Here is a 144,179-nt window from a genome sequence, read left to right as displayed (position 1 = left end):
CATCAAACGGTTCAGGGGAGAGTACATAGGTATTAATGACAATGGCTTTAGGATGAGGGAGTTAGTGGGGGAGGAGGGGGAGTGATTGGAGAGAGGGAACCCTGTGCACGGTGCTCTGCCAGTATGATAGGAGGGACTATGATGGTCACAGGAGGATGCTGGAAGCTGATGAAACCTCAGCATTACCATTTTTCAAGCTGGTCTAATGACAGTTGAAAAACAAGGAATGAAAAGATGGGCAGGGGAGGGATCTCCGGGTTTGTGGGAAAGGTCGATTACTGCACTATTAGGCCCATTGAAGGGACATCCTAATCAGTTCCACTTTTGCAAACTGCCAATTCCCAATTCAGAGTCCGTGGCACCTTAACTCATGTTCCACAATTGTGAGAGCTTATTTCCAACTGGGGCCATTTTTGGATTGGCTTCCAAACATCCTTTATCTCTCTCATAAGAAATCACGAGGGTCAGAAGGATCCAACTATAAAGGGACAACGGCCAAAATGCATAATAGCCCAAATACCTCGAGCTCTCGCAGCTGCCGGGTTCATCTTTGCTTTGCCCCCCCACCGCCCCTCCCCACCATCTCATTCCTCACCACCACCACCCCTCTACTGAATAGGAAATCAGTTTGACAGTGCCCTGGCTAAGGCTGTAGTTATCTGGCAGAACTCAGTCAGAGTTCCTATGGGCCTCTAAGCCTCAATGGTCCGCTTAATCGATGAGTGTGTCACAGAATGAGCAGTGTTGTACCTCACCTCTAAGGCACTTTGTGACCACTGGCCGATCATCACCAGCCATGTCTTTTGCTGTGTCATACCTGTGGCGATTGTGGGGGGGGGGGGCTGGGGATGGGTGGCGGGTGGGTGTGGGAGGGGGGGTTCCCTAAGGCAGGGATACTGCTCAAGGGACGATTTGATTATGGATTGGCTGGGTGAATGCAACCCATTGACTTCATAATGATCCCTAGATTGCTACTGGAAGGTGGCCATTGCAGTCCAATGTGCATTTGTGTATGGATTCAATGTTTCCACAGAGACGGCAGACTGTGAACACCTTTGTACTCTTACTATTTATTAATTTTTCTTACCTACCGCTGCATCTCGGTGAATTGCTGACGTCCAAAGCTGAGCTGGAGGCAGCCTGCTGACTGCTATGGCCTGTTGTCCATGATGACCTTGGCAGACATCCGCTTAAGTACTGAAGCCTGGATGGCCCATGCCTGTTTTGTGAGTTGGGATTGACTGGACAATCTATGAGTTACCTGGGTGGATGGTCCTAGGGTGTCAAACCGATATCCCTCCTCCCTTTGGCTATGCAAAGACCTCTACTTGACTCGTTGAGGAGAAGGGACACGGAGAGCGGTTGTGGAGCTTTGTCCCCCTCTCACCTAGCCATTAATGGATTGACCCTAGTAACGGCATGCAGATCCTGATGCAGATCATTCACAAAGCCTTGGGCCAAGATCACCATGGCAGCCACCATCTTATCATTGTTGACCTTTGCACTGGCACATCTACCCAATGACATTGGACTGAAAACTGATGGACTCCTCCATCATCCTTTGCAATCTGGTGATGGTAACTGACAACCCTGCCTGATATCACTGTGTCTGTCTTTGCAGCTCCATCATCCACTGCCTGGAGGAGAGTTATTTGTGTTGTGTCACTAAACTTTGGAGCAGTCACTTTACTCCCTTAGCGGTCATTCTAATGGTCGCCATGGCAAATCAGGGCCCAGAGAGTATGTTTGTGCGGCTGTGGTTTAAAAATATCATCCAGTCGTATCAGTCGTCATACCTTGTGGCAGACCAATCCCAGCCCAGCCTGCCACGAGATATGATGTGCATCACATTCTTGCATATTTAATCAGTTGAAAAGCAGACAACCTGGTGCACAATCACTGCACTGTGTCTCAGAAGCGGAAAATTCCACCCTCAGTGTTGGCAAATTTATTATTATTAAATGTGGAAGATGAAAACGTTAGAGCTAAGTCCAATCCTGACAGGTTCTTACAGCCTCACACTTTCAAACATGAGTCGTAGGAAAATAATGATGAGTGGGAATGTCAGTGGGTACCGGAATCGCCACCCTCTCTCCCCTTGAAGTGGAAAACTGAGTCCTATTATCATGACTCTCCTATCGTCCCAGAGATTAGCACTGAATGAAAAGTGAATCTGGGTCTTTCTGTTCTTTATGGTTTATTACTCCATCGGGCAATGTCTTTTTACCTGAAATGTTGACATAATTTGTATTAATTTACACTAATTTGCTATCAATTGCACTCAAAAGCATTGAGTTCCGCGACCTGGCACCCCCACGCTCTCCATCTTCTGAGGGGGAGGAGGGGGCTCCGTCCCCGGGGGGGGGCCCTCCGATGGGGTCTGGCCCGTGATCGGGGCCCACCGATCAGCGGGCTGGCCTCTTCCCCCCTGCCGGCCTACTTTGTTGCGTGTCTGGCCCCTGAACCATCGCACCATGTCGCGTCGGGGCCGGTTCTGTAAAGCCACCACGCATGCGTGGGTTGGCGTGTCGCCACTGCGCATGCGCAGGTTGGTGCCGCCCCCCAGTGCGTGCCAGGAAGTGAGGCTAGAGTGGCTTGAACCGCTCCAGCGCCTGCTGGCTCCCTCTGGGGGCCAGAATTACTACTGCCAGTGCCTGTTTCACGCCGTCATGAAACGCGACGGCATTCACGACGGCACTGACACTCTGTCCCGCGATCGGAGAATCGCACCCTATGTCGTTGAGGGAGTTTTCTGTCCCTCGTAGGGCAATGTAATTCTGTTGTCTGAGACGTTTCCCCAGGATCGATGTTAACAGGAAGTGCAATAACGAGTACCTCTTCTGACACAGCCGATTTGTCACTATTTGGTTCCATGGAGCCATTCGTTATGTCGGTAAGAGGTTGATCAGGTACTTCGGTGCTTTCGGATTTGAAAATATGTCTTGATGGCAACACTGACTGCTGGAGCATCTCTTTCCTCCTCACGTGGTCCACATGTTTGCAAACAATCCCCCCATCCATGTCCATTGGTATGAAAGGGGTTCGGTCTTACAGACAATAATTCTGGGATTGAATGTGTGCCAGTTTGGCAGCCAGATTAAATGTTAGTTTATAATCACCTCAAATGTGGATGGTCTTCTCCAGTTTCATTACAGGGACTGTAGGTGCTGCCCATTCCGGGAAGTGAACTGGCTGGATAATGGCTGGTCTATCTTGCCATTTTTCAGATTAAACAGAGAGTGAATACCAGTATAATTGGTACTAGGCTCATTCACGTTGTATATTTGTAACATCTTGGTTGATTGATTACTCGGCGATCTTGACTTAGCTCTGCACTGCTTTATCAAATGTCCTCTTTTATGGCAATAAAACCACTCAGTCTCCTTAAAGCGATATGATTCAGGCGTATGGTTACCTCCACATCGGTAACATTACACTTTAAACATTACTGACAGATAGCCTATTCAGGGCCTTTTTGTTTTGCCAGTGGCTGAAATTGTTTCCTTGTTTGTGGCTGCTTCAGCGGTTTTCGAAACAGGCTGGCTGCAGATTCCTTCATTAACTGGGGAAATACACCATTTTGTGTCCTCTGCACCACTTGTGCACATTTTACAGCACTTTCCATGTCCAGCGCTATCTCCAAGATAAGTTAAAATTCATGCCGACCTCTGCAAGCAATCTACGTTGAATAGCATTGTTATTCACGCCAGACTAACCTATCCTGTAACATGTCTTTTAGGGTGGCTCCAAAATCATAATTCTCCAATAATTGCTTCAGTTTAGCAATGTAACTTGCGATCAATTCACCTGGGGCTCCCATTCTCAAATTAACTTTGAATCTCTGGAGTATGAATTGAGCCTTCACTAAATTCAAAAGCTCAATGATTTGGAGTCGGCAGCATTTGGTGCTGAAAGACTGCGAATAAGGTTATAGGTCTGAGTTTCACAAATACTTTGGAGAATTACTTTGTGTTTTGTCTCCTCCCCTATTTTGTTTACTTGGAAATAAAACCCATGCTCGATGTATTGTATCCAGTCCTCTGTGGAGGTACCAAATGGGTCATTTTTTTCAAACTTTGATTAAAATGGGGTGCTCACAGGTGTCAGGCCAGGGGCAGTGTCAAGATAACTTATCCTTGTCGCCTGATGTAAAGATGCAGTCTTAGGGCACGATTCACCCGAAAAATTACTTTGTCCAATTGCGGCTGCGGCACTGATAAATATCTCGCTATTCAATGGCACTTTGCCTTTTATTTTGGCTTTGAGGAGCTTCTCTCTACTGAGGCCTCTCTCGGAGGGATTTTCTGCTGACGAGCTGAAGGTCACCAGCATGAATTGCTCCTCGCAGATCGGGGTGCCATTTTGTCTGGCTGTCCCGATCTATTCCACCCCCTCTTTCAGGCCCCCCCCCCCTGTTTTTGAACCCCCCTCCCTCCTAATATTTGAGAGGCCCCTGGGAACCCCGCCCACCCCTCTCTACCTAGTTAAAAAGCTCTGGCCTGATCCCAGGCATTGCCAACCTGGCATCCAGGCAGTGCCAGGATGCCAGTGCGAGGTTGGTACTTCCAGGGTGCCAGGCTAGCAGTGCCAAGGTGCAAGGCAAGTGCAAGGGTGCCACCCTGCCACTGGCCACCAGGGGGGTCACTAATGGCCTGGGAGACCGCCCCCATGTGCCGTTATGCCTGGTCCAAGTTTGTGTGGACCAGTACTGAATGCTGAAATCTCCCAGGTGTGGCCGCTGAGTCCCGGGCGCCAGGTGAATTTGGCAAATGTATATATAAAGGAGCCGTACGACTCATTTAAATATGCTGATCTGGGTCACGCTCAGTGAGGGCGAGATCCAGATTGCAACATATGGCGAGATTCCATTGGATCTCGCGAGACATTTTAAGTATCGCAACACTCATGAGAGGCCTCTTATGAGATTCAAGGGCCTTGACCCGTTACCAAGTCAGGTGCAACGAGGTCGCTGAACCCCACCCGTCCCCAATTCATTAGTGAACACAAAAGGCATTTATTAATAAGAATTGTACAGTAACCACATGGCTGTAGTTAGCTCCGCAAAATATCTCTGCCTCGGAGCCTCTCTCACCATGGGGTGATTCCATACTCTGAGTCCCGATTGGTCACAAAGGCCATGTGACCTTTACTCTGCTGTGTTGCCCTTAAAGAGACAATCACCACCACACATATCAACAAAACATATTCAGACATGAGAGCTATTACAGCTGGCTGTTTACACAGCCACATCGATAGCAACGAATATCACAGTTTTTAAAATCGTATCAATAATTCTGCTGAGTTTCACCACAAAAAAGAAAGGAGAATGGAATTTATTATTGTTGTCACATTTTCTATGTGTTAGTACTGGAGTACATTTCCAGCTGGTATGGTGGGAGCTGAGAACTGCTGATTTCCCACCTCGTTCATAATCAGTGAACTTTAGAGAGGAAGATGTGTGTACACGATTTAAATAACCGTCAGCAGGATTTTCAAGGGTTTTACATGTTATGAAAAAAAGAATAGTTCATAATGAACGTGGTTTTCTTTTTTTGGAAGAAGTCTGTTTCAGGGCTGATGGAAGGTTTTCCTCCCATCTGAAGTGTAGTCTAGGTGAGCTGAACAGTTAAAGTCAAATGTGTTGTGTTCCATGATCTTGTCGTGCAATGAATCTACAGAATGCTGGTGACTTAGCCAGAACTTGGATTTAATAATGTACACGTGGTAAGGTAACGATCAGATACGAGCAAGTTATTACAGAGTTATATTAGACTCTCCTGGAACTATCCTTATGCACCACTGTCCTCAAGTACGCCTTACAAACTTTTGGCTTTAGCCGAATGTCCCCTGACTTATATCTGACGCCATTGCTGGTGGGAGGTCACACTGCTGAGTACATGGCCACCTGCTGGTGGGAGGTCACACTGCTGAGTATATGGCCACCTGCTGATGGGAGGTCACACTGCTGAGTGCATGGCCACCTGCTGGTGGGAGGTCACACTGCTGAGCACATGGCCACCTGCTGGTGGGAGGTCACACTGCTGAGTACATGGCCACCTGCTGGTGGGAGGTCACACTGCTGAGTACATGGCCACCTGCTGGTGGGAGGTCACACTGCTGAGCACATGGCCACCTGCTGGTGGGAGGTCACACTGCTGAGCACATGTAATATTACCTACAGGCATATCGCCACAAAATGCAGACGTTGTTTGCAAGAATTTCTCAAAGTAACGTACTTTCTGTCACTCACAAAGTTAGTTTCTAAGCTGCTCTTGCCCTATGCTGCTCTTGCTCATGTATTTGCTTTGTTTGCTTTGTTTGGCCCCTTGTTCCGCACTGTAACCAATGTAGCCACCTGGGTGGCCACGTCCCGATTCCAAAATGGATGCCCGCAAAGAATACAGGGAAAATTGGTCAGCCACAGGAAAAACAAGTAGGTGCAAGGTTTCCTGTGTATTAAGATTTGCAGAACACAGACAGAGCCAAAACCAATAGCCACCTACATACTAATGAGGGATCCCCAGGAACAATTAGAAACATTGAATCAATCGGGACCAAGACAGACTCCCCGGCGCCAGCGGGAGCTAGGACAAAGGCAGGCCAACGGACACAAAGGGCCCGTCCAACGATCAGGGAACAGCTCCAGTATTGGAGAAATCGATAAAAACGATTGGGACATGGTCCAATTAATTGGGACCAAGTCCTGGGTCCGCCCAAAAGGGCGCGAAACCCCTGGGGACTATAAAGTAGAGTCCCCAAGTTCAGTTCGCTCTCTTGGCAGCTCTCAAAGAACTATTCTTGACCGTGACTCTCAGCAAGGAGAGACCTGCCTAGCAGCTGCACCAACCAAGTAAGTCCCCAGTCAACGCACTCTACGAGATAGACGCTCCTAGCTAGTATTCCATACCAGCTTGAAGCCAACAGATTCAGAACCGGACAAAGGCCATTGTTCCTCTGACCTGGTGGGCCATTTGAAAGCTAAGTATAGGCCTTTAGTAGCAGTGATAGTTTAGTAAGTAGAATTTGTGCATGAGTAGTGATTGACTGTGTGTATAATAAATGTGTTTTGGTTTGAAACTTACTAACTGGTGTATTGAGTTATTGATCAGCACTTGGCCTTGAACCTCGTGGTGGTATCAGAAAGATACCTGGCGACTCTAGAGCAAAGGTTATTAAAACAGAGCAATTAAAGAGAAAGCATAACGAGCAACACCAATCATTGTTTTGTCGATGTACCATTTATCAATGTTCCCTGTTGATTATTCTTGTGTCTACTATGTACGTACTGTGTACGTTCCTCGGCCGCAGAAAAATACTTTTCACTGTACTTCGGTACATGTGACAATAAATCAAATCAAAACAAATTCTTGTGGTCTAGTTGCCAGGGGTTTGGTTAGCTGTTTCGTGGATGCAAAATCCACAAGCATGAAGACCTTATGACATTACAGCCTTCAGATCTTTCTCAGGCACAGATATTACTGCTGGTCTTTATTGCTATAAAAGTTGGCCTTGTTAAAGCTACCCCTGGAAGATGGCTGTTGTCACATGGTCAGTCCCAATGCTCTTTGTTTATGACCAAGTTGGTTTCTTGAAGTTCGAAGCTCATATTCCATCTCCATTGTTTTCAGTGACTAAGTCATCGATTAGCTCAATGACAAACAATAAAACCTCCACTGCTTCAACCACAGTGTGATGGACTTCAGGAGTTGTGTAGTTAACACTTTTAAGTGGAATACATATACGTCTGGCTTTAGGATAGTGCCAGACAGTGAGTCAGTTCCCGGATTAGTTCCTTGAACACACGGACCAGGTCAGCTGACCTTTGGTCAACTTGTTGGAACACATTGCCCATTTTAAAAGTCAATTCAAAGATTTCACATTGAATCAAGTTCATATTTTTAAAATTCTGAATATGACATGTCTTTAATGGACACGACATCTTCAAGAGGAAGTTGGATTAACACTTGACTGGAGCAAAGGTCAAAATCATATTTGGGGAAGCGGCTTTAGAGGTAACATTTAATTCATGAGTCAAAAACAGGAAATGCTGGACAACCTCAGCTGGTCTGGCAGCATCTGTGGGCAGAGAAGGGAGCTAACATTTCAAGTCTGGATAACTCTTTGTCAAAGCTGGAGAGAACTGGAAATAGGATGAGATTTATTCTGTAGTGAGGTGGGGGGGGGGGGGGGGGTGTGGAGCAGTGGAGCTAAGACGGGTACTGATAGTGGCATGATGTGGAGATGCTGCGTTGGGCTGGGTGAGCACAGTAAGAAATCTTACACCAGGTTAAAGTCCAACAGGTTTGTTTCAAACACTAGCTTTCGGAGCACTGCTCCTTCCTCAGGTGAATGAAGAGGTATGTTCCAGAAACATATATATAGACAAATTCAAAGATGCCAGACAATGCTTAGAATGCAAGCATTTGCAGGTAATTGAATCTTTCCAGATCCAGAGATAGGGGTAATCCCAGGTTAAAGAGGTATGAATTGTCTCAAGCCAGGACAGTTGGTAGGATTTCGCAAGCCCAGACCAGATGGTGGGGGATGAATGTAATGCGACATGAATCCAAGGTCTCGGTTGATGCCATACTCATGTGTGCGGAACTTGGCTATCAGTTTTTGCTTGGCGATTCTGCGTTGTCGCGCGTCCTGAAGGCCGCCTTGGAGAACGCTTACCTGGAGATCAGAGGCTGAATGCCCTTGACTGCTGAAGTGTTCCCCGACTGGAAGGGAACATTCCTGCCTGGTGATTGTCGCACGATGTCTGTTCATTCGTTGTCACAGCGTCTGCATGGTCTCGACAATGTACCACGCTTTGTGACATCCTTTCCTGCAGCGTATGAGGTAGACAATGTTGGCTGAGTCGCACGAGTATGTACCGCGTACCTGGTGGATGGTGTTCTCACATGTAATGGTGGTATCTGTGTCAATGATCTGGCACGTCTTGCCGAGATTGCCATGGCGGGGTTGTGTGGTGTTGTGGTCGCTGTTCTGAAGGCTGGGTAGGCTGGGTAGTGGCAGATTAAGAGATTAGAATGTGTTCATGGCAGAACAAAGGTGAGCACTGTGTCAAAGGACAACTGGGAACAGGTAACAAATGGTCCACGTGAGGTAGGGGGAGGGGGGAACAATGCTGAGGGAGAAAAATCAGATTGATGGAAGAAATGAGGATATATTGATAGAAATAAAAATGGGGTGAAGGTGGAAGAGAGATTTCACAGTCTGAAGTCGTTGAACTCAATGTTAAGTCCGGAAGGCTGTATCGTGCCTCGTCGGAAGATGAGTTCCTCCAGTTTGTGCTGGGCTTCACTGGAACATTGCAGCAAGCCAAGAACGGACAAAAGCAAATTACTGTGGATGCTGGAATCTGAAACCAAAGAAAAATGCTGGAAAATCTCAGCAGGTCTGGCAGCATCTGTAGGGAGAGCAAAGAGCTAACGTGAAGGTCAGGGTCCTGAATGCCATTTTAACACAAGACCCTGTTCTCATGCCCACATGTCTGTCCTTGGCCTGCTGCAATGTTCCAGTGAAGCTCAACGCAAACTGGAGGAACAACACCTCATCTTCCGGTTAGGCTACAGCCTTCCGGTTTCAACATCGAGTTGAACAATTTCAGATGATTAGTTCTACCCCACCACGACCCATTTCTTTCATCCCATTTCATTTTAACTGTTTTTTACCATTTTTTTCTTTCTTGTCTTTCTTTATATATATTGCCCCCCCCCATCTTATTCCTCTTTCCTTACCATTTCTCCCCTTTGCTTCCCCTTCCCCTCCATCTACATCTGTCACAGTTTACCCTCTGATGTTAGTTTCTCTGCTGTTTGGCCTTTCACACCTTTTGTTCTCTCTGGCGACTGCCACTAGCACTCTTTTACTTTGGTTTCTGTGGCTATTAGCACTCTGTTCCCTTGGTTTCTGTGGCTATGACTCATCTTTCATTCTCTCACCCCACAGTATAAATATTTCCCACTTTCTAAGTCTTTTAACTTTGACAAAGGGTCATCTGAACTTGAAACATTAGCTTGTTTCTCTCCTTACAGATGTTGCCAGACCTGCTGAGATTTTCCAGCATTTTCTCTTTGGTTTCAAGCACAGATATGTGGACGTGAAAGCAGCATGGTGTGTTGAAATGGCAAGCAACAGGAAGGTCTAGGTCCTGCTTGCAGATGGACAGAAAGTGTCCTGCAAAGCGGCCACCCAGTTTACGTTTAGTCTCTCCATTATGGAGTAGACCGCATTGAGAGTAGCAAATACAATAGACAAGATTGAACAAAGAACAATACAGCAAAGGAACATGCCCTTTGACCCGCCAAGCCTGAGCCGATCATGTGACATATCTAGACCAACCTCCTGTATCCTTCTATAACCCGTCTGTTCATGTGCTTATCCAGATAAGTCTTAAAGGTCATTAACGTATCTGCCTCAACCACCTCACTTGGTAGTGCATTCCAGGCCATCACCACCCTCTGTGTAAAAAACATCCCCGCACATCTCCACTGAACCTTTCCCCCCTCACCTTGAACTTGTGCCCCCTTGTAATTGTAATTTCCACAGTAGGAAAAAGCTCCAACTGTTCACCCTATTTATATCCCTCATAATTTTATAAAATTCTATCAGGTCATCCCTCAGCCTCCGTCTCTCTAGGGAAAACAATCCCAGTTTATTAAATCTCAAGGAGGTGCATGTGAAGCGCTACCTCACTTGAAAAGAGTGTTAGGCCCCTGGATAGTGAGCAGGGAGGAGGCAAAGGGGCAGACGTTACACTTCTGCGATGCATGGGAAGGTTCCATGGGATGAGGGTTAGGTGATTGGGGTGATGGAGGAGTGGACTAGGGTTTCCCTGAGGGTCCTTATGAAATGGTGATGGATGGAGTGAGGGGAAGATGCGTTTGGTGGTGGCATAACTTCACACCCCACATCCTGTAAGGGCTCCATCTCATTTTCCCAGTTTTTTCGCTTCTGTCGCTTCTATTCCGATGATGCTACTTTCCAAAATGATGTCTTCATTTTTCCTTAATTATGGTATCCCACCCACTGTGGTTGACAGAGCTCTCAACCATGTCTGACCATCTCCTGCACCTCCGCTCTTATCCCTCCCCCTCCCTCCCAGACCAGGATAGGGTCCTCCTTGTCCTCACTTTTCACTCCACCAGTCTCCACATTCAAAGTATCATCCTCCGCCAGTTCCACCAACTCCAGCATGATGCCACCACCAAACACATCTTCCCCTCACTTTTCACTTTTATCAATTTATTTTCATTTCTTCCATCGATCTGTTTTCCCCTCACCATTGTCCACACTGATGCCCCCCCCCCCCCCCCCCCCCACCCCCAACAACTTGGGCCATCTGTTCCTTGTTCCTAGTTGTCCTTTGACACACTGCTTACTTTGTTCTCCCATTAACACTTTCAAATCTCTTAATGTGCCACAATTACCACTCTTTTTAGCCTCAATCACCCCATTTCTATTCCTTTTGTCTTTCAGTCGACGACATCTTTGTCAGTCTCCACCTATGTCTGGCCTTCTATCCAACCCCCCCCCCCCCACTTCAGTATAGATCTGACGCTATTTACAGTTCTCTCCATCTTTGACAAAGACTCACCCAGACTCACGTTAGCTCCCTTCTCTCTCCACAGATGCTGTCAGACCTGCTGTGATTGTCCAGTATTTTCTGTTTTTGTTTCAGATCCCAGCATCCGCAGTCTTTATGTTTAATTCATGAGATTGCCTGGAATTGTTTTGATTATCTAAGGGGGGTGAGGAATTTTCCAGGTTATTATATTCCTTGTTGGCCCGAAGCTTTTTCCCTCTTTTCCCGCATCTTCCAAGAGATTACATGACACTGAGGCTGGGAGGAATAAATATTGACCAGGATGCAAGGATGACTCCCACCCTCACCACCCTATACGTTTTAAATAGTACCTTGGATTATGTGCCTCATGTGAAATATAGCACCTGAAACCAGGGGCTGGTTTAGCACACTGGGTTAAATCACTGGCTTTTAAAGCAGGCCAGCAGCACGGTTCAATTCCCATACCAGTCTCCCCAAACAGGCACCAGAATGTGACGACTAGGGGCTTTTCACAGTAACTTCATTTGAAGCCTATTTGTGACAGTAAGTCATTTTCATTTCATTTCAAACAATGTAGCACTCCCTCAATGGTGCAGTGGGATTTTAGCCTGGATTATATGGTTAAGGATGGATCAAAATATTGTGGATTTTGATAGGGTGATCCAGCCATCATCTTGTCGACAGGCCTGATGAAGCTGGGGAAAGGGGTTATTTGTTCAGGGAATGGCCCAATTAAGGCCTCATTTCTGATTAGCTTTTGGTTGGAACATGGGCTACTGATGCATTGGCACTGTACCCAAAAACTGGCCATAATAAATTGTTGACACAGGAACAGGACACAGGGGCTGGTTTAGCTCAGAGGGGCTGGTTTAGCTCAGAGGGGCTGGTTTAGCTCAGAGGGGCTGGTTTAGCTCACAAGGCTAAATCGCTGGCTTATAAAGCAGACCAAGCAGGCCAGCAGCATGGTTCGATTCCCGTACCAGCCTCCCCGGACAGGCGCTGGAATGTGGCGACTAGGGGCTTTTCACAGTAACTTCATTGAAGCCTACTCGTGACAATAAGCGATTTTCATTTCATTTCAAAGACTGAGGTGATAGCTGTAAAACTGAAAGATACTAAATAAAATATTGTGAAGAGTGTAGAGGAACTCAAGAAGCAGATTGTGTGCTTTTTGATCTGTAGACTGAATTCATCTTGGGATCATTAATAAGGTTAGCTGATGAATGGAAGACGTTACTAGCATAGAGAAGGTACAGAGGAAGCCCTGAATTTCTGGAAGAGGGTCAGGTGTTGAGCCATCAACTGCAGCACAGCTAACCAGCTACCATCAAAATTATGTGGCCACAAAATGTTCAACAAGTTTTTAAAAATCTTTCCATATTTAATCTCCAAAGTGGAAGAAAATAAAAACAAATAGTCCCAGTGTGTGCCGGACATACCTCTGTGTAATGTGTGCAAATGTCAAGTACAGGTTGTATTTTACTTTACATGCAGTCCCTGTAATAATATTTTACACTATATAATTTCTTTAGATAACATAAATATCAATTTCCTTCATTGATATTTGGGGTTGTTTCGTTATGCCTAAGCATCCTTTGTAATATAAACAATTTGAAACATTTCCGTACATCTGCATATTTTTTGAGATTATTTGCACATTGCAAATGTAGTCATTTAGTCACAGAAAGTTAGAAAATGGAGATTTGCTAAATATTTCAAAATTTTCCTATTGTAACAGAGAAATCATATTTTATTTTGAAATTTGTTTCCAATTGTTTGAATAATGTACTGAACTAAACAAATAACTCTAGGTTCTTGTGTCTGACTTCAGAAAAGGCTGATGAGGCAGTAAAATGAATATAGACTCACTGACATTCTTGAAGCCTTGTATGCTAAGTATTTAGTCAGTTTATCGATTGGTCAATCATTTTGTATTTTATTCAACTGGACACAATCCCCCATTTGAAAGGGCAGACGTGTGCCCTGTTCTGTAACTAGCTCTGCAATGCTGTTCTATAACTGGCCACAAGGAGGTGTCTGAGTGTTGACTGGAGAGATTTTATACGTGCTATTTTGCTAAACAAGGGTCAACAAAGATAGCACTGCGGAAAGAAACACTTTCCTATTCCAACATCAAGTACTCCTAGACCATGTGTTGTAAACCATAGGGAAAGCTGTCTCTACTCTGCCCCAATGATGTACCATTTTCCATTCCCAACCATCTGTGATGCGTAACCCAATATTACTTTGTGTTATATTAAGAGTGGCTTCGTGCAGTGAACCCAAATTTAGTTAAGAGCCTTACAGCCAGGGATTTTCCTCCTTTCACCTTGGGCTGTATTAAATTGTCAGTGTTCTCATACACATTTGGTTGGCATGGTGTTCCTTCAATCAATTAACCCCTGGACCAATTACATTAGATGTACATGAACACAGCCATTATTTACATAGCAACAAAAATAAGCCCAGCACGGTGACTGATCTCAAACCTTTTTCTACATCTATATTTCCTCCCTTTCCCTAAAAACAGAAATTGGGGTGAACATCCATTTCATACTTGGCTGAATTTATCTGCTAAGATTATCAACAGAAGGAATTCAACCCATGTTGCCTCCTAAACCCATTTGTACTGTTTCCTTTACCTGGTGACTTAGTACCTCGGTCTGCTATTCTTTTGGATGAAATCGCTGCTTGCTTCTATTTTCTAATTTATAAATTGTGAACCCCAATTTTTGAACCTTTTGTCTAAAATAGTTTAATCCTGTTTGCACTTTTGAAGTTTCTTATTGGGTCCTCTCAGAATCTCCTATTTTCTAATGCAAATAAATCAAAATGCTTCCTGCTAATTTTCTTCAGTTTTTAAAAATCCATAACCTCCTTTAAAGTAAAACCACTAAATAGTCCGACTGATTTACCAGTTGGAGATCACTCCGAATCTCACTTGCTTTTGTGCTCTGAATTGAATTGCATGCCAGGTTTATAGTACCTGCCACCTCCCACATTTTTATTTTGATATGAGTTGAGATATTAGTTCCCCTTACTTTGAAATATCTTCATCCTTCACATCAATGGTTGTATGCTCGTCTTACTGCTGAAATTTGATTAAGTGGAAAACCAATTTTTTTTTTTACTTAATGGCTTGATACAGAATACATCAGAATTAGACATACAGATATAAGATGCAGAGAACCGGTTCTACAGAGGATTAGCTGCCAAAGAAGAGGCGTGTATCCCTGAAGGTGAATCTAGCACATGCTGAGTTCATCAGAAAGAAATGGAAATGCTTCATTCGCTGAAATTATTAGATTTGGCACTCAACAGTGCAGTAGACTGACTGATTGAAAGTTTGGTATTCTGGCTCTGTAAGCACTTTCATTGAAGGAGGCTTCAGAGTTCACATTATATTGTTAGTGATTCTCCCACCAACAATCTGCCAAATAAAAAAGGGCTACAAAGAAATTTTAAATTGATTACACGGAGAGTGGCACTCACAATCTTGCTATACCTAGTACGGCTGTTTTTTGAATGTGGTTGGCTCACTATAGAACATAGAACAGTACAGCACAGTACAGAACAGGCCCTTCGGCCCTCGATGTTGTGCCGAGCAATGATCACCCTACTTAAACCCACGTAACCCGTATACCTGGTAACCCAACAATCCCCACATTAACCTTACACTACGGGCAATTTAGCATGGCCAATCCACCTACCCCGCACATCTTTGGACTGTGGGAGGAAACCGGAGCACCCGATCCAATACCATGTTCAGCAGGTATTGCACAAGATGGGAGGAGGCAAGATGGAGGGAGAAGGGAATGGGGTGGATTAAATGTATCCATTCACTAATGCATAAAATAAAATGGTGGAAAAATTGCATAAGGCCGAAAAAAAGATGAGTGATGTGTGATTAACCCATGCATGTTCTTAGAAATGCAGGCAGCGCACAAACGCCTGCCTGTCATTAGACTCTCTTGATTTTTTTTGTTATGCATGACCTATTAATTTAAGTGCACGGTATTCTTTCAATTCTTCTGCATAGCCATGCATCTCCGGTATCTTTGAGGGTGTGACTTGTGCAGTCTGCCAGCTAGCTCCAAGGTTCTGCATGGTCCCACACTCACACACCATGGAGGAAACATTGTTGCCAACTAATTTAAATTTCAGCGGTGTGCAGTCCAATGTTAAGTTTGCTGCCACAAGGAACCCATGTTTGTGCAAGGCCAAATTAGACTCCAGACTCAAAACTCCCTTCTGTCTCCACAGATACTGTCAGATCTGCTGAGAATATCCAGAACTTTCTGTTTTTGTTTCAGACTCCAGCATCTGCAGTAATTTGCTTTTATCTTAAGGCCAATTAAGGCTAGCCTGTACTACTTCGTCTGACTACCTCGCTAAATGCAAGGCATAATATAGTCACGTGTTGGAAACACGTGGTTAAAGCAGAGTTGATGAGCAGAAAGAGAAAGCCAAATGACGCAATATGACAGAATATATGATCCAATGTTCTCCAATTTAGTTCTCGAGGCCTTAGTGCATAAGGAGAACAGGATGAACTGTGATGTCCACTTCCTTTAGGGGAGAAAGAGATCCTCCAGACAGACAAGATGAAAGTAGTTGAAGCCTTTGGAATCAATCCCAACTGTCTAACTCCAGGGACTTGGATGCTGTTCTGCAAAATGTTTGATAACATTTGATAAGAATCCTGCATTGGGTTTTCTTGTTAATTACCCAGAACTACAATGACTGGTTGTAGACCCTGTTAACTTCACCGCGACATTGAAGTTTGTTTTTTAGCATTATTTGTCGAAAAGTCTGGGTAAAAGCAGTTGAGAAATGACAATTGTGGGGAATTATGGTTTGGTTCTTTATTGGCCAAAAGGACAAAAGACAGACATCATCAGGAATCTAGCAAAGTGCGAAAACAGACAATACATAGAAAATTGAAGCTGGGGGGGGGGCCATTTGGCCCTTCATGACTGCTCCACCATTCATTATAATCATCAAATTCAATACCCTGATCCCACCCTCCCACCATATTCTTGATCCCTTTAACCCCAAGAGCTATATCTAAGTCCTTCTTGAAATTACACCATGTTTTCCCCTCAATTATGTTTTGTGGTAGTGAATTCCACAGATTCACCACTCTCTGAGTGAAGAAATTTCTCCTCACCTCAGTCCTAAAAGGTTTACCCCTTATCCTCAGTTATGACCCCTAGTTCTAGACTCCCCTACCATCAGCAGCATTCTTTCTCAACCAACCTGTCTGTTCCTGTTAGAATTCTATACGTTTCTATGAGATCCCCCCTCATTCTTCCAAATTCTTACAAATATAGTCCGAATCGATTTAATCTCTCCTCATATGCCAGTCCTGCCATCTCAGGAATCAGCCTTGCAAACCTTTGCTGCATTCCCTCCATAGCAAGAACATCATTCCTCAGATAAGGACACCAAAACAGCACACAATATTCAGGTGTGGCCTCACCAATGCACTATATAATTGCAGTAAAACATCCCTATTCCTATACTCAAATCCTCTCGCTATGAAGGCAAACATACCATTTGCCTTCTTTACTGCTGTATCTGCATGCTTACTTTAAGCGACTGATGCAGGAGGACACCAAGGTATCGCTGAGTATCCATCTTGCTCAATTCTACACCCATTCAAATAATAATCTGCCTTCCTATTTTTGCTACCAAAGTGGTTAATCTCACACTTATCCATATTATATTGTATCTGCCATGCATATGCCCACACACTCAGCATGTCCAAATCGTGCAGAAACATCTCTACATCCTTCTCAAAGCTCACCCTCCCACCCAACATTGTATCATCTGCAAATTTGAAAATACTACATTTAGTTCCCTAGTCCAAATTATTAATATATAATGTGGACAGTTTGGGTCCTAGCCACTAATCACTGCCTGCCAATCGGAAGAAGACCCATTTATTCAAACTTTTAGCTTCCTCTCTGCTAACCAGCATTCTATCCATCCCTAGGGCAGGGAACTATCGGCCAGTTAGTCTAACATATGTCATAGGGAAATTGGCAGAATCTATTGTCAAGGAGGTATAGAAATGTTTAAGCTTGATAATTAATTACAATGCATTTGTTGTTTAGTTATGGGCATTTGTCAAATAATTGAAGTAGGTCAACCCAATATGATTTTATGCTGAATTCTGGGACACAAGCTCATCACATGACTTGTTCTTTGTCAGCATCACTTTCATACTTGATAAGGGAGAAAAAACATATTTTATACTCATTCTGTATAGCCTTTACTGCCCACTTTGTAATCTTCTGTATTAGGATTACCAGTTACCAGCAACTTTACCACACTATCCTTTGATAAAAGCTCAGGAGATCCGAGATGGTAATTTAAACAGCATTTAATAAGTCAACACAATGTAAAGGCCACAATGCGGCCTCCAGCTCAAAGGTCCCAGTCGGGACGACCCAAGTGCCAGTCCCAATCCAGGCCGGCTTTTTTAGGGTGAATGTATGAGCCCCAGCTGGGTGGCCTCCGCCCACTAGTCGGGGAGATCTTTTTCCAAGAGCCCCATGGAGAGATCAATTGAATGGGTCTCGTGAGGATTATTATACCTTTCTTTTAAAAGTGAAGCAACTCCTCCTAAATACCAAGAACCACAGAGAGAAAAACATCACCCAACAAATGGCCCCTAAACACAAACAATCCCTGATAGGAGTCTAGTTTCACGAGGAATTTATACCAATTCAGCAAAATCGGAGACAGTGAGCCCACGGTATCAATCATAAAGGCATGACAGCGCACTTTCCGTATCCTGAAGAGATGGACACGGAATATATCACAAAGCACCCTTTCATATTAGCAAAAAGTCATTAAAGTAACAGAAACAAACTTTAATGAGGAGGTTGGTCCTATAAGAATCTGGCATTTTAAGGAACCAGTCGGGGATACTGGGAGGTGACATCATTCGAAGACCATCACCCTTGGGAGCCAATCGCAGATTGATCATGCACCCCCGAAGCCAATTAGGCGACAGCCTCGCCTCATTTAGGCCGATGCAATAACATAATTGATGACGTTGTAGGTTGTGGCTTGAAAAGCATTAATAAGCAGTAGCCCAGTGCTAGCTGATTTCAGGTAAGTGTGGGAGTTTAGGGATGCAGGGGAGAGGGGTATTGCTGTGTCTTTTTTCCCCTTACCACGTCTACAGGTCAGTGGGGGCAGGAAAGCTGGGAGATCAGTTGCAGCAGTCCTGCAGCATTGAGTGAACACACGCATGTAATATCACTGTGAGTGTTCGATAGGTGAATATTTCTCACTTCTGCCTTTTCGGACTTGCTTTGAAATTGAGAGCTAGGTTGATAAAAAATAGTGTGAAAATGAAAGATCAACAGTAAAATTTAAAACAAAATAGAAAATCTGATAAAATCGAGATGCAGGGCCAGCCGATTTAGAACATAGAACATAGAACAGTACAGCACAGAACAGGCCCTTCGGCCCTCAATGTTGTGCCGAGCCATGATCACCCCACTCAAACCCACGTATCCACCCTATACCCGTAACTCAACAACCTCCCCCCTTAACCTTACTTTTATTAGGACACTACGGGCAATTTAGCATGGCCAATCCACCTAACCCGCACATCTTTGGACTGTGGGAGGAAACCGGAGCACCCGGAGGAAACCCACGCACACAGGGGGAGGACGTGCAGACTCCACACAGACAGTGACCCAGCCGGGAATCGAACCTGGGACCCTGGAGCTGTGAAGCATTTATGCTAACCACCATGCTACCCTGCTGCCCCATTTGTTGTAACTGCAGCATGTACAAGCTGTTGGACCGCATTGTGGTTCACAGTGAACACATTTGTAGTAAGTGTTGGTTGCTTGAGGAACTTTGGCTCAGAATTAATGAGCTGGAGTCTGAGCTTCAGGGACTGCAACACATCACGGAGGAGGAGAGGTACCTGGACACTGTTTCAGGAGGTAGCCACACTCCTTTGATTAACTATCTTGCATCTAGTCAGTGGTCAGGGGCAGGAGGGCGTGGCCATCAGTGAGACAGGTAGAGAGATCCAAGAAGTGGGGTTGCAGGAGCGTCAGCCACTACACTTGTTTAACTGGTTTGAGATTCTTGCTCCCTGTGTGGATGCAAGCGGGGACTGTAGGAGACTGATCATAGCACTGTCGTACAGGGAGCCATTCAACTGGTGAGAGAAAAAAGAAATGCAGTCAGGGATAGTATAGTTGGAGGAACAGACAATGTTCTCTGTAGCCAGGATCGAGAGTTCCGGCGGCTGTGTTGCCTGACCAGTGCCAACGTTCGGAACAGCTGCTCCGGGTTGGAGAGGAGGAGGAGGATCCCGTTACCATGGTCCATGTAGGTGCCAACAACATAGATAGAACAAGGAAAGAGGTTCTGCGGACAGAGTTTGGGGAGCCGGGCAATAAATTAAAGAAGTGCCTCCGAGGTTATAATCTCTGGGTTATTAACTGAGCCTTGTGCAAATTGGCATAAAGTACATAAAATTAGAGAGATGAAGACGTGGCTCAAAGACTGGTGTGGAAGAAGTGGGCTTCGGTTTGTGAGGCGGGTCTATTGGGACGGCCTGCATCTGAACTGTGCTGGGACCAGTTTTCATGCAGACCGTATAACTAGGGAAATAGAGAGGGCTTTAAACTAAAGGGGAGGGCAGCAAGGTTCTGTCGAGGAGATGCGTCAGTTTACACAGCAGAAGGATATGACAGCATTATAAGGCATCTATTTAGGTAAAGATACCCAGAGTGTGACAGAAAGGGACAAAGTGTACAAACATTAAAAAGGCAACAGGAAGGAAAAAAATGGCAACAAAGCAAAATTAATAGTTCTTAACATAAATGCATGTGGTATTCAGCACAAAACAAATGAATTAATGGCACAAATTGAGGTTACAGAGACGTGAGTTACAATTTAACATGAAGAACAGAGTCCTGTTTTGGGTGAGTTTAGCTGGGTGTTTATTCACACCTGCAGCACCAAGAGCGATCCCGCTATTAAATGGGTCATTTTTCTGTCCTCACTTAGGAACACCCCAAGAAGAGATTGGGGCAGTATTGTTAAATGCCGCCCCAATCTCTCGACCCCCCTTGGACACCACACTGCCAACATCCCTCCTACCGCTCCAACTTACTTCTTAAGGGGTCCTTGTGGTGATATAACCACTGTAGTTATGTGTACTTGCAGTAGGGGGATGTATGCCTGTACCTGTAATACAGGTTCCTCCGGTAAGCCCCTGCTGGCTAGCTCCGCCCACAGGGAGCTGGTGTATAAATATGCGTGTGAGTCACTCAGACCTTAGTCTACAGTTGCAGATGGAGGAATAGCATCGCACAGCAATAAAGCCTCGATTGTACTAGTCTTTCGTCTTTGAGTATAATTGTTAGCGCTACAGTCCTCAAGCCCCTCCTCACCTCATCTCTTAAGAACAGGCCACCCCCCCCCCCCCCCCCCCCCCCCCGGGCCCGATCCCTGACACGGGAAACCTGGCACCTTGGCACTGCCAGCCTGTAACCCTGTCAGTTCACCTGCCAGCCTGGCACTGCCATCCGGGCAGCCTGGCACTGACATTTTGGATTTGGTGATGTGTAATGAGGCAGGTTTAATAAACAATCTCAGAGTAAAAGATTCCCTAGGAAACAGTGACCATAACATGCTAGAATCTAACATTCAATTTGAGAGTGAGAAACAACTATTCCACACATGAATAAAGGTAATTATAAAGGAATGAGCACAGAGTTGGCTGGAGTGGGCTGGGAAAGGAATTTAGCAGAAAAGATGGTGAATCAGCAATGGCAGATGTTTCTGAAAATAGTTCAATTACTCACAACAAAGATATATCCCAGTAAGAAAGAAGGATTCCAGGAAGGGGATAAATCAACAATAGTTAATCAAGGAAGTGTTGGATAGTATTAAACTGAAAGAAAAAATATAAAGGGTGTGATTTAACGGCCACATCACGCTTGAGTGAGAGCACAATGCAGCCTTTAGATTGCAGGAGAGGCCAAAATTGGGAACCGTACCAAGTGCTGATCGGTTTGCGATCTAACCAACCCGTCCCTGTTGGCGAGAACCGAATCCCTCCATGGCATGGCGGGAAACAAGTAATCACGGATTAAAGCCAATCTCCATACAATTAACATGAACAACCCCCTATCGAACGACCACCCGTAATCTAACCGCCTCCACAGCAAGCGGCCACGTGGACGCCGATTAGTACACCTTTTTCAAAATGTGAAGCTGGTGGAATGGCTGCTGTGAGGATCCGAGGAAGTGAGTAGCCATCTTTGCTCCTGGGCAGTGAGCCCGTGTGTGCTGATAACCACTGTAGATATGCATACTTGCAGTAGGGGGATGTATGCCTGTACCTGTAATACAGGTTCCTCTGGTAAGCCCCTGCCGGCTAGCTCCGCCCACAGGGGGCTTGTGTATAAATATGCATGTGACTCACTCAGACCCTAGTCTTTAGTTGCAGCCGGAGGAATAGCATCACACAGCAATAAAGCCTCGATTGAACTTGTCTCTCATCTTTGACTGTAATTGTTAGCGCCACAATTTATTGCTGTGTGATTTTCCGTACACCATGGACATCAGAATCAAGCCTGACCGCCTGCAGCTGGATCCGCAGTCGCCTCACGCCAGGAAAGACTTTGTTTACTGGCTCGCAGTCTTCGAGGCCTACATCTCTTCAGCGGACCCTCTCCCGACGGAGGCTCAGAAAAAGCAACTCCTGTACTCGAGACTTAGCTCCAGTGTCTTTCTGCTAATTCGAGATGCGACTGACTACGCCAGAGCTATGGAACTGCTCAAGGAGAACTATGCACAGTCGACGAACACCCTGTTTGCGAGGCATCAACTCTCTACTCGCGTCCAGCAGCCGGGTGAGTCGATTGAGGACTTCTGGAGGGCCCTTATACCTCTGGTACGAGACTGCGACTGCCGGGCCCTCACAGCCACGGAACACTCTTACTTACTCATGCGCAATGCCTTTGTCATAGGCATTGCATCGGACCCCATCCGGCAATGACTGCTGGAAGGGGCCGTGCTCGACCTCGCAGTCACAAAGACTCTGGCGCTTTCCATGACGGCTGCCTCCCGTAGTGCGCGAACTTACTCCACTTGCCGCTCGGCCCACCCGTCCTACCCCAAACGGCCCCCCAGGCTCACCCGTCCTACCCCTCATGGACCCCGCAACCAGCCCCCCCCAGCAGCCACCCCCGCGCACTATGCCTGCGCTGCTCGTGCACCGCACTCCCTGGGGGTCCCCACTGTTACTTCTGCGGTCAGCAGAAGCACCCCCGCCAACGCTGCCCGGCCCGCACCGCGACCTGCAAGGGAGCTTGTGTATAAATATGCATGTGAGTCACTCAGACCCTAGTCTTCAGTTGCAGCCTGAGGAATAGCATCACACAGCAATAAAGCCTCGATTGTACTTGTCTCTCGTCTTTGACTGTAATTGTTAGCGCCACACCGTGGGCACTGGGGTTGCTGTTCCAGTGGCCTCGGTAAGGGCGGGGTGGATGCTGGGCCGCCATTGTTTGGGGGGATGGGGAGGTCCCCCCTGGGCTGGGAGGGTTGGGTGTCTCAGCGCCTGTGGGTCCGCCATGCCACCCCCTGGATCGTGTGTACCCATAACGGGGGCAACTCCAGCTCCTCTCTGTCTGTCCCAACAACCACCCATAACTCCCATTGACCTTGGCAAAGCAATGGGGTGACATTCTGGATATGGAGGAAGAGGAACATGCAGTCATCTCCGAGGACGAGGAGATGTTGGAGCAGGAGGGGCTGGAGGACGGGCCTGGGGAGGACGCAAAGGACCAGCGACAGGACGGAGGACAGGCGACAGCGGCAAGAGTCGGCAAGCCCGGAGAGCCAGGGAGGCCCTAATCCTCACTCCCTTCCCGTAGGATGTGGCTTCGTACACCATCTAATAATCTTTATTAGTGTCACAAGTAGGCTTACACTGCAATGAGGTTACTGTGAAAATCCCCTAGTCGCTACATTCCGGCACCTATTCAGGTACACTGTGGAAGATTTCAGAATGTCCAATTCACCGAACAAGCATGTCTTTCGGGACTTCTGCGAGGAAACCGGAGAAAACCCACGCAGCCATGGGAAGAACATGGAGACTCCGCATAGACAGTGACCCAAGCCAGAAATTGAACTTGGGACCCTGGCACTGTGAAGCAACGGTGCTAACCATTGTGGTAACTGGGACCTAGTCCTAGGGCATTACGGTAGCACAGCCCTGTAATCATCCCTTCCCCCACCATCCCACCAAACCCATTTCCCACCCGGCCAGCATCATACTCCACCCCCCACCCCCCATCCCCCACCCCCCATAACCCAATCCCGCCCTGTTCCACCGTCCCAGGGTCTGTGCTACTTCACTCCAGGGTGCTGGGGCTGTGTCGGTAGTATCAGCGGGTCATTGTCGAAGGCATGGGGAGGATGATAACCCACTGTGAGTTGAACCCTGGTGCTCCTCAATCTAACTCCTGTCTGTCTACTGAGTGTGCTCTCACACCTACCACCTGCATGCGGTGTGCCGGGGGCGGGGGGAGGAAATCCAGGACCACCACACCCAGGGGTATGGGGCAGAGCTTGGAGGTCAGCTCTCATTGCAGAATAGTGTGCCAGAGACTTCACATGTCTCGGGTGCAACGTGTTTTAATGCTGTACAATTGTGACCTCAAATACCCATTGTGCCCGATGGTGCCATTGCCTTCCTTCCCCATCCCTCCTCACCCCCTCCCCCACCTCCTCTTCCAGTGCTCTCTCAGTGATCCTCGACCTGCCATGCTCTGATTATACGTCTAGGTGTGTGCCCAGATGCACTCAGAGGTGGAGGCAGCCTGCTGCGTGCCATGCACCGTGGCCTTCGATGCCCTTGGCTGTTGTCCTCTGGGGGCCCTGGGGCTGTACGGCCCCAGCCCAGTTGCCTCGCCATGCCAACATGTTCTGGAGGCTGACTCTGAGATATCCCATTGTCAGGGAGGGAGGGAATTCGGAGGAGCTGGTGCCTGCGGTCGCCACCACGTAGGGAGTCTCTGGGTTGGCACCCAGTGCCCCCTCCTCCCGGCCGGTGCCTGTAGGGCCCTGGGGGTCAGCTCAGGGTGGAGGGACAGCTGGATTAAGCCCTGGATGCCCCGAGTCATCTGGCTCTGCCAGTCCTGACGACTCCCAAAGGTCTGCACCATGGTGTCGACGCCCTCAGCTATGCCCCTCAGTGCCTGGTACATGCTCTGGGGCACCTTGGCAATGCCCACCTGAGGCTGGGACATGCTCCGCAGCGCCTCAGAAAGGTCCACCTGGTACTGGGTCACGTCCCCCAGTGACTCGGAAATGTTGCCAGGCCCTCTGCCATGGCGGTCACTGACTGAGCCATGCCTTGGCACCACCGCTTATGCTGCTGACGTCATGCACCGGGCTCCTCACTGCTGTCACCATCCGAGAGGTTTTGGCCTCAGTACCATGCATCACTGGCACCATCTCCTGCGGCCGCAGCCTTTGGGATTCCTCCAATCAGCTATGGACCTGCTGGAGTTTCGCTGGCAGCCCCCTCTGAATATCACAGCTGCACCCTATCGACTGCGTCAGCTCTGGGTAAACCTGGTCCAGAGGCTCAACATCTGACTGGGACCCAGCTGGGCCCTGAGGTGTCCGATTGCTGCCCCTCCCGCCACCCCAGACATTCCTGCCTCCACCTGTGTGGCCCTCACCACATTGTGCCCCAAAAGCTTGTCCACTACTTTCGCCCAGCGAGGTGTGTATTTCTGCGCTGGTCGAGCGTGGGGTTGACTGTTGTGAGACATCAATGGTGGTCGCCTCGGAGCTCCCCTCCGGGGTGTTCTCTTGGGAGGCTGGCGCGGTGGGAGAACAGAGATAGATAGGTTTTTGATCAATAAGGGGATCAGGGGTTATGGGGCGAAGGCAGGAGAATGGGGATGAGAAAAATATCAGCCATGATTGAATGGCGGAACCGATGGGCCGAGTGGCCTAATTTTGCTTCTATGTCTTATTGTCTGATGGGGATCACCCCGAATGGGCCAATGGATCCTCACCTCTGTGCCATACGTCAACCTCGGCGTTGGTGACTGATCTGTCCTCAGCCACCTCGATGAATACCAGGGCCCGTTCCTCGTGGGGGGGGGGGGGGGGGTATCAGGACTCTGCTGTCTGGCACCTCTCCGCATGTCTGGGCCTCCTCCCGTCTGCACTGGGTCAACTTCTCCTGCGGAGATACAGGTCATTAAGCTGCACGCCTTGTGCATCACATGGTTGGGGGGGGGGGGGTGGAGTGGAGCTGTGGATGGGGTGGTTGTGACAGGCCTGGGCATAACTGCTGGATATGGGTGGGCTGGATCACGGTATGGTGCTGGGTGGGGGTGGTGCCAGGTGCATGGTCATTGAGGAGGGGCGGGAAAGCAGGCAGGGTCAGCGTCAGGGGACCGGTGCCAACTTACCCGTGCAGGGAGGTCATTGATCTTCTTATGGCACTGGGTGCCTGTCATCCTTGGGACACTCCCTGAGCTGACAGCCGCGCCACTTACTCCCAGTCGGCACTGGCTTCCTTGTGGCTGACCCTCCAAGACCTCTGGGGGAAACAGGGCAACACGTCTGGACTCGACTCCATCCAACATTCTGGCCAGGTTGGCATCCCCAAATCGTGAGCCTAGTCTGTAAAATAGCATGGCTACGTGCTGTCTGGGGTTTGCTCTGCGGAATCGGTTTAAATGCAGCTCCCCACTGTTAGCGGAGCACTGAGAGGTGCAGTCCAAGTGAATCAGCTGGTGGGACAATAATTTGCGGCGTGAAGCCCATGGGGCCTCATTAGGTGGCCCAGTTAACATTTGATTCCGGTGACGACCTTGTCAGGCCAACCGTGGGGAAGCTCGGGGCAGTTCCTGCTCAATACCAAACAAAGAAACATGATTGGGGAGTTACAGGCACAGATTGTAATGTGGAAATATGGGTGGGAATTCTCACGTTCACGCTGGGAGTGCAAATCCAGAGATTCCCTATCCTTTGCCGTGGCAATTTATGTGTGCGGACATTGCTCGGGATTCCTGCATGAATCCCGCTATCGGGCTGCCGTTCTCAATGGGTGGCTCAATAGGTCCAGCAACGGGCCCCCGCCCCACCTCCATCCGCGCAATGCAATTCTGCCCCACAACCCTCCCAACCCCACGCCTGCCACCTCGGGATTTTCCGGGTCACACGGCCACAGTACGAGGGTTACCGGACCCACAACCCACCCCATGAGAGAGGACACCCACATGGAAGCTAGAGAGCAGTTCAGACAGAGACAGTGAAAAACCAACTGATTTAAAACTCACCTGTGCACTAGGGGAGGTGGTGACATAGTGGTATTGTCATTGGATTAGTAAATCAGAGAGCCAGAATAATGCTCTGGGGACCCAGATTCAAATCCCCGCCACTGCAGATGGTGAAATTCAATAAAAATCTGGAATTTCAAAAAATATCTGGAATAAAAGTCTAACGATGACCATGAAACCACTGTTAATTGTCAAAAAAGCCATCTGGTTCACTAGGAGGGAAATCTTACTTGGTCTGGCCTACATGTGAATTCAGACCCACAGCAATGTGGTTAACTCTTAACTGCCCCTTCAAGGGTAATGGGATGCCCACGTCCTATAAAAAAATACACCCACTGGCACAGGCAGAGGAAGCAACACCCGTCAATTCCTGGTAAGAGTAAACTACATCAGCTGGGTTTAAACCTCCTCAGATCTTTGATCTGCTACGAGTTACAGTTCTTGGGCCACATCAAAGTCAGTTAAGTATTAATAATAATCTTTATTGTCACAAGTAGGCTTACATTAAAACTGCAATGAAGTTACTGTGAAAAGCCCCTCGTCGCCACATCCCGGCTCCTGTTTGGGTACACAGGGGCTGTTTGGCACACTGGGCTAAATCGCTGGCTTTGAAAGCAGACCAGCAAGGCAGGCCAGCAGCACGGTTCGATTCCCATAACAGTCTCCCTGAACAGGTGCCGGAATGTGGCGACTAGGGGCTTTTCACAGTAACTTCATTGAAGCCTACTTGTGACAATAAGCGATTTTCATTTCATTTCATTTCAGAGGGAGAATTCAGAATGTCCAAATTACCAACAGCATGTCTTCCTGGACTTGTGGGAGGAAACCGGAGCACCCGGAGAAAACCCACGCACACACGGGGAGAACGTGCAGACTCTGCACAGACAGTGACCCAAGCCGGAAATTGAACCTGGATCCTGGAGTTGTGAAGTAACTGTGGTAACCACTGTGCTACCGTGCACCCATCTACCAAAAAGCTATCAATTAATAATCATGCATATGCTTTATCCCTCCCTCACACACTTGCTTCAGTCTCAAACCCACATCTCATAGCTTGCACACAATTTAGCAATTCAACCGTGACAGCCAAATCACCCAAACATATCAGACAACACCAACTGGCACACTTTGCTCCCTCTTGCAGATGAAGGTGGGGTACAACCTGGTGCCAGCAGAGACTGACCATAAGGGAGAGTGTCTGCATTCACTCATTTCCATGGAAGAGACAATGCTAGCCATTCTGGGAGGGAGAAGCCCCGAGGCCGTGACCACAGTGAGGCTGAACACACTGAAAATGAAAGCATTTTCCACACCACACCACATCCCACTTTTCCCTCACCCCTCAATCCCTTCAGATTTACAAGCTGCAGATAGTGTAACCATACACTTCCTCTTCCCCTCGCCACAACACAACTTGTTCCTCTTTCATTTCAGATGACCAGACACTGGAGCCTGCCCAGTCAGTGCTGAAAGGGGAAGAAGGCAACGAAGAAGGCACAACATCACTCAATTTCACAGTTGCAGCCACCAACTCAAAAACTGGAAAAATTGTTTAGAAGATAGCACAGATTTGGAATTTGCATGTTATGAGATACCAGGTACATGTGGACTGCAGCCAGAGCAGGGGGAATGCGGAGCATAGGTCCCTCAATGATCACCTTATAACTGGATCAATAGAAGCCAAGCATGTAGTAAACTTATAAGAGGTATTAAAGAGACTTCAGGAGGCTAGAGTTCATATCACTACCTGGTCTTTGAAGGCTCCCCAGGAGGAAAACTTCAGGAGAATAAAGCAATTGGCTGCTTTCCTCACACCTGATAGTCCACTTTTCCCCTTCTAAAGTACTGATAATGGCCTGTGACTCCTCTCCATTTGGTGTTGGTGTAGTGTTGTCCCAAGAGAGGGACGGCGACTCTGAAAGGCCGATAGGGTATGTGTCAAGAACCCTCTCAGAGGCCCAAAAAAGGCTACTCACAAATTGAGAATGAAAGACAATCAGTAGTCTTTGACGTTACAAAATCCCATCAATGGTACACTTTACCATTACTTCTGACCACAAACCATTCTTGGGTCTCTTCATAGAGGACAAGGCTATCCCGCCGATCATCTCAGCAAGAATTCAATGATGGGCGTTAATACTGTCCACCTATGAATATACTTTCAACCGCCAATCTGCAACGCATACAGAGAAAGTGGATGCTTTTAGTCGTCAACCCTTTCAAGAAAGTATCACACTTACTCCAGTACCACAATAAATCGTTGTGGCATTAAATTATTTCGACACGTTGCTAGTCTTGGTAAAACAGGTCAGGAACTGGACCAATCAAGATCCATTTCTGTCCAAAGTGAGAGGCAAAATACTTATAGGATGGGTAAATGAGCCAGTTTACAAGGAAATGAAACCATTCACTACCTGCAAGAATGAATTGTGTTATCAGGATGGCAACATACTCTGGGGAGCAAGAGTAATCCTTCCTGTACCAGGCAGGGAGCTGCTTCGAACTGAATTACACAGCTCTTATCCTGGCATCTCTAAGATGAAGATGCTGCCAGGAGTTATGTATGGTGGCCTGGTATTGATGCTGATATTGAGAAGCTAGTTAGGCACTGTCAACAGTGCCAACTACAACAACGGTTGCCTGCTCCAGCCCCATTGCACCCTTGGGAATGGCCTGGCAGCCATGGGTACAAATCCACAACAATTATGTTGGTCCATTCCTGGGCACAATGTTTTTGCTCGCGATTGGGAGTAAACTACAGACCTCCGAATAGTAAAGGGAGATAGAAGATCAAATATGTCGGCAGATTTCTGCCTGAAGAGCAGTAATAGTAGGAGTCTTTAGCTATCCCAATATCAACTGGGATTCAAACAATTTAAAGGGAACTGAAGGAGAAAAATTCATGAAGTGTTTTCAGGAATTTTTTTTCAATCCATTAGTGACAAACCCAATGAGAGGAGACACCATTCTAGGCCTAGTCTTAGATAACGAAGGAGGGAAAGTGGGTGAAGTGACAGTTTTCGACCATATCTAGGATAGTGATCACAATTCAGTTAGATTCAGTGTTACCATGGAAAAAGACAGGGATAAAGCAGGAGTAAAAGTTTTGAACTCGGGAAAGGTATATTTCGGAGAAAATTTCGGGCCGCACGGTGACAGTGGTTAGCACTGCTGCCTCACAGCTCCAGGATCCCAGGTTTAATTCCGGCCTCAGTTGACTGTCTGAAACTTTCTCCCCGTGTGTGCGTGGGTTTCCTCTGGGTGGTCCGGTTCCTCCCACAGTTCAAAGATGTGCAGGTTAGGTGGATTGGCCATGCTAAATTGCCCCTTTGTGTCCAAAAAAAAAGGTTAGGTGGGGTTACTGAGTTTTGGGTATAGGGTAGAGGCGTGAGCATAAGTAGAGTGCTTTTTCCAAGAGCCGATGCAGACTAGATGGGCCGAATACCCTCTTTCTGCACTGTAAGTTCTATGATTCTATAAAGGACTTGACTGCGATGGACTGCACAGCATTGCTGGAAGCTAAATCAATGTAGAACCAGTGGGAAGCATTAAAAAGTGAGATCCTAAATGTACAAAGTAGACATGTCCCCTCCAAAAATTAGAGTGCTTCTGCTAAATCTAGACCCCCTGGTTGTCTAGAGGAATACAGGGGAAGATCAAACAGAAAAAGAAAGCGTATGATAGGCACAAAGAACTAAGCACTGTAGATAGCCTAGACGAGTATAGGAGGTGCAGGAACAAAGTAAAAAAAGAAATAAGGAAATCAAAGAGAGGGCATGAAAAAAGATTAGCAAGTAAAGTTAAAGAAAGCTCAAAGATGTTTTACCAATATATTAATGGTTAACGGTCAGTTAAGGTAAAAGTGGGACATATCAGAGATGAAGAAGGGAACTTGTGTGTAGATGCAGAGGCTATGGGAAGGTTTTTAAATGAATATTTTATCTCCGTGTTTACAAAGGAAATGGATGATGCAGATATAGTAGTCCAGGAGGAACACTGAGATATTGGTAGGAATAATCCCATATAATATCTCACAGGGCAGCACGGTGGCACAGTGGTTAGCACGGTCCTACGTAACCTGGTGAAAAAATCAACCGCCTTTGAGTGGAAGGCGGAGCACCGAACAGAGTAGCTGGAGCTGAAAGCCAAGTTCACCACTGCACCCGTCCGTGCATTCTTTGACCCAGACCGAGAGACCAAGATATCCACAGATGTGAGTCAGGATGGCATTGGGACGGTGTTGCTTCGAAGAGACGACATGTCATCCTGGGTACCAGTAGCATACGCGTCACAGGCAATGACACCCACTGATATGCGCAGATTGAGGAGTGTTTAGGTCTTCTCACCGGCATCCTCAAATTCCATGATTATGTCTACGGTTTGCCAACAATTACTGAGATGGATCATAGGCCTCTGGTCCACATCATCCAAAAGGACCTGAACGACTTGACGCCTCGTTTGCAGAGAATTCTGCTCAAACTCCGGAGGTATGATTTCAATTTGGTGTAAACCCTGGCAAGGAGCTCATCATCGCCGATGCATTGTCCCGCTCCGTCAGCTCACCCAGTGAACCACTGGAGATCATCCAGTACATTGAATTGCAGGTACAACTGTGTGCAAGCACTCTCCCGGCAACAGATGAGAAGATCGTTCTCATCCAAGAAGAGACGGCCAAAGACCCCCTGTTGCAGCGAGTCATCCACAACCTCAGCAATGGCTGGCAGAAAGGGCAATGCCCCCAATTCTACAATGTCAAGGACGACCTGGCGCTGATCTACGGCATCCTGCTCAAGCTGGACAGGATAGTCATCCCGCTGCGTCTCCAGAGCATGGTGCTGCGGCAGATTCATGAGGGACACCAGGACGTAGAAAAGTGCAGATGCAGGGCACAGCAAGCTGTCTACTGGCCTGGCATCAACCAGGACATTACGGACATGGGGCAGAATTCTCCGACCCCCCGCTGACAGGCCGCTCCCGCCGGCGGGAATTGGAGCACCTCTAGTGCCGACGGGATTGGCGGCGTGAGCGGGCCCCCGGGGTCCTGGGAGGGGCGTGGGGCGATCGGACCCCGGGGGGTGCCCCTATGGTGGCCTGGCCCACGATCGGGGCCCACCGATCAGCGGGTGGGCCAGTGCCGTGGGGGCACTCTTTTTCGTCCGCCATCACCACGGCCTCCACCATGGCGAAGGAGCAAGAGACCCCCTCCACCGCGCATGCGTCGGTGGTGCCGTCAGAGGCAGCTGACGCACCGGCGCATGAGCGAACCGGCGAAGGCCTTTCGGCCAGCCCCGACGCCAGGCGACGGGCGTCAAAGGCCGTTGGCGCCGGTTTTGGGGCAAGTAGACATGGCACCAACCACTCCGGCGCGGGCCTAGCCCCCAAAGGTGCGGAGAATTGGAAGGCCCGACGCCGGAGCGGTTGGCGCCACTCCGCTACGCCGGGACCTCCCGCCCCGCCGGGTAGGGGAGAATCCCAGCCATGGTCCTGAACTGCGAAACCTGTCAGAGGTTCCAACCAGCGCAGAGCAAGGAGACGCTCCAACCACATGACCTAGAGACCTCTCCGTGGTCCAAGGTTGGCATTGACTTATTCCACGCGAATGGTCACGACTATATCTTAATCATCGATTACTTTTCAAACTATACTGAGGTGCTGAAGCTGCCAGACCTCACCTCACGGACCATCATCAAAGTGTGTAAAGAGACATTCTCACGGCATGGCATCCCGAATACTGTTATGAGCGACAAAGGCCCGTGCTTCCACAGTCGAGAATGGTCCACGTTTGCCAAGAGCAACAATTTCAGGCATGTCACCTCCAGTCCACACTATCCGCAGTCCAATGGCAAAGTCGAAAAAGGGGTGCAGATTGTTAAGCAGCTCATCTGCAAGGCCTCGGACTCCGCTTCCGACATACACCTTGCACTACTTGCATACCGGGCAACTCCCTTGTCCACTGGCATGTCGCCAGCTCAACTGCTGATGAATAGAGACCTGGGGACGATGCTTCCAGCCATACACCTGCCCAACCTTGATAACCTCCCTGGTGCTGCAGAAGATGCAGCAGCTTCGCAACAGCCAGAAGCAGGGCTATGACTCACATGCCACCGATCTGGACGTGCTATCCCAGGCAGACACGGTCAGGATCAAGATACCGGATGGTGGGTGGTCTGCTCCGGCTGTCGTTGTTCGACAGGCCGCGCCCAGGTACTATGTCACACGTATGGCTGATGGCTCCATTGTGCGAAGGAATCGAAGGGCACTGCGAAAAGTTGCTTGCCCACAACCACTTTCCCCTCCATTTCTACATGTCAAATTGCCACCTCCAGATACTTCGAACCACGAGGCCACCAGTCGTGCCTCCCACTCGCCTGTCAAGACACTGTCATCCCCTACACCACCTCTCCGGCGGTCGACGAGGATCAGACGCAAGTCTCAGAGACTGGACTTATGAGCATTTGTTTTGTTTGTTCTGTTCTGTATTCTTCAGTTAGTCACATTAGACAGACACATTCACATGTAAATACATCTAAAGGAAAAAAAAGGGGGGGAAGATGTCATAATATGCAAACATGCAACCAATGAACACTCAGAATAGGACGCAACCAATGGCCAGTCAGATCACTCAGAGGTGGCATCACCACAAGGGGGCATGACATAAACACTATAAAAAGGGTGAGGCACTCACAACCTGCCTCTTTCTACAGACAGACATCCAGAGAGTTAGACAGAGTTGATGAGCAGCATCACACCCCAGCACGTGGCTTAGAGCAAGCTGGTACAGTTAGACTGAGTTACTACAGTTAGATTAGCAGAGAGTCAAACTCATTTGAGAACTGTGTTAATAAACATGTTGAACTCATTTCAGAGTCTGGAGCATCCTTTAGTTAAGACTGCCTGTGTTATCCGAAGCAGCATAACACAACACGTCTTACCGCCTAGCATCAAAAGGACGAATCGAATGAGCAATCCAAACTTTCAAACTATCAGGGGAACCCTGGAAATCAAAATCTTGCGATTCCTCCTCAGCTTACCTACCTCTCCACGTGCAACAACTAGAGGTCCACCAGCAGAACAGCTAATGGAATATTGTCTAAAAACGACACTGAGCCTCATGTTTCCAAATTTGCCAATGAGGGTAGAGGCCAGTCAAAATAATCAGAAAGCAAACCAGGATTCACACCATACAGTTCATTTATGGTAAATGAAGCCATGTACAATAAAAACGTAGTAATGGATAAGTTGGATCCCTGGAATTAATGTCTCTGAGACCAGACCTCTGTCATATCAAGTGGGTGTGGAGGGACAGATCATTCATAAACACTCGGGCCACTTGAGGAGTGGAGAGGCGCTCCTGCAGTCAGTGTTGCCATCAAGAAATGTTTTTGAACCTGGAAGCATCAAAATAGCTGATCACCATACTGATGTCTCCGTGGAAGCAAATAGTGATGAATCGCCTGTGCCAGAAGAGGTACCTGTTATTTCAGTTCCTGTTAATGTTGATCCTATGGAAACATCTCAGACAACAGAATTATGCCACTCTACAAAAAAAAGAAAACCCCTCAAAGACCTTACTTATAATTGTTCAAGTCATGTATATAATATTTAGGACTGAGTGAATTAGTTATTGAAGCTTGCATAAAGGACTTAAAGAGGAGGGATGCGATGATTTACCCTTTAAGGGCAACACAGCAGAGTATGGGTCACGTGGCCTGTATGACCAATCGGGACTCAGAGTGTGGAATCACCCCATCATAAGAGAGGCTTTTAGGTAGAGATATTTTGGGGAGCGCTACAGCCATGTGGCTGCTGTACAATTCTTGTTAATAAATCCTTTTTGTGTTCACTCATGAACATTCTCTGAACTGCCTTTAATGCAAGTATATACTTTCTAAATAAGGAGACCAACATTGTTCAAAGAATTCTCAGTCTGGTCTCACCAATGCCCTGTACATTTGTAGCAAGTCTTCCAAACGTTTATACTTCAATCCATTTGCAATAAAAGCCAACGGTCCATTTGTCTTCCTAATTACCTGCATGCTAACTTTTGTGATTCCAGGACACCTCGATCCCGCTGTACTGCAGCATTCTTTATCAATTTAAATAAGTTTGATTTTCTATTATTCCTATAAAAGTCGACAACCTCACATCATGGGCGGGATTCTCCCGTACCCAGCGGGACGGAGTGGCATGAACCACTCCAGCATCGGCCCACCCCAAAGGTGCAGAATCTTCCGCACCTTCAGGGGCTAGGCCGGCGCCGGAGTGGTTTGCGCCCAGCCGGCCAGCATGGAAGACCTTTGGCGCCACGCCAGTCGAGGCCGAAGGGACTCCGCCAGCCGGCTCGGGTCCGCGCATGCGCGGGAGCGTCAGCGGCTGCTGATGTCCGCGCATGCGCAGGGGGGGTTAGCCTACGCATCGGCCATCGCAGAGGCTGATACGGCCGGTGCGTAGGAAAAGAGTACCCTACGGCACAGGCCCGCCCGCGGATCGGTGGGCCCCAATCGCGGGCCAAGCCACTGTGGGAGCACCTCCCGGGGCCAGATCGCCCCGCGCCCCCTAGAGGACCCCGGAGCCCTCCCGCGCCGCCAGGTCCCACCGATAAGGGACCTAGTCTAATTTACGCCAGTGGGACTGGCAAAGAACGGGCGGGACTTCGACCCATCGCGGGTCGGAGAATTGCCGTGGGGGGCCACTGCGAGCGGCCACCGACCGGCGCGCCGTGATTCCCGCCCCCGCCGAATCTCCGGTGCCGGAGAATTCGGCGGCTGGCGGGGGCAAGTTTCACGCTGTCCCCCGGCGATTCCCCGATCCGGCGGGGGGGGGGGGGGGGGGGGGGGGGGGTTTGGAGAATCCCACCCCACATTTTCCCACATTGTACTCCTTCTGCCAAACTGTGCACTCGGCTGGCATGTCAGTCTTCCGAAGCCACTGCAATGTGCTGGAATTTTTAAAGGGAGGGCAGTGGCCATGAGCCGGAAACACGCACCCTCCAATTAACTGGCTGAAAAGCTACTTAAAGCTACTTAAAGCTGCTTTGTTAGTGAGTTGGAGAGGGACAGAATCAAATTTTCAACGGTTAGAGCAGAATGAATAAATGGTCTGGGATGCTTTAGTTGCACAGCTGCCTGCAACACAGTGGAAAAGTATCACTTATCGTGTCTGCTGATGTAACATTTTGAATATAAAAGGGTAGTCAAACTGAAATGATGATGGCATGATGGCAGAAAGTTGGCAACATTTGAGCAAAGCAGAGTAAGTACCCTGATGCGTGAGCATTTCAATACTAGAATCTGCCTCCAGCCCAATTTGGGCCTTTGAAAAAAAAATTGCATTGAGACGTCAGGAGGGTCGGAATCCAGAAATGATCTGGGTATCAGATTCCCAAACCTGGATTATCAGGAGATCAGGCACTGACAATCCATGATGGCCACACACCATTGAGGAAGTTCTGATGTGTGAAAAAGTTGACACAAGAAAAGCAATGTTCCTGCACGGTGGGGAAACTTGTTGTCCTTGCAAACGTCTGTGCCCTCTCCATCCGCTTCTCTGGAAAGGGGAATAATATGAATCTTTCTCTCTTCACAGACCTCCTTGATACAAACTGAAATATGTTGCTAATATGCAACAAGGTAGACGGAAGCAGACACATAAAAGCTCACGGCCACAGTTGTCTTCACACCCACTGGCAATACAGTTCATGCCCCACTTTTGATGTTGGATTTGTGCAGCAGCAGTTGCCAGGTTTCGTGAAGTGTTGGTCATTGTCCATGTTCCCTAAACTCCCTCTGCAGATCTGGTCTTCTGCTGAAAGTCCTTTTGCCCCACCTCCTCCACCCTCTTCGAGAAACATGTCCTGCTCTGTCTGGCCTCTGCTCATTCTCTCAGTCATATTCAATGGCAACTGCAAAGTCTACTGCACCATCTCTGTCCGGAAGTCTTGAAGTCAGTAGAAAATGATTGAAACTTGAAACAACCATAGGAAACAACAAAAAAAAATCGTAGAATTACAGCAACAACCAGAAGAAATAAATCAGCAATTAATCTGTAAATAATTGATAATCCCTTCAGATATCATTGGTGCAAATCTTTCATGCTGCTTAACATCGTGTTCAATCGTGAGGTTAAGAGGTTGATTGACATCATAATTTGCCTGCTCTGCACACTGCTGGGGTCCATTGTAAACAGGCGCATGTTGTTCTCTTTACAACTCTTGCTGCCCGCCTGCCTCTCTCTCAGTACAGCCACCGCCATTTCTCAGTGCACAGTCCACCAAACAACTTCCTTTTCATCAGGAATGTCAGGAATTGTAACCGGTGAGGCAGCACAGAGATGGTGTCAGGTGAACAGAGAGCAGTTCCCAGGAAGAGAGGAGGGATTAGGTTTTGTTCATGGTACATAGGGGCCTTTCTCTGGTCTCCATGGACCACAGCCTCGCCTGATGAAATGCGGCGGTATCTCAGACAAGGGCAGTGAGGCCTGGAGCCACTCCACTTCACCCTGGGCTTGCTTTCTCTCCAATCTGTGACCTCTATAATTCAGTAAAATTCCTGCAGCTCGGAAATCGGGAACAGCTCTCCAGTTACTGTTCACCACTTCTCCACTTTTAAAAAGATTTGATTTGATTTGATTTATTGTCACATGTACCAAAGTACAGTAAAAAGTATTTTTCTGTGGCCAAGGGAACATACACATAACGTACATAGTCGACAAAAAGAATAATCAACAGAGAACATTGACAAATGGTACATCGACAAACAGTGATTGGTTACAGTGCGGAACAAGGGGCCAAACAAAGCAAATACATGAGCAAGAGCAGCATAGGGCATTGTGAATAGTGTTCTTACAGGGAATAGATCAGTCCGAGGGGGAGTCGTTGAGGAGTCTTGTAGCTGTGGGGAAGAAGCTGTTCCTATGTCTGTATGTGCGGGTCTTCAGACTCCTGTACCTTCTGCCTGATGGAAGGGTCTGGAAGAAGGCAATGTCTGGGTGGGGGGTCTCTGACAATGCTGTCTGCCTCCCTGAGGCAGCGAGAGGTGTATACAGAATCAATGGGAGGATGGCAAGTTTGTGTGATGTATTGGGCTGAGTTCACCACACTCCGCAATTTCTTGCGATCTTGGACCGAGCAGTTGCCATACCAGGCTGTGATGCAGCCGGATAGGATACTCTCTATGGCACATCTGTAGAATTTTGAGAGAGTCAATGCAGACATGCCAAATTTCTTTAGCTTCCGTAGGAAGTAGAGACGTTGTTGGGCTTTCTTAACTGTTGCATCAATATGAGTGGACCAGGACAGACTGTTGGTGATGGTGTCCCCCATCAAGGAAGATGCTGAAGTTATTTAATTAGATGCTAGGGATAATGTAGATTATGTTTTCTTCAAGTAACATGAGGCAGGTTAAAACATACTTTTCTGAAAGATTCCTCTTTCCAGATTTATGGTGTTATAGATTTCCAGGAATGGGACATTGGACTGGGATAGACAGATTTTTGGTCTCCTGGGAATCAAGAGATATGAGGAGTGGACAGGAAATTGGACTTGAAGCCCAAGATCATCCATGATCATATTGAATGGCGGAGCAGGCTGAGGGGGCCGTATGGTTTACTACTGCTCCTGTTTCTTGTGTTCAATGTGACACCCGGCACACTTACGCTCTGCAGTGTGAACTTCAGCCACAGGTGTCAATCTGATACATTGACGGGCCTTGTAGTGCCCCAGAAAGTCACCTTCCCATCAGCTTTTTTTCAAACACGAAGGAATGCAATGAGAAGCACGTTAATAAGAAATGCTAGTCCATAACTTCCCTGTCCTTTAAGGTTTTAGCAAGAAAAGATTAACAGTGCAATTTTCCCAAAATTGCACAGAGCGTTGGATCTGGTGAGAAAAGCTGTGTGAAACTCACCAGTTTCACAGGCGCCTTTTCTCACCTTATTTAACAGCACTCCGTTCAATTTCAAAGAGCTGGTGTGGATCACACAGCCTAAACACTGGCCAACAATGCCGGGTGTGGTGATCCTCGCCTGAGTGTGTACAGAAGGGGCTGATGGGACATGGAAGTACCACCAGGGGGCAGAGCGGGGACATATAAGAGGAACGCCGAAGGCCCGCCCTTGGCCACTTGAACCGGAGGGTTGAGGAGGCAGGGCGTGGAAGTTAAGTCTGGGGCTGCAAGTCTTTTGGGCCTAGTTGCAGAATACTGAAGAGCAGCATATTCTCAAGTGCAATTCTGTAATTTATTGTGGGACACAATAAATCATCCTTTAACCTAAAGACGACTTCGGGCATTCTTTCAAGAAGCATAACACTGGGAATCTGAGATTAAATCTCAAAGTTAAATTTAAGGCCCCCCCCCCCCCCCACATCAGGATACCCGGTGGACAAGGGGAACACCCCTCAATCTCCACACACAGAAGATTGTCCCCCCAGTGGAGAGGGGTTATCTCCCTGCCAGAACCCTTTGCATGCGCCCCCATGGTACTGCCATGGGGTAGTTGCAGAGTGACAGGGGCAATGCACAGCTTTGCCCCTCAACCCAAAGATGGTGTCCCTCTGCACCCCTGGTGCGGTCATCGCAACTGGTCTTCACTTCTGAACCATTGGGAATGGTGGGCGGGGAGACGGCGGGCAGCGGTTGGGAACGGGAAGAGGATGTGTCATGCTATGTTGAAATTTCTTTCATAATATAGTAAAATCTGATCATATATGGGAATCTGATCACATCACCAGCAGGAGGGGGGGATATCTCAAACTGAGATCTCGCCCGTGCAAATTTCAATTTTGGCTTTTGCCCGTTTTAGCAGCCATTACAAGATTTGCGCCTGCGACTAACAGTGCCACTAGATCGTGGACTAACGTGTTAACTCAGGTATATAACCTGTCAGAAAAAAGGGTTTGAGTTGTGTAATTTGTTATAAATTGAATGCATTAATGCAAAGACCATTTTTAAAAAAGCAAGTTTTGGGGAATATGGAATTCCCCAGACATGATGATATCTGGCTGTTGTAATTACTATTATTTTGCAAAGATGTCAAGCTCAGCTATTAGCAGTTAATTAATGGTTTATTTATCCAGGACATTGTAAAGAACAATCTGTAGTAACTTGTCTTCCAGGAGAAAAGGTAGGCACTGAAGTGTAGGGAAAATGTGTGGTAAACCTCATAACTTCCGGTTTCCTCCCACAGATTCCGAAAGATGTGCTGTTAGGTGAATTGGATATTCTGAATTCTCCCTCTGTGTACCCGAATGGGCGCCGGCATGTGGTGACTAGGGGCTTTTCACAGTAACTTAATCGCAGTGTTAATGTAAGCCTACTTGTAACAATTATTATTATTACCTGATTCAGGAGGGCAAGGTAAAGATATGCACTGAGAGGAAGGAAGTAAAGTAGAGAAGAGTGAACCACATTTTGCAGTTTGTCTAACCTCAGAGGAGTAGCAGGCAATTGTTATTCTGCTTCTTTGGGAGACAGATCGTCATTTGGGTCCATTAGTCAGTGCAGTAATGCAGCATCCAGACTCATTAATATCTTCCACATCCTCTGGCACTGTTGACACTCTACCCTAATAGCTTTCCCTCTGCTCTGTGTGCTCATTGTAAGTGGTCTGCCAGGCGGGAAGAACAGGAGAGTCACAGGGATAGAAATCTGTCCATTCAAAATTGCAATTGATTCATTTCTCCAAATTTTTACTTAATTGTGGAAAGTTGGAAGAAAAATCTATTTATAACTGGAGTACAGGCCATTCATCTTTTTATGATCATATATACATTTTTTGTTAAGAAAGCTTGATTTTCATAGTGTGAGGTAAACACATTTTTAAAATTAAATTTTGCTTATTTTATATTTACCCTATTAAACGTGCAAGAAATAGAAGAGATTTTAACCAGGACATTCAATGAACAAAGAACAATGCAGCACAGGAACAGGCCCTTCGGCCCTCCAAGCCTGTACCGATCATGATACCACCCTTGGCCAAAACCCTCAGCACTTCTTTGTGCTGTATCCCTCTGTACCCATCCAATCCATGTATTTGTCGAGATGCCTTTTGAACGCCGTTAATGTATCTGCTTCCACAACCTTCCCATGACAACGCATTCCCCGCACTCACCACCCTCTGTATAAAACAATTTGCCTCACACATCTCCTCTAGACTTTGCCTCATGGGCCAGAAACCTATGCTCCCTGGTGACTGACCCCTTCACCCTGGGATAGAGTTCCTGCCCATCCACTCTATCCGTGCCCCTCATAATCTTGTAGACCTCTATCAGGTCACCCCTCAATCTCCGTCGTTCTAATGAAAAAGAGAACATTGTAGTTTAAGATTACATTTTAATCCATGTTCATCTTTAAATCTATATGCATTTGTTAAGCTAAGGGGAAAGTAAAGGAATATTAGAATCATAAAATCCCTACAGTGCAGAACAAGGCTATTTGGCCCATCGGGTCTACACCGACGCTTCGAAAGACAAGCCTACCTAGGCCCAATTCCCCCTCCCTATCCCATCCAACCTTTAGACACTAAGGGGCAATTTAGCATAGCCAATCCATCCAACCTGCACATCTTTGAACTGTGGGAGGAAACCGAAGCACCTGGAGAAAGCCCACACAGACACAGGGAGAACGTGCAGACTCCGCACAGACAGTGACCCAAGGCTGGAATTTAACCTGGGTCCCTGAATCAGCCGTGCTAACCGCGGTGCCACCTGTGTGTGAGTCCTGTATTAAACCCAAATGTTTTGTTCTTGTCCCATGACTCTGTTCCTCCACCTTTTACAAAAAAATAGATGTTACAGCCTTTTAAGCCAGGGTTCTATTTTGGTATCTTCCTGTTCTGTTTTAAAAATGAGATTTCAAAGGGTTTTATCAACCTCTGAAATAAATCAGCTGAAGAGAGGAGGATAAAGAGTGGAGAATCAGTCATGGCTGCCCGATGGCATCATCCTAACCGCCTGAAAGGGTCAGGAGGGCTCACCCTCACCATGGTAAGGGGGTTCCTTAGGATCTGCCAAATAAGTAGCAGTGAGATTGTGCAGTTAAAGCCTGGGTAGTGAATGCGATCAGTACCCGCCCCTGCCATCATGTGGGCAGAAGAGCATGGGGCAAGGCTTCCAAGAACAACTGCAAAGCCACTTACCCAGAAAGAAGCCTGCAGCTGGCAATGGTGGCACCAATGCCAGATTTCAGGCCCAGTGTCGACTATTCTTCTGAACAATGGGCGCGATTCTCCGCTGCCCACGACGGGTCGGAGAATAGCGGGAGGGCCTTCCCGACAATTTTCACGGCCTCCCGCTATTCTCCCCCCGCCCCCCCCCCCCCCCCCCCGACACGAATCACTGCTCGCCGTTTTTTACGGCGAACAGCGATTCTCCGCAGGCCGATGGGCCGAATACCGCGGAGTTTACGGCCGTTTTCACGGCCGCGATCACACCTGCTTTCAGCGTTCGTGAAAACGGCTGCAAAAAGACTTCCAAAAGCTATTTGATAATGTGCGACACGGAAGGCTTGTCAGCAACGTTGGATCCCATGGAGTAAAAGGAAGAGTGACAACCTGGGTAAATGATTGAGTTACTGACAGGAAACAGAGTGGATTTGAATGCCCTCCCCTGTGGTGAGTTTGGCAGTGGCAGCCATTTAATCAGACAGGAGGGTAGCAGGTGGGGACCCGGCACCTTCCCACCTTCACCCAAATAAATCTGTGGCGAGACGACAGTGGACAGAAGGAAATGAATGCCCATTTAACGGCCTCATTGTACCACGACAGGGATTATAAAGTGAATTAATGGATTTAGTAACGGGGGAATAGATCTAACACCTCTGCATTAGAGTAAAATCACATGCTAGTCAAATGCTGTACCTCAAGGTCCCAACATCTTCGCCAGCAAGGTTGTTTACTTTTCAAAGAACAGACGGTTTGAAGCTAGGCAATTACTGATAAGCTTTTGGGTGAAGATTTAATAATAAATCTGTTAAGGCAAGATTGGAATTTTGAAACAATGTTCTGTGTACTGACTGACTGTATAGCAGTCGGTATCTGTGATGTGGAGCTGAGAGCTATATTAGAATGTTCTCCCTATGAGAACTGTGATAGAGCAGAGAGAGCTGTGTCAGAGGAGAGCGCTACTTCAGAGCTTTCTCTGGGGTACGTCCCTCCAAGCTTGAATCATGAGTAAACTATTGTAACTGTTCCTGGGTTCCAGCGGTTAGTTGGAAAAAGTTCACCATAACAGGAATTAACCCAACAGCTAGCAGGGGGGCTCACTCTGTGGGAAACATCACAACTAAGTCTGTTGAGGGATGGGGTGGGCCAGCTGGGAGTCAGCCCCTACCTAACCTGCACATCTTTGGACTGTGGGAGGAAACCGGAGCACCCGGAGGAAACCCATGCAGACATGGGGAGAACCTGCAAACTCCACACAGTCACCTGAGGTCAGAATTGAACCCAGGTCCCTGGCGCTGTGATGCAACAGTGCTAACCACTGTGACACCATATCACCCCAATCTTTTAACGACAATGCATAATACACACAGGGACTAATTGACTCAGACAAATGTGTGAGGAAATGTTGGGCTTGTGCCCAATTAGCCACAAAATGCGCAGAGGGCGCAGACCGTGAACCAGAAGAAGGTCACGGCCATCCATTTAAATGCATCCGAGGAAGGGACTGTGGTAGCTGCACAGAAAACCATTGTTTGGGCACAGCAGAACTCTGTGTGAAGAATTTGTGTTGGGGATTTGACTCCTTCTATGAAAGGGTTAAATAGTTAACTCGTATTATTTTAGCTAAGAATAAATTCTTCAAGAAACGCACACATTAATTTCACACACATACACAGACGCAAAGGCCTTGAGAACAGGCTTTTCCAGACAGGGAGCCATGCTTAAGCTGATAACACTGCATCTGCTGTTTAGAAAAACATATTTTGCTTCTCAAGAATTCCTCTGGAGAAAGAAGTCTAACAGTAAAACACACAAAAGCCATGCTATTCAAAAGCAACTGATTTTCTTTATATTACAAACTTAAGTAAACAAGTCAGCCAAATTTTGCGAAAATATCATTGAATCGAAACCGTAAGAAAGGTGTCCTCATAGCGGAAACAAAGGCAGCCAAAATTATACTTTAAACTTTTGATTTTAGTATAAAACTAGGTTGTTATTTGTTTGAAATTCCTACTCTTATTCTCTAAGTGGATTCAAAGTATTGATTTACTATATTTAGATTAATTAGTTTATCTTGCATTTACACTCTATAATATTCAAAATATTATTATAATACCTTCCAAGATTTAAGCTTATAATAAATTAATCATTATAAAAAGTTGTACTTTCAGTCTGCAAACTTCACAGGCCCTAGCTCTTCTAGAATTCTTAATTATAAGATTCTATGTTGTGAGAGAGGTTACTCTCTAATAGGAGAGATAATTCTGCTGGAATGTACCATGTATATTTTATCCTGAGATACATTTGTTTAGTCTAAATTCTCCTGGAAGAAAGGATATTTTATTTGCAGCCAGGTCAATAGCTAGCATAGCTCATTAAACTCTTATGGTGACTTAAAATTTCCACAAGGTCCATGTTTCTAAGTGTGAAGATTTATACAATCTTATAAAATTCTAACCTTGGTATTAACTGAAGTCCTGTATTTTGTGAAGAATACAGTTTCCTCCCACAGTCCAAAGACGTGCAGGTTAGGTGGGATTGGCCATACTAAATTTCCCCTTAGTGTACAAAGATGCTTTAACGTATTAGAGCATTGATATAATGACCTGACTTAGACTAAATTTGACTGGAACTGTTAAATGTACAGTCAGTGCAAGGTATAATCTTGAATATTGGGACACCTCAATAATCCAATGGTCGTATGTATGAGTGTTACATTGGATTCAATATTTCCATTGACCTAAGTGGAAATGCAGCATGAGATATTTTACACATGATTTGCTTGAATTTCATTGAAAAACACAGGAAAATAATGAAACCAACGCTTTGTAACATTTTGTTAGCAATAGCTGGTTTAAGAATGAAAAAATGTCTAATAGTGACTGTGATTTGCTTTGATTTGATTTGATTGATTGTCACATGTACCAAAGTACAGTGAAAAGTATTTTTCTGCAGCCGAGGGAACGTACACAGTAGGTACATAGTAGACAGAGATGAGAAGATTTATTTTTCTCTCAAAGGGTCACGAATCTGTGGACCTCTGTTCCCCAGGGAGTGGCAAAGGCAAGGTCACTGAATATTTTTAAGACAGGTATAGACAGATTCTTGATTAACAAGGGGATCATGGTATATCATGATCGGCAGAATGTGGCGTTGAGGCCACATCAGATCAACCATGACCTTATTGAATGGCAGAGCAGGCTAGAAGGGCTGAATGGCTTACTGCTGTTCTTAATTCATATGTATAGTTTGTACATGGTACAGAAGACCAAAAGGAAAAGGAATTATAACATTGGAAAGAAATATGAAATGCAATTTTATAAAGGTATTACTTAAAATGCAACCAGTGCTATTGGAGAATTATTTGCATGGTTTTTCAATTATCCTTATGAAGATGGTACACAATGCAAAATACATCATTCATGCCACTTAAATGGTCAAGCAGTAAAAGATCATTGCACCAATTACAAATTAATTACTTTGATGAAAATAACCTTGAGCTATCCTAGGATTCTTTTGCCACAGAAACAATAACATTTCTCCTTTAAGTATATTGCAGCAGGCACACTGTTATCGGAGTTGTACTGTTGAAAAGAACCTTATAGTGTTAATTGTGTGACCTTTGGGTTGGCTATTAGGCAGCTATAGTAGAAGTTCAAGACCTGTTCAATTTCAATATCTAATTGCTCCAGGCAATCAACAATTTTAATACTCGGCACAAAGTCAATTTTCTATGAAGTGCTTTCCTTATTAAACAGCATCTTAACTAATATTCTCTAATCTGATAGGCTCTGAGCTAGTCTGTAATAGAAAATAAACTATATATCTTTCATGCTTTTCCATATACCGTGTAGTTGTTATTTCTTAATTACATTCGGTGCATTAAAAGGTGACCTCTTTTTTCAAAAGAATTCAGATTTTAAAGCGAGCCCGAAAAAAATGGAATTTGAAATGGAAGCAGAAAATGATGGAAAAACTGAACGGCTGTGAAGGGGGAAACAGTTAACATTTCAAATCCAATATGACTCTTCTTCAGAACTGAAATGAAATTTACCTGTTTAGCTTTAGCTGGAGAATATTTTTCAATCATCTGTGGATTTATCATTAAAATACGAATTTTACCTTTGTAATGTTTGGCAAAGTGGTAAATCCACCTGTGGTGAATTTGGCTGTCAGCGCACCTATACAGAAATGATTGGGTTTAAGGATTTGGGCGATCAATTATTCATCGATAGCAAGAGTTGAGGTCAAAATTAGAAACCAATTCTGTGGTGAGCACAGCCTTCCTTGTGATAATGTTGTGATGGATACTAACAAATTTCCTCAGTTGGCAATTCAGATCTCAGATGGCGTACCATATCAAATTGTCTGAGCTGCGCAGCAGCTGCAGAGCGTGGAGTGGAAAATTGTTGTATCTCCTTTAGCAACACAAAGGAGCAACAGCAGGAAACAGGTGGATTTACGTACTATAGCAATGAGTGGCACACGTTTTGAAGTACATGCATTTTCACAGAATTAAATCCAATTCTTTAATCACAAGGGTTGCCCTCCTTGACGTGGGGTAGTGTTATGTACATCATGAGTGATGTGCTTACTACTTTTTCTGACTCCTGCCACAAAACACTGGGTGAGATTTACTAACAATCCTGCCGCGTACTTTTCGACAGGGGAAGTCACCTGCCAGCTGCAGCTACCGATCCCGCCGTTGTCAACAGGATTTCCCGTTGACAGAAGCTCTTGTCACCGGGAAACCCATACGCTGCCGTGGGATCAGAATTCCCCGCTGGCGTGAGCAGCCAGTAAATCCCGCCCATTCATTTTGTTCCCAGTATCACTTCCCGAATGTTTAGAACAGCTGACGACTTGAAGGCTTCCCTGTAAGGGTATGTCCATCAAAGTTCCAAACTGACTAATGGCAGACTATTTCTAAAAGAAAGTCTGTTCCTTCCTACTTGGATTTATTCACAGGTAACGATTGACAGGGAGGGTAGTCAAGAGGAGTAACGTGACCAGTTTAGCTTCACGTTCCTGCAATGGAAAGTATTGGAGCCATTAGAAGTTGGGGGCGGCACGGTGGCATAGTGGTTAGCACTGCTGCCTCACAGCGCCAGGGCCCGCGGTTCGATTCCATCCCCGGCCTCCAGTTTCCTCCCACAGTCCAAAGACGTGCAGGTTAGGTGGGATTGGCCATACTAAATTTCCCCTTAGTGTACAAAGATGTGCATGTTAATTGAAGTTGCAGGAATAAGGGGAGTTGTGGGTCTAGGTAGAATTTTCTTTCAGATAGTTGGTGCAGACTCGATGAATTAAATAGCCTCCTTCTGCACTGTAGGTATTCTATGAATCCATGAATTCTATGGAAGGCTAATTACACAGTGCAGTTCTTCAGATAAAGGAGGGGAATTTCACTTTACTATTCCCAGAGCACCCCAGGAATGCACCCTCAGCCTGTGATTTCTACAGTCATTAAAACGAAGATGCAGGGGAACAAAGTTAATAGAAATAGAATCAGGAGAGCTGAGTAACAGGCAGCTAATTCAAATATCACCTCTGTTTTACACTGTCCTCCAAAGTCAAAATAACCTCTAAGCATCCCAAAGAAAGCATTAACCAGCCTTGTCCCATCTGTTTAGTCAGCACAACCTATTATAATATCACAACTCGTATTTCTTCCTTTTCCCTGAACCATGGTTGACGTGTCTTTTGACCAAGTCTGATTTGTTACCCGCATTTCAGCTCTCATCCCTTTCCCTCTGTCCCAGAACCACAATAGTGTTCCCCTTGCCCTCACTTTGCAGCCAACCAGATTCCGTATTCAACAAATCGTCCTCTGCCATTTCCGCCACATTCAGTGTGATGCCACTGCCAAACATACCTTTCCCTCCCCTTCGCCATCAGCATTCTGAAACGTCCATTCCCTCTATTATACTCAAGTGTGCACCTCAGTCACCTCCGACACACACCCCTTCCCACAGCACAGCTCCACACAAGTGCAGAAGGTCCTTTTACCTTCTCCATTTTCATTGACAAGACCCCAAACACACCTTCAAGTGAAATGGTGCTTTATCTGCACTTCATTCAATATGGTTCACTGTATTCACAGTGCAATTTGCTCTCCATTGGAGAGATTGGGGTGACCAAATGCAAACTGAGTGACTACTTTGCAGTTCAGTTGCCTGTCCATCTTGATCCCATTCTGAATTTTCAGTCCATGATCTGCTAAATTGTTCCGACGAAGCTCAACACAAGATCAAGGAACCCTTCAGCTGGACAGGTTAGAGCCTTCTGCCCTTGGCATGGAGTTCAAAACTTTTAGATTGTAATCTCATTTCTTTTTTCCACTTTTCTTTGCTTGTTTGTTTTTTCATTCTATCTTGCTTCCCTTTTATTCCTCTTTGTTTTGCTTCCTGACAGCGGCTATCCAGGATCCTGTCATTCCCACCACCTCTAAATACATTTTCTGTTTCTTTACTTGACACATTGCCACTTCACCTGGCCTTGCAACTGTTCAGCTCCTGAGAATCTCGCTGATTCTCACTGTGAGAGCAGGAAGCAAGTTGCCATTCTCACTGTTACCTCATGGGATCAAAGGTCTGGGCAGCGTATTTAAAGGATACCTGGACATCCAGCACCATTCCACTGCACTATCCCTCCACAGACATCCTCCCCGGACACCCTAAACTATCCCTCCCCGGACGCCCTGCCCCTCCCCGGACAGCCTGCACTATCCCTCCCCGGACACCCTGCCCCTCCCCGGACACCCGCCCCCTCCCCGGACACCCTGCCCCTCCCCGACACCCTGGCCCCTCCCAGACACCCTTGCGCCCCTCCCCGGACACCCTGCCCCCTCCCCGGACACCCTGCCCCTCCCCGGACACCCTGCCCCCCCCCCCAGGGACACACCCCCCCTCCCCCGACACCTGCCCCTCCCCGGAACACACCTGCCCCTCCCCGGACACCCTGCCCCTCCCCGGACACCCTGCCCCTCCCCGGACACCCTGGCCCCTCCCCAGACACCCTGCCCTCCCCGGACACCCTGCCCCTCCCCGGACACCCTGCCCCTCCCCGGACACCCTGCCCCCCCCCCCAGACACCCCGCCCCTCCCCCGGACACCCTGCCCCTCCCCGGACACCCTGCCCCTACCCTGACACCCTGCCCCTCCCCGGACACCCTACCCCTCCCCTGACACCCTGCCCTCCCCGGACACCTTGCCCTCCCCGGACATCCTGCCCCGACCCGTCACCCTGCCCCTACCCATCACCCTGCCCCTCCCCGGACACCCGGCCCCTCCCCAGACACCCTGCCCCTCCCCGGACACACTGCCCCTCCCCGGACACCCTGCCCCTCCCCGGACACCCTGCCCCTCCCCGGACACCATGTCCCTCCCCAGACACCCTGCCCCTCCCCAGACACCCTGCCCCTCCCCCGGACACCCTGCCCCTCCCCGGACACCCTGCCCCTACCCGTCACCCTGCCCCTACCCGTCACCCTGCCCCTCCCCGGACACCCGGCCCCTCCCCAGACACCCTGCCCCTCCCCGGACACACTGCCCCTCCCCGGACACCCTGCCCATCCCCGGACACCCTGCCCCTCCCCGGACACCCTGCCCCTCCCCAGACACCCTGCCCCTCCCCGGACACCATGTCCCTCCCCAGACACCCTGCCCCTCCCCAGACACCCTGCCCCTCCCCCGGACACCCTGCCCCTCCCCGGACACCCTGCCCCTCCCCCGGACACCCTGCCCCTCCCCGGGCATCCTGCCCCTCCCCGGACACCCTGCCCCTCCCCGGACACCCTGCCCCTCCCCGGACACCCTGCCCCTCCCCGGACACCCTGCCCCTACCCGTCACCCTGCCCCTCCCCGGACACCCTGCCCCTCCCCAGACACCCTGCCCCTCCCCGACACCCTGCCCCTCCCCGGACACCATGCCCCTCCCCAGACACCCTGCCCCTCCCCAGACACCCTGTCCCTCCCCCGGACACCCTGCCCCTCCCCAGACACCCTGCCCCTCCCCAGACACCCTGCCCCTCCCCGGACACCCTGCCCCCCCGGACACCCTGCCCCTCCCCGGACACCCTGCCCCTCCCCGGACACCCTGCACTATCCCTCCCCGGACACCCTGCCCCTCCCCAGACACCCTGCCCCTCCCCGGACACCCTGCCCCTCCCCGGACACCCTGCCCCTCCCCGGACACCCTGCCCCTCCTCGGACACCCTGCCCCTCCCCGGAACTCTGCCCCGGACCCTGCCCCTCCCCGGACACCCTGCCCCTCCCCGGACACCCTGCCCCTACCCGTCACCCTGCCCCTACCCGTCACCCTGCCCCTCCCCAGACACCCTGCCCCTCCCCGGACACCCTGCCCCTCCCCGGACACCCTGCCCCTCCCCGGACACCCTGCCCCTCCCCGGACACCCTGCACTATCCCTCCCCGGACACCCTGCCCCTCCCCAGACACCCTGCCCCTCCCCGGACACCCTGCCCCTCCCCGGACACCCTGCCCCTCCCCGGACACCCTGCCCCTCCTCGGACACCCTGCCCCTCCCCGGACACCCTGCCCCTCCCCGGGCACCCTGCCCCTCCCCGGACACCCTGCACTATCTCTCCCCGGGCACCCTGCCCCTCCCCGGACACACTGCCCCTCCCCGGACACCCTGCCCCTCCCCGGACACCCTGCCCCTCCCCGGACACCCTGCCCCTCCCCGGACACCCTGCCCCTACCCGTCACCCTGCCCCTACCCGTCACCCTGCCCCTCCCCGGACACCCTGCCCCTCCCCGGACACCCTGCCCCTCCCCGGACACACTGCCCCTCCCCGGACACCCTGCCCATCCCCGGACACCCTGCCCCTCCCCGGACACCCTGCCCCTCCCGGACACCCAGCACTATCCCTCCCCGGGCACCCGACACTATCTCTCCCCGGACACCCTGCCCCTCCCCGGACACCCTGCCCCTCCCCGGACACCCTGCCCCTCCCCAGACACCCTGCCCCTACCCGTCACCCTGCCCCTCCCCGGACACCCTGCCCCTCCCCAGACACCCTGCCCCTCCCCGGACACCCTGCCCTTCCCCGGACACCCTGCCCCTCCCCGGACACCCTGCACTATCCCTCCCCGGACACCCTGCCCCTCCCCGGACACCCTGCACTATCCCTCCCCGGACACCCTGCCCCTCCCCGGACACCCTGCCCCTCCCCGGACACCCTGCACTATCCCTCCCCGGACACCCTGCCCCTCCCCGGACACCCTACCCCTCCCCAGACACCCTGCCCCTCCCCGGACACCCTGCCCCTCCCCAGACACCCTGCCCCTCCCCGGACACCCTGCCCCTCCCCAGACACCCTGCTCCTCCCCGGACACCCTGCCCCTCCCCAGACACCCTGCACTATCCCTCCCCGGACACCCTGCCCCTCCCCAGACACCCTGCCGCTCCCCGACACTCTGTACTATCCCTCCCCGGACACCCTGCCCCTCCCCGGACACCCTGCCCCTCCCCGGACACCCTGCCCCTCCCCGGACACCCTGCCCCTCCCCAGACACCCTGCCCCTCCCCGGACACCCTGCACTATCCCTCGCCGGACACCCTGCCCCTCCCCGGACACCCTGCCCCTCCCCAGACACCCTGCCCCTCCCCGAACACCCTGCACTATCCCTCCCCGGACACCCTGCCCCTCCCCGGACACCCTGCACTATCCCTCCCCGGACACCCTGCCCCTCCCCGGACACCCTGCCCCTACCCAGACACCCTGCCCCTCCCCGGGCACCCTGTCCCTCCCCGTCACCCTGCCCCTCCCCGGACGAGCCACGGTGGCCAGTCAGTGGGGTGCACAGCCAGATGGCTGCCTTGCAGGCTGCGGCAATGGCACTCCGTACCCAGACACCTCAGTGGGAGCGAAAACTGGGTTAATTCACCTCCCGCGGGAGAACATAAGAGGGGATTCTCCGTTGTCCGACACCCAAATCGGGAACAGCGATCAGGCGGACAATGGCTCCCGACACCAAAATTGCGGCAGGTGTCAGTTTGACAGCAGGTCACGGTGCTCAGCCCCCTCCAGATCGGCGTCACCGAGACGCGCTCTGCGCGCACTTGCGACCCAGTTTGAATATCAATATCGGGCCCAACCGCGATGCTCTGCCTTCGATTGGCCGAGTTTCCGACGGCGCGGGCCACGTGTGGTCTCAACGGTCGTGAGCCTAGCGTGGTGGCTGCGGAGAGAGAGGGCGTGCGGACAGTGTCTAGCACCATCATACTCCGCCAAGAACCATGCCACTGGCCGGGGGGGACAACTGCCAGGGTTGGGAGGTGGCGTGGAGGGTGGCCAGGATGTGGACTGTGGGGTCGGGGGGGGGGAGGGTACGCGGTCCCGCACAACTGGCGCCATCCTTTCTGGCACGATTGGTGCGTGTGTGGGATGTATAGTGTATGCGTCGCTGCAGCTTGTCAGCCCTGCGCATGTCCAGCATGGGACCTGCCGATTCTCCCACCGCTTTGTGTGCGTTCCACAGGGGTTTCACAAAGCCCCTCACCGGTAGCAGAATCGGTGCAGTGTGGCGCTGAAACACCACGGTCCTCCGTTGGCGTCATCACTTAGACGCAGGAACGGAGAATCCAGTCTCCCAAACGGAGAATTTCATCCCTCATGTGCAATCAGATATGCCTCTTCCTCTCTCATCAAGAGCCACCTTTCCTCATCCAAATGTATCACTGCCAGCAAAAAAGACTTGTTTTTAAATCGCACATTTATTATTTATGTAGCACATTTAATGTAGTAAAAGGCCCCAATACATTTCACACAGGAATCATCGAAGAAAATCTGACACAGGGGATCTAAGGACTTATGACCAAACGTTTGATCAAATAGATAGGTTTTAAGGACCATAGTAAAGGAGGAAAAAGAATTAAAGGGGCTGAAAAGATTTCAGGGAAAATTTCCATAACTGAGGCATTGTCTGCTGTGGGCCCGGCTGTCAATGTGGAGTAATTAAAATTGATTTGCTAAAGAGGCTCAAATTGGAGGAGCACGGATATCTCAGAGATCTGTAGGTTGGAGGAAATTGCAGAGGTACCATTGAGATGTCCAGGCTGAACATTTCAGTTGCTGCTAATCAACCAGCTCCTATCAGAAAGCATTCTGAGCGAAAATCACTCTGCAAAAATAGTCTTGTTAGGTATGATGAGATCATCAATTCACGCGACACGTGGTTAGAAGCGAACAGTGGTTTTAATCGCCTTACAACAGAGCCTGCCTGTGCCGAGATGAACTCTAGATGAACTGGCAGGCAGGCTTACAACAGCAACCTTTATACTTCCAGTTAGGGGGAGGAGCCATGGGCGGAGCCGAGGGTGGAGCCCAGTACAAGCTCCTCATCTCCCTCTATGGGTAGAGCCGTGCAACTACACATGATCTAGTACAAGTTACAGGCTCAACACATGTTGTACAATACAGTGTGGATTATTAGTGTTTATAATTCACCACATTCACCCCCTGTGAAAAAAATCAAGTCCGGCGGGGTGATGGCTTACAAATTGAGTCTGTCCGGTTGTCGAGTTGTCCGTTGTGATCGGCAGAGCACCGGGGTTGCAGCCTCTTCTGGTGGCTGGATGATCACGGTTGGTTGGGGTACGATGGTTGACTCCAGGGGTGATTCTGTCCGAGCTTTGTACCCGTCTGGTTTGACTGGGGACTGGGGGAGCTGGAAGCTTGTGGGCGCGGGTGCGCGGAACATGTGTAGCGACCCGGTAGGTGCGGGGGCGTGGGGCGCGATGAGTTGGGTGGGGTGTAGTGTGAGGGGTACCTCGGCGGTGGTAGTGGTGGGATTAGATCCTGCAGGCGCTAGGTCCCGGAGGGATACAGTGTCCTGACGGCCATCAGGGTACTCTATGAAGGCGTATTGGGGGTTTGAGTGTAGTAGAAGCACTTTCTCTATGAGTGGGTCAGTTTTGTGTGCCCTGACATGCTTCCGGAGGGGTTCCGGGTCCGGTGTCTTCAACCATGCCGGGAGCGAAGCCCCTGTGGTAGTGGCCCTGGAAAAAACAAAGAGCCGCTCGTGAGGGGTATGGTTGGTGGCAGTACATAGGAGGGACCTAATAGCGTGGAGCGTGTCGGGGAGGACTTCCTGCCAATGGGAAACCGGGAGATTCCTGGACCGGAGTGTCAGTAGGACGGTCTTCCAGACCGTCGCATTCTCCCTCTCCACCTGCCCGTTCCCCCTGGGGTTATAGCTGGTAGTCCTGCTCGAGGCGATGCCCTTGTCGAGCAGGTACTGACGCAGCTCGTCGCTCATGAAGAACGAACCCCGGTCGCTGCGTACGTAGCTGGGGAAACCGAACAGGGTGAAGACACTATGCAGGGCCCTAATGACTGTGTGGGAGGTCATATTGGGGCATGGAATGGCAAAAGGGAAGGGGAAGAACTCGTCATGACACTCAGGAAGTACACATTCCGATTATTCGAGGGAAGTGGCCCGTTGAAATCGATGGCGAGGCATTCAAAGGGCCGAGAAGCCTTGACCAGGTGGGCCCTGTCTGGTCTATAGAAGTGCGGTTTGCACTCCGCACAGATCGGGCAATCCCTGGTGATGGCTTTTACCTCCTCAGTGGAGAAAGGCAGATTTCGGGCTTTGACGTAGTGGGCGAGCCGGGTGACCCCGAGTGGCAGAGGTCATTGTGGATGGCTTTCAGGCGGTCGCTCTGCGTGCTGGCGCATGTGCCGTGGGACACGGCATCTGGGGGCTCGTTGAGCTTCCCCGGTCGATACATGATATCGTATTTGTAGGTGGAGAGTTCGATCCTCCACCTCAGGATTTTATCATTTTTTATTTTGCCCCTTTGCGAGTTGTCGAACATGAAGGCAACTGATCTTTGGTCGGTGATGAGGGTGAACCTTCTGCCTGCGAGGTAGCGCCTCCAGTGTCGTATAGCTTCCACGATGGCTTGTGCTTCCTTTTCGACCGAGGAGTGTCGAAGTTCTGAAGCGGAGAGGGTTCGGGAGAAAAAGGCGACTGGTCTCCCTGCCTGATTTAAAGTAGCTGCAAGAGCTATCTCTGAGGCATCGCTCTCTACCTGAAAAGGGACGGATTCATCCACCACGCACAAGGCCGCTTTGGCGATGTCCTCCTTGATGCAGCTGAAGGCCTGGCGAGCCTCAGCCGACAGGGGGAAAAGTGTGGCCTTAAATAGTGGGCGGGCTTTGTCCGCATATTGGGGGACCCACTGGGCATAATATGAAAAGAATCCCAGGCACCGTTTGAGGGCCTTGGGGCCATGGGCGAGGGGGAGTTCTAAGAGGGGGCCCAGGACTCCGTTTTCCATGACATAGCCGAGGATGGCTAGCCTGGTCGTGCGGAAAACGCATTTCTCCGTGTTGTAAGTGAGGTTGAGTTTCTGGGCCGTCTGGAGAAATCGATGGAGGTTGGCATCATGGTCCTGCTGGTCATAGCCGCAGATGGTGACGTTATCCAAGTACGGAAACGTGGCCCGCAGCACGTACTGGTCCACCATTCGGTCCATTGCTCGTTGGAACACCGAGATCCTGTTCGTGACGCCAAAAGGAACCCGGAGGAAATTGAAGAGGCGGCCATCGGCCTCGAACGCCGTGTAGTGGCGGTCCTCCGGGCGGATTGGGAGCTGGTGGTATGCAGACTTCAGATCCACCATGGAGAAAATACGATATTGGGTGATCTGATTCACCATGTCTGCAATCCTGGGGAGGGGGTACGCATCGAGGAACGTAAACCGATTAATGGTCTAACTATGGTCCACAACCATGCGGAATTTTTCCCCGGTCTTGACGACCACCACCTGAGCTCTCGAGGGGCTATTACTGGCCTCTATGATCCCCTCATGGAGGAGCCTATGGACCTCGGTTCTGATTAACACCCTGACCTGCAGGCTGTATCGCCTGTTGCGGGTGGCTACGGGTTTACAGTCCGGAGTGAGATTGGCAAAGAGTGGAGGGGGGGAGATTCGCAGCGTGGCTAGGCTGCAGATGGTAAATGGGGGTAGGGGTCCGCCGAAGCTGAGTGTGAGACTTTTGAGGTTACACTGGAAGTCGAGTCCCAGTAAGAGTGGGGCGCAGAGTGCGGGCAGGACGTATAGTTGAAAATTAGAGTAGCTAGCGCCTTGGATCGTTAGGGTCGCGACGGTGCGCCCTTGGAGGTGAACACAGTGGGAGCCCGAAGCGAGGGAGATAGTTTGCCGTGCAGGAAAAACAGGGAGGGAACAGCATCTTACCAGATCTGGGTGTACGAAGCTCTCGGTGCTCCCGGAGTCGAAGAGGCACCGTGTACTGTACCCGTTGATTTTAACGGTTATCATGGAGTTGCGGAGGTGTTTCGGACGGACTGGTCCAACGTGACCGCGATGAGTTGTGGGTAGTCGGCGGCTTGATCAGCTGTGCTGGAGTGGCCCCGTGATGAATGCCCGCTGAGGTCGCAGTCTTCGATCTGGGTTGCCGAGTTTGGAGAGGATGGATCCCAAGATGGCCGCCCCATGGATCGTACGTGGTGGGCGGCGAGGAAGATGGCGTCCAAGATGGCGGCCACCATGAGTTGCACGTGGCCGGCCGCGTGGTGGGGGGTTGCCAAGATGGCGGCCCCCATGGGTCGCACGTGGCGGTTGGGGGCAGAGTCGGAGTACAGGCCGCAGCGTTACGGGGCCTGCGGGCCTGCGCATTCGGGGAGCGAGTGCTTTGGGCTGCGAGAGAGTTTGGGGCAGGAGCTTTCTTCACCAGGCATACTCTGGCATAGTGTCCTTTGCGACCGCAGCTGCTGCAGGTCGCGTTGCGGGCCGGGCAGTGCTGCCGCGGGTGCTGGGGCTGGCCACAAATGTGGCAGGCTGGAGTAGCATAGTGGCTGGGTGGCCGCGCGACGCAGGCCTGGGGTAGTCGCTGGTCGGGGGCCCATGACTGGGTCGCGGAGTCCGCGGGGAACGAGGTGAGGCTGCGGAATGAGACCGCCATAGTAGTGGGGAGTTCTACAGTGTCTTCTAAGTTTTGGGCCCCCTTCTCAAGCAACCGCTGGCGCACGTAATTGGATCTGAGGCCTGCAACAAATACATCTCGGACAGCGAGTTCCCTGTGTTCTGCAGCAGTTACAGTTTGATAATTACAGTCCCAGGATAAGGTTTTTAATTCTGTTAGGAATTCTTCTAGCGATTCTGTGGGGTGCTGGCGACGAGTCGTAAAAACGTGGCACGCATAGACCTCATTGACCAGCCTCATGTGATTCTGTCGAGTAGGGCCAGGGCCTCTGTATATGAGCCGGTACAATTAAGTTGAGTAGATATACGATGGCTCACCCTTGCGTGCAGTAGGTTGAGTTTCTGCTCCTCCATAGTTTCTGTAGTGCTTGCTTCAGCCAGGTAGGCCGTAAAACATCGGAGCCAGTGTGAAAAGATTTATTTCGCCTCTGCATCTTGTGGGTCGAGTTCCAGTCGATCAGGTTTGAGGGCTGATTCCATGATCATTCCTTACTGTTTCTTAAGACGATTAAATTGATGAGACCATCAATTCACGAGACACGTGGTTAGAAGCGAACAGTGGTTTTAATCGTCTTACAACAGAGCCTGCCTGTGACGAGATGAACTCTAGATGAACTGGCAGGCAGGCTCACAACAGCAACCTTTACACTTCCGGTTAGGGGGAGGAGCCATGGGCGGAACCAAGGATGGAGCCCAGTACAAGCTCCTCATCTCCCCCTATGAAAATGAAAATCGCTTATTGTCACGAGTAGGCTTCAATGAGGTTACTGTGAAAAGCCCCTAGTCGCCACATTCTGACGCCTGTCCGGGGATCGAACCGTGCCGCTAGCCTGCTTTAAAAGCCAGCGATTTAGCCGAGTGAGCTAAACCAGCCCATATGGGCAGAGCCGCGCAACTACACGTGATCTAGTACAAGGTACAGGCTCAACACATGTTGTACAATACAGTGTGGATTATTAGTGTTTATAATTCACCACAAGGTAAAAATGCAGCTGCCTGTAATGCAGCAAATAGGTGCTCATGTGGAATTCAATAAGCTGTCCATCGCACCTTTAAAAATCAACCCCAGAGAGTTCATCTAGTGGCACCTGCTTTGTACAGGTGTTAGAATCAACTGGTGAAAAAGATGATCAGCAACAATTTACAAATATTGCCTAAAACTAACAAGTGCAAAAGGGCCCCTGCACACTGTGTGAGGCCTCCAGAAATTGCAGCTTGTTGAATTTGGCAACAGGAGTATGAGGGTATGCCACCTTCACTGAACCTCTTCTTTCATCTGCCTGTTTGGAAAATGTGTTTAATGTAGACAGTATTCCTTTTTCTTGGATGTGGTTTCCATGATCTGATATTAAACTGATTTTTTTTAATGCAGATGAGTCAATTTTTTAATCCTATCCCTTGCCCCCAGCACTTTCTTTGAACTGCCTGCACCATATGCCATCAGAATGGGCTGGGTCACGTAAGTGGGAAACCTGCTTCTGCATCGCTCTCAAACTTCCTCTGAAACAATTTTTATCTTGTGAAGGACAGCCCAGGGGAGCAACAATCAAATGGAGACCAATTACCTCCTAGTGTATATTCCCTTGTTTATTTTTGGACAACCACAGCCCCGAGTATCTCGTGAAGGAGCTATCTCGTTATGGATTAACCCGGTGTCAAGAATGACCTAAGGGTAGCACAGTGGCACAGTGGTTAGCACTGCTGCCTGACGGCGCTGAGGTCCCAGGTTCGATCCCAGCTCTGGGTCACTGACCGTGTGGAGTTTGCACATTCTTCCAATGTTTGTGTGGGTTTCGCCCCCACAACCCAAAGGTGGCTAGGTGGATTGGCCACGCTAAATTGCCCATTAATTGGAAAAAATGAATTGAGTACTTTAAATTTATATAAAAAAAGAATGACCTGAAATATTTCTGCCTGGATATGGCCCTGTTAAATAAATAATGCCACCTTCAAATGTAGACTAAGCCCTGAGGCCCAGGTTTTTTCGATGATGGAGAGCCTTTCTGCCAAGGCAAAAATTGCATAAGTGTCCAAAATTTGTAAGTCCCACTCCAGAAAACAACACCTCCCACTTTCATGAGGATGAGAATGGGGGTAGTTTGCATTTCACACATGTGTAGTTCATGGGGGCAGCTGGTCATTTAAATTAGTAGCTGCTTCCATTGAAGTTGGGTTTTTGTATCCCAGAAGTGTAAAACCCACAGTGTGCAGGTATGAACTTTGTGGATTACTTTGGAAACCTAGGATTCCCCTTTAGATATGGTCCCAAGACACCTTTGGGGGAGGTCAGATGCCCTTTCTTTGTTAAAAATAGGCAGAAATTTGTGTAAAAGAATATATAAACCCATTAACTGTAAACTTATTGGAACTGACATTAGCTTATCAAAAGCAACTGTCCAAACAGCCAAAAGCAACGGGCAAGAGGACCTGAAAAAAATGTCAAGAGGGCCTGTCAAAAGTATTAAAAGGATCTGTCAAGAGGATTTGTCAAAAGTGTTAAAAGGAGTTGTCAACGGGTTTTCTTGAGAGGACTTGTGTCTAAAGCGTCAAGTAGAACTGTCAAAAGTACCTGTCAAGTGAACTGTCAAGCTGTCAAGGCATGTAAAAGTCCTGTTCTATAAAACTTTGAAACAGTTGTGTGTACTGTTTTAAAAAAAAATCATTGTTTGCTATTTCACTTTGTCTATTGATATAAACCTTAGGGCATCCATTACTACATTACCGCTGTATGACTGATTTAACTGACATCCATTCTCAAAGTAGGGTGCCTGCCATTTCAGTTTGAGTGACAGCTACAAGTCATTTCAGAATTTTTAAGGTGGGACTATGAATTCCAATACTTATTATATGGAATTGTGCACTTGAATGGTATGTTTGTTGTTATAAGAATTTATGTAATTGAAGGAATATAAATGTAGTAAATTGGGTTTCTGAATGAGTACTTTTTTTCAATATAGTGACATCTACAATAAACACTTATTCGGAGACTGTCTCACTTGGTTTTAGATCCCCCCCCCCCCCCCCATCCAAGGGTAACATCCTTTCTGTATCTACCCCTTCAAGCCCTTTAATAATTTTATAAGTTTCAATGAGATCATCGCTAATTCTCCCGAACTCCGGAGAATATGGACCCCCATCTCGTCAGTCTCTCCTCATTGACAGTCCCACCATCCCAGGAATTGTGAACCTTAACTACACTCCCTTTATGGCCAGTATATCCTTCCTTAGATGAGGAGACCAAAACTGTACACAATAGACTAGGTGCAGTCTCACCAAGGTTCAATAAATTTGCTGCAAGGCATCTTTACCCTGTACCCAAATCCTCTTCTAATAAAGGCCAACATCCTGATTTCTACTTTCTTGCCGTACCTGCATGTTACCTTTCAGTGACTCGGGGACAGAGACACCCACATCCCTTTGGATAGCAACACTTCCCACCCGCTTACCATTTCAGAAATACTCTGCATTTCTGTATTTCCTCCTATAGCGGGTAACTTCAAACTTTTCCACATTATATTCCATCTGCCATGTTCTTGCCTGCTCACTTAGATTGTCCAATACCCCTTGAAGCAACTTTCCTTCCTCCTCGCAACTCACATTCCCACCAGTTTTGTGTCGTCAGCAAACCTAGAAATATTACGTTTGGATCCCACATCTAAATCATTGAAATAGATTGTGAATAGATGTGGCCCCAGCACTAATTTTCCACTAGTTACAGTGAGAATGGCCCTACTCTCTGTTGAGCTCTAGTTGTGCTTCCTGGTCTCTTGTGTGGGACCTTATTGAAAGGCTTCCGAAAATCTAAATACACCATAACCACTGGTTCTCCATTAACCATTCCGGCTAGTTACATCATCTAAAAACTCCAACAGGTTTATAAAACAATTTCCCCATCATAAATCCATGTTACTTTGCCCAATCTCACCATTATTTTCTACGTTTCCAGTTACCACATCCTTTATAATAGATTCTAGCATTTTCCCTACTACTGATGTTAAGCTGACAGGAATGTAGTATCCTTTTCTCTCTCCATCCTTTCTTAAACAATGGGGTTATATTTGTGACCTTCCAATCTGCAGGCACTGTGGTGATATGCATCACTGTAAATACACAAGGGGTTAATGTAAATACACGTAGATTAGCTAGACACTAGAGGGAGAACCAGAGACATGACACACAGACACTCAACCAATAGGTCAGTAAGATAGGACATGACCAATGGGCATTCACGATACACACAGAGGTGACACGATTACACCAACCCACATAAAAGGACACAGCACACATGCTCAGCCTCTTTCCAGTGGAGACACTCAGTGAGTACACAGGGTTGATTGAAACACATCACACCCACCACGTGGATTGTAGCAGACTGGTTCGTCAGTCTGAGTAGCTATAGTAGGATTAACAGGAGAGTCGAATCCAAGTAGGAGAATTGTTAACAGTTTAATAAACGTGTTAAAGATATCACCAAGTCTGAACCTTCCTTGGTCAGAGTGTACATCAAGGAAGCAGCTTATGCTACGTCAAGAGCATAACAAAACAGGCACCATTCCAGGACCTATAAAATTTTGAAGATGATCACCAGTGCATCCACTATCGCCACAGCCACTTCTTTCAACACTCGGGAATATAAATAATAATAATCTTCATTGTCACAAGTAGGCTTGCATTAACACTGCAATGAAGTTACTGTGAAAATCCCCTAGTCGCCACATTCCAGTGCCTGTTCAGGTACACAGAGGCAGAATTCAGAATGTCCAATTCACTTAACAGCTCGTCTTTTGGGAGGAAACCAGAGCACCCGGATGACACCCACGCACACATGGGGAGAACATGCAGACTCCACACAGACAGTGATCCAAGCCAGGAATCGAACCTGGGACCCTGGTGCTGTGAAGCAGCAATGCTAACCACTGTGCTACCCTGCTGCCCAGGACCTGGGGATTTTTCTACTTTTAGCCCCATTAATTTCTACACAACTACTTTTTTTTACTCTTACTAATTCTTTCAGTTGTTTATGCTCAGTTGTCCCTTGGTTCTTAACATTTTTTGGGATGGTTTCTTAATCTTCCCCCATGAAGAGACACAAAGGGCAGAATTTTCTCAAAAAATGACAAAGTGTCATTTTTGGTGGGAAAATCAGTACTATTCACGTCGGCCTCGGCAGAATGATCCAGATAGCAATCTTCAGGCACATCTCATGTGACAAACGCCGCACCTGAGGTGAAAACATCTGATTTGTCATCTTCAACGAATGGAGCACTGCATTTAAACAGAGTTATGTTTTGTTATCTTGTCTAGCAATAATTCTACAGAACTGCTGATTACTTAGCCAGAACTATCATTTATTAATATACATGTGGTAAGGTAATAGAATATAGAACATACAGAGCAGAAGGAGGCCATTCGGCCCATCGAGTCTGCACCGACCCATTTAAGCCCTCACTTCCACCCTAACCCCGAAACCCAATAACCCCTCCTACCCTCTTTGGTCACAAAGGGCAATTTAGCATGGCCAATCCACCTAACCTGCACGTCTTTGGACTGTGGGAGGAAACCAGAGCACCCGAGGAAACTCACGCAGACACGGGGAGAACGTACAGACTCCGCACAGACAGTGGCGGGGAATCAAACCTGGGACCCTGGCGCTGTGAAGCCACAGTGCTATCCACTTGTGCTACCGTGCTGTCCCTGATCAGATGATCAGAGCAAGTTATCATAGAGTTAAATTAGACTCTCCTGGGACTACCCTTATGTGTGACTGTCCTCATTTACACCTTACAACCTTCTGGTGGTAGCAGGATGCCACCTGACTGATATCTGATGCCACCTGCTGGTGGGAGGTCACACTGCTGAGTACATGTAATATTATCTATAGGCTCAACAGCACTTGGTCTGATTCAAGCCAGGATGATGACAGCGAGGAAACAAGCTCTTAGATTTACGGAGAGAGCCCTCAGCCAAAGGATGGCCACAATATGCCCTCAGGCTTGCAGAAGGCCCACCAGCAAGGTCACAAATCCTGCTTCGAACATGGTAGCAGCCGTGGTTGGTGCCAGTAGCCTGGCCAAGAGGACGGCTGTGCAATGTAGGAAAAAGCTGAATGACCGACTAACATCAGCCAGGGTAAATGCTCCCTGTCTCCTCTTGAAATTCCACCCTTCAATCACCCTCCTGAATGTCAACTGGACCCACATGCTGCCACCTCCCAGGTCCCCAGCTGCTGATCTCCCAGCAGCATCATCAATCCACCAATGCTTCTCATCAGAATTCCTCTCTGCTCAGACACAGTGCCCAAACATGCCAGCTGTCATCGACCTCTGACTCGCTAAGCGTCCAGCTCACATTATCCACATTAGTGTCCCAACTGAAGATCGTTCACAACTGCCAGGTGGGATGCCTGAGCTGAGAATCCTGACTCTGTGTGAGGAGAGGGCATGGGGCTCATAGGGGAGGAACAGAAACAGGCCTGCACTGATAGTGAGGTGGGCCTGCAACTGAAAGGTGAGGAACCACTGCATCTTCATCCAGCTGACCAGTCACCAGTGAGTTCTTGCTGTCCAAAGCCTTGATCAGGCCATGTACTACCCCTGCCTTGTACGAACATCAACTGAAGAGCCTTATCCATGTACCACTAGTGTTGCCCTCTCAACACCACGTTGGAAGAGATCTTGGAGGAGGACATGGCTATCACCCACACAATCCACCATTGCAGAGACAGCATAGTGGGCTAAACAACTGGCTTGTAATGCAGAAGAAGGCCAGCAACACGGGTTCAATTCCTGTACTGGCCTCCCCGAACAGACGCCAAAATGTGGCGACTAGGGGCTTTTCACAGTAACTTCATTGAACCTACTTATGACAATAAGTGATTATTTTTATTATTATTACACACCACATGGTAGACAAACTTCTGGGTCACTAGCTGGCAAGCACCACACTGCTTCTGATGGGGGCAGGAACATCCAGGTCTGCTGGATCCCGGGATACAACTGTGTCCCAGAGCACATCTGCCAAGCGTACCTCAGGCAACAGGGCATAGACGGCAATAGGCTGCTTCCACTTCTGATGTGAATCCTGGAAATACACCTTGACTTAGTGGGAGGGTTCGCAATGCTAAGGAATTGTCAGGGCACAGAGTGGGCACAAGTGAAGTTAGGCACACGTAGTTGGCAGTCTTTATCAAATGCACGTGTCACTACACACCAGGCAGCATGGTAGCACAGTAGTTAGCACTGTTATTTCACAGCGCCAGGGTCCCAGGTTTGATTCCCAGCTTGGGTCACTGTCTGTGCGGAGTCTGCATGTTCTCCCTGTGTCTGCGTGGGTTTCCTTCCGCTGCTCCAGTTTCCTCCCACAAGTCCCGAAAGGCGTGCTGTTAGGTAATTTAGACATTCTGAATTCTCCCTGTGTACCCGAACAGGCGCCAGAGTGTGGAGACTAGGGGCTTTTCACAGTAACTTCATTGCAGTGTTAATGTAAGCCAACTTGTGACAATAAAGATTATTATGATACATTAAAAACTCTTGTTCTTCACAACCTTAAGGCATTACTCTCGTTAACCCTCTCCTGACTCCATCAGCCAGTGGTACAGGGCCTGTGGTATAGGGATCCTCTATCCTCAACTCCCATCCCTGTCAACAGAGGTATTGGTGGCTGCCGCAACCCGTGTCAGCGAGAGGCTCTGTGGGCCCTGCCTGTTTGCCCTCTGTGGGGTTTACTGTGGGTCTCCTCATTGGGTGGGCTGAGTTGTATCCCACCATTGGGGTGACAGCTGGTTGTGAGGTGTAGAAGGTCACCATGTGCCACCAATTGCTTCCATGCTTAGAGGCTTGTGTGTGGGCAGGTCCTACTGTTGGGGGTGACCGAGGGAAGTGTGCGTCTGCTGGGACTTTAGTTGCAGTGTGATTAGGGCCCAAGGTGTGACACACGGGTTGTGACAACCTGACCGTGGGCAGGATGGATGGGAGCAGGGCACGGTGGGTAGGCAGGGCTTGGAGACAGCTGGTGGTCCTGAGGGGTGGATTAGCTGATAGTGTCACTGGTGACACTGCTCTGGGATGGACAGTGTATCAGGTAGAGTGCCAAAGACCATGGTGCTGTGTCCTTTGTTTGGGGTGAGCTCTGCAATTCCCTTGCAGTGGGGCCGCGCTTCTGATGAGTGAACTGAGGAGTGGCAGCACCTGTGCCACTGATTGAGCTTGGCCACACCCATCCTGTTGATAGGTTAGCTGGGGTCTGAGGGGCAGCTTGGATGGACTCCCAGATGACTGGAGGCTCTGAACATTTACAGCAGCCTTCTTCAAAGTCGGGGGCGTGACCCGCGGATGGGTCGCGGGCAGGTGTTGGGAGAGTCACGGAGCCGTTGTCCGCGGCGCTCCCGATCGCGCAAATCCCCGTGCAGCAACCGGCTTTTCATAACGCCGGCTGCAAGCGGCCGCGAACATGTTTTAAAAAAAATTTGGCTGCATTGCGCATGCGCACACGATGATCGGCACATATGCGCAGTGTGGGCGCTATTTTTTTAAACGGTTGCAGTTTTTTGTTTTCCAAGTTCTGTAGTGGTTTTTATTCATTTATTCATTTATTTTATTCATTTCATTTTTGTTTTTTTCATTTATTTTATTCATTTTTTTTACAAGTTCGAGGGGGTTTTATTCATTTTTTTCATTTATTTTACTCATTTTATGTTTTTTACAAGTTCGGGGGGGGTTTATTCATTTTTTTCATTTATTTTATTCATTTTATTTTTTTTACAAGTTCAGGAGGGGTTTTATTCATTTTTTTCATTTATTTTACTCATTTTTTTTACAAGTTCGGGGGGGAGTTTATTCGATAAAATTGTATAGGATAAATATTCAGAACTTTGGACAGATGGAGACTCCATACTTTCCGACTCCGGAAGGCTTCACCTTCCTCCAACAGGTTCCATTAGAGGAGCGTGTACGAGGGTCAAAGGGACCCAAAGCCATCTCCTCCATTTTTGTCAGCAGCAAACAAGGTAAGAGAAAATGGTGGGTCGCGCAGGTCGGCCGGCGTGGGTCGCGCAGGTCGGCCGGCGTGGGTCGCAAAGGTCGGCCGGCATGGGTCGCAAATGTCGGCCGGGTTGGGTCCCGAAGCTTGGCCGGTTGGTAAAAACCGGTCCCCGGAAAAAAAAGTTTGAAGAACATTGATGTCCAGGACAAAGTGAAAGTGCTGTTCAAATATGTCAAGCTAGTGAGCTTGCTGAAAAGCAGCTCGAAATGGTGAATCTCCATAGTTTTGGGGTGAAGGCAGAAGAGGTGGCAGACAGCATTAGTATGGTGAGGCAGCTGAATACGAAACGTGCCCCCAGTGCAGGTGGCCATTTTGAATGGCCAAACCGATTCTCCATTTTGTGTCCACGATGTGGCAAACGGCATATACCATGGCAATGCCCTGCTTATTTAAGTAAGAAGTCTTACAACACCAGGTTAAAGTCCAACAGGTTTGTTTCAAACACGAGCTTTCGGAGCACGGCTCCTTCTTCAGGTGAATGGAAAGGCTTGTTCCAGAAATGTTTATATAGACACAGTCAGAGATGCCCCGGAATGCGAGCACCTGCAGGCAATCAAATCATCAAAGATGCAGAGAGAGAGGTAACTCCAGGTTAAAGAGGTGTGAATTGTCCCAAGCCAGTTCAGTCGGTAGGCCTCTGCAAGTCCAGGCTTGTTGGTGGGGGCCGAATGTAATGCGACATGAATCCCAGATCCCGGTTGAGTCCGCATTCATGCGTGCGGAACTTAGCTATAAGTTTTTGCTCAGCAATTTTGCGTTGTCGCGTCTCCTGAAGGCCTCCTTGTAGAATGCTGACCCGGAGATCAGAGGCTGAATGTCCTTGACTGCTGAAGTGTTCCCCAACTGGAAGGGAACAGTCCTGCCTGTTGATAGTCGCACGATGCCCGTTTATTCGTTGTCGCAGTGTCTGCATGGTCTCGCCAATGTACCACGCTTCGGGACATCCTTTCCTGCAGCGTATGAGGTAGACTACATTGGTCGAGTCGCACGAGTATGCGCCGCGTACCTGGTGGGTGGTGTTTCCACGTGTAATGGTGGTGTCCATGTCTATGATCTGGCATGTCTTGCAGAGATTACCCTGGCAGGGTTTTGTGGTGTTGTGGTTGCTGTTCTGAAGGCTGGGTAATTTGCTGCAAACAATGGTTTGTTTGAGGTTGCGCGGTTGTTTGAAGGCCAGTAGTGGGGGTGTGGGGATGACCTTGGCAAGATGTCCATCCTCGCTGATGATGTGTTGGAGGCTGCGAAGAAGATGTCGTAGTTTCTCCGCCCCAGGAAAGTACTGGACGACGAAGGGTACTCTGTCAGTGGTGTCCCGTGTTTGTCTTCTGAGGAGGTCGGTGCGGTTTTTTGCTGTGGCGCGGTGGAACTGTCGATCAATGAGTCGAGCGCCATATCCCGTTCGTACGAGGGCATCTTTCAGCATCTGTAGGTGTCTGTTGCGCTCCTCCTTGTCTGAGCAGATCCTGTGTATACGGAGGGCTTGTCCATAGGGGATGGCTTCTTTAATGTGTTTCGGGTGAAAGCTGGAGAAGTGGAGCATCGTGAGATTATCTGTGGGCTTGCGGTAAAGCGAGGTGCTGAGGTGACCGTCCTTGATGGAGACGAGTGTGTCCAAGAATGGAACTGAATTTGGAGAATAGTCCATGGTGAGTTTGATGGTGGGATGGAACTTATTGATGTCATCGTGTAGTCGTTTCAGTGATGTCTCGCCGTGGGTCCAAAGGAAAAAAATGTCATCGATGTATCTGGTGTATAGCATCGGTTGAAAGTCCTGTGTGGTGAGGAAGTCCTGTTCAAACTTGTGCATGAAGATGTTGGCATATTGAGGTGCAAATTTGGTCCCCATGGCTGTTCCGTGCGTCTGGATGAAGAATTTGTTGTCGAAGGTGAAGACGTTGTGGTCTAGAATGAAACGGATGAGTTGCAGAATTGCGTCTGGAGATTGGCAGTTGTCGGTGTTGAGGACTGAGGCTGTTGCAGCAATGCCGTCGTCATGGGGGATGCTGGTGTAGAGTGCCGAGACATCCATTGTGACGAGGAATGTTCCTGGTTCAACTGGTCCATGGGTGCTGAGTTTCTGTAGGAAGTCCGTCGTGTCGCGACAGAAGCTGGGTGTACCTTGTACGATGGGTTTCAAGATGCCCTCGATGTGGCCAGAGAGGTTCTCACACAGGGTCCCATTGCCTGAAACGATAGGACGGCCTGGTGTGTTGGCCTTGTGTATTTTCGGGAGGCAGTAGAGATCTCCAATGCGGGGATTACGTGGGATGAGAGCACGTAGGGTGTTCTGAAGGTCTGGATCTAAGGTCTTGATCAGTCTGCTGAGTTGGCGGATGTGTTCCTTGGTTGGATCTGCGGGTAACTGCCTGTAGTGTTCCTGGTTGTCGAGTTGTCGGTATACTTCTTTGCAGTAGTCTGTTCTGTTCAGTATGACGGTGGCCCCTCCTTTGTCTGCTGGTTTGATGACGATGTTGCGGTTGGTCTTGAGAGTGCGGATGGCGTTGCGTTGTGCTTGGGTGACGTTTGAGGCTGCCTTGTGATTGCGAGTGATGAATCTGGCATTGACACGACTTCTGACGGCTTGAGCATACATGTCGAGTCTAGGGCAGCGGCCTTCCGGAGGGGTCCAATTTGACTCTTTCCTTTTCGGTTGCTGCACTGCAGATCTCGCGGTCTGCTGTTCCGGTTCATTGGTCGTGTCCCTGGGTTCGCTATCGGCCTCTTGGGGTCTGTGGAAGAATTCCCGGAGCCTCATTCGCCTGATGAATTCCTCCGTATCTGCCGCGAGACTGATGGGGTCCATTTTGGTGGTGGTGCAGAAATTGAGCCCTCTGCTGAGGACTTCGATTTCGTCTGGTTGAAGGGTGTAGTCTGACAAGTTGACAATGGATTTCCCTGTATTGTTTTCGACTGTTGTACCGGGAGAAGCTTGATTGCTGCTGGTGGTGATGCCAAGTTTCTCAAGCTTCCTGTTCTTGGTGTGCATGTAGGTGGCATAGTATTGCTGTCTCATCTGTTTGGCGGTGTTCCGCAGCTGGTCTGCTGTGTCCTGAGCGCAAGTTGAGAATATGGCCTCTCTCTTGGTTTCCAGGTTGCGTCGACTGCTGTAGAGTTGGTGTACGAGGTGTTTGAGGAGTGTGACAGAGGTGCGGTGGCAGAGTCTTTCAGCGTAGTCTGTGTTGTAAGTCGACTTGAGTGGGTTTTTGATCATGGCTACCATTGACACCGCAAACTGCCGGCTCAAAGTGGAGAGGATCTCCAGGAAGATCGCGCATATAGACACTGACATTCAGTTTCTACAAAGATGCAAAAAAGCAGACAAGATCCCGAAAGGACTACAGATCAAAAACCCACTCAAGTCGACTTACAACACAGACTACGCTGAAAGACTCTGCCACCGCACCTCTGTCACACTCCTCAAACACCTCGTACACCAACTCTACAGCAGTTGACGCAACCTGGAAACCAAGAGAGAGGCCATATTCTCAACTTGCGCTCAGGACACAGCAGACCAGCTGCGGAACACCGCCAAACAGATGAGACAGCAATACTATGCCACCTACATGCACACCAAGAACAGGAAGCTTGAGAAACTTGGCATCACCACCAGCAGCAATCAAGCTTCTCCCGGTACAACAGTCGAAAACAATACAGGGAAATCCATTGTCAACTTGTCAGACTACACCCTTCAACCAGACGAAATCGAAGTCCTCAGCAGAGGGCTCAATTTCTGCACCACCACCAAAATGGACCCCATCAGTCTCGCGGCAGATACGGAGGAATTCATCAGGCGAATGAGGCTCCGGGAATTCTTCCACAGACCCCAAGAGGCCGATAGCGAACCCAGGGACACGACCAATGAACCGGAACAGCAGACCGCGAGATCTGCAGTGCAGCAACCGAAAAGGAAAGAGTCAAATTGGACCCCTCCGGAAGGCCGCTGCCCTAGACTCGACATGTATGCTCAAGCCGTCAGAAGTCGTGTCAATGCCAGATTCATCACTCGCAATCACAAGGCAGCCTCAAACGTCACCCAAGCACAACGCAACGCCATCCGCACTCTCAAGACCAACCGCAACATCGTCATCAAACCAGCAGACAAAGGAGGGGCCACCGTCATACTGAACAGAACAGACTACTGCAAAGAAGTATACCGACAACTCGACAACCAGGAACACTACAGGCAGTTACCCGCAGATCCAACCAAGGAACACATCCGCCAACTCAGCAGACTGATCAAGACCTTAGATCCAGACCTTCAGAACACCCTACGTGCTCTCATCCCACGTAATCCCCGCATTGGAGATCTCTACTGCCTCCCGAAAATACACAAGGCCAACACACCAGGCCGTCCTATCGTTTCAGGCAATGGGACCCTGTGTGAGAACCTCTCTGGCCACATCGAGGGCATCTTGAAACCCATCGTACAAGGTACACCCAGCTTCTGTCGCGACACGACGGACTTCCTACAGAAACTCAGCACCCATGGACCAGTTGAACCAGGAACATTCCTCGTCACAATGGATGTCTCGGCACTCTACACCAGCATCCCCCATGACGACGGCATTGCTGCAACAGCCTCAGTCCTCAACACCGACAACTGCCAATCTCCAGACGCAATTCTGCAACTCATCCGTTTCATTCTAGACCACAACGTCTTCACCTTCGACAACAAATTCTTCATCCAGACGCACGGAACAGCCATGGGGACCAAATTTGCACCTCAATATGCCAACATCTTCATGCACAAGTTTGAACAGGACTTCCTCACCACACAGGACTTTCAACCGATGCTATACACCAGATACATCGATGACATTTTTTTCCTTTGGACCCACGGCGAGACATCACTGAAACGACTACACGATGACATCAATAAGTTCCATCCCACCATCAAACTCACCATGGACTATTCTCCAAATTCAGTTCCATTCTTGGACACACTCGTCTCCATCAAGGACGGTCACCTCAGCACCTCGCTTTACCGCAAGCCCACAGATAATCTCACGATGCTCCACTTCTCCAGCTTTCACCCGAAACACATTAAAGAAGCCATCCCCTATGGACAAGCCCTCCGTATACACAGGATCTGCTCAGACAAGGAGGAGCGCAACAGACACCTACAGATGCTGAAAGATGCCCTCGTACGAACGGGATATGGCGCTCGACTCATTGATCGACAGTTCCACCGCGCCACAGCAAAAAACCGCACCGACCTCCTCAGAAGACAAACACGGGACACCACTGACAGAGTACCCTTCGTCGTCCAGTACTTTCCTGGGGCGGAGAAACTACGACATCTTCTTCGCAGCCTCCAACACATCATCAGCGAGGATGGACATCTTGCCAAGGTCATCCCCACACCCCCACTACTGGCCTTCAAACAACCGCGCAACCTCAAACAAACCATTGTTTGCAGCAAATTACCCAGCCTTCAGAACAGCAACCACAACACCACAAAACCCTGCCAGGGTAATCTCTGCAAGACATGCCAGATCATAGACATGGACACCACCATTACACGTGGAAACACCACCCACCAGGTACGCGGCGCATACTCGTGCGACTCGACCAATGTAGTCTACCTCATACGCTGCAGGAAAGGATGTCCCGAAGCGTGGTACATTGGCGAGACCATGCAGACACTGCGACAACGAATAAACGGGCATCGTGCGACTATCAACAGGCAGGACTGTTCCCTTCCAGTTGGGGAACACTTCAGCAGTCAAGGACATTCAGCCTCTGATCTCCGGGTCAGCATTCTACAAGGAGGCCTTCAGGAGACGCGACAACGCAAAATTGCTGAGCAAAAACTTATAGCTAAGTTCCGCACGCATGAATGCGGACTCAACCGGGATCTGGGATTCATGTCGCATTACATTCGGCCCCCACCAACAAGCCTGGACTTGCAGAGGCCTACCGACTGAACTGGCTTGGGACAATTCACACCTCTTTAACCTGGAGTTACCTCTCTCTCTGCATCTTTGATGATTTGATTGCCTGCAGGTGCTCGCATTCCGGGGCATCTCTGACTGTGTCTATATAAACATTTCTGGAACAAGCCTTTCCATTCACCTGAAGAAGGAGCCGTGCTCCGAAAGCTCGTGTTTGAAACAAACCTGTTGGACTTTAACCTGGTGTTGTAAGACTTCTTACTGTGCTCACCCCAGTCCAACGCCGGCATCTCCACATCCTGCTTATTTAAAAACATGTGCAATCTGTAATGGCATGAATAATTTTGCAGCCTAATGTTATACAAGAAAAAGACCTGAACAAATAAAGAATATCGGTGCCATTGATGAGGTGTGTCTAGAGAACATATTCTTTGCAGACATCATCTCCAGCAAAGACAAGGAGACTCAAGGGACTAGATTCTCCGATCCTACGGCTGTGTCCGCAGGATCCGCCTGGACTTATGAGCAGAAAGTTGGCGCCGTCCCCCCACCGATCCTTTGTCCAGTGGGGAGAGTCTTTAATTGGAGTTGAAGCTGTGTGAGGAGCTACAGCTAGTCCGAAGTGTCTACAGTGTGCACAATACTGCAACAGGCTCTCATCCCTCAGGAGGCTCGATATTGACTGATTTCCCTGAAATTTTCCAACGTTTGGGTACCATACACGTACAAGATTCAGTTGAATGAAGATGCGAAGCCTGTGATTCATGCGGCGAGACGTGTGCCAACGCCATTAAGGGATAAACTAAAGGCAGAGCTGGAGAGAATAACTGCCTTAGATGTCATATTGAAGTCCCTGCTGACTGGGTTAATTCCACGGTCTCTGTAAAGAAGTGTAATAGGGATCTAAGAATCTGCATGGATCCGAAAGATTTGAATCTCAATATTGTTTTTTACGAATGCCATTTGGCATCATCTCGGCTTCGGAGATATTTAATCGTGCCATGGTGCATATAATTAAAGGAATCCCGGGGATCCGTGTGTATGTGGATGATATTATTATTTCGGGGTCGAGTTGGGAAGGGTCCTAAAGAGAATCTGAAAAACGGTCTGAAATTAAACAGGGTGAAGTGTCAAGTCGGGGTGCACAGCATCACCTTCCTGGGAGAAAAGCTGTCTGCACAAAGTGTTCAGCCCGATCAAGACAAGATAAGGCAACTCTACAGATGCCACACCCTACGGATAAAAAAGGCATTTTAAGAATGCTAGGCATGATAAATTTTGTGGGCAAGTTCATCCCTAACTTGGCAGCTGAAACAGCACATCTAAAGGAGGCCATATTGTTAAACAACTCGTAAAGAAAGCACTCGAAAGTCATCAGGATACACATCTTGCGCTCCACGACTATTGTTCGGCACCGCTAATCAATGGTCTCTCGCCTGCTCACTGCTAATGAACAGGCAACTATGCATGACTCTGCCTCGTTTTCCTACTGAGCCCGTGAGCCACAATTGACCTCTCAGAAAAAGGCAGAAGTTCTATGAAAGGTCTGCCAAGAGGCTTCAACCTCTGCAGCTGGAGGATACGGTGAGAGTAGAAGACTACATAGACAATGGATGGTCTAAAGGCAAACTTACTGCGGCCAGCAGGTCCAAACTCATATCTTGTTATGTCGGAGGAAGGTGTTGTTTTGAGATGGAATAGAAGAGCTTTGCTTAAAGTATGGCAACGATTTGTGCTGCAACCACCAGAGCAAGAATATAAGAGTCTGGAAACATCTCAAGAAAACACGGAACCAGCACAACAGAGGAGGAATCAACACAACAATAGGATGAAACATCAAAATCATACACCAAATATTAAAGAGCATGAAGAGCCTGTGCCAGTTCAGCAAACACTGAGAAGACCCACAAGGATAAAGTGCCAGCCTGAAAGACTGAACTTGTAACAGACTGTGAAGTAAAACTGAACTTGTATATATTTTTGAATATCATGATGAAATGTAAACAGTAATTTAATGCTTGTAAATAATTTTCTTTTACAAAGGAAAGGAAATGTGATGATATACATAATGTAAGTTTGTACATAATGCTATACACAACCTCCAAACTCTAGGTGGCATTGCAAACCCATCAAATTACCATGTGATCTGGGATTTGGCCGTGCTGGGAGATAGAGGTATTTGCAGTAGTTTCACAATAGTTGTTTGGTGTTAGTTGTTTGTTAGTTAACTTATCCTAGACATCTTACCACGCAGTTTGTCCCATAATAAATTATTTTAAACTACATGTTCTGTAGTTTATAATTCACTTTGGCTAGTCCACAGAACATTACAGGTGCTGCCAGGTTGGCAATGCCAGGCTGGCAGTGCCATCCTGTGCCTGGGGGAAGTGCCAGGCCATTGCCCGGGTATGTCCCTTCACCTCCCCTGGGCCTACACTTATGTTTGCGTCCCTAGATGAATTCCGTCAACTGTCTCACTTCAGGCCCAACATGTTGCAAACCTCACCAACGTGACATTATGTCGGCGAGGTTTGAACATTTCGTGAGGGGGGATCATTTGGCAAGGGTGTTGTTAATAATATTAATATTAATGGAAATTTATAGAATTGAGGTTCACACATTTTGTGGGCATGAATCTCATTACACCGCTGGCAAGGGGGGCAGAAAATCAGGAAACACGATTTCCCCGGTGCGAATCACATTTCCCAATTCTCGCGAGGCTTTCCGCCCTCATTGCCAATCCCGCAAGGTGGCAAGAGTGACTTCAAGATTCCGCCCTGGAGTGGGTTAAAGGAAAATGTAATTAAACAAACTGATGTTTTAAGTTCTAAGGATCTCGAGTTGAGATTTCAATAATTGCAAACAGAGTGTGTGTTGATAAACAGATGGGACTTTTATCTGGATACTAATTGACACATGTAAGAACAGGTTAGTTTGAATCATTGATAGTGTAAATTGGAATCTTGAAATAATTGGTCCTGTCTTGGATTGACCTTGAGCTAGAAACTTCCTACAAAGTTTCAAATTTGAGCTTTTGTGCCTGACAAGGTTCTTGGAAGAGGAAAGGGAATTTTTAAAAGGTTTGGATATTGCTAATTGGAACTTGAAAATGAACAGTTTGGGTCTGAAACAGCGAGTGTTGTATGATCAAAGTGTTTTAAAAGAGAATTGGGAAAAAGGGATTTCCAAACAGCTTCAAGAATCTGACAATTATTCTGCAGATTTTCTGCAGCCTAGACACAGACAAAAGGCTTTACTACTCTTTTAAAAGATAGTCCATTCAGGCCAACTGTTATTCTGAAGCAAAGTGCTTGAGAATGGTAGATTCGATGTAAGCACATTGACCAATGACTATCAATCTTTTCGAAACCAATAATTGAAGAAAATGTACTTGAGATTTGGCCGCTTGCCCTGATGTTAGGTACATTTTTATGCTTTTTTATTTGCATTTTTTTTCCCGTCCAGAATGATCAAGCAGAGGCAGGAGACAGAGAGCATTTTTTTGGTGAGTTAATGTTTTGTGAAGTTAGTGTTTAGTGTTTATAAATATGTTTAAAATGCACATAAATTGAAAGACAGATATGCATACTTCAAATGTTTTGCCAAAGTTTAATGTCTTAGTCGACGTATGCAAGCCTCCTGTAAGCTGATGTGAACTATCTCTCCGACAGGTATTGCAGAATCCAGTGCAGATTCTAAATCTGGAGGCAGGCTATATGTCTGACTGGTGAGGAAATGAATCAATTACCCACCCCCTTAGACAAGTGTTTTTCAAACTTTTTTTGCCCGGGACTTATTTTTACCAACCGGCCAGCCTTCATGACCCACGCCGGACGACCTTTGTGATTCACGCCAGTCGACCTTCACGACCCACCATTTTCATGTACCTTTCATGTGACAGGTGAGCCTGCTCGGCCCTCATGATCTCACTTGCTTTGTTATTCAATGTTACATTTCTGAGAATGACTTCAGCTGATGATTTAAAACCTCACTGCATCCCTTGAAAATAATAAAGAGGTTTGCTCTCAATCTTGTCATGTTTACCCTTCAAATGTCTTTCAAGTTTTTAAGGTTTTAAACTTTCATTTTCCAGTGCTTCCCTGCATGTATCAGACATGAACTTTGAATCCTGATTTGCAGTTCAACAATTAATAAACCCATACCTCATGTAATCATCTTTATACTGCTTTGTTCCTGTTTTCAGCTTCTTTTCCTGGGTTATTCACCAGAGGTGTTCACATCAGCACTGCTGGCAGCTACAAAATGGGGGAATCTCCCTCTCACCCAGAGCACATGACATCAGTGTACCTGGCACGTGACCTGCTCTCTGCCACTGCTTCTGATGTTTGCTGAAAAAAATGGCCCTGGCCAGTGCGCTGACGTCAGGAGGAGGCGATCCACCCTGCTGGGCTCTGGGCCTGAGCACTGCTTGATCCGACATGCGTGTGCGGGTAGGCCAGCAATCTCAAAAGTCCATTGCGGCCGGCATTTTTAAAAGCCGGTCACAGCCATTTAGCGCTCCTCCCGTGATCGGGAACGCCGCAACAAATCACGCCGCGGCGCTCCCAAAACCCGCGACCCACCTGCAGGTCACGACACTGAGTTTGAAAATGGCTGCCTCAGAGTGTACAGGCAAAGGACATCATATGAAATGATGTCAGAGGAGATGTGTGCCAGGAAACTCCACTTCAGCAAGAAAGTAATGGAACGTCTTCGTGAAATGTAGAAGGAAGACCTGGAACTAAACTCTGACTGTCTTAACAGTGAAGATGAAACTCATGACAGTTGCATTGCACAACATTTCCCTTTAACATAAACTGAGCTTCACCCAGAAGGGGATTTGCCAATAGAAGTTGAGGTATTTGAGGAGGGTAATATGGAGCCTGATGCAGACATGCCTCCTTGCAGGTGTGCAAGCCCAGGCTCCAGGTGATGCCAAGGCAGTGTAGGGGTGAGCAGTTTGGCTTAGTTATAATGCAGAATCAAAGGATCTACATGTACTTTTGTATGAGGTTTAACTATTGTTTGTGATTATTATTTCTGGAACTATCCAATCCTTTTGACTTTAATCACTGCGTCTGTAACCACCATGACGGAATTTCTCCAGCCAGACAGTGGTGAATCTGTGGAACTCTTTTGCCGCAGAAGGCTGTGGAGGCCAAATCACTGAGTGTCTTCAATAGAGAGATAGATAGGTTTTTGATCAATAAGAGGATCAGGAGTTATGGGGAGAAGGCAGGAAAATGGGGATGAGAAACATATCAGCCATGATTGAATGGCGGAGCAGACTCAAGGACCGAATGGCCTAATTCTGCTCATTTTAATTATGGTCTTATGGTCTTAGCCATCACTGAATGTGTAAGAATATTTTATCTGCCTTTTAAATGCTCATGATTGTAATCCACTTATGTTACACACACTATGGGCGCGATTCTCCGCTCCCACGCCGGGTGGGAGAATCGCGGGAGGGCCGCTCTGGCCCCCCCTGTGATTCTCCCACACCCCCAAAATGGCATGTCGCGTTTTGCGACACGCCGCTTGGAGAATCGCGGGCCGCCGTTTTTCACAGCGACCCGCAATTCTCCGACCCGGATGGGCCGAGCGGCCTGCCGTTCCCGACCGGTTCACGCCGGCGGCAACCACACCTGGTCGCTGCCGGCGTGAACATGGCACCAAAAGCTGGTTTGTGGCTTGTGGGGGGCGGAGAGGTGAGTGAGCACCATGACCGTGTTCGGGAGGGGACTGGCCCGCGATCGGTGCCCACCGCTCGTCGGGCCGGCATTTCAAAGGGACGCACTCTTTCCCCTCTGCCGCTCCGCACCTGGTGCCTGGCCCGCGATCGGTGCCCACCGCTCAAAGGGACGCACTCTTTCCCCTCTGCCGCCACGTCTTGCGAGGCAGTGGAGGGGAAGACAGCAACCGCGCATGCGCGGATTGGCGCCAGCCCACCTGCGCATGCGCAGCTGACGTCATTAAGCGCGCCGAGAATGACGCGGCCGGCGCACCTAATGACGTCAGCCGCGCATGCGCAGGTTGGCCGGCGCCAACCCGCGGACCTTGTCGCTGGCATCACGGCCTGGCACGCTGAGAATGACGCGGCCGGCGCGGCAGGCCGTGACGCCAGCGACAAGGCTCCGCGGCCGAGATTTATGGCACGGCCCTCCTAGCCCTCCGGGGGGGAGGAGAATAGGGGGAGAGGAGTGGCCTCTCCGGGTTTCACGACGGCGTCGGGCCTTGCGGAGAATTCCGCCCTATGTATAGATTTTTAAGTGTTACCCTCTGCATAATCCTCCGCATCAATTTGAGTTTGCTTTGTTTAAAATTAGAAATAGCTTTGCAATCTGTCCTAAAAGTATAATAGCCACCCTAAACCCAACAGCCTCAGTAAAATATGAACCCTACCTTCTTCCCGCTCCCTTTCCCACCTCCCATTCCTCCCCTTGTCTTCCATCACCACCCTTTCCTCCCTTCGCCTCTCCTCCCTCCGTCCCCTCCCTCCTCCCCTATTTACAGAGAGACAACAGAACCGTTTTATTCAAGTAAGAAAATATATTGTATTGATTGTTGTATCAAAGTGAAAAGATATAATTTATTGCAAAGAATTTGGAAACGTTGAGGTAGTTAGAAATGTCAGACAGCAGCTGCTAATGATAAACGTTAAGTTAAAAATAAACATGGGAGGGCAGCATTGTGGCATAGTGGGTTAACACTGTGGCCGCACAGCGGCAAGGTCCCAGGTTCGATCCCGGCTCTGGGTCACTGGCCGTATGGAGTTTGCACATTTTCCCCATGTTCGTGTGAGTTTCGCCCCCACAACTCAAAAATGTGCAGGGTAGGTGGATTGGCCATGCTAAATTGCCCCTTATTTGGAAAAAATGAATTGGGTACTCTAAATTTAAAAAAAAAATTAAAATAATAGTAAACATGGCATCAATGTTGTATATTTACAACATAATTTTTGTTAATAAATATTTTCTATTAAACTTAACAAACTTCTACAAATGTCTTAATGAAACATCAAAACACAACATTTAATTATGAGATAATTATAAATAAATAAGATAGCTGAAGTAAATAAGGCAGAAATATAATAATGATAAACACAAATCAAAAAGGAAAATCAGATATTACAAGGTCAGTGACAGCGAAAATCAAAAAGCCCTGGGGGACACTTTTTTAAATCTTATGGCCAGGTCAGAACCATCTTGTAACAGCATTTTATGATCCCTTCTGCAGGTATGTATGGAGACAGTGGCCAGTTTCTCCATTCCTGAGACTAAGGCCGGGATTCTTCGATTGCCGATGCCAAAGCTCGGCGATTGGCTGGAGAATCCCTTTTGACGCCAAATTCGGGGGCGGTGCTGTTTTTTGGATGCTTCGCCCATTCCAAAATGGCATCATCGCTGAGTACGGCGAACGCCGTTGGGACGGCCTCAGTGCGTCACCTGAAGGCCCTCCCCGCTGCTCCGCCCCCGATGGGCTGACATCCTGACGGTGTGGATCACTTGTGCTCTGAGGTTTCGTCAACCTTGCATGGCGGCTGCGGACTGTGTCCAGCGGCGCAGCAGTCGGGGAGGGGGGTGGCGGGTGTTCTGTGGCTGGGGGAGGGGGCTTCAGCGGGGGCTGGGGGGGGACTGGTAGTGGCTGGTCCTGGAGTGGTAAAGGAGGTTGCAGGAGGGTATTATCTGGCAGACCGGATCCGTGCACGGCCGGCACCATGTTGTATGGCATGGCTGCCGGTAGCCACCATGTGAATGCACGGCCACGGACCCGCCAATTCTCCGTCCATATGTGCAGGTAAAGACATGGGTTTTACGTGGCGCGGTTGCTAGTCCCCCACCGGGTGGACCATCGGTGTGGGGGTGGCGCCGACTTTTTGGTCGTAAGACGAGCCACATGCTCGGGACATAGCCTCAAAATCGAAGAATCCAGCCCATAGTCTCTCAAACGGAGAATCCAGCCCTAAGTGTTGATGCCAGGGGAAGGTTAGTGGACTTCCATAAACAGCAATTGGATGGACCAATTCATCGACCATTAAGGGGCTAGCACCGGCATCATGTGGAACACAATCGATTTCATTGAGAAACGGTGCCGGATTCTCTGGATTCGGAATAGGCACTCAGGAGGCTGACAAGCTGAAGCCGCATATGGACACTGCGCCCCCTCCACACACTCATCCCAGCCAAGGTGGCAGCAAGACAAGTGGCACCAAGGTTAACAGATGCAGAATGGAGACCCCGCTGGACACCATGGAGGAGAGGTGGGCATTCCTGTACCCTGGGGTGGGAAGGAGGCTGCCAGCGGCTACCGTTCACCTGGCATGCTTGCAGGTGGCAGAGGTTGAGAGTGCTGTGGCCAACACCATGAGGACTGGCCAGCAGTGCAGAAAGAAACTGCACGTCCTCCTCAGAGCGGCCAGGATGAGTAGGCAGCACTGTGCCCCCAGCATCAACCCCCATCCAACTCACCCATGACCAACCTCTTACCCACCAGGAGGGCAGCCGAACCCCCACACTGGCCCCCAAACTGGCCACAATGGCCAAGTGCCATGGCCACTGAAGCCACCAGCCAGCTACCCAACCCCTGGCCTGCATGCAATGGGCTGTCTAACACTGTGTGTTTTCTGTCCATCCATTCCCTCCCCCCTCCCACCCCAGCCTGGAGAAGGCCGCACACAACCGCAAGAGAAGGAGAAGGCTGGAAGGGGGTTCGTCTGGAGATGTGGTCTCTCACCGCAGCAGGATAAAAGGCACTGGACGTGGTCGGAGGGCCGGAAGGAAGGGCAGTCACCAGTGTAAGAATTGGCATCAAGCGAGGAAATGAAACCGGGCTTAGTTGCGGTTCCCCATGGCACTATTGTCAAGGACACAACACCAAATGGGAATGGGAGTAAATCATTTTGGGCGTGGTTCAAATTGTACTTCTTGTAAAAGGAAAATGCAGATGAAATTAATAAATTGACAACCTTCTCTTGGAGATATGTACGTCTTTGCCTGTGATCTTTTAAGAGAATGGAATTTGATAGCCATCCACCACCGATGATATTGAGATCAAGGCAGGGAGGATAAGCAAGAATCTTGAGACAGAAAATCCCTTTGGTCTTTTGAGAAGCTTGTTACCAAACATGATGGATAATACTGATGGGAGCTTCTAATTTAAATTTTCAACAGATCAGGAAACATGTGAAGGATCTAACATGCTAGAGTGTATGGTGAAGCTGCATTGAAGAACAGGTCTCAGACACGTTCAGCTACCTTACAAGCTCTATGATGTGGGATGGTTAATACGAGTAAGAAAAACATTCTAAATGATCAACTATACTGACACATACTCTATGGACAAACTGATTTTAAGATATGGGTGGCACAATGACACAGTGGTTAGCACTGTCAGGGGCCCGGGTTCAATTCCCACCTCGGGTAACTGTCTCCTCCCATCTGCGTGGGTTTCCTCTGGGTGCTTCGGTTCCCTACCATAGTCCAAAGATGTACAGGTTAAGTGGATTGACCATGGTAAAATTGTCCCTTTAAGCTCAAAGGTTAGGTGAGGTTACAGGTTTACAGGGGAGTTGGCCTAGGTAGGGTACTCTTTCAGAGGGTCAGTGCAGACTCGATGGGCCGAATGGCCTCTGTCTGCATTGTAGGGAGTTTATGATAACTAGAATGATAATAGTCAGAGAGACTAAGATCAAAGTAAAAGTGCAAGAAGTTCTATGTAGGAGAACTGAAGGCTAAAGGGAAATAATACTTAATTAGAATTATCCACACGATGGATAAGCATGGTAACACAAGTGACTAACACTGTGGCTTCACAGCGCCAGGGTCCCAGGTTCGATTCCCCGCTGGGTCACTGTCTGTGTGTGTCTACACGTTCTCCCTGTGTCTGCGTGGGTTTCCTCCGGGTGTTCCGGTTTCCTCCCACAGCCCAAAGACCTGCAGGTTAGGTGGATTGGCCATGATAAATTGCCCTTAGTGTCCAAAAGGTATGGGGAGGTTATTGGATTATAGGGTGGAAGTGAGAGCTTAAGTGGATTGGTGCAGACTCGATGGGCCGAATGGCCTCCTTCTGCACTGTATGTTATTTGTTTAAGATGGAAACATGCGAAGGGAGAGCTGGAGAATCTTTCAATCCATACATAATCTGTTGTTTTAATTACAGATATTTATATATCAATAGCTCAAAGGCTGCTTCAGCAGATCAGGCACGTCCAATGGATGGAAGACAATCTACATAATATCACCTTCATCAACTGATGAAGGAGTTGTGCTCCGAAAGCTAGTGGGTATGGTTCTCCAATAATGGGGCTTTGTCCCCACTCCAGCATGAAAACGTGGACATTTCACTCTGTACTTGCCTGAAGAAAGCCCAGAGTGATTCTCCTACCTGAATGGGGCTAGCAGGGCCCTGGAGTAGGCCTCGCAGCTCTGGCAGCCGATACGGGACCCTGCACTTCCAGTCGGGAGTCTGCGCATGCGCACGGCAGCGGTCTTTGGTGGCCGCCCCGTGCGACCTGACGGACTCGACCCTGAAAGTATAGGCCCCCACCCCGAGATCGTGCTCGCAGATCGGTGACTCCCGACCACTAGCCTGGCCATCCGTGAGGCCCCCCATGGTGAAAGATCCTCCCTCCCCCACCAGGGCAGCAGCGGATTGACTCGGCAGCCGTCACTGGCCATCCCCGTCAGGCAGAACGTGGTTAAAACCACGCCGTCGTGAGCTCGGCCAGTTTTCTTCAGAGAATCATCGCGGGTCCTCTGTCAATGGCCCCCTACACACGGCGCGTGGACCGCGCACACGCAATTCACGGCGAATCTCCGGTCCCCGGAAGCAGCGGGATCAGCGTCGGACCGGATTTCGTGGTTGACTCCCATTCTCCGCCCCTGCGCCAATTGCGATTTCGGCGTGGAGGCTCGGAGAATCCCACCCAGTGACTCCAAACAAACCTGCTGGACTTTAACCTGGTGTTATAATACTTCTTACTGCACACAATAAAGGACCTTCTATATGGTGAGGGTGGCCAGATCCAGACAACTAATGGGTGCCCAAGGCAACATGTAATTACCTAAACATTGATTATCCCACTTGGCAAAAGAAGGAAATAGGGTCACTTCCTGTAGTTGGTGGCACACCCACGGCAACCAGTAGCTAATGCAGCATTGCAACTGGCACCAAAGTAAAAAACAACAACTCTCAATGTCACCTGACGGCGTCATGAGCAGCCCCTGTAGCAGAATATGCCTCTCAAGGATCGGCCTTCATAGTCATCAGCGGAGGTTCAGCAAGTAAAGGCACCCACCTAAACGGCTTGTTTACTGTGTGTCCATCATCTCTCATAGATGGAAGGTTGTTAACACACCCAATTGCCATTCAATTAATAAAGGAATTGATTTGAGTGATTGGTCTTTTCTTGTCCCATGCTTTCCGTTATTCTTCTAATCTAACAAGGCAATGCAGTATCCACATATATGCCAATGGAGAAACATAGCAAAAGGTCTCCACTCACAAACAGCCATGAATATATAAACATGAGTAGTTATTGTCATATCCCACACGGGACTTATGGGATGGAAATGATTATCTTCCCCGTGGTTCTCGCAGAGTACAAGCTCCCCCGCTGAGGGCCAGGGGAACTCCATTCAGCTATGTTTAAAAGGTCAGCCAGTAAGGCACCGATCGTGGAGGTACCCAGTAGGGATCTATTCGGAGTTGTATTTAACATAATTGTAAATAAACCAAAGTTCTTTGTTCTTACTCAGTGTGGACTCCCTGTGTCCTTATTAAAGTTACACTATAAGTTCAGGAAGATGCAGACTTCTTTGTAACTCAACCTGCACTGTGGGAAAAGTTAGACTAAAATCAAGTTTTGTCGCAGTGGTTGATTTTTTAAAATAAACATTTGATTGATTAATATAAACAGTAATATACATATATCTAAACATATACACACGATATAACTTTTGTAAACAACTAGAAACTAACCTAACCCCCGCTACTCTCCACAATGCCCTCCCCCCACCCCCCCTCCCCGCCATATCTGGTAGAACTTCCCCACCGAGCCTCTGATGGTAGACTTGACTTTCTCCAGATGCAATCTCCAGATGCAACACCAATATCAAATCTTCCATCCAGGCTGATGCCTTGGGTGATGAGGGGAATCTCCAGTTGAATAATATCCGCCTCCTGGCTATTAAGAAGGCAAAGGCAAGAATGCCCGCCTAAACTCTCGAGTATAACACCAGAGTCCGAAACCCCAGTACTGCAACCAGTGGGCAAGGTTCTAAGGTGGTCTGCAAAATCTTGGATATTGTGTCGAAAAAGGAGGCCCAGTATTCAGCAAGCTCAGAACAAGACCAAAACACATGTGTGCGGTTAGTCGGAGTAAGTGAGCAGCCGTCACACCTGTTCAATGCATTTTATGTAGCACTTTGAACTGAACCAAACTCAGTCTGGCACAGGATGAAGTGGAGTTCACCCTGAAGGGGGGCTTCTCTCCAAACCCCCTCAGTAAGCACAGAGCTTAGTTCCTCCTCCCATTTCTCATATACTCTATTCAAAGGGGCAGGATCTGAAGATGGGATGAGGATGTACAGATTTGAAATTGACCCCCTCCCCTGCTGTGCCAAGGTCAGTACCTTTTCCAGCAGGGAAGGAGGAGAGGGGCCAGGAGGAAGGACAAAATAAACTTACGTGAGAAATCCCGAGGAAAAAATGAGAAAGGTTGGGACCAGACAGATTGTATCTATCTGAGAGCTTTTCAAGGCTGACAAAGCTTTCATCTAAGAATAAATGCCCAAACTGTACCAGGCCTCCCGTTCTACAGGACCTGAACGATGGGTCCAAGCCCAAAGACACGAAGAGGTGGTTGTCACATATCGGGGCAAGTGAGGACAGTGAGAGGAGATTGAAGTGTTGCCGAAACTTCTTCCAAATCCTGCGGGGTGAATCACCACAGGGTTCGAGGGGCAGCGGTACGGTAATTATGGCATGTAGGGAGGAGACTGTGGCATAAGATCACGCTTCTAATCTACTCCAGTTTCAATTCGCGTCACTTAGCCATTGTAGGATTTTCTGTCTGTTGGCAGCCCAGTAATAAAACAGAAGATTCAGGAGGGACAAGCTTCCCGACCCTCTGTCTCTCTGAAGCAGAGTTCTGCGGACTCTGGGTCTCTAACCTACCCAGATAAATGCCAATATTAATTTGTTGACTGCAATAAAAAATGCTTTGGACAAAAAAGTGGGGATACTTTGGAATAAGAACAAAAACCTAGGTAGCACATTCACCTTGACAGTTTGGATCCTGCCCGCTAGAGTCAGAGGGAGGTTATTCCACCTCTGTAAGTCCGTTTTGATCTTGCTGATGAGGCTTGAAAAGTTCAGTTTGGGGAGTAAGGCCCAGTTATGGGCCACGCGGATCCACAGAATCGAAAATTAGAGGGCGAGAGTTGAAACGGCAGCGAATCACGCTGCTTCATCTGGCTATTGAGCTCACTGGGAAACGCTCACTGTTACTGATGTTTAATTAATAGCCTGAGAATGTGCCAAATCTCACGAGTATCTTCAAGATGTTTTCTAATGAGAAAGCCGGATCCGCAATATATAAAAGTAGGTCATCTGCGTGTAGTGAGGTCCGGTGCTCCTCTCCCTCCTGGTGTATTTCCCTCAATCCCTCTGACGACCTCAATACTATCACCGGAGGTTCAAATGCCATCGCAAAGGGCAATGGAGAAAGGGGCAGCCCTCTCCAATGCCCCTGCCGAGTGGAAAGTATTCAGAGGAGGTCCTGATGTTGGCTTTCGGGGAATCGTACATCAAACAAACCCAGAAGGAGAATTTGGGGCCAAAACCGAGGCCAAGGTCCAAAACCAACTGCCCAACGTCTTAAAAAGATAGTTCCACTCCACCTTATCAAATGCTTTTTCTACATCCAAGTATACTATAACTTCAGGTTCCTGAGCAGATGAGGGGATAGGACAATGTTCAAGAGATGTCGAACATTGGCCGATAACTGTCTACCTTTGATAAAGTCTGTCTGATCCCTCAAAACTATATCTGGAAAACATGGCTCCATCCAGATTACCAGGGCTTTCGCCAGTATCTTAACATCAGTGTTAAGGAGTGAAATGGGTCGGTATGACCCACACTCCACTGGATCCTTACTCTCTTTCAGGAGCACTGAGATTGTGGCTTGGCCCAAGGACATAAGAACTAGGAGCAGGAGTAGGCCATCTGGCCCCTCGAGCCTGCTCCACGATTCAGTGAGATCATGGCTGATCTTTTGTGGACTCAGCTCCACTTTCCGGCCCGAACACCATAACCCTTAATCCCTTTATTCTTCAAACCACTATCTATCTTTACCTTAAAAATATTTAATGAAGGACCCTCAACTGCTTCACTGGGCAAGGAATTCCATAGATTCACAACCCTTTGGGTGAAGAAGTTCCTCCTAAACTCAGTCCTAAATCTACTTCCCCTTATTTTGAGGCAATGCCCCATAGTTATGCTTTCACCCGCCTGTGGAAACAACCTGCCCGCATCTATCCTATCTATTCCCTTCATAGTTTTAGTGAATCACTGAGCATGTCCAAAGTTATTCGTTGCTCTGAGAAACCTCTTATAAAATTTGGTTGGGAAGCCGTCAGGAGCAGGGACTTTGCCAGATTGCAGCCGACCAATACATTTCTGTATTTCTTCTGGGTTTAAGGGGGATTCCAGTTCCCATTCTTGCCTTCCTCAAGGGTTGGGATGTGTAAACCACCTGGAAACCTCATCATGTCTGAAGTATCTGGAGAAGGCTCTGACTCATATAGCTCATGGTAAAACATACTGAAAGCTGCATTTACCTGGAGAGGGGCTGAGACTTTGCTCCGAATCTGAGGGATTTCTCGGAAGGCTGCCTGCTTCTTGAGTTGATGCGCAAGGAGACGACCCATCTTCTCCCCATGTTCATAGGAGGTGCCCCTAGAACATCATAACTGATGCACCGCTTTGTTCGTGGAGATCAATTCAAATTGAAGTTGCAAGCTTTTTCTGTGCATCAGTATTTCAGGCATTACGGCAAAAGAATATTGGCCGCCAATCTCCAAAATGGAGTCCACCAGCCTTTGTCATTCCACTGTCTCCTTTTTCACAATGTGAGCTTTATATGAGATAATTTCCTACCTTATGGCAGCCTTTAGGGTTTCCCAGAGTGGTGACAGAGACATTGACTCTGTTTTGTTGAGTTTGATGAAGTCTGTTATAGCAGCAGACAATCGCTCACAAAATTTGTCATCAGACAGTAAGATGGTGTCTAGTCTCCGAAGGTGCTCAGGGGGACCAAAATCAAAGTAAAATTCATCAAATTGAGGGGCAAGGACGGAGATGCCAAGTGCCGAGTATTCGGCTGTTCTCACGGTGGGGGGGAGGGATTTGTCAATAACAAAAAATCAATTCGGCAATAGGTGCGGTGAACATGCGAAAAAATAATAAAATCCTTTACTGTTTGGATGAAGAAAACACCACAGGTCAACTCCTCCAATCCTAACAATGAAAGAGCTCAATGTCCTGGACATCCCAGTTTGGGGCCGGGATTTGGACATGGAGCAGTCCAGTTTAGGGCTCAAGACACAGTTTATATCTCCTCCCAGAATCATCCGATGCAAGTCTAAATCGGGGAGGGCATTCACTGGGATGTTAATGAAGCTCGGCATACATATTCACCAAAATAACCGGAGTGTTCTCCAGAGAATCACAGACACGAATATTGACCCCATTGGGGTCATCCATAATCCGGGAGGAAGCATCCGCTCCACGCCGACATTATGGATACCTTTTACCATCTTATATACCTCAATTTGATCTCCCCTCATTCTTCTTACCTTGAGAGAGGAAAGGCCTAAATCTCTAGCTATGCTTCTCCTACATTCACTAATCCTATTTCTAACTCGATATTCATTCACTGCTTTCCAAACTGCGTTATTTGATACAGGGTTAACTGCTTTAACTTTCAGTGGTATGTGTTTATTACACCAGTGTTCTTCAATGTCGGGAGCGCGACCCGCGAGTGGGTCACGGGCGGGTGTCGGGAGTGTCGCGGAGCCGTCCCTCACGGCATTCCCGATCACGCAATTCCCTGCGCAGCAGCTGGCTTTTAATAACGCCGGTTGCAATTGGCCTTTAAAATGGCCGTGAACATGTAAAAAAATTTGGCCGCAGTGCGCACAATCATCGTGTAGCCCACTAAAATGGACACCAGTCTACAAAATGGAGAACTGCTAAGACTGCAGGGAAAAACAGCCATAGTAAGGACAAACAGCTTGCAGAAGCTTTCAACAGTGAGACACTCGTAAAAACCGATTTCAAGGCAGGTGCAGAGACTCAGCCAAAGGTGCAAATAGGAAAGCGATCTGCATACTAATGAGATGATACCGGCCCAGTCCCAGATACAATAGAAACATTTTAAGTATCGATTGATATTTTCTATAGCTACCCAGCCAGAATGGCACCAGAGAACCCAGGTCAATGACCCCTAGGAACCGCCCCCGCCATCGAGGAACGACTCCAGGATAGGGCAATTCGAATGATATCGATTGGGAAAGACCCAATCGATACCTAGCAGGTGAAAGAGCCCGCCCCAAGGGGCACGGACCTCTAGGACCTATAAAAAGAAGGTCAAGCACATGATTCGGTCTGTTGCTTCCAGACTCCGGCCTAGGCTGTTGCATCCTGACTCCGAACCCAGCCTCCAGATCCTGTCTTTCATCACCGGCCGTTGAGCATCAGCCATCTCTCAGTAAGTGCCAAAACAACGATCGCTACGTGACCCAGGCATTGCTTATACTCTTGCCGACTATTAGTGAACAGACGGTGCAGTCCAGAAAGGAACAAAGGCCTTGTCCCCTGACCTTGCTGGTTCCTACTTAGATAAGTATTTAGTCGTTTAATAGTAGAAATAAGTATTAGTCTTTTAGCGTGTGCATGAGTATTTATTATATCTGTTATAATAAACACTAATTGTTTAGGCTTACTGATCGGTGTTAAGACTTATTGCTTTGAACTTGACCTTGATAACTTGTGACGGTGTCTCTGTTACGGCACCTGGCGACTCCTGAGCATAGGTACAGATACAGACCCAAACCAGCGTTAAGCACATGTCCTTTAAATGGAGGCGTGTTAATCAAACTAACAGTAGAACGAGCAACAATCGGCGCGCATGCGCAAAACTATGTGCATGCGCGCCGATGATCGGGTGCGCATGCCCAGTGCTGCCGCTATTTTTTTAAACGGTCGCAGATTTTGTTTCAAGTTCGGGGGGGGGGGGGGTTTATTCATTTATTTTATTCATTTAATTTTTATTTTTTCATTTATTTTATTCATTTTATTTTTTTTACAAGCTCGGGAGGGTTTTATTCATTTATTTTATTCATTTTTTTTTCATTTATTTTATTTATTTTATTTTATTTTTTTACAAGTTCGGGGGGGTTTATTTGATACAATTTTACAGGAAAAAAATGCAGAACTTTGGACAGATGGAGACACCATACTTTCCGACACCGGAAGGCTTCACCTTCATCCAACAGGTCCCATTGGAGGAGCGTGCACGAGGGCCAGAGGGACCCAAAGCCATTTCCTCCATTTTTATCAGCCGCAAACAAGGGAAGAGAAAATGGTGCATCGCTCAGGTGGGCTGGCGTGGGTCGCGAAGGTCGGCCGCATTGAATCCTGAAGGTCGGCCGGGTTGGGTCCCAAAGGTTGGCTGGTTGGTAAAAATGGGTCCCCCGAAAAAAAGTTTGAGGAACACTGTACTGCACAGCTGCCACCATTTCTGCCATCATTATGCACATGTCTACATCACATGACATAGAGTTATTTTATAAATGTTTTAATGTTCCACCAGAATACATCAAGGCTTCATGAAGAAATAAAACACTATGTTGCACCAACAAATAACATGTCTGTGTATGAATACAATGCAAGTATGAAACCATTTGTCCAGTAGATAAATCAGCTGCTCTCAAACCTTTTTCCTGCCATTGAAAACAATGATAGCACAGGAGGCTCATTGAGGCGAGAGTGGGATGTAGCTTCCCCAGGCCACTCGTACTGCTTGTGTTATCAATGGAGAGTACTCATGGATCTGAGGTGCAATAAAACCTGTGTTCCAGTAGCTTTTTTTGCTGTTACAGTACATGACATTGCAATATGCTGCACAAGTCTTGAAAGGGTATGATCAGAGCTTGAGCATTTTAAAGGATTATTGTGGGAAAATTTAACCGTGGAAGGAAAAAAATATATAATTAAAAGACTTGCAGAATTATCAGCTTGCACGTCATAATAAGCACCAAGGAGATATTCTGAGCAAAGCAGCTGTAGTCAGCAATAGGCAGGAGAATTTCCATTCTGCTGTGCACAGTCCATATTGTGAGAGCAGTGTGATTCAAAGGACTCTGATCTGCACTGCCTGCCGGAGAGATAAGTGAGTTTTGTTTATGTGCAAACAGCAATTAAATTCTGAAATTCACAACCTGACAGTTGGTGCTTTAGGGCAGACGGCTGTACTTCCTGCAGATGGCTGTTTAATCCCTGCAGAGGTGATGCAACCTGAAGGCAAGCACCAAACAGGTGGTAATTGTGACTGACACAACGATAGCGTGTGTGGACATGTTACATGCAGACACAAAATAATGATAAAACAAGGCCTCTGTACGGTTTTTCCATGATCCTTCTCCATCATCTGTCAAGACTGGAAGGAGCTCCTCACAGCTATATATACAACAAAAAATTACTTATGCTAATATTTGGACTCTGATGTTACCTTAACGAGAATATCAAAACTCACTGTCGATGTTGTCAAAGTAGCATGAATTAACATTTATAGAAATATAAATTTTAGTAAGAAAATATTTGTACAACAACTTATGACACAGTAGCACAATATTGTTGGATGTGATAATTGTTCACATGGTCATATGTAACAAATCTTCTTGGCATTTGAAAACATGAACCACAAATATTCCTTGCAGACTTAGTTTTCAGTATTAGATCAGCGGGTCACTAATGGGGTGAAATTTCACCGTGCAACATTACTTTACATAGAACATTTGAAAACCTAATTTGCCAATAATGGGTTAAGTTTTTTATTTAATTCAGTTAAAACTTTTGTAAAAATTGCAGACTAAGACATTTCACATGGCCATGGCTGTTCATTTCCAATATTTAATGGAACAATGCCAACCCTAGAGTTTTTAATTACACGTGAACACAGGTAGTTTGTGAATTATAAATCTATTTTGCCTGTGCATCTTAGAATATGTGGATTGTTTGTTACTCATTTTTTTAATTAGTAATTTTGATGCACAGAGTTCATTTTTCAAACGTGCATACACAGTAAAGAGCCTTGTTCACCAGGAGTGTATATCAGGGAGTGATCCACTTCAAATTTCACTTTGTTTAAATTCATAAAGTAATAAAGCACCATAACTGTACCAACTCTTTAAAAATTCATCCCACCACTCTGTCATTTCTTTCCCTTCATTAATACAGTTTTCTTTTGAAAGACAAATCTATTGGCAAAGCAATTGGATTTTTGCTTTGTATTTTCTGTGTTAACTTGTGCCAAAAAGGAACGCACAAATGACTCTCTCTCTGCCTCTCTTCATGTAGCAACTTCCTTGGCCAAAGGTTGCCAATCATGGCTCCAGCATCATCCAGATCAATGAACTCTGCAAATGTCACTTTCCCATCCTAAAAATTGAGACTGCGCAGGGAGTCCTTAAGTGTCTACTTAAGGGCCTTAATTGGCGAATGGGTAAGTTTCTCGCCCAAAATTCTGCCTACCCAAGTGTGAAATTGTGTCTGGTTTTGGACGGTTGGGTTCCCAGCATCCTGTCTGCTCAATTTTACATCCCCACCTGCACCCCCCCACCCCCCCCCCCCCCCCCCCAACCCCACCTGAGAACCCACCTTGGAAGAGTTAAAATTCTGTTCATTGCTTTGTCACGTTGTTGAGGTCTAGCTGGCTTTATTTGGAAATGTTCTACTGGGTGGCTGTCGAGCTTTACCTGACATCTTCATTCACTTCAGGATGTCAATAGTTAGCTCAAGTTTCTTTTGACATTCTTTCCAACATTATTAAGATTCTACATTTCTCCTTATAGTACCCTGGTCTGTATCAATCTTGCGTGATCTTAGTTGGGGAGTTCTTTCGATTATGTGTCTTCTCTCTGTTGGTCTTATTCCAATAATCTATCCCTGGGCTTCAGCACTGCTAAAGCTGGTGCTCTATGCCTGTGGTTGATGTTATGAGCCTATCTGCTTCTCTATTCTTCTTCGCACTGTTTTACCCTCTCATGGTTGCTTGTGCTGACATTTGGCTAAGTTTCTGTGTGAGAGATTCAACCTGTGTTCTCAATCTCCTTCCCATCAATAACTCAGATGATGAGAAACCATCTTGTAGTAGTGAGGTCATAGATCATAGGAGATCAGAGAGTAGAGTTTGGTAACTCAAAAGAGTATTATTGAAAAATACATTTTGTTGAAGCTTTTTCTCTTGCACTCATCAGGGAAAAACACAATGTCAGGGGAAATAACAACTTTATACAGGATGTGAAGCAAGTGCTGGTTGGGTGGCAAGTGAACTCTGATTGGAAGAGAAGTTGTCATGGAGAATGCATCAGTTAATAATAATAATGTAAAATGCTAGGGTATCCCAAAACCCAGAAGGGTAACTTGGAACACCGCTTCTTCATGGTGTATTTTACAATTTGGTATACTGTGATAAAAGATATGCAAACTAGGGAGGAATAGTCCAGTCATTCAGTGATCAATTAATAAAGAATATTGATTGCCTTAACAGAAAAAACACACAACAATAAAGACTATAATGCACTACAACAGTACACTTAATTACACTGATGGCTGTACACACATACACTATTACATGAGATTCCCCTTTGTTCCAAATTACCTGCATTTCCTGAACTCTGAGATGCCCCGTTTTCCTAAACAACATCCAATATTATGTAACTCTATGAGCTAAAGCCAGCAGATAGTTACCAATCCCAGGTTATTTGTCCACATTTGGGAAAACTGTCTTCAGTTTCAGCAAAGACAGTTTGAGTTTTGGATTTCAACTGGCTACTCTTTTAGCAATAACTTGTTCACAAGGAGACTGTTTTCTGCAGCTGGGTGTGGCTGTGATAGTAGCTGCTGCTACTGCATCCATTTCTCCAGTTATTTTGCTATGGATAAATCACTCTTTCCCTTTCACGTTACCCACCTTGTGGACTCGGCTTTTTAGCATATAAATGCTAATTCTCTTATCTCCCCACTTTGAAGTAACCTCTTCAATACCCCATTGTTCTCTCCCCATCACATAGGCTTATAACACCAATACTTGCTTTTCTCACTGGTTTGCTAATCTGCATATCAACCCCTCCCCCCCCCAGACAACTGTCTTTATCAATTCCCCTTTTCGATTTATTTTATCCCAATTTCATTTTTTCATCTTAATTTTCCCCAGTTCTTAACAACTGACAGTTAACTGCCAAGCATTGCTTCAAAATTTAAACCAATCAGCTTGACTCTGATTGGTCAATAATTTACCCTGAGGAATGAACCAGTGAATGGCTATCATCTATTTTGTTTAGCTCAAACAGGCAAACAGGGTGTGTGGGTGTCAGAGTTAAATTGGCTGGCCTGTAGTTTTGGGTTTATCTTCACATTTTCTTTCTGATATAGGGGGCGGTATTCTCTGATCCTGAGGCTAAGTGTTGACGCCATCGGAAACGCCATCGTGTTTCTCAATGGCGTCAACATGGCCTTAGGATCAGCAGTTCTGGCCCCTACATGGGGGGCACTGGAGCGACCCACGCCGCTCCAGCTGCTGATCCCGGCATCAACTGGGCGCCGTGGGGTCTGCGCATACGCACTGGCACCGGCGCCAACGGGCACATGCGCAGTGGCTCCCTTCTCCGCTCCGGCCCTGATGCAACATGGCGTAGGGCTAAAGGACTGGCACAGAAGAAAGGAGGCACCCAGCCTAAGAGGCCAGCCCGCCGATTTGTGGGCTCCGATCGTGGCCAGGCCACAACAGAGGCCCCCCTCGGGATCGGACCACCCCCCCTCCCTTCCACAGGCTGCCCCTGGACCCTTCCACGCTGAGGTCCCGCCAGCTAAGAGCAGGTTAGAACGACGCCGGCCGCCCTCAGGTTTTTGTTATGGCCGCTCGGCCAATCCCGGGCCGAGAATCGCCGGGGAGGGTGCCGTAGAGCGGCCCCCGACCAGCGCCACACGACCATGCCGGCGCCAATGGCGCCGATTCTCCGCTCTGTGGAGAATCGCGTCCCGGCGTCGGGGCAGCGTGGCGCGATTTGTGCTGGTCGCGGTGATTCTCCAGGCCTGCCTCGGCTGAGAGAATCCCACCCAGGCTGTAACAATAGCAATTTTCCCGTCCTCTGACCACACCAGTTCAAGAAAGACTGGAAAATTATGACCAGTGCCTGTGCAATTTCCACTGTCACATCCATCTGTATCCTTAATACATTCCATCTGGTCCTGGCATCTTGTCAAGTTTAGGTACAGATAGCCTTTTCAATACTTCTTGTCAATTTTAAGTACAGATAGCCTATCCAATAACTCTTCCTTATCAATTTTGATCCCTTCTCGTGTCCAAATAACTTCCTCTTTCACCATGGTCTGGAAAGCATTTTCTTTGTCGTGTTCTTACATCATCTAAGACAAAGACTATATATTTACATATTTATGAGTAATCCTTTATACTACATCTCCCCCAAACCTCTGACTCTAATAGATACTGTTCACATAATCCTACATCCCTCTGAAGAGTCTCTGTCATCATCTCTGGTTCACAGAAATACGCGTTCTGGTGATTTCATCAATCTTCCTGACCTTGTTCTCATTTCTCTCAGAGGCTTCATAGAATTCAAGGATTTCATGTTCTATCTTGTACTCTGTAGAGTAGTATGTGAATCTTTTTAAACCATTGGTCTTCGGTTCAGGTTGTCTTCCTGAACATAGGGGTAGTTAGTCCATTCTGTCGTCTTCTTCTCGTAGATGTGAGTGAACTTCTACTTCTCATTGTCCTATTCTCAGTCACAGCGAGATAAGATCTCAGACTTTGTGTCTTTTCCTCTACTTGGCCTTCTCTATTCTGGTCTCTAATCCACACAAATTCACTTGGTTGAAGTTCAGGTAAATCACGCACTCCAGAATCCATAGAATTCCTACAGTGCACAGAATCACAGAATAATCGTGCAGAAGGAGGCCATTCGGCACATCGAGTCTGTACCCACCCTCCAAAAGAGCACCCTACCTTTGGCCAATTCCCTCACCCTATCCCCATGAGCCCGCGCATCAATTACGGCCAATGCACCTAACCTACGCATCTTTGGACTGTGAGAGGAAACAGGATCATCCAGAGGAAACCGACGCAGACACAGGGAGAAAGTGCAAACTTCACACAGACAGTCCCCCAAGATTGGAATCGAACCCGGGTCCCTGGCACTGTGAGGCATCAGAGACTGTGCCACCGTGCCGTTCATGGAGTGGACTATAATTTTTGGTCTGACTGGCACAATACTCATCTTCTTTCTCCCTTACTCCCTTGATGTCAGTGATTTTTTTTAAACACAAATTTAGAGTACCCAATTCATTTTTCCAATTAAGGGGCAATTTAGTGTAGCCAACCCACCTACCCTGCACAACTTTGTGTTGTGGGGATGAAACCCACGCAAACACGGGAAGAATGTGCAAACTCCACACAGGCAGTGACCCAGAGCCGGGATCGAACCTGGGACCTTGGCGCCGTGAGGCAGCAGGGCTAACCCCTGCGCCACCGTGATGCCCGAATGTCAGTGATTTTTTGACATGTCATGAGCAAATGTGGAAGAATAGAAAGTTGAGTCTGTAATCTTCTTCCTATCACACGTTCTGACAGAGCCAGCCTATTCTGAAGTGGTGTGGAATGGTAACTCAACTGTGCGAAGTTGACACCATCATTCTTTTTCAATATAGCTTTGGCCATTCTTTTTTATACCTCTCCTATATCATTCTTATACCCTTTCTCTTGTGTGTACCAGGTCAAACTAGTTGTGCGGACAAATCCATCGACTTGCATAAATTTCTTGAACTCTTCATTCACAAACCGTGGTCTATTGTCTGAAATGGCAAGATTTGGGATGCCATTTGGGCAATGAATGATTGACTGCATCAAAGGTTATACCATGAAGGTGACTAACCTCAATCTATTTGGAATAACACAACAATGCGGAATGTCAAATAAGTCCATTCCTAAATGTTCCTGATGTCTCAAGGGACATGAGGATGCCATCAATGGGTCTTTTTTGCTTGGCAATGGATTGCACAGATAATGCAGCACAAAGTCATGTCCTATGGTGATTTTGAAATGCCTGACCACCAGACTGAATTTCACACCCTAGAATGACATTTATGATGTTCCGGTGTTCCTGGTATACTCTTGGCAGGATCTTCAGTCTGGAAGTGAGAGTTGTGCACTCAAGACCCACTAGCCCACACTCCTAAACCACACTTGTAAAAATTGGGAGCGCAGGAAATGAGGTCGGGAATCCCAGAATCGGATCCTGGTTGTCATTTCGACACCTCCACAGAATATCCCAAACTCCGCAAAAAACCAGCGCATGGTTTCCTGCTTTATGTGTCCCTCCTTTCTTGAATAGAGCATTTGCAACCTTCCAACCCTCTGGGACTTCTCCAGAATCTAGGGAATTTTGGAAGATTAAAACCAATCGGCCCAGTATCTCTGCAGCCGTATCCTTTAAGACCTGAACATGGTAGCACAGTGGGTAGCACTGTTGTTTCACAGCTCCAGAGTCCCAATTTTGATTCCCAGCTTGGGTTACTGTCTGTGTGGAGTCTGCATGCTCCCCCCGTGTTTTCGTGGGTTTACTCCGGGTCTTCTGGTTTCCTGAAAGATGTGCTGTTAGGTGAATTGGACATTCTGAATTCTCCCTCTGTGTACCCCAACAGGCGCTGGAATGTGGCGACTAGGGACTTTTCACAGCAATCTCATTGCGGTGTCAATGTAAACCTACTTGTGATAATAAAGACTATTATTATTATTATTATTATTATTATTATAAGATGCAAGCCTCCGGTCCAGGGGACTTTGCAGCTGTTGTAGCTTTCCTGATACCTTTTCTTTGGCGATCACGATTGTTTTAGGTTCTTCCCTCCCTGCTCTTCTACTATTCTTAGGATGCCTTTTGTTTTTTTTTTAAATCTTTTTTTGGGTTTTTCTCATATTTATAAACAGTTGTTACTTATATATATTACATTTTTCTTGCTGCGCTAATTTGCTTTATTTTACAGAGAGGTTTGTTTTGTCCTTCATTTGACTAACTATATGTATATTTTGCTGCCCTCTGGATCGGTCTATCATTTGCTCTCCATCCTCCTCCCTCCCCCCCCCCCCCCCCCCCCCCCCATTGGTTTCAGCACGCTTCCTCTTCTCTTGTAGTTTCCCCATTCCCCCCCCCCCCGCAGTCCTTTGGTTCTTCATCTTTATTTTTCCCTGGCTTACCCCTCATTGCTGGCCTCGAACAGGTTTTGGAACAGGCCGACGAACTGCCCCCAAACATCCAGGAAGCCTTCTTTGACCATCGGATGGCGTACTTAATCTTCTCCAGGTGGAGAAATTCTGAGAGGTCAGCTAGCCAGTCTGCAGCTGTGGGTGGTGCTGCCGATCGCCAGCCGAGCAGGATTCTCCGGCGTGCGATTAGGGAAGCGAAAGCCAGGGCGTCAGCCCCCTTTCCCATGTGTAACTCCGGCTGCTCCGTTACCCCAAAGATTGCCATTATTGGGCATGGCTTCACTGTCACCCCCACAGCCTTGGACATTGCCTCGGAGAAGGTTGTCCAGAACCCAGAAAGCTTGGGGCAAGCCCATAACATGTGGGTGTGGTTGGCTGGGCCCCTCTGGCACCGCTCACATTTGTCCTCCACCTCCGGGAAGAACCTGCTCATTCAGGTACTGGTCAGGTGCGCTCTGTGCACCAATTTCAGCTGCATTAGGCTAAGCCTTGCGCAGGAGGAGGTGGAGCTCACCCTGCTCAGTGCTTCGCTCCAGATTCCCCATCCTACATGTGTCCCCAATTCATCCTCCCATTTTTGTCTGGTCCAGTCCAGTGGTGTTCAGGCTCTGTCCAGTAGCTGTCCGTATATTTTCCCACATAGCCCCCCTTCTCGCTGCTTGTGCCTATCAGGTCCTCTAGTCGTGTGCTTTCTGGTGCCTCGGGGTACCCTACTGTCTCTTTGCGGAAGAAGTGCTTTATTTGGAGGTGTCTCAATTCCTGTCCTCTTGATAGTTTCCACTTCCTCGTCAGTCCGTCCAGTGTCACCAGTCTGCGCCCTACGTAGAAGTCCCCGACCGTCAGTGTCCCGCCTCCATCTTTTGAAGGTGGCATCTAGCATGGCTGGGGGGAATCTGTAATTGCCGCAGATGGAGGGCATAAGGGACATTTTGGTTACCCCGAAGTGCTGTCTCAGTTGGGTCCACGTTCTCAGCGTGGACACTACCACTGGGCTCGTTGTGTATCTTGTTGAGGAGGATGGGTGTGTTGCTGTGGCCAGGGCCCGGAGGGCTCTTCCTTTACAGAACGCCTCCTCCATTTGTACCCAATCTGTGTCGGGTTCTTGTACCCATCCCCTCACTTTTTCCACCGTTGCTGCCCAGTGGTGGTATTGTAGGTTCAGCCCCCTCTGACTTTCCCTCTTTGCAGTGTTGGTTTGGGAATTCACGGGTTCTTGCACCCCCCCCCCCCCCTCCCCCACCACCACCACCACCACCACCACACACACACGCCATGATTAGCCTGTCTATGTTTTGGAAAAAGGCCTTGGGGATTAAGATGGGGATGGATCTAAATAGGAAGAGGAACATTGGCAGTACGGTCATCTTGATCGTTGGTACTCTCCCCGAGAGTGGGAGTGAGCCCCACCTTTGAAGGTCTCTTTTTACTTCCTCCACCAGGCCGGTCAGGTTCCACTTGTGGATCTGTGTCCAGTCTCTGGCTATCTGGATCCCCAGGTAACGGAATCTGTTCTGGGCCGTTTTGAACAGGAGCCCCTTCAGCTCTGACCCTCCCCCTTTTGGGTTGACTGGGAATGTCTCGCTTTTGCCCAGGTTAAGTTTGTAGCCCGAGAAGGTTCCAAACTATTTCAGTATTTGCAGTATTGCCTTCGGTCCCTCCTGTGGCTTTGAGACATAGAGGAGCAGGTCATCTGCATTGAGTGAAACTCTGAGCTCTCTGTCTCCTCTCTGAATTCCCTTCCAGCTTTTTGCGTCCCACAGGGCTATGGGATGCCTTTTGTGTCTTCTACTGTGATGACAAATACAAAATACTTGTTCAATGTCTCTGTCCTTTCCTTGTTTCCTATTATTAATTCCCCAGTCTTACCCTCTAAAGGGCCAACACTGACTGCTGCTATTCTTTTACTGGAAGTTTTTACGGCCTGTTTTTACATTTCTTTGCTAAATTTCTCGCACACTCCAATTTTTTCCTCTGTAGTTCCTTTTAATCACTCTTTGCTAACTATACAGTTCTCCAGTATACTGGCTCCAAACTATACAGCTTCCTCTTTCCCCATACCATTCCCCACATCATTCTATGAGCCACAAAATCAACTCTCTGATCTCATTTACTCTTTGCGAATTTGTTTCTGCCTCAGGTAGTAATTCAGAGATTGTTGCCTTTATGAATCTGCTGTTAAATTTAGTTCCTGGCTACTCATGTTCCCTCACCATAACCTTTTTCTAAGACCTCCTTATGTCTTTATTAGCCACATGAACCTTCCCCCCTCACTCCAAGTTCTTCACCATCCCTGAGGAGATAACCTTAGCCCGAGCACCAGCAAGGCATCACGCCCATCTGGACTCTCACTCTCAGCTGCAGAGAACAATGTCTAATCCCCTCACTGTACTGTCCCCTACTCCCTCTACATTCCTATTTGCTCCCACGCTTAAGTGGATCCCTGCACCACGATGCCATGGTCAGTTTGCTTCTCCTCCCTTGCAGTTCCTGCTCTCGCCAACAGAAGTTTAAAGAACATCAAACTGTTGGACAATTGCAAGACAAAAGTTCCTCTTTCGGACGGTGGTGGTGAGCTGCTTACTCAAGCAGCTGCAGTCTGTGGTGATCACAAGTTAACTAGATGCAACACAACTGAGCAAACACTAGAGGGGGCACGGGAGAGCCATATAAATAGACGGGGACAGGAAGTGAGGACACACTTCACTGAGGGCAGAACTTGGAGCAACACAGATACACAACACACACACAGCAAGCAAAGCTGGTAGTTAGCACTGGAAGGTCGTTCTAGGTCGAGCTCTGGAAACTGAACGAACTCACAATAAAGCATCTTCTCCACACTTGAGACTACGAGCTTTATTAAGACACGAGTAACAACACACAGTCTAGGTTTGTAGGCACACAAAGCCACACTTTGTTAGGAAGGGAGAGCCAGGATTTTGACCCAGTGATATGGAAGGAATGGCAATATAATTCCAAGTCAGATGGTGTGTGACTTGGAGGGGAACTTACAGGTGATGATATTCCCATGCATCTGCTGCCCTTGTCCTTCTAGTGGTGGAGGTCATGGGTTTGGAGTCTTGGTGAGTTGCTGCGTGCATCTTGTAGACGGTACATACTACTGTCACTGTGTCTAGTGGTGGAGGAAGTGACTGTTGAAGGTAGTGGATGGAGTACCAATCAACCAACTATTTTGTCCTGGATGGTGTTGGGCATCTTGAATGTTGCTAGAGCTGCACTCATTCAGGCAAATGGAGAGTATGCCATATCACTCATGGCTTGTGCCTTGTAGGTGGTTGACAGGCTTTGGGGAGTGAGGAGGTGAGATGCCCTCTGCAGAATTTCCAGCATCTGACCTTCCCCTGTAGCCACAGTAGTTATATGGCTGTCACAGTTCAGTTTCTGATCAATGGTAACTGAGGTTGTAATGATGTAAGGAGCTAATTTACCATCTACAAGGCCCAAGTCAGGGATGTGATGGAATATTCTCCACTTGCCTGATGGGTGTAGCTCCAACAACACTCAAAAATCTTGAACCTATCCAGGAGAAAGCAGCCTACTTGACTGGCACCCCATCCACCACCTTCAACATCACTCCTTCCACCACTGATGTGCAGTGGCAGTTGTGTGTACCATCAACAAGATGCACCACAGCAAGTCACCAAGGCTCTTTAGACAGCACCTTCCAAACCTGCGATCTGTACGACCAAAAATAAATGCAGCAGATGCATGGGAACACCAGTACCTCCAAATTCCCCTCCAAGTCACAGGCCATGCTGACTTGGAACTTTATCATCCTTCATCGTCAGGTCACATGGATCAGTATGTTTTATTATCAAAGGAAGTAAATTGATCCCTTTTCAACTGATGCAAACTCTGAAATGTCCTTTCCAAAACTTCTTTAAAACAATTACAGGTTTCACAGACATTTTAAAGAAATTACCAATTTTCATTAATCTACTGTTTCTGTCAACTGTCATCACAGAGTTGAGAAAGGACATAAGGTAGGCCGACCATCATCCTGAATTCTGCGGGCTCAATTTCAGCAGGCCCCAGATTCTTGGGGCACTGGCACGAGTACTGGGGAAAGTGGGGGCTGTATCATTGGGATAGCCATCACCTGAACAGTGCATGGGGCAATACTTAGAAGGAACAAATGGTGAGGAAATAGCAGGCACACAGCAAGCACATTACAAAACAGGAGCAATGCCAAAGACATCTTCAACACATAATCAAGGTATGTGTGGTTAGCAATCACTCATATTCTATGTTGTTCTGAAAGTTCCTTTGCTATGAACCAGATGAAACTGGTCGGTTGTTATAATTAAAGGATGGTATTAACTTGGTATTAAGATGGAATACATGTGGAAATGATAGCTGTGTTTTGACTGTTGTTGCAGTGTTGAGTCTTACTCTGGTTGATTAGCTACTAATTTGGGCGGACATGTTATCTGACTGCTGTCTAGTATTGCTTCTTGTTAAGAGCCAGTGCTACCTGTCTTTCACAGCCTACTGCTGTGAGCACCTTGAGAGAATGAAGTGCTGTAACATGCAATAGTTCCAATAACCTTGGACAACTTTACTCAGCAGCACTGTAATCTTCCTCCAGTTTGTTTGGGGATCTGACCCTTGGCTTCAGGATGTTAATGGTGTGCTCAACGAAGATTGGTAGCAGCATGCGGCTCATTCTATCACTTCTCATCTCCTGTCTTTGAGTTCTTCAATGGGGTTAGTAACCATGGTCCTTGGGGTTCTTGAGACCTTCAGACCATGATGGAACATTGGATAAGATGAATGAATATAGAAGTGTCAGAATAGGAGACATTAATATACATCATTTAGTGCCTGCTGCACATTGCTGGAACAGGTTATGCAGAGTAATATTGATGGTCAGATCTTATACGGTCCAAAGGAACACAAGGACTGATAAAAACGTTCAAGCTCGTCCAACCATTCTATTAGTTCATGGCTGATCAGGAGCTCCAAACCACCTACCTGCCTCTGCTCCACACCCTTGATACCCTATCTAACAATGTGGCTGAAGATTGTTGCGAATGCTACTGCCTTGACTTTTGCACTGATGTGGGCTTCTCCATCATTGAGGATGGGGATATTTGTGAATCCTCCTTCTCCTGATAGTTGTTTAATTCCCTATTACCATTTGCAACTGGATGTGGCAGGTTTGCGGAGTTTAGATCTGATCCATTGGTTGTGAGATTACTTAGCTCTGTCTATCAATTGCTGCCTCTGCTGTTTGGCAGGCATGTAGTCCTGTGTTGTAGCTTCACCAGGTTAACACCTCATTTTTAGGTATACCTGGTGCTGCTCCTGGCATGCCCTCCTGCAATTGTCATTGAACCAGTGTTGATTCCCTGGCTTGGTGGTAATAGTAGAGTGGGAAATGTACCGGGCCATGAGGTTACAGATCGTGGTTGAGTACAATTCTACTGCTGCTGATGACCCACAGTGCCTCATAGATGCCCAGTTTTCATAGCAGTTCCCGTACCAGCCTCCCCGAACAGGCGCCAAAATGTGGCGACTAGGGGCTTTTCACAGTAACTTCATTGGAAGCCTACTTGTGACAATAAGCGATTTTCATTTCATTTTTCATTTTGAGTTGCTAAATTTGTTCAAACCTGTACCATTTATCGGGGTGATAGTGCCAAACACAATGGAGGATGGCCTCAATGTGAAGGCGGATCTTTGTCCCCACAAAGATAGCACTATGGTCACTCCTATGGACAGATGAATAGTTTGGTGAAGACGAAGTCAAGTAGCTTTTTCCCTCTGCTTGATTCCATCATACCTGCCATGGATCCAGTCTAGCAGCTATATCTTTCAGGACTTGGCCAGCTCTATCAGTGGTGGTACTACCAAGCCACTCTTGGTGATGGGCATCCAGAGCACATTCTGCACCTTTGCACCTTCAGTGCGTCCTCCAATTGATGTTCATGGAGGAGTACTGATTCAACAACTCAGGGTGGGTGATAATCAGCAAGAGGTTTCCTTGCCCATACTTGACCTGATGCCATGTGACTTCATGGGTCCAGAGCTGAAGTTGAGGACACCCAAGGGCAACTTCCTCCTGACTGTATATAACTGTGTCACCACCTTGATTGGGTCTGTAATGCCAGTGGGACAGAACCTACCCAGGGATGGTGATGGAGGTGTCTGGGGCATTGTAAAGTATGATTCGGTGAATGTGACTATATCAAGCTGTTGCTTCACGGGTCTGTGGGACAGTTGCCCCAATTTTGGCACACACCAACAGATGTTAGCAGGAAGGACTTTGGAGGATCAACGGATCTGGGTTTGCCATTGTTGTTTCCAGTGCCTACGTCTATGCGAGGTGGTCTATCTAGTTTCATTCGTTTCAAACTTTGCAGCAGTTTGATACAACTGTGTGGTTGTGCTAGGCCATTTCAAAAGGCGTTTAAGAGTCAGCTGCCTTGCTGTGGGTCATATATAGGCCATACCAAGTGTTAGAATCGGCTCCAAGTGGGGCCCCCAAAAGTTACTGATCTAAACGAAACCCTTCAATTTGTCATTGTCCAGTGCAGCAATGTCCATGTGCTTGGGGACATTGCTTTTCTCAGGTGGGGGTTTGGTTCATGTTCTACCTTTAGATGGCTTATTGACTAGGTGAGGCATCACCCTCACTCTTTCAAGGCCAATTCGGAAACTATTCTGCACCACCCTTAAGTTTGCCTTACAGAGGTCACCAAAATCAACCACCGACCACTTGATTGGACAACTTAAAGCGGCAATGCCCTGCAACAGGCAGGTGATGTTTAAACTGTGGGAAGCCTGGACATTATGCAGCTTTGTGCAGGTCTGCACCACCAGTCAGGGGCCAGAGATCCCAAATTCAACGCAAGCGCGTTTGATGTGTACAGCAAGGTCTACTGGATTGTGATCCTGGTAGCACTACGTAGCCAGAGGACGACTACATGTGAATATGCTTCCTCAAATTCAGCAAGAAGCCTATCTATCCTCAATGTGGATTCCATGGATGAATGGCGTGCTGTCGTACACATAAATCAATGCAGCATCCAGTTTAAGCTGGACACTAGCGCTTCAGCCAATCTTGGGCGCAATTTTCCCAAAGGGAGACAAACAGCCGCGCCGGAGTGAAACCAGGAGCCGCTCCTCGCCCCCTCTTCTCTCCTCCCCCCCTCCCCCCCCCCCCCCCCCCCCCCCCCCCCCCCCGGGGGCTAGGAGAGGCAGCGCATGAATCCCGAGCGTCCGGCCTTGACACTTGCGTCAAAGCGGCGCGTCAGGAATGAGGCAGCCGGCGGCGCCGAAGTGACGTCAGCCGCGCATGCGCAGGTTGGCCGGCGCCAACCCGCACATGCGCGGTTGCCGTCGTCCCCTCCGCTACCCCGCAAGACATGGCGGCTTCATCTTGCGGGGCGGCAGAGGGAAAAGAGTGCGTCTTTTAGAATCGTCGGCCCGACGATCGGTGGGCACCGATCGTGGGCCAGACATCTGATGAGCACGCCCATGGTGCTCGATCCTCCCTCCGCCCCCCACAGGCCCCACACTTACCGGTCGCGCGCTGTTCACGCCGGCAGCGGCCAGGTGCCTTTGGCGCCGGCGTGAACCGGTCGGGTTCGGCAGGCTGCTCGGCCCATTCGGGCCGGAGAATCGGCGGTCGCTGTGAGAAACGGCGAGCGGCGATTCTCCGAGTGGCCTGTCGCAAAACGCAACACGCCATTTGGGGGGGGGGGGGGTGGGAGAATCGCGGGGGGGTGCCAGGGCGGCGTGTCGTGATTCGCCCGGCCCTCCCGCAATTCTCCCCCCCGGCGTGGGGTGCGGAGAATCGCACCCCTTATCTCTCAAGCGGATCTTGACCGCATTAAAAAGCAACCAAAAATTCTCCCGCCAGCCTGCCAGCTCCTCGATTATAATGGCAATGCCATAATTGCACCAGAATCTTGTCACCTATCGGTCTTCAACAAGACCATCAATGTCACACTGCGATTCAAAATCGTCAAGCCTGATAAGGCATCCCTGCTCGGTGCCCATGCATGCAAGCTACTCAACCTCGTACAGCGAGTCCATGCCATGTCTTCTGCCAATGTGGATCTTCAGGCTGATATTGATGACATCCTAGCTCAATATCCAGATGTGTTTAATGGAATGGGTACGCTGCCATGCTGCTACAAGATCCTACTCAGGCTTGATGCCACGCCTGTAATCCATGCACCACGCCGGGTGCCGGCTCCTCTGAAGGAAGGTTTAAAGGCACAGCTACAGGAGCTCCAAGACCGAGCATTATATCCAAAGTGATGGAACCGACTGACTGGGTCAGCTCAATGGTCTGTGTGAAGAAGCTCTCAGTAGAGTTGCGAATATGCATAGATCCCAAAGATCTTACCCGGAACATAATGGGGCCTCACGGTAGCATGGTGGTTAGCATCAATGCTTCACAGCTCCAGGGTCCCAGGTTCGATTCCCGGCTGGGTCACTGTCTGTGTGGAGTCTGCACGTCCTCCCCGTGTGTGCGTGGGTTTCCTCCGGGTGCTCCGGTTTCCTCCCACAGTCCAAAGATGTGCAGGTTAGGTGGATTGGCCATGCTAAATTGCCCGTAGTGTAAGGTTAATGGGGGGATTGTTGGGTTACGGGTATACGGGTTACGTGGGTTTAAGTAGGGTGATCATTGCTCGACGCAACATCGAGGGCCGAAGGGCCTGTTCTGTGCTGTACTGTTCTATGTTCTATAATGCGGGAACACTATCCGATCCCGAAGCAGGAGGAACTGACCAGTGAGATGGCACAATCCAGGTTCTTTACGAAGCTAGATGCATCGCGTGGTTTCTGGCAGATACAACTGGATGAGTCCAGCAGGAAACTCTGCACGTTCAGCACACCATTCGGAAGGTACTGTTATAACCGTATGCCATTCGGCATTATTTCAGCCTCTGAAATCTTCCACAAGATCATGGAACAGATGACGGAGGGCATTGAGGGTGTGCGTGTCTATGTAGATGATGTAATCATATGGTCCACGACCCCCGAGGAACACATATCTCATCTCAAACAAGTTTTTCGACGTGTCCATGCAAACAGGCTCAAGCTGAACAAGGCCAAGCGCTCCTTTGGCATGTCATCCATCAAGCTCTTGGGCGACCAGATATCCCAGCAGGGTGTGTGACCAGATTCGGACACGGTCAAGGCCATCAACGCCATGAAGACCCCGGAAGACAAAAAGGCTTCCTCGCACTATGCTTCCTCGGTATGGTGAACGTCTTGGGAAAATTCATTCCCAACATGGCCTCACACACCACGGCTCTCAGACATCTGGTAAAAAGTCCACTGCATTCCAGTGGCAACCCACACACCAAGCAGAGTGGCTCGAGCTCAAAGCAAAGCTTACCACTACTCCGGTGCTAGCGTTTTTTGACCCAGACAGGGGAACAAAAATTTCCACAGACGCAAGCCAGGACGGCATTGGTGCGGTGCTCCTCCAGAGGGATGACTCCTCATCCTGGACTCCGGTTGTTTATACGTCAAGGGCCATGACTCCTACTGAACAGAGGTACGCCCAGATAGAAAAAGAGTGCCTGGGCCTCCTAACCGGCATTGTAAAGTTCCATGACTACGTCTACAGTCTACCAACATTTACAGTGGAGACTGACCACAGACCCTTGGTCTATATCATTCATAATGACTTGAATAACATGACGCCCAGGCTTCAGCGCATTCTCCTTCAACTCCAAAGGTACGATTTTGAGTTAGTGTACACACCAGGCAAGGAGCTGATAGTTGCAGATGCCCTGTCCCGCTCCATCACCTCGCCCTGTGAACAGGTTGACTTCATCCGCCAGATTGAGGCAAGGTGCAGCTGTGTGCCAGCAACCACCTGGCCTCAGATGAGAGTGGTCAGCATTCGAGAAGAGACTGCCAAGGACCCTCTTCTACAGTGTGTAATGCATCACTTTGCAAACGGCTGGCAAAATGGGCAATGCCCTCAGTTCTTTAATGTGAAGGACGACCTGACGGTCATCGAGAGGATCCTCCATCGTTGTTCCTCACAGTCTGCAGAGCTTAGTGCTAAAACAAATCCACGAGGGACACCTTGGTGTCGAAAAGTGTAGGCGCAGTGTCCAGCAGGCTGTCTATTGGTCTGGAATCAGCCAAGACATATCCAACATGGTCCTCAATTATCCGACCTCCCAGCGTTTCCAGCCTGCTCAAACAAAAGAAACACTTCAGCGACACAAGATCGTGATCTCTCCGTGGTCCAAGGTGGGAATCGACCTTTTTCATGCCAATGGGCGTGACTATGTGCTCATCATAGATTACATCTCAAATTACCGGGAAGTTGTGAAGCTGTCAGACCTCACATCAAGGACAGTCATCAAGGCCTGCAAGGAGACGTTTGCCAGGCAAGGTATTCCACTCACTGTCATGAGTGACAATGGTCCCTGCTTCCACAGCCAAGAGTGGTCCAATTTCGCCAAGTCATACCAATTCAACTACATTACCTCAAGCCCATACTATCAGCAGTTCAACGGGAAGGTTGAGAAAGGGGTCCATATAGTGAAACAACTGCTCTGCAAGGCTGCGGACTGAGCTCTGACTTCAACCTTGCGTGGTTGGCATACAGGGCAACACCTCTGTCTACAGGTATGTCCCCAGCTCAACTCCTCATGAATAGAGGCTTGCGAACGACTGTTCCAGCCATACACTTACCCGACCTGGATCACCTCCCAGTGCTGCAAAAGGTGCAGCAACTCAGGAACCGGCAAAAGCTGACATACGATGCTCATGCTACCGATTTGCCAGTGCTATCTCCTGAAGACGCTGTTCGGATCAAGCTTCCTGATGGAGGCTGGTCAGCTCCAGCCGTTGTTGTGCGACAGGCTGCTCCCAGATTGTTTGTAGTTCATATGACTGGTGGCTCCATTGTCAGGCGCAACAGAAGGGCACTGCGCAAAGTTGCCTTCCACCACCAGATCCTACTTTTCCAGATGTTGTTATGCCTCCTCCGAATACTTCACACCATGAGGCCACCAATCTGGCAGCAATCCCGCCTGACAAGGCACCGTCGTCCCCACCTCCATCTCTCAGGCAGTCGACAAGGATCCGACGCAAGCCCCAAAGATTGGACTTATAGATATTTATCTTGTAAATTTTGTTCTGTATCTGCACGCTAGACACCTATATATATATTGTTGCTCGTTCTGGGTGAGTGTGCTTAACAATCAATTTGGCTCTGTTTCGTTACTTAGCTTTGGAGTCGCCAGGTATCGTTAAGATACCGCCACAAGTTTCAAGGTCAAGTTCAAAGCAATAAAACCATACACCAATTAGTAAGTTCAAACAAATTAGTTTATTATAATACAATTATAAACTACTCATGCACACGCTAAGATGACTAAACTATTCCTACCACTAAATAGACCAATACTTATCTGAAAAAGGAACTGCCGGATCAGGGGACAAGGTCCTCTTGCTCTGCACTGGGTCCGCAGACCTCAGGTTGGTACGGGTTAAAAGGGGTCAGGAGTGTCTATCTCTGGTAGCGATCGTTGTGAGACACTTACTTGCTGGCGGCTGCTGTCCGAACCTCTCCTCTCTCTCGGTCAGGTCTTCTTCAGTAAAGGCTGGTCGAGAGGGCTGGTCAAGAGAGGAGGGCTGGTCAAGAAGAACGAACTGAGTTTGGGACCTGTCTTTTATAGGTCCCAGGGCTACGCGCCCTTTTGGGCGGACCCTCTATCTAGGGGCTGGTTTAGCTCACAAGGGGCTGGTTTAGCTCACAAGGCTAAATCGCTGGCTTTTAAAGCAGACCAAGCAGGCCAGCAGCACGGTTCGATTCCCATACCAGCCTCCCCGGACAGGTGCCGGAATGTGGCAACTAGGGGCTTTTCACAGTAACTTCATTGAAGCCTACTCGTGACAATAAGCGATTTTCATTTCATTTCATTTCATATCTGCTGGGGATCGATTGGGTCTCTTCCCAATCGATTTGTTTGAATCCCCGCAATACTGAGGCTGTCCCTCGGCTACTGGGCGGGCCTTCAGGTGCTTTGTCTTCGAACCCCGCTGGTGCCGGGGTGTCTGGATTCCCATACAATGCTGCAATCACTTCCCCATTTGTGTCCTTTGTCCCTGGGATCGTTCCATTACTATGCTAACTGTCCCAGAGATTGCCTTATTAGTATGCGGAATGTTCGTTTCAGTGCTGTCAGCTCTCTTAGCAGACAGAATACACAGTGGCTTGTTGCAGCCTGCTTGTGCTGCAAACTTTGTCCATTTTACCCTGCAAGCTTTGCGTTCCTCCATTTTATATTGAGGGAATGGCCAACTTCGGTGGCTACACTCCCTCCTTGTGATCCTCATGAGAAATCATGAAGGATCACCCAAGGTTGGTGTCTTTGGGTTCCCTGACCTCAGCGAGTTCCATGACTTCTATACTTTCCTCAATTATGGCAAAAAAAATTTAACTAACAATCTCTGATTGGCGCTATGTCAAAGGGGACATGCATTATCAATTGAAGTCGGGAACCTCTAACTCTCCTCAATAAACTACTCTTATCTCATATTTAAACATTCTGTAACATTCTAAATCCTTAAACATTCACACAGCAGCATCATTACATTTCATTCTCTCTGACTCGGCAGTCGAGCGCAGAGGTACATAATTAATAGAAAGAATCTCTTTATTTTACAAAGGCACCGCGTGTAAAAATAAATACTTGATTACATTTCCAGGGGTTCGGGGGACTGGTGGAATCCAAAAATAGGGGATCTCACTCTATACACTGTTGAGGCACGAGAGCGGTAGGCTCTCCTTCTCCATTTCCTCATCCTGAGGGTTTGGACTATAATACAGATGATCGCTATTGCTAAACGTGATTCTATAACGTACGACAAGGAGTACCATGTCAGAAATCTGGTACACCAGGTCGGGGTATTGTTACCATTGACTGGGCTGGGGGTGGTCTGGGTTTGGGAGAAGTTAGCAAGCGTTGTACTGTGGGAAAGGGGGTCCGCGTCCACGCGCAACCACACAGATGCCACAAAAGCTAAAAACATAGCAATTGGAGTGCTCTTCATCTTCTCTCTTCTCTTTCCTTCTTGGGATCTTGCTGTGCTGTTGCTTTGGTTCCTCTCTCGAACGTCCGAAAGCTATGGGATCAAGCATATTATCTGTTAGTGTTCAGCTTAATATCTTGACTTTAAGTATATCTGTCCTCTTGTTCCAAATTTCCCTTTATGATGGTCACCTCCATGTGACTCCCTCATTTTTTAATTTTTTTTTTTCAAAAGCGAATTTAGGACCAGACATATACTTAACTACTAAACCAGTGCGAGCCGTCTCGCAGAGTGTTGCAATTTACCATCCCAAAATGTTCCTGGATGTAAATAGCATATGGAGTGGCGGCCGAAGGGCTACCTTAAACAAAATGAAACCAAGCTTTAGAAATGAGAAAAGTCGAATGAGTTGCGTATGGGCCGCGACGGGTAAGAGTTGTATGGGATCCCCGGGTAGGGCGTGCTGTGCTGCACCCGAGCTTAGCTGACCAAAGGGGTGGTCCTCAGACAGGACGGGTCCTCAATGCCGTTTCTCCACTATCTGAGCAACCTGGAACGAACGGGCATGAATGTAATCATTGTTGAATTGCAGCCTCTATTCCCGGAATAGAGGGGCACCTGAAAAAAAGGGGGAGCCAAGATGCTCCTAGAGGGGTGAAGGGTGAAGCCTTAAATTGGGCTCCAGACATTGCAGCTGAGTCAAGTTCTCAGAAATATTGGCGGACAAACTAACGTGCATGTGAGGTGGTCACAAGCTTTTCGGCTGAAAAGCGAGTGGCCAATCTCCATATCAAACACTTAACATGAAAACAAACGTCTAAACATGCGTGCAGGTTCCATCAGAAAGGACAGCGCTTCTCTCAAGCGGTTCCTTTTACCTCATCATCTGGACACCTCATTCATTATCCTCTGCGAACAGGTTCGCAAAGGGGTTGCCGTGTCGGGAGTCAGACATCAAGTCATCCTCTTCTCCTGGATCCCATACGCTTGTATGAATCAGGCATGCAATTTTTGCATTGTGTGACCGGGGGTCACTCTCGTCTTTGCTGACAAGTCTCCATGAATTGTCCCTGTGCCAAATCGTGGGGTTTAAATTTGAAGGAGCGTTGTCGGAGTCGTCAGTGTTGGGTAGTGGGTTTGGGTGTGGGTCTGGAGTTTTTAGGTAAGTGATCTCCATGGGGTTAGTGGAGTCGGGGTCGAAGTCGCTGAAGTGGGAGCTGTAGGGTGGAGTGCTGTGGCTGTCCTCAGTCTCACAGTCACTGTCACTGTCTCTGCTGTGGCAGCTTGTGGGCATTCTGGGGCGTGGTCTGAAGTCAGTGGGTGGAGTCGAGGTCGAGTCCGATGAAGAACTAGTCTGTGAGGGGGAGGGTGGAAATGTGTCTCTTGTGGGCGGGGCGAGGTGTTCTGCTGCGTCTAGCAGGACATGGCGCGAGTGGTTTGACTGTGTTCCATAAGCCTTTAACTGGTTAATATGGAACCACGCAGTCTTACCGTTGGGGTATTTGATCCGATATACTGACGGGCTGATTTTGTCCGGAATTGAGTACGGGCCGGAAAATTTTGAGGCCAAAAACGTGCTGGGGTTATATGCAGATAACATCACTTGTTGCCCAACCTGAAATTCTGTGGTGTGGACATTTTTGTTGAAACAGGCCTTGCTCTGTTTCCGCCTTTTACCCAATTTTACTGCGACTGCTAGCTGAGCAGACCTTACAGTCTCAACTAATTGTTTTACTGCTTTCTCGTGTGTGAGGGCCGTCACTTCTGGGCTGGTCATGTCGAGTCCTAAAAGGAATTCTGAACCTTTCATAGGGCGTCCGGTCATGAGTGTGTGTGGGGTGAAACCTGTTGATGCTGAAACAGTGTTTCTTATAAACATAAGGGCGAATGGGAGCACTGAATCCCAAGTTGAATTGTTTTCCTGGACCATCTTTCTAAGGGTCGATTTTCAAGTCCGATTCATGCGTTCCACTATTCCGCTTGACTGGGGATGATACGCAATGTGAAAATTTTGTGCCTTCCTTGAATACCTCTCCGGGTTATTCTGTGCACAAATTAAACAGTTCTCTATGTAGTGGTTAACATCTTCTCTTAAATTGGGCCACCAACAGAGCTGTCGAATGTGGGCTGTGGTAGGGTCGATCCCTTGGTGTCCACGACCATCATGGAATAAGGCAATCATTTGATTCCTGTCCTTCTCAGGAACCACATACAACTGGTCTTTGATAATCACACCCTCATGTGTGGTCAAAGCGTGTTTGAATTTGTCGTACTGGGCCACAAAGTTTCCTTTAAAAATCTCCCGGAGATTTTTGTCCTGCTTCTGTGCCCATACTAAATCCTCGATGTCTGTCTGTGAGACCTGAACTGAACTCACAGGGGCGCTAGCTGGTGCGCTAGCTGGGGGTGTCCAAAAATGACCTCGCCTGGAACCTGCTTTTGCCAGTGAGTCAGCTTTTATATTTCCAGGGGGGGATGATTGATGGTGGCTTCTAACTTTAAGAATGCCATACGTCCTATCCTTTGCCTGTTCTAGGATATGGCAGAGCAATGGGGCTGATGGAAGGGGCTTCCCGTCCGCGGAGACAAAACCTCTTGTCCTCCACAGGGGTAGAAAATCTGTGAGGCTGTTACAGACATATAAACTGTCCGAATATATATCTGCTGGGCTGGGGAACGAATCTGGGTGGTCCACTATGTATGCTATGGCCGCGGGCTCTGCTGCCTGCGCGCCTAAATGACCGGGTAACTTCAGTGCTATCTCCTCTAGTGCGCGTCCCTGCGCATCTTCCACATAAATACCGCATCCTGTAATGCGTTCGCCATCTAAAACTGTGGATGAACCGTCCACATATATGTTCAATGGGGCACACGTGTCTGTGTGCTGGGGGCTCTGGCTTGAATTCCCTATCTTCCTGGGGGGCGTGTTAGCAATGAAGGGTCCTGTGTTGTGCAGGGGTGCTACTATTTCGCATTCATGGGGTTGGCCTGGATACTGTAGGTTGTCCGCTAAAAATATATGTGTCCTGGTCCGTTTAACAGTTATGTCCCGTCCTTGTAACAGAAGTGTCCATCTAGCTGCTCTTATCTGGCTCACTGAACCGTCCTGCAGTCGTCCGTCTAAAAGTAACTGCGTGGGGGTGTGTTCGGTCAAAATGGTGATGGGGTTGAGTCCGGTAATGTAGGAAAAATATTGTACTGCCCAGAATACCGCGAGCAGGTGCCTCTCGCAGGCTGAAAAACCTTGCTCCACGGGGTCTAACAGTCGTGAGGCATAAGCCACTGGTCGTAGCTGCTCGTGCCGTTCCTGAAGGAGCACGGCCGAGAGGGTCAGATCTGTGCTAGCTACCTCAATTGCATAGGGGGAGAGTTGGTCTGGAAATTGTAGCGCAGGTGCTGCGCTAAGGGCTTTCTTTAACTCTTCCACAGCCTCTGTATGCTGCGGAAGCCATTCCCATGGGGCTCCTTTCTTAAGGAGGTCTGATAGTGGGGCTGCCTTGGTCGCAAAACCATCGATATGGTTCCGACAATACCCAACCAGTCCTAAAAATGACCGGAGGGCTGAAACATTTTGGGGAAGGGGCAATTTGACGATCGAGTCAATTCTTTTCAACTCGATCTCGCGTTTGCCGTGTGTGATGACTGTACCCAAATACATCACTTGATTCTCCAATATTTGGGCCTTTCTGGGGTTAACTTTACATCCAATGTCTTGCAATAGTTCCAGGAGTTCGGACAGAAGCGTGATGTGCTCTGCCTTGGTGTCTGTCTGCAGTAATAGGTCGTCCACATACTGTACCAGACATTCGGGTCAGGAAAATTTTGCTAGTCCATTTGCCAGCTGTCGGTGGAAAATGGAGGGGGAATTGTGGAATCCTTGTGGGAGGCATGTCCACATATACTGCTGTCCTTTGAATGTGAAGGCAAATTTGTACTGGCACGCCTTTGCCAATGGGATTGACCAAAAGCCGTTGCTGATGTCCAATACCGTGAAATATTTGGAGTTAAGTCCCTGCTTGAGCATGGTCTCGAGACTTGTTGCTACTGTGGGGGCTACTGCTGGGGTAACTTTGTTGAGTTCCCAATAATCAATGGTCAGACGCCATGATCTGTCGGGCTTCCTCACTGGCCAAATAGGGGCATTATTAGTCGAGGCTACTGTCCTAAGTACACCCTGCTCTAATAAACTCTCTATAACTTTTCAAATTTCTCCCTCTGCTTCTAGGGGAAATCTGTACTGTCTCTGTGGTCTCGGGTCAGGTCCTGTAATTTGAACTTGCCCAGCCATTCTGCTGCAGTCGTGCCAGTGACTGGCAAATGCTGTCCTGTGCTTATTCAAAACTGTCCTAACCTGTTTGTCCGTGCTAAGTGTGGTCGGGTCAAAACAATAGTCGCCTACTGCGCTAATCCTATTTGCGTATTCTCCTACTGTGAGCGTTGCGGGTGCTCTGTCTGATTTCGCCATTCGCCAGACACACTGATTTACTGGATCGACGACAGGCTGTGGGCATTCATAAAGTCAATGCTCAGTATGTGTTCTGCTGTGCGGGGCAGATTAACTAAAACAACGGGGTGTCTGGTGGAGATATTCCCTAGTTGGATGATACAGGGGCTGTAATGTGTCCCTGCTGTGAGTGACCTGTAAAGCCGCTGAGGGTTATTGAAGTTGTAGTGGGCCACGTGTCTGCCTGTGGTGTAGTGGAGGAATTAATGGTAGTGCGGGACCCTCCTGTGTCCCAAAGTAATTCTATGGGCTTTCCCCGAATTTTCGCCGTGACCACCGGTCTTCCGGATTGGTCCCAGAGGGTGTCACAGACCCAAGTGGGGGAGCCCGAACACCATCAGTCCGTTCCGTCCATATTGGTCTGTCCTGACTGCGTCCCTATACTGTGGATTGGCTTAGCTTTGTTCCTGTTCAGAGTGCCTGTCTGCTGGTCTCTCTGAGATTTCTGCGGGCAGTTGCATTCCCTCGCAAAATGCCCTAACTGTCTGCAGTTATAACATTCTTGTGATTTCTGTGGGGGGCTGTTCTTTCCCTCATTTACCCATGCGGGGTTTTGGTGCGCTCTCACTGCCTGAATATCTGCTGCAGCCTGAGCTTCTTCGGGGTTCTGTACTGTTATCTTGCCTTGGACAGATTGCTCCCAAGCGCGGGACAATCTTTTCAATACCCATTTTTCATTATGGGCCTCTTCTGAGGGGTCATATTTGCTGCAGACATTCTGTCCTGCATCTGTGGTGTGGGAGATGAAGGTGCGGGTCCATTTAACCATATTATCTCGGGTTAAATGTGCGCGGTCTAAATCGCCAAAAACGGCAGTGAAATGAATCCACAGCCTTCCTGCGAATGCTGTGGGGTGCTCTCTCCTTTTCTGCCTACACTTGTTTAGGCCTTCGACTGGGTCTCCTCTGTTGTACCCTATCACGTCTAAAATAGCTGTATGCATCTCTTCGAGGGTGCCTCCTCCAACGTTCTGTGGGTCGGGGAGGGCTTCAACTACTGATGAGTCTAAACTCAAAACTGTGAGCTTTACCTGCTCTCGCTCATCCAGGCCGTACATGGTCGCCTGTTGTTTCACTCTTGCGAAAAATTGGTGGGGGTCTGCAGTGGAGAGGAACGGGGTGATTTTCTCACACGCGTCCCTTAGTTGTGTTACAGTTAAGGGGATGGTGTAAGTGATCTCGGGTGCGCCGTCTGCGGTTGCTTTTCTTTGGGTGGTGACTGGGTTCATTGGTGCGGGTGCCATCTGATCTGTGGGGGGTTGGGGCGCTTTCCTTTTCTTTTGCGCTGCTGGCGCACATGTTCCCTGAACATAGCGCTACGCGGTTTCACTTAATTCCTGCCAATCTGGGGCATTTTCTTCATCTAACTGCGTTCCAAATGTCTCTTGGAAGCCATTCTGCACAGAAAGCAGAGATTGCAGCTGCGCAATCTGCTTCCTACATTTCGCTTGGTCCACTGTGCTCTGTCTTTGCTCAGTGGTGGCAGCATGGAGTGCCCTTAAAGCTGCCTTTAGGTCGCTACACTGCTTTTTCAGTGTCTCTACCTGCTTTTCTGCTTCTTCTCTTACCAAGACTGCACGCTGCATATCTTGATAGGCTTTTTCGTACTGAACGTGAGAACTTCTCAGATGGGCTAGGCAAGATTGATGTGCCCTCTTGGCATCATCCACCTCTCTATCCTTATCTACCAGTCGTTGCCTTAAACCTAGATTCTCCTTTTCGATGTCCCTGACATCCATTTTGCTCATTCGGTTCTTCTCCTCTAACTCTGCTCGGAGCGTCCTGACGACCTCCTCTGTGCCTCGCAATTGTGCCAAGCAGGACACAATTGCCATCGGCTTACGTGCTTTACCTATACTTTTCTTGTGAATTTCACTCAGGTTCTCCCACCAAGTATGTCCTATACTCCCAGGACCTGTCTCCTCATTCACACAAAACTCACTCCAAAGGGGCTATCCTTTCCCTTTGAGGTACTTCCTGAGTTCCAGCTCCCATACGGGACACTGGCCTACTCTGCTACTGTTGGTCGCTGCGACCACGAACTGCTCTGGGTTCATGAGGCGTTCCATTGCCTGCATGGCCATTTCTTTTTCTCCTATGTTCTCTTTTAATTTGGAACGAGGGATAATAAGACAATGCTTATAAAATACGGGTACGGCTTTCGCTATGTTCCGACTTATAAAACTCCTGACAGTTTGTCGCAACAAAAATCTCTCGGTTTAACCTGACAACCCTGTTAGTTACACATGCAAAAACACACTTCCCAATTATGAGTATTGATTTGAACTCCTTAAACACTTGTGGTTTTTCCTTTTCCCAATTGGATTTCAAATTAAAATTTCTGGGTTCTCTCGGAGTGGGGGGGGCCACTTCTAATCGAGTTCCGTCGATGTCACCACTAAATGTTGCTCATTCTGGGTGAGTGTGCTTAACACTCGATTTGGCTCTGTTTTGTTACTTAGCTTTGGAGTCGCCACGTATCGTTAGGATACCGCCACAAGTTTCAAGGTCAAGTTCAAAGCAATAATACCATACACCAATTAGTAAGTTCAAACAAATTAGTTTATTATAATACAATTATAAACTACTCATGCACACGCTAAGATGACTAAACTATTCCTACCCCTAAATAGACCAATACTTATCTGAATAAGGAACGGCCGGATCAGGGGACAAGGGCCTCTTGCCCTGCACTGGGTCCGCAGACTTCAGGTTGGCACGGGTTAAAAGGGGTCAGGAGTGTCTATCTCTGGTAGCGATCGTTGTGAGACACTTACTTGCTGGCGGCTGCTGTCCGAACCTCTCCTCTCTCTCGGTCAAGGTCTTCTTCAGTAAAGGCTGGTCGAGAGGGCTGGTCAAGAGAGGAGGGCTGGTCAAGAAGAAAGAACTGAGTTTGGGACCTGTCTTTTATAGGTCCCAGGGCTTCGCGCCCTTTTGGGCGGACCCTCTATCTGCTGGGGATCGATTGGGTCTCTTCCCAATCGATTTGTTTGAATACCCCCAATACTGAGGCTGTCCCTCGGCTACTGGGCGGGCCTTCAGGTGCTTTGTCTTCGAACCCCGCTGGTGCCGGGGTGTCTGGCTTCCCATACAATGTTGCAATCACTTCCCCATTTGTGTCCTTTGTCCCTGGGATCGTTCCATTACTATGCTAACTGTCCCGGAGATTGCCTCATTAGTATGCGAAATGTTCGTTTCGGTGCTGTCTGCTCTCTTAGCAGACAGAATACACAGTGGCTTGTTGCAGCTGCTTGTGCTGCAAACTTTGTCCATTTTACCCTGCAAGCTTTGCGTTCCTCCATTTTGTATTGAGGGAATGGCCAATTTCGGTGGCTACAATATTCATCCACTCGCCATTTAATGTAAATAGTTCCACATGTAAATATCGTCACATATGCTCCAAGCAACCAACATTTTTTTTTAAAGGGGGGGATGTCATAATATGCACTCATGCACATAATGAGATACAGACAGGCAGTGACAGACACCCACTACAGCCAATCAACACACAGGACAGAATACAACCAATCACCAGGCAGAACACTAGAAGGTGGTTTCCCACTATAAAACACACGAGGCATCAGCACTCTGCCTTTTTCCACTGGTGACAACTGTAGTGACAGTCAGGGTGTACATATCAGTTAGTACCTTCTACACGTGGCTCAGAGCTAGCCTGGTCTAGTTAGTTTATAGTAAGCCCGCTTAGGTTAGTAGAGTGTCAAATCCACAGCGAACTGTGTGCACTGCTTAACAGGTTCAAGAAAGCGTATTGAACGAACCTCAATGTTTGGAGTCTACTTTCCAGTACTACTGCATCCAGTTGCAATCCGTGTTACCCCAGGGTGATTAACACGACACCTCTTGGACCTTGCCTGTTACTGCTGGCATGTTTCTGGTCCTTCTAATTTCCAATAAGTCTAGCTCTGCAACTGGGTAGGGCACCTCTCTCACTGTCCTCTTGTCTCAGATTTCGCCTGGTCCCTATTAAATGCTGCAAAAAATGTACCGACTAGTTCAATTTCCAGGTCACCCTCATTGCCTGGCTTAAATTCCATTGGTCTTGCCTGTACATTCGGCACCTACACAGATCTCTCTTGACCTTTTTAAATCCCAGGAGTCAGCCCTTCCTCAACTCCCACCCTCACTGGTTCTATTGTCTTCTCTGGGACCCCTGAACACTCTCCAGCTCGCAGCCTTGCGACAAACTTTGACTGTGTGTTCCCTGCCTCTTTGCTTGCAAGTAACATTTACCTAGCTACTCCAACTCTCACTAATTCTACCACCCCCCCATCAAGTCCTCTGAACCATTCTGGGTCCCGTGTATTCCCACAGATCCTTCCTGGCTTCCTCCAGCTTATGGCAGCACGGTAGCATAGTGGCTAGCACAATTGCTTCACAGCTCCAAGGTCCCAGGTTCGATTCCCGGCTTGGGTCACTGTCTGTGCGGAGTCTGCACGTTCTCCCCCGGTCTGCATAGGTTTCCTCCGGGTGCTCCGGTTTCCTGCCACAGTCCAAAGATGTGCAGGTTAGGTGGATTGGCCATGCTAAATTGTCCTTAGTGTCCAAAATTGCCCTTAGTGTTGGGTGGGGTACTGGGTTATGGGGATAGGGTGGTGTGAGCTTGGGTAGGGTGCTCTTTCCAAGAGCCGGTGCAGACTCTATGGGCTGAATGGCCTCATTCTGCACTGTAAATTCTATGGTCCTCATCCAGAGACATTATCATTACAACAGCAAAGTGTAATAACTTCAGATTCACCACATTCAACTTCATTTGGGACACTTTTATACACTCATTCACTCTATCTAAGCCCCTTTGTGATTTCACATAATTTACTCTGCCTCCTAACTAACTTAGTGTAATCTACAAAGTTGGATAGACAACTCTCTATTCCTGTTCATTCCACTTTGGGGAATCCAGTCAAACCACAAAAGTACAAGGATCTTTAGCATTTCCATGGGAATATTGATGAACGAGAGACCCAGGCAAACAGACCAGCTGTGGCCTGCATAATGAAAGGGTGTGCAGCAGGTTGGTCGATAGCTCCTGCTCTTTCCTGGAATAATCCTTGTGCATGAATGGTCATATCTGTTGTCGCTTTGTCTCTTACTGACAGTCTTGTTCTTTTTGCTGAACTGATTTGAAGGTTTCTCTGTAAAATAATTGAAAATGCAATGAAGGTCTCTTCGAATGAGATATATTTCTGGCTTACAGATTTTATTAAATGTTCCTGGGCCTCTATATAGTTTGTGATATATTGGACATGTATTCAGTAAACTCCTAAGATCCTGTCCAGATCCTGTGTGATCACCTTTACAATCATAACACTTAGAAGTGTGCTCACTACATACAGTTCCTCTGATAAAAAGGAAAGAGGAACAGATAACAGATATGCTGCAGTTTTAAGAAGCTGTCAGTAAGACTACTTTCTTGCATAATGTAGCACAGAAGCAGCTAAAACAAACTGAATAATCCATTTTTAATGGCAAGGCTGCAACTGAACAAGAGGCATCCAAGTAATGCCAATTTATATCGGAGCACTTGCAGCAATATTCAGGTGCTTCAAAAACATTACAGGAATATCCTTGAATTAACATCAAATTCAGAGTTTAAGGTTTGAAGGGTTTTAATGCATAGGTACTTCCAGTTCATGTTATTGTGCAGACTACACATTTGGCACTTGAAAGATCACGAGGCTCACTATGCCAAAAATCAAGGAGCAATCATGTGCATCAGGGCTAGGTGATTGATTATTGACTCTCATTATCTCTGCTACCAATGTAAACACAACAAGAGTCACATAAACAACTTAGGATCGCCTAAAAAAATCTTTCTAAAAAGCCAACCTGCACCATTGTAAGTCGTCATGCATGAGGTTCATACATACATATCCAGGGACTTCTGGTCCAACATGTAGGCAGGAGGTCGTGCTTTTGGGAGCTCCGATTGGGACCCGACTCGTAAAATATGTTTCGCCCGTATTTTCAGAGGTTATTCACCGGGGTATCACAATGTGCAGTCACAATGTTGGGGGTTTACTACAGGCCTCCCAACAGCCAGCGGGAGATAGATGAGCAGATAGGTGGACAGATTTTGGAAAAGAGTCAAAACAACAGGGTTGTTGTGATGGGAGACTTCAACTTCCCCAATATTGACTGGGACTCACTTAGTGCTAGGGGCTTAGACGGGGCAGAGTTTGCAAGGAGCATCCAGGAGGGCTTCTTAAAACAATATGTAGACAGTCCAACGAGGGAAGGGGCTATGCTGGACCTGGTATTGAGGAATGAGCCCGGCCAGGTGGTAGAAGTTTTAGTAGGGGAACATTTCAGGAATAGTGACCACAGTTCATTAAGTTTTAAAGTGCTGGTGGACAAGGATAAGAGTGGTCCTCGGGTGAATGTGCTAAATTGGGGGAAGGCTAATTATAACAATATTAGGCGGGATTGAAGAACCTAGATTGGGGGAGGATGTTTGAGGGTAAATCAACATCTGACATGTGGGAGGCTTTCAAGTGTCAGTTGAAAGGAATTCAGGACCGACAAGTTCCTATGAGGAAGAAGGATAAATACGGTAAATTTCAGGAACCTTGGATAACGAGAGATATTGTAGGCCTTGTCAAAAAGAAAAATGAGGCATTTGTCAGGGCTAGAAGGCTGGGAACAGACGAAGCCGGTGTGGAATATAAGGAAAGTAGGAAGGAACTTAAGCAAGGAGTCAGGAGGGCTAGAAGGGGTCACGAAAAGTCATTGTCAAATAGGGTTAAGGAAAATCCCAAGGCTTTTTACACGTACATAAAAAGCAAGAGGGTAGCCAGGGAAAGGGTTGGCCCACTGAAGGATAGGCAAGGGAATCTATGTTGGAGCCAGAGGAAATAGGCAAGGTACTAAATGAATACTTTGCGTCAGTATTCACCAAAGAGAAGGAATTGGTGGAGGCGAGGCTTCGTCACGGGCTTGGAGGGTCAAAGGGCCTTTTCCTCTGCTGTACTTTTCTTTGTTCTTTCTTTGCTCTTTGCTCTTTGCTCTTTGGAATTGCAAAGACCAGCAGATTAGGCTCCCCCCATGCTGATCCTATGCTCAAACATAAAGGAAGAGAGTGTGGTAAACCACTGTATTGTATTGTACTATTGTATTGTTACATGCCTGGGCTTGTCCCTGCTGGGTCCGAACCACTGTAGTATATATTATGTGTATTGTGGTAAACTGCCACTGTATTATAGGTAATGTGGTAAACCACTGCCTGCTGGCTCCGCCTCACTTCGGGCTCGGTATAAAGGTGGCTAGTCTCCATTGCCGCCTCAGTTCGGGATCCGAGGCCAGGAGGCTTTCCGTTTAGTTTATTAAAGCCTCAGTTATGTTCACCACTCGTCGTGTGTTCATTGATGGCATATCAGAGAGTCCAAGATGCCTGAAACTTAACCTTATCTTGACAGACCCGGGAGCCCCGTGGAATGCCTCGGCACCTAAGATGGCGACCTCAGAGCAGCAGTCAGCAGCAGCCCCAATCGTGCCTGACAAGTTTTCAGACACCTTGGCAAAATTCAGTAAACACTTCAAATCACATTTCGAACAGCAGTGGAAGCTGACAAAATATGTAAGTCAATAGAGGAGGCACTGGGACCTATCCGGGCGGAGCTCGATGAAGCCATTGGAAGGGTAAATAAACATGGCGAGACGCTGAAAGGTGTTGAGTTGCTTACAAGACACGAGAAGCCGCTTGCATTGCTAGAAGCCGAGACTGCAATGGCGGCTGATGAAAATAAACGGGTGAAATCATAAGGTTGACGACCTGGAAAATCGGTCATGGAAGCAGAACCATCCAGTTCTTGAATTTTTGGAGCAACTGGAGGGCCTGAACCCCACCGAGTATTTATTATGAATGATCTGGAAGGGCAGCACGGTGGCACAGTGGTTAGCATTGCTGTCTACGGCGCTGAGGACCCGGGTTCGAATCCCGGCCCTGGGTCACTGTCCGTGTGGAGTTTGCACATTCTCCCTGTGTCTGCGTGGGTTTCACCCCCACAACCCAAAAGATGTGCAGGATAGGTAGATTGGCCACGCTAAATTGCCCCTTAATTGAAAACAAATAATTGGGCACTCTAAATTTTTTTTTTAAATGAATGATCTGGAAGATGGCGGGCGATAGTTGTCTTTCATCCCCTCCCCCCGGTACTCAACAGGACCCATTCGGCCATGACCGAATGAACCACCTCACACGTTGATCATTCAGTTTCATAGATTCCGACATGAGGAAAAGATCCTGACATGGGCCAAGGAGCACCACGACGTGAATTGGGAATGAAGCACGATAAAGTGTATCAAGATGTGGGTGCAGAACTAGCGAGGAAGTGGGCGATCTTTAACAAGGTGAAGATAGTGTTCTATAAGAAAGGCACTTGTTTCGGAGTGGTTTACCTGGCGAATCACGCACGAAGTCAAGGACTTTTTGAGCCACCTGAAGAGGGGAAGGACTTTAGCAACAAACATGGAATGGGGTCCAATTAAACAAGAGGTGCTGTGTGGGGGATCTCTTTATTGTGGACTGAAGGGGGTGGAAGGATTTACTATATATAGTTGAAGGAATAGTGGAGGAACTTATATGTTGTATAGGTGATGAATCTTGATATCTTCTGAGAAATAGTTTATCCTCATGTTGGGCAATGACCTTGTCCTTTTATTGCCCTGACGGGAGCTACTTCGCTCGCAGGGCATAATGCTGGCGAAGAGTGAGTTACGGGGAGGAGCTGTAACCATACAACTGGTACTAACTGGTTTGGCGTGCTTACGGTCTGGGTTGGGGAGGAGGGAGAGGGTGCTGAAACTGTGGGACTGGTTCCAGTTCGGGAATTTAGGGGGTAATAAGATGGGGGGGGGAGGGGGAGTGGGGGGGGGGGGGGGGATTAGCTGGCTGATGGGTGTTCTGGAACGTTCTCTGTGTTTTTCTGGTGCAGGGTGGCTGTCAACTTGGGGGATCCTGTCATTGATACCTTTGAAAGGTTTATTTGCTTACCCTGATGGTGGAAATGGTTGATTCCGGAAAGGGGGAGTGGTGGGAAACCTCTAATTTGATTGGTCACCTGGAATGTAAGGGTGGACCAGTGAAGAGATCAAGAGTCTTTTCCCATCTAAAGAACTTAAACACTGATGTGGTGTTTTTCCAGGAGATCCATTTGCGGGTGAGGGATCAGACCAGATTCTGGAAGGGGTGGGTGGTTCATGGGCTCCACTTGAGCGCAGCGATTTAATAATAATAATAATAGTTTATTGTCACAAGTAGGCTTCAATGAAGTTACTGTGAAAAGCCCCCTAGTCTCCACATTCTGGCGCCTGTTCAGGGAGGCCGGTATGGGAATTGAACCGTACTGCTGACATTGTTCTGCATTATAAGCCAGCTGTTTAGCCCACTGTGCTAAACCAGCCTTTGTTTTAACAAACAATTTTATTGAGGTATTTTAGGCATATAGAAAAAGTGACATTGTACAGTACAAACAAAAGAAGTCAAGACACAAATTAAACTTAATGCAAACCACGGCTCTGTTCACGCAAGGACCTGCCTTAATATCCCCCTACTCTACTCTACCCCCTAGGCTACTAGGGAAGCAAAGGCCAGAATGTCGGTCTCTCTCTCTTCCTGGACTCCCGGGTCCTCCGAAACCCCAAAGATTGCCACCTCCGGGCGCATTACCACCCCAGTTTTCAATACCCGGGACATGACATCTGCGAATCATTGCCAATGCCCACTGAGTTTAGGGCGCGACCAGAACATGTTTACATGGTTAGCCGGCCCTCCGGCGCATCTAGCACACTTGTCCTCCAGCCCGAAGAATTTGCTCATCCGGGCCACCATCATGTGGGCCCGGTGCACGACCTTAAACTGAATCAGGCTGAGCCTGGTGAATGTTGTGGTCGTGTTCACTCTGCTCAGGGCTTCTGCCCAGATAGAGTCCTCCATCTCCCCACCGAGCTCCCCTTCCCACTTAAGCTTCAGGTCCTCAGTCTGCGTATCCTCAGCTCCCATTCGTTCCTTGTAGACATCTGAGACTCTACCCTCTCCCACCTCTCCCCTTGAAACTACCCTGTCCTGCCTCCCCTTCGGTGGGAGACGTGGGAAGGACGGCACTAGTCTGCGTACAAAATCCCGCACAAGTATCTAAAGTCGTTCCCTCTCGCCAGCCCGAACTTCTCCTCCAGCGCCCTCATGCTCGGAAAGCTCCTTTCCAGGAACAGATCCCCCATCCTCACAATCCCCGCCCTCCTCCACAGTCGATACCCCCGTCCATGTTCCCTGGGGCAAATCAGTGGTTGATGCAGATTGAGGTCCACACCGATGCTATTACCTCCCCTAATGCCTCCTCCACTGGCCCCAGATACGAAGAGCCGCCACCACTATTGGGCTGGTGGAGTACCAAGCCGGCGGAAGCGGCAGAGGCACCGTGACCAGGGCTGCTAAGCTAGTGCCCCTGCACGAAGCAGCCTCCATCCGCTCCCAAACCAACCCCGCACCCACCATCCATTTCCTTATCATCGCTATGTTGGCCGCCCGTTATAATCGCTGAAGTTCGGCATTCTACTGGCCTTCTCCCCATGCTCATAAATCGCGCCTTTCACCTTTCTAAGGTGCTCTACAGCCTTGCCTGTAGTCAGCACCCCAAACTCGGCCTGCAGCCTCTGTCATTTCCTGAGTAACTCTGGCCTCGGGGATTCCGCATAACTCCTATCTGTCCGTGGAATTTCCTTAATCAGTCTGTCCGTCTCTGCCCTGTCTGTCCTGCCCCTGTATGCCCGGATTGAAATCAGCTCCCCTCTCACCACTACCTTCAGCCCCTCCCAGAGCACCTGCTCTGACTTCTCCAGTATCGTTCACCTGCAGGTAATTCTGCATTCATTTCCTCAGCCTCTCACACACCCCCTCGTCCGCGAGTAATCCAACTTCCAGCCTCCATGGTGGGCGCTGAAAGCTGTCCTTACAAAACTGCAGGTCTACCCAGTGCGGAGCATGGTCCGATATGGCAATTGCCGAATATTCTGCCCCCAGCATTCCAGCCAGCAGGTCCCTACTCACCACAAAGTAGTCAATTCGGGAATACACCTTGTGGACGTGGGAGTAATACAAGAACTCCCTCGCCGTCGACCGGCCAAATCTCCACGGATCTGCTCCCCCCATTTGCTCCATGAACCCTCTCAGTTCCTTTGCCATTGCTGGCAACCTGCCCGTTCTTGAGCATGACCGGTCCAGGCTCGGGTCCAGGACTGTATTAAAGTCCCCGCCCATGATCAGCTTACACGAGTCCAAGTCGTGGATCTTCCCTAGCATCCTCCTAATAAAATCCACATCGTCCCAATTAGGGGCATGCACACTGACCAGGACTATTCTCACCCCTTCGAGCTTACCCCTCACCATAACAAACCTGCCACCCCCATCCACGGCTGTGCCCTCCGCCTCAAATTGTACCCTTTTATTAATCAGGATCGCAACCCCCTCGTCTTAGAATCAAACCCCGAATGAAAGACCTGACTGACCCAGCCCTTCCTTAACCTTACCTGGTCTGCCACTTTCAGGTGCGTCTCCTGCAGCATGACTATGTCCACCTTCAGAACCCGCAGATGAAATTGACCCGGTGCCTCTTTAATTATAGAATCACACCGCACGTGCCAATTGGAGTCACACCAGCGGAATTGTTAATGGGACAATGGGACAACGACTGCACACCAAGCTCAGCTTGCTGTTTCCCAACTTGGTGGGAAGGTGGAGTCAAAGCAGGAGGCCCAAAAAGGATCTACAACACCAGAAAACCCAAAAGGGCCTTCAGAACAGGAGATGCTGTCTTTCTGCAGAACTTTGCAGATGGCTCCAATGGATCCCAGGGTTGTGCTGGAAAATTCAGGTCCGGTTTCTTGGAACGTCAAAGTCTAAGCGAAGACGGGACAAAAACACCTGGACCACCTGAGATGCAGGGAACACACTCCAGCAAAGACAATTCCAGCAAAGACGATGGGCTGGATTCTCCGCCGGCGGGATGCTCCATTTTGCCGGCAGCCTGGGGATTTCCCGATGGCATGAGGCTGCCTCATAATGGGAAACCCCATTGACCAGCCGGTGTAACGGAGCATCCCGCCGGCGGGGTGAACCTGAAATATGGCGTGGCGGGTCGGAGAATGCAGCCCGATGTCTTTGACTACCTCCGGCAAGGGGGCTCAGCCTATGGGGGATCTGAGAGTCGTTCCCCTTGACGATGAAGGTCAAAAATGGAGACTGAGGAGATTGATCCTCCGCTGGAGGTCAGCACCGAAACGAGCCAATGCCTGTGGACCTTCGGCACTCAACAAGGATGCGACGATCCCAGTGCGTCTCATGCCCCCGATCCGGCTCCACCTGCTGCCGACTTGAGGCCATGTGCCATACAACAAAATAGGCCTCATCGCCACGGGAGTAAGGGGGACAATTCGGACTGGAGAGTGGGGGTGGGGGGGGGGGGTGATAACCCTCACAAGGATCACGGGGGATCGCTGATTGATGTCCCCCTGGGCTTCATAGAATACGAGTTCCCGTGGTGAGCAGGCGGAGTCCTGGGCTGGGATGTTTGTTTTATGTTGCCGCGGGAGGGGATTTATTTTCAGTTTAAAATAAACCAGTTTGGCCTTTCACTCTGCGCTTCCTGGAATTATTACAATTATGTTCCAGTGGTAAGTTTTACTGAGTGGTTGGTGGAACAATTTAACAAAAATACTGGAACTTGATCACCTGATCAGGCCTACAGATGGTGCTGTTAGTCCAGAGGTAAATATAACAACAGCTGGTTCACAACATCAAGGTAGTCAGTGAGTGCAGGAGTCAGGGAGAACTTCATCTTTCAATCATATGATTATTCATTTATCTCAAAAGATTAAATAATTTGGATGAGTTTATCTGATGAAAGCAGTCTGTCAGAAGGAATGGGCTTGATCAGCAAATGGCCTTTATAGCGAGACATTATCTGCTACAGAAGCAGAGAAATGTTTAAACATTTTCATGCAGTATGTAGTAACTCCACCAGTTAGGAACAAACAATGAGCTTTTATTTACACAGCTTGTTAGTGCAGCCACGATGCTGCCAGTATGCCTCCTGGGTTGAACTGAGCAAAAGTCCATATTCTGCTCGGTGATTCCGCGCGCTAACTACCGATTGGACAAGTGGGTCACACGACTCTTCATAAGATCACCCCTTAAAGGGCCAGCTGCTACATCCCTCCCATTCTAATTTCCCTAATACACAGGATGATAGTTAACTTATACAGTTCGCCATAATTTACAACAATTAATATTTTTTAATCAGCCCATCAAAAACATTGGGCGGGATTCTCCGGTCTCCGCGCCGAAATCGCGTTCGGCAATCAGCCGGAGAATCCACGTTGGTGCTGAAATCGGGGGCGGCGCCGCTTTTGCGATGCTCCGCCCTCTCCAAAATGGCATACTCTTGGAGTAAGCCGCACGCCGTCTGGACGGCCTCAGGAAGTTATCTGAGGCCCTCCCGCGATGCACCGTCCCCGATGGGCCGAATTCCCCACGGCGTCGGTTGCGTGTGGTGTTTATTTTTGGGAACCCGGCAAGGCGGCTGCGGAGTACGCCCAGCGCTGCCACAGGCCCGGGGGGGGGGGGGGGTGATCCATGGGCAGGGGGGGATTTGGCAGGGGCTGAGGGCACGGGTTGGGGGTGGTCGGGGAGTGGCGAGCCAGGCAAAGGGGGTCACTATTTGGCAGGCTGGGTCCGCGCCCGGCCGCTGCCATCTTGCACGGTGCGGCCGCTGAAGGCCGCCGCCGTGCGCATGCATGACCACGGACGCTGCAATTCTCCAGCCGTATCCACAGCTAGAGCCGGGGGCTCTGCGCTGGGCGCCTAGTACCCCCACCCCACCAGACGGAGGATCAGTGGCCGTTTTGCACCATTTATTCTGTCGTAAAAAGCTACCATTCCCACGCCAGCGTCAGCACTTAGTCTCAGAATCGGAGAATCCGGCCCATCAGGTGGCTTCAGCTTCCTCGCACAACTTTTGTTTAATAATCTTTTAAAATAATTTTTAATAATAATTTTTGTTGTCACTATGGAAATGAAAATCGCTTATTGTCACAAGTAGGCTTCAATGAAGTTACTGTGAAAAGCCCCTAGTCACCACATTCCAGTGCCTGTTTGGGGAGGCTGGTACGGGAATTGAATCGTGCTGCTGGCCTGCCTTGGTCTGCTTGAAAAGCCAGCGATTTAGCCCAGTGTGCTAAACCAGCCCCTTACATTGGCTTACATTAACATTGCAATGAAGTTATTGTGAAAATCTAATCGCCACATTCCGGCGCTTGTTCGGGTACACAGAGGGAGACTTCAGAATGTTCAAATCACCTAACAGCATGTCTTTCGGGACTTGTGGGAGGAAACCGGAGCACCCGGACGAAAACCATGCAGACATGGGGAGAACGTGCAGACTCCACACAGACAACTCCATCAATCGAGGTGCTTCTGTTGGGTTCCTTCCTGTAGAAACTGTCACATAGATCTCTCTTCTGGAACTGAGGCTTCAACCTCCTCTGCTTCAGTTGAAACTATATCCTGGCCTGTCACAGGCGAATTGGAAATTTCATTTCCCGGTCAGCCAACAGCACCTCCAGCTGGCAAAAGCAAACCAGGCTGTAACACTGGCTGCTGGGGCGACTCTCGTTCATGCCGATGCTCCACATGTTTCCTCAAAAACCTGCCTTGTACACTCACTTCATAAGATAACGGTCCTATCTTGGCCACAACAATTCCTGGAATCCAGCTTGAGTCACTCCCGAAATTCCTCAGATAGACTGCATCATCTATTTTGAAAGATATCGCATGGTTCCACTTGTGGTTGCACTGTTTTACTTCTGCCCTCCCCGCTAAATTTGGGAATACCAGACTTAGCCTGGTCCTTAACTGCTGATCCATCAATAGTTCCGCTGGAAATATGCCTGTGGTTGAATGAGGGCTGGTCCTGGATGTTCAGAGGAATCAACCTACCTTTGTTTCCAAAGATGCAGCTGGCTGTTCCTTTAAGCCGGCCTTGAAAGTTTGGACTGCCCGCTCATCGAGTCCATTTGATGAGGGATGATGTGTTGAGGTCTGATGTGTTTTATCCCATTGGAACATATGAAACTTTAAAATTTGGCGCTTATAAAAGCCATTCCGTTATCTGACACAAATAACTTAAGGTGATCCATGGAGAGCGAAGCACTGGCGAAATTTCTTGACTGCAGCATACCTGGTTATGGAACTCATCTCAAATACTCCAAGCCATTTGGAATGGGCCCCGATAGTAGGAAAATCTTGCCAAAAGAAGGATCTATATTACCAATGTGGACTCAGACCCATGGCTAACCTAGCCATTCCCAAGGATGCAAAGGGGCTGGAGCAGGTGCCTTCTGCTGTAACTGGCACTGATCGCAGTGCTTCGCTAATCTCTCAATATCAATGTTGATGCCTGACCACCAAACATAGCTTCTGGCGAGCCCCTTCATTTTGCACATGCCCAGTATGAAACTCCACAAGGGGCAATTCTCATTTCTGCACTGGGACAATTACCCTCGCTCCCCATAGGATGATGCCGTCCTCACATATTAGCGTGTCTTTTCTAACGTAGTACAGTTTCAGATCTTCAGAAATTTACCAAAGAAGTGGAATCTCTTGTTAAGAGGAAGAAGGAGGCCTATGTGAAGATGAGGCATGAAGTTTCAGTTGGGGCGCTCGATAGTTACAAGGAAGCGAGGAAGGATCTAAAGAGAGAGCTGAAACGAGCAAGGAGGGGACATGAGAAGTCTTTGGCAGGTAGGATCAAGGAAAACCCAAAAGCTTTCTATAGGTATGTCAGGAATAAAGGAATGACTAGGGTAAGAGTAGGGCCAGTCAAGGACAGTGGTGGGAAGTTGTGTGTGGAGGCTGAGGAGATAAGCGAGATACTAAATGAATACTTTTCGTCAGTATTCACTCAGGAAAAAGATAATATTGTGGAGGAGAATGCTGAGACCCAGCAGGGCCGGCTCAAGGTACCGGCAACTCGGGCAGTCGCCCGGTAAGCCATGTGCTAGGGGGCGCCATCAAGGAGCGCGGGTCCCGCGCATGCGCAGTTGGGCCGGTGCCAACCAGCGCATGCGCGGTGGCCGCCCTCCCTCAGGCCGCCCCGCACAAACATGGCGGATGGATCCAGGCTCGCCGGTGGTCACTCCGGCCCCCCCCCCTCGGGCCCCCTCCGCCCCACCCCTCCAGCCCCCACCCCGGCCCCCCTCTGCCCCCCCCTCCGCCCCCCCCGCCCCCCCACACCGCCGCCCCCCCTCCGGCCCCCCCCTCCGGCCCCCCTCCGGCCCCCCCCTCCGGCCCCCCCCTCCGGCCCCCCCCTCCGCCCCCCTCCGGCCCCCCCCTCCGGCCCCTCCCCCGCCCCCCCCCCCAGCCCCGCCCCCCTCCCCGGCCCACCCCGCCCCCCTCCCCCCGCCCCCCCCCCCGCCCCCCCCCCCCCCGGCCCCCCCCCCTCCCCCGGCCCCGCCCCCCCCCCCCGCCCCCCCCCCGGCCCCGTGCCCCCCGGCCCCGCCCCCCCGAAGGGCGCCGAAGTTCAGCTTGCCCGGGGCGCCAGCAACCCTAGGGCCGGCGCTGAGACCCAGGCTATTAGAATAGATGGCTTTGAGGTGCGTAGGGAAGAAGTGTTGGCAATTCTGGACAAGGTGAAAATAGATAAGTCCCCGGGGCCTGATGGGATTTATCCTAGGATTCTCTGGGAAGCCAGTGAAGAGATTGCTGAGCCTTTGGCTTTGATTTTTAGGTCATCATTGGCTACAGGAATAGTGCCAGAGGACTGGAGGATAGCAAATGTGGTCCCTTTGTTCAAGAAGGGGAGTAGAAATAACCCCGGTAACTATAGGCCGGTGAGCCTAACGTCTGTGGTGTGTAAAGTCTTGGAGAGGATTATAAAAGATACGATTTATAATCATCTAGATAGGAATAATATGATTAGGGATAGTCAACATGGTTTTGTGAAGGGTAGGTCATGCCTCAAAAACCTTATCGAGTTCTTTGAGAAGGTGACTGAACAGGTAGACGGGAGTAGAGCAGTTGATGTGGTGTATATGGATTTCAGTAAAGCGTTTGATAAGGTTCCCCACGGTCGGCTATTGCAGAAAATACGGAGGCTGGGGATTGAGGGTGATTTAGAGATGTGGATCAGAAATTGGCTAGTTGAAAGAAGACAGAGAGTGGTGGTTGATGGGAAATGTTCAGAATGGAGTTCAGTTACGAGTGGCGTACCACAAGGATCTGTTCTGGGGCCGTTGCTGTTTGTCATTTTTATAAATGACCTAGAGGAGGGCGCAGAAGGATGGGTGAGTAAATTTGCAGACGACACTAAGGTCGGTGCCTGCAAAATCTAGGTATAATAAGACCGTGCAATTCTTAGAGTGGGCAGCGCCTGTCGCCCTCTTAAACCGAACAAATCGGTCCTCCTCTGTGGGGATTATACGTTTACAGTCAATCAGGTTTCAAAATTGGTTAGGTACTCTATGCCGTGAATAGACGGCCTTTATGCCAAGCTAGCAGGTGGCCAGGCGTTCAGTAAGTTAGATATGAGACACGTCTATCTTCAACTCGAATTAGATGAGGTCAGCGTGTGCCATATTCCAACGGATCATGGAGAATATACCTCAAGGGTTACCCGAAGTGGCGATGTACTTTGTTGACGGTCATCTGAATAGGTACAAACGTGTTTTCCAAACGGTCAAAGTGACCTATTGGGCCATCGAGTGGATAAAAAAGGGCTACATCCAGCGGTCGTCAAGGTGAGGACTATCAGGGAAGCACCAACTCCAAGAAACACCAGGAATTAAAATCCTTCCTGGGATTAGTAACTTATTTTGGGAAGTTGATCCTGAATTTGGCCTCCTTGCTCTCTCCACTGCACATACTAATGCAAAACTACCAGAAACGATCTTGGGAGGCGCTGCAGGTGGAGACCTTCGAAAAAGTTCAACGGGAGCTGCTGTCGTCCAATCTATTGGCCTATTTAAACCCCAAAAAGAAACTCATCCTGACATGTGATGTTTCCCCTTACGGGGTTGGGGTGGTACTCTCATACCGCTGGAAAGACAGGACAGAAAGGCTCATCGCTTCCGTATCCAAGATTCTCTCAGGTGCCGAACAGAGGTATTCTCAAATTGAGAAGGAGGGTTTGGCGTTATGTCACCAGCATGCCTACGGTTTCGTAATAGTGGCCGACCATAAGCCCTTATTGGGATTTTTTAAGGAAGGTAACACAGCCAGCCCCTATTGCCTCTGCCCAGATGTGCCATTGGGCCCTGTTACTTGCAGCTGATGAATATTTCTGAGAGCACTGCCCAGAAACGTGAAGAGCTAACGCTGATGTTTTGAGTCATCTCCTGCTGCCCATAAGCCCGGCTCCCTTGCTATCATTGGAAGAGCTCACACCATTGATGTAAAAAGTGCACAAGGCCTCTATGCCCCTGATTGTTGTGGAAGGGCACAGACCCAGCCTAATGGGAAGGGGCTCATTACAGTAAATCAAACTCAATTACTGGAATTCAAAAAAGAAATTTCCAACAGCGTCCTTCAAGATGTCCTAAGATGATACTAGAACATTTTTCACAGCGATCTAGGCCGGATTAAAGGAGTCAACGACAAAACATATGAAAATCCGGATTCGACATCCAGATAATTAGAGCCAGACCTGTTCCGTCTGCCCTGCACCAGAAGGTTGAAGCAGAGTTTAAGAGATTAGAAGAGCTGGGCATAGTGAGACTGGTTCATTTCTCGAGTGGGAAGCCTCCATAGTCCCTGTTCTCAAGCTGGAGCGGTTCATAAGAATCTGTTGGGACTACAAATTAACCATAAATTAGACTGCCGAGGTGGATAGGTACCTGATCCCGAGGATCGAAGACCTCTACGCCAAGTTGTCAGGAGGCCTCATGTACTCTGAATTAGATCAGAGCCATGCATGCCCACAACTAAAATTGGACAAAGAGTCCCAGAAGTTCACCATGATAAATATACAGAAAGGCCTATTTCAGTACAAGAGGTTGCCATTAGGCACCGCCTCAGCCTGCGCTATTTTCCAGTGTACAATGGAAAACTTCCTTCAAGGGATTCCCAAGGTGATGGTCTACCTCGATGATGGTTTAGTTACTGGCACAGTGGTTAGTACTGGTGCCTCACAGGGACCCACGTTCAATTCTGGCCTTGGATGACTGGAGTTTGCACTTCCTCCTATGCCTTTGTGGTTTCCTCCCATTGCTCTGGTTCCCTCCAACAGTCCAAAGATGTGCAAGTTAGGTGGAGTTACAGGGATAGGGCAGGGGAGTGAGCCTAAGTAGGGTGCTCTTTCGGAGGTTTGGTGTAAACTGATGGGCCAAATGGCCTCTTTCTGCACTGTCGGGATTCTAGGGATTCACCTCTGCGGACATATGTCCAGCCTAAAAAGGTTTTGGGATGTGGGTGTCCGCCTCAAATGTGAAAAGTGTATGTTCCAGGCCTCAGAAGCGACGTATTTAGGGTTCTGCAGCAAGATTGCTTCCCCTCAACAGGAAAGTCAAAGCTATCCATGAGGTTCCGGCATCCAAGAATATAACTGAGCTCAAATCCTTCCTGGCATGGAAAATTATTATTCAAGGTTCAGTCCAAATTTCACCATAACATTGGCATCAATACACCAGCTACTAAAGAAACATCAATGGTGGCAATGGAGAGGGCCTCAAGGGGAAGCTTTTCACTTGGTGAAGGAAGCCTGACAATCCTCAAATCTTTTAGTTCACTGGGAAACTGATTACACTAACATGTGATACAGACCGGGTGTCACTATGAGAAATCCGAGAACTTGAGAACTATTTTACCCACCAAGGTGGACTAACCCACGAGGATGGTGTGATCTTGTGGTGCTTGTGAGTGGTCGTTCCACCACCAGCCAGGGGGCTGCAATTACAGGAGCCGCGTAGTGCCCACCCAGGGCAAACAAAGATGAAGATGCTGGCAGGCAGCTATATATGGTGGCCAGGCATTGATAAAGCCATTGAAGAAATATTACAACATTGTCACCCCTGGCAGACTCAACAACCTCTGCCTCAGTCGGCCAATCTCTACCCCTGGGAATTGCCGGGCAGCCCTTGGACCAGGCTCCACGTTGACTACGCGAGTCCTTTCTTGGGCAGAATGTTTTTAGTTCTGGTGGTTGCCCACTCCACGGGGCTGTCGATACAGGAGATGGGGACCGTGACCTCGGTGGCCATGGTGGACGCCTTACACCGAGTTTTCACTATACATGGACTGCTGGAATACGGGGTGCAAATTCCAGAATTTTATTTGAGCTAACGGCATACGCCACACATCCCCGTATTACCCTGAATCCAATAGACTGGCCGAGAGGGTCATTCAGACCTTTAAAAACAGCATGAGGAACCAGTCTGACAAACCACTGAGCCAACGGCTTGCAAATGTTCTGTTGTCGTACAACTCTATCCCCCACACGATTACGGGGGTCACACCAGCCCTGTTACTGATGGGACGTCACCTCAGAACCCATTTGGTTTTGGTGTCTCGAACTTGGCAGGGAGAGTGGAGGCACGTCAGGCCTCCTAATGGAGTCAACGGGTTACGCAGAGGGGCAACAGATTATTCCGGAGTGGGGAATCCGGTTTTGGTTTGTAACTTCGCCTCGGGGCCACTGTAGTTAGCCGGATGGATTGTGTCCCAGTCTAGGCCTGTGTCATATTTAATGAATGTAGATGGATGGACCGTCAAAAAGCACATTGACCTATTGAAGAGCCGGGGTGAGATGACCCCACTTTCAGAGCAGGCGCGTCGCGCTGATGTTGCCGACACTCATGTTAACATTCTTGAACAGAGGGAGCTTATAACTCCCAAATTGACCCAGCCAGCTATACCAGTTCCTCTACTGAGGAGACAGTGCCTCCTGAACTGTCTCCAGTCTCTGACAGCTTGACTCCCTCAAAGGAGGATTGCAGCGGTCCAGGAGGACTCGAAGGTTCCCAGATAGACTGACTCTTTGATGAACTCTTTCTCATCTGATGGCTTTTGCCATGTATGTAGAATCTGTACATAGTTATTGTGTAATAAGAGGCTCAGGAGGAAAGGATATGGTCGCATGGCTCCTTTAAGGGGTAGGCCTGGTGGCCCATGTGACCAATCACACAGGAGCACACAAACCCAGGCCAATAGCACATTAGCACAGGACCCTGGGAACAGGGGCCCATGTAGTGTGGACCCTGGAGCAGAAGAGACAATACCCATCGGTAGCTGTTCTGTACCTGTACACATAGCACCTTTAACATTTGTTACTATTGGAAGCCTCCAGAGTGTTACTAGAGCTACCACAGTCTCCCCTGGAGCTCTCCCCGTGGAATTTAATTTGAATTGTTGCAGAATCACAGAGGACTTTGGGTGGTAGTGCCCTTTTACTAAATTCACAATCTCTATAACTGAGCTTGCATCTGGTATCTTTAGAGATCTTTGGTTACAACTAAATTATAAGTTTGGGTCTGTTGCTCTTTTATCAGAAACACAAGATACGAGTATGTTCCTTGTACTGGACAAATAACCACACAACCAGTATATTAGTTCAATTACTGTTTATTATTAAACACAGGCTTGGTTCTATTCCTGTGCAGCACGGTAGCACAAGTGGCTAGCACTGTGGCTTCACAGCGCCAGGGTCCCAGGTTCAATTCCCCGCTGGGTCACTGTCTGTGCGGAGTCTGCACGTACTCCCCGTGTTTGCATGGGTTTCCTCCGGGTGCTCCGGTTTCCTCCCACAGTCCAAAGACGAGCGGGTTAGGTGGATTGGCCATGATAAATTACCCTTAGTGTCCAAAAGGTTAGGAGGGGTTATTGGGTTACGGGGATGGGGTGGAAGTGAGGGCTTAAGTGGGTCAGTGCAGACTTGATGTGCCGAATGGCCTCCTTCTGCACTGTATGTTCTATGTTCCATGCATAATAATCTACACGTGGCTACACATTAAACTATACCTAACAACTTAAATGACCTTTGTGGTGAATTATAAACACTAATAATCCACAATGTGTTGTACAACATGTGTTGAGCCTGTACCTTGTACTAGATCATGTGTAGTTGTGCGGCTCTACCCATAGGGGGAGATGAGGAGCTTGTACTGGGCTCCACCCTTGGCTCTGCCCATGGCTCCGCCCATGGCTCCTCCCCTAACCGGAAGTATAAAGGTTGCTGTTGTGAGCCTGCCTGCCAGTTCATCTAGAGTTCATCTCGTTACAGGCAGGCTCTGTTGTAGGACAATTAAAACCACTGTTCGCTTCTAACCACGTGTTGTGTGAATTGATGGTCTCATCAACCTTTACTTAACTTCCAAGTGACCGGCTCTGTGCAGGTTAGATAAGGCCTTTATCAAAATCTTCACATGTGGTGGCTGGAAGTCGTCAGGTTCGTCTTGGACATGGTTCGTCCTTCAGGTAGCGATCGCGGGTCCTTGAACTTAGCTGGTCGATCTGTTGCAGTTGGTACATAGAACATAGAACATAGAACGATACAGCGCAGTACAGGCCCTTCGGCCCTCAATGTTGCACCGACATGGAAAAAAAAACTAAAGGCCATCTAACCTACACTATGCCCTTATCATCCATATGCTTATCCAATAAACTTTTAAATGCCCTCAATGTTGGCGAGTTCACTACTGTTGCAGGTAGGGCATTCCACGGCCTCACCACTCTTTGCATAAAAAACCCACCTCTGACCTCTGTCCTATATCTATTACCCCTCAATTTAAGGCTATGTCCCCTCGTGCTAGCCACCTCCATCCGCGGGAGAAGGCTCTCGCTGTCCACCCTATCTAACCCTCTGATCATTTTGTATGCCTCTATTAGGTCACCTCTTAACCTTCTTCTCTCTAACGAAAACAACCTCAAGTCCATCAGCCTTTCCTCATAAGATTTTCCCTCCATACCAGGCAACATCCTGGTAAATCTCCTCTGCACCCGTTCCAAAGCTTCCACGTCCTTCCTATAATGAGGCGACCAGAACTGTACGCAATACTCCAAATGCGGCCGTACTAGAGTTTTGTACAACTGCAACATGACCTCATGGCTCCGGAACTCAATCCCTCTACCAATAAAGGCCATCACACCATAGGCCTTCTTCACAGCCCTATCAACCTGGGTGGCAACTTTCAGGGATCTATGTACATGGACACCGAGATCCCTCTGCTCATCCACACTACCAAGAATTTTACCATTAGCCAAATATTCCGCATTCCTGTTATTCTTTCCAAAGTGAATCACCTCACACTTCTCCACATTAAACTCCATTTGCCACCTCTCAGCCCAGCTCTGCAGCTTATCTATGTCCCTCTGTAACCTGCAACATCCTTCCGCACTGTCTACAACTCCACCGACTTTAGTGTCGTCTGCAAATTTACTTACCCATCCTTCTGCTCCCTCCTCTAGGTCATTTATAAAAATGACAAACAGCAACGGCCCCAGAACAGATCCTTGTGGTACGCCACTCGTAACTGAACTCCATTCTGAACATTTCCCATCAACCACCACTCTCTGTCTTCTTTCAACTAGCCAATTTCTGATCCACATCTCTAAATCACCCTCAATCCCCAGCCTCCGTATTTTCTGCAATAGCCGACCGTGGGGAACCTTATCAAACGCTTTACTGAAATCCATATACACCACATCAACTGCTTTACCCTCGTCTACCTGTTCAGTCACCTTCTCAAAGAACTCGATAAGGCTTGTGAGGCATGACCTACCCTTCACAAAACCATGCTGACTATCCCTAATCATATTATTCCTATCTAGATGATTATAAATCGTATCTTTTATAATCCTCTCCAAGACTTTACCCACCACAGACGTTAGGCTCACCGGCCTATAGTTACCGGGGTTATCTCTACTCCCCTTCTTGAACAAAGGGACCACATTTGCTATCCTCCAGTCCTCTGGCACTATTCCTGTAGCCAATGATAACCTAAAAATCAAAGTCAAAGGCTCAGCAATCTCTTCCCTGGCTTCCCAGAGAATCCTAGGATAAATCCCATCTATTCTAATAGCCTGGGTCTCAGCATTCTCCTCCACAATATTATCTTTTTCCTGAGTGAATACTGACAAAAAGTATTCATTTAGTATCTCGCTTATCTCCTCAGCCTCCACACACAACTTCCCACCACTGTGCTTGACAGGCCCTACTCTTACCCTAGTCATTCTTTTATTCCTGACATACCTATAGAAAGCTTTTGGGTTTTCCTTGATCCTACCTGCCAAAGACTTCTCATGTCCCCTCCTTGCTCGTCTTAGCTCTCTCTTTAGATCCTTTCTCGCTTCCCTGTAACTATCAAGCGCCCCAACTGAAACTTCACGCCTCATCTTCACATAGGCCTCCTTTTTCCTCTTAACAAGAGATTCCACTTCTTTGGTAAACCACGGTTCCCTCGCTCTACCCTTTCCTCCCTGTCTGACTGGTACGTACTGACCAAGAACACGCAATAGCTGTTCCTTGAACAAGCTCCACATATCCAGTGTGCCCAACCCTTGCAGCCTACTTCTCCAACCTACACATCCTAAGTCATGTCTAATGGCATCATAATTGCCCTTCCCCCAGCTATAACTCTTGCCCTGCGGGGTATACTTATCCCTTTCCATCACTAATGTAAAGGTCACCGAATTGTGGTCACTGTCTCCAAAGTGTTCACTTACCTCCAGATCTAACACCTGGCCTGGTTCATTACCCAAAACCAAATCCAAAGTGGCCTCACCTCTTGTTGGCCTGTCAACATATTGTGTCAGAAAACCCTCCTGCACACATTGTACAAAGAACGACCCATCCAATGTACTCGAACTATATCTTTTCCAGTCAATATTAGGAAAGTTAAAGTCTCCCATAACAACTACCCTGTTACTTTCGCTCTTTTCCTGAATCATCTTCGCCATCCTTTCCTCTACATCTCTAGAACTATTAGGTGGCCTATAGAAAACTCCCAGCAGGGTGACCTCTCCTTTCCTGTTTCTAACCTCAGCCCATACTACCTCGGAAGAAGAGTCCCCATCTTGCACCCTTTCTGCCACCGTAATACTGTCCTTGACAAGCAGCGCCACACCTCCCCCTCTTTTGCCCCCTTCTCTGACTTTACTAAAGCACCTAAACCCCGGAACCTGCAACAACCGTTCCTGTCCCTGCTCTATCCATGTCTCTGAAATGGCCACAACATCGAAGTCCCAGGTACCAACCCATGCTGCCAGTTCCCCTACCTTATTTCGTATACTCCTGGCATTGAAATAGACACACTTCAAACCACCTACCTGAACACTGCCGCCCTCCTGCAAAGTCAAATCTGTGCTCCTGACCTCTCTACTCTCAATCTCTCGCACCCCAAAACTACAATCCAGGTTCCCATGCCCCTGCTGAATTAGTTTAAACCCCCCCAAAGAGCACTAACAAATCTCCCCCCCAGGATATTGGTACAAACAATAAATGTTTATTTACACAACATCCTATTTACCTATATTTATCTGTACCTGTACATCCTATTTACAAAGTCGTGCAGCCACGATGCTGCCAGTCTGCCTCCTGGATCGAACTGAGCAAAGGTCTGTTCAGCGATTCCGTGCGCTAACTAACGATTGAGCGAGCGGGTCACATGACTCTTCAGACAATCATCCCTTAAAGGGGCCAGCTACTAAACAGTATGGAGACATTAATCCCTTCAAATTAATCAGTACCTTTCTTGAACAAGCAATCATACAACGTCATCTGGCTGTGTTAAAAATTTGTTAAGCTAATACCATATAACAGTAATTTATGTCTTCTGTTTTTCTCAGTTTTCTAATATTCTAAACCATAGGGGGGCTACAGGATGAGGGGCTGTGGCCACACCTTCTACTGTTACTGCCTTCTACGTTTTCACCATTGCCCAGGTGATCACTGAGTGAAAATAACACTCACAAAATGTTGTCACTATTGAAATTTTAAGTCCCTTTTCATATTTTGTAATAATTGCTTCTTGCCACGTCTTGTTTTAGAACTCTTTTGATTAATGTGCATATTTATACATATTTTTGCATTTCACAAATTGGGGTGATTATTTATAAATAGAAAGTTGGCTGGCAGACAGGAAACAGAATTAGGATAAATAGGTTAGTAATTGATAGGCTTGGAGAAGGGCTGAAAGTGCTGTGTCCGGGAGCAAATGCAGCCTTCACTACTCAGCATATGCAGCTGGTTTGCAGCGAGCACAATCTTAAAACATAGGGGGCTTGGCAAACAGCCAGCAAGGCTGTAACCGGCTTCAGGGAGACACAGATACACGAGCAGAATGCACAGGCAGCTGGAATGTGCAATTTAATGCCGATGAAAGTGAAGTAATAAATTTTGAGAGGGAAAGAGGGAATTGGAAAACACATTCAAGGAATGGGAATGCAGACTCATCGGAAAGAGACTGAAGGGTGTAGACCAACAGGGATCTAAAGACTTTTAATACTTAGGCCGCAAAATGTTATTCTCTGGCAGCACTACAGAGGCCTGGGTGCCACATTTCAAGGGGCTGCAGCACCACCAGAGGCTTCTGATGTGGCCTGCTTGGTGAAACCTGCTCAAAATGGCTCCCACTTGGACATTCCCAGAAGGTGGCACTAGCCCAACATCACATAGTCTACTTGGCTGATGCAATGACATGATCCTTAATTTGGACAAAGCTAGTCCTGGTAATAAATTTGGGCATCATTCTGTAAATTAAGAATGCTGAGATGGGAGACTGACTCTGAGTTAGGGTATTTTAAGGGGTGTTGTTGACTAATTCACGCTGCTAATGTCAGGCGAACGTTCTGAGAGAAGAAAGGTGAAAGAGGGCTGTCCATTGATGGTCCTGCACACTATAGGTTGCCTGGAAGAAATGGCGCAGGACCAATGCTTGGGGCTCAGATCACCAAGCAAGTAATGATGAAGCTGTGCCACCTCCTCAGACTGACATGAAAGCTTCACAGCAGGGTGATGAAAGCTGTCAGTGTCCAGGAAGGCCACTTTCTGCAGCTCCAGCTAATGCCAGCCAGAAGCAGGATACATTGTCCTGAGGTTTGCAGCCAACAGGAAAACAGGGGCACCAAGTAATTTCCAGTAGATCTAGTGATCTCCAATGATAATTTCACCTCTGCCTCCGCATAGTGGTACTATGACCGATTGCATTCACTTGGCATCCTAGAATATTAGCCATTGGAGTGATGTCATTAGGCTGTGCAATCAACCAATCATATTAGAGGATTTTCTCAGCCACCCTGGGCTTGATTCTCCAAAAATGGGCTTTATGTCCCCACGCTAGTGTAAAAACGCTGGTGTTTCACTCCAGACTTTCCTAAAAAAAATAAAGATTTACTTACCTGCAGGGGACTGGCAGGGACCTGGGGAGCTTCGCGCAGCGTTGGCTGCAGATACGAGCCCCCGTGCTTCCGGTTCTGAGTCCGTGGATGAGCACCGCCGGCCTCCAGGGGCCACGCCGAACACGATGGCGGACTCAGCCGGCGGACCTAGAGCAACAAACAAGTTCCCACCGATCTGCCCAACGCCGGTCCATATGACCCGCCCGATCGCCACACCGGCCGCCCATAAGACCCCCTCCCCCCGGTGCTTGATTCCCCCGCCCCCTACCAGGGCAGCCGCGCACTGAGTCCACAGCTGCCGCGCGCAAGACCCAACCGGCTAGACGTGGTTAGAACCACGCCGTCGGGAATTCGGCCGGTCGGGACCGGAGTATCGCTGGGAGGGTCTCTGGCAATGCCCCCCCCAGCTGCGCCGCGTAATTCGCATGTGGGAGAATCGCGTTAGCGGCGCCGCGCTTGATTCGGGTGTAAAGGTCAATTCTCCGCCCCTGCACGGAAATCACGATTTTCATCAAATTTCATTAATCATATTGCCATAGTATCTGATTGAAGGAGGTGTAACTTTTTCCGGGGTTTTGAACAATGATATGAGAGACGGAAGGTTGAAATTCTCATTGATTTCATCAATTCCCAACGATGGAGGATCCACAGAGCAGCCGCTCGTGGAGCCTAAGTTAGAGACCAATTTCAGAATTTCCAAGCCAATCGGCACATGCCCAATATTCGGAAGTTGCAGTATTTTTCAGAGGGTAATGGACACGGACAGTGATAGCTGACTCCCCCATCTTGCCCTGCAGAATCGAAGCCACAGTGAAAGAATCGCAATATGCAGTACACAAAGTATCTTGGAGGTCATGATGGCCACATATACCAGCTGGGGCACTTTATCCTCTTTTCCTTTTTTTTCATTTTACAGGATATAAATATCACTGGCTAGACCAGTATTTATGATCCATCCCTAATTGTCCTTGGGAAGGGGGTGGGAAGCAGCCTTCTTGAACTACTGCAGTCCCTGTTATGTAGATACACCCACAATGCTGTTAGGGATGTAGTTCCAGTATTTTAACCATTCGACAGTGAATGGACGGCGATATATTTCTAAGTCAGGACAGTGAGTGGATTGGAGGGGAACTTCCAGGTAATGGGGTTCCCAGGTATCTGCTGCTCTTGTCCTTTTAGATGGTAGTGGTTGTGGGTTTGGAAGGTGCTGCTAAGGATTCTTGGTGAGTTCCTGCAGATGGTACACACTGCTGCTACCGTGCGACGGTAATGGAGGGTTTGAATGTTTAGGGAAGGGGTGCCAATTAAGTGGGCTGCTTTGTCCTGGGTGTCATCAAGCTTCTTGAGTGTTCATAGATCATAGAATTTACAATGCAGAAGGAGGCCATTCGGCCCATCGAGTCTGCACCGGCCCTTGGAAAGAACACCGGACTCAAGCCCACACCTCCACCCTATCCCAGTGACCCCATCTAACCTTTTTGGACACTAAGGGCAATTTAGCGTGGCCAAGCCACCTAACCTGTATCCCACTGAGCACCCACCTTGGCCCCTGATTCTGTAGAGTGACACCAGCCATATGGGTGCTGCCACCCCCGTACCCAACCCTCTGCTATACCCCCACCTGGCTGCCTCCACTGGCGAGGCATCAGGTGGCCCACCCAGGGCAACACCCAC

The sequence above is a fragment of the Scyliorhinus canicula genome, chromosome 1 (assembly GCF_902713615.1).
Source record: "Scyliorhinus canicula chromosome 1, sScyCan1.1, whole genome shotgun sequence".
In the NCBI taxonomy this organism is placed as follows: Eukaryota; Metazoa; Chordata; class Chondrichthyes; order Carcharhiniformes; family Scyliorhinidae; genus Scyliorhinus; species Scyliorhinus canicula.
The sequence above is the reverse complement of the archived record's forward strand: the minus strand, read 5'-3'. Positions refer to the sequence as shown.